The sequence below is a fragment of the Botrytis porri genome, assembly GCF_014898465.1.
Source record: "Botrytis porri strain MUCL 3234 chromosome Unknown BPOR_013, whole genome shotgun sequence".
In the NCBI taxonomy this organism is placed as follows: domain Eukaryota; kingdom Fungi; phylum Ascomycota; class Leotiomycetes; order Helotiales; family Sclerotiniaceae; genus Botrytis; species Botrytis porri.
The window spans coordinates 1,186,082-1,289,453 of record NW_024066087.1 but is presented as its reverse complement, the minus strand read 5'-3'; the positions used below and the strand labels follow the sequence as shown (position 1 = coordinate 1,289,453).

At 42.4% G+C, this 103,372-nt stretch overlaps 30 protein-coding genes across 30 annotated transcripts; 14 read left to right on the top strand and 16 right to left on the bottom strand.

The window, feature by feature from the left end:
- Positions 1-1,153: 1,153 nt before the first annotated feature.
- Positions 1,154-6,185, top strand: EAF01_009290 (uncharacterized protein; the record flags this gene model as incomplete). Its single annotated transcript, XM_038917546.1, has 4 exons — positions 1,154-1,414; positions 1,508-1,904; positions 1,953-2,235; positions 2,291-6,185. 4 exons carry the CDS (start codon positions 1,154-1,156, stop codon positions 6,183-6,185), a joined length of 4,836 nt encoding a protein of 1,611 aa, XP_038767151.1.
- Positions 6,186-16,697: 10,512 nt separating this feature from the next.
- On the top strand, positions 16,698-18,282 carry EAF01_009289 (uncharacterized protein; the record flags this gene model as incomplete). Its single annotated transcript, XM_038917545.1, has 4 exons — positions 16,698-16,709; positions 17,005-17,566; positions 17,624-18,110; positions 18,240-18,282. The coding sequence occupies 4 exons, from the start codon at positions 16,698-16,700 to the stop codon at positions 18,280-18,282; spliced, it is 1,104 nt and encodes a 367-aa protein (XP_038767150.1).
- Positions 18,283-23,537: 5,255 nt separating this feature from the next.
- Positions 23,538-24,786, top strand: EAF01_009288 (uncharacterized protein; the record flags this gene model as incomplete). Its single annotated transcript, XM_038917544.1, has 4 exons — positions 23,538-23,836; positions 23,895-24,040; positions 24,107-24,150; positions 24,226-24,786. 4 exons carry the CDS (start codon positions 23,538-23,540, stop codon positions 24,784-24,786), a joined length of 1,050 nt encoding a protein of 349 aa, XP_038767149.1.
- Positions 24,787-26,070: 1,284 nt separating this feature from the next.
- On the bottom strand, positions 26,071-26,786 carry EAF01_009287 (uncharacterized protein; the record flags this gene model as incomplete). The annotated part of the gene is made up of 2 exons (XM_038917543.1): positions 26,071-26,297; positions 26,366-26,786. 2 exons carry the CDS (start codon positions 26,784-26,786, stop codon positions 26,071-26,073), a joined length of 648 nt encoding a protein of 215 aa, XP_038767148.1.
- Positions 26,787-28,171: 1,385 nt separating this feature from the next.
- On the bottom strand, positions 28,172-28,747 carry EAF01_009286 (uncharacterized protein; the record flags this gene model as incomplete). Its single annotated transcript, XM_038917542.1, has 3 exons — positions 28,172-28,354; positions 28,430-28,492; positions 28,745-28,747. The coding sequence occupies 3 exons, from the start codon at positions 28,745-28,747 to the stop codon at positions 28,172-28,174; spliced, it is 249 nt and encodes an 82-aa protein (XP_038767147.1).
- Positions 28,748-29,152: 405 nt separating this feature from the next.
- On the top strand, positions 29,153-29,926 carry EAF01_009285 (uncharacterized protein; the record flags this gene model as incomplete). The annotated part of the gene is made up of 1 exon (XM_038917541.1): positions 29,153-29,926. One exon carries the CDS (start codon positions 29,153-29,155, stop codon positions 29,924-29,926), a length of 774 nt encoding a protein of 257 aa, XP_038767146.1.
- Positions 29,927-30,940: 1,014 nt separating this feature from the next.
- On the bottom strand, positions 30,941-31,342 carry EAF01_009284 (uncharacterized protein; the record flags this gene model as incomplete). Its single annotated transcript, XM_038917540.1, has 1 exon — positions 30,941-31,342. The coding sequence occupies one exon, from the start codon at positions 31,340-31,342 to the stop codon at positions 30,941-30,943; it is 402 nt and encodes a 133-aa protein (XP_038767145.1).
- An 8,077-nt stretch (positions 31,343-39,419) lies between these two features.
- Positions 39,420-42,032, bottom strand: EAF01_009283 (uncharacterized protein; the record flags this gene model as incomplete). The annotated part of the gene is made up of 1 exon (XM_038917539.1): positions 39,420-42,032. The coding sequence occupies one exon, from the start codon at positions 42,030-42,032 to the stop codon at positions 39,420-39,422; it is 2,613 nt and encodes an 870-aa protein (XP_038767144.1).
- A 4,376-nt stretch (positions 42,033-46,408) lies between these two features.
- On the bottom strand, positions 46,409-46,614 carry EAF01_009282 (uncharacterized protein; the record flags this gene model as incomplete). Its single annotated transcript, XM_038917538.1, is given in 2 exon segments — positions 46,409-46,591; positions 46,609-46,614. 2 exon segments carry the CDS (start codon positions 46,612-46,614, stop codon positions 46,409-46,411), a joined length of 189 nt encoding a protein of 62 aa, XP_038767143.1.
- Positions 46,615-47,055: 441 nt separating this feature from the next.
- EAF01_009281 (uncharacterized protein) lies at positions 47,056-49,719 on the top strand (the record flags this gene model as incomplete). Its single annotated transcript, XM_038917537.1, has 3 exons — positions 47,056-47,532; positions 47,583-48,543; positions 48,614-49,719. The coding sequence occupies 3 exons, from the start codon at positions 47,056-47,058 to the stop codon at positions 49,717-49,719; spliced, it is 2,544 nt and encodes an 847-aa protein (XP_038767142.1).
- Positions 49,720-51,040: 1,321 nt separating this feature from the next.
- On the bottom strand, positions 51,041-52,566 carry EAF01_009280 (uncharacterized protein; the record flags this gene model as incomplete). The annotated part of the gene is made up of 8 exons (XM_038917536.1): positions 51,041-51,543; positions 51,591-51,738; positions 51,799-51,859; positions 51,910-51,964; positions 52,025-52,056; positions 52,104-52,138; positions 52,370-52,447; positions 52,528-52,566. The coding sequence occupies 8 exons, from the start codon at positions 52,564-52,566 to the stop codon at positions 51,041-51,043; spliced, it is 951 nt and encodes a 316-aa protein (XP_038767141.1).
- A 322-nt stretch (positions 52,567-52,888) lies between these two features.
- On the top strand, positions 52,889-54,261 carry EAF01_009279 (uncharacterized protein; the record flags this gene model as incomplete). Its single annotated transcript, XM_038917535.1, has 2 exons — positions 52,889-53,001; positions 53,343-54,261. 2 exons carry the CDS (start codon positions 52,889-52,891, stop codon positions 54,259-54,261), a joined length of 1,032 nt encoding a protein of 343 aa, XP_038767140.1.
- An 820-nt stretch (positions 54,262-55,081) lies between these two features.
- On the bottom strand, positions 55,082-60,439 carry EAF01_009278 (uncharacterized protein). Its single transcript, XM_038917534.1, is given in 4 exon segments — positions 55,082-59,729; positions 59,744-60,079; positions 60,111-60,241; positions 60,327-60,439. 4 exon segments carry the CDS (start codon positions 60,403-60,405, stop codon positions 55,416-55,418), a joined length of 4,860 nt encoding a protein of 1,619 aa, XP_038767139.1. The 5' UTR covers positions 60,406-60,439; the 3' UTR covers positions 55,082-55,415.
- Positions 60,440-63,255: 2,816 nt separating this feature from the next.
- On the top strand, positions 63,256-65,837 carry EAF01_009277 (uncharacterized protein; the record flags this gene model as incomplete). The annotated part of the gene is made up of 3 exons (XM_038917533.1): positions 63,256-63,386; positions 63,449-63,640; positions 63,695-65,837. 3 exons carry the CDS (start codon positions 63,256-63,258, stop codon positions 65,835-65,837), a joined length of 2,466 nt encoding a protein of 821 aa, XP_038767138.1.
- A 605-nt stretch (positions 65,838-66,442) lies between these two features.
- EAF01_009276 (uncharacterized protein) lies at positions 66,443-66,916 on the bottom strand (the record flags this gene model as incomplete). Its single annotated transcript, XM_038917532.1, has 1 exon — positions 66,443-66,916. The coding sequence occupies one exon, from the start codon at positions 66,914-66,916 to the stop codon at positions 66,443-66,445; it is 474 nt and encodes a 157-aa protein (XP_038767137.1).
- A 786-nt stretch (positions 66,917-67,702) lies between these two features.
- EAF01_009275 (uncharacterized protein) lies at positions 67,703-68,302 on the bottom strand (the record flags this gene model as incomplete). Its single annotated transcript, XM_038917531.1, has 1 exon — positions 67,703-68,302. The coding sequence occupies one exon, from the start codon at positions 68,300-68,302 to the stop codon at positions 67,703-67,705; it is 600 nt and encodes a 199-aa protein (XP_038767136.1).
- A 4,813-nt stretch (positions 68,303-73,115) lies between these two features.
- On the bottom strand, positions 73,116-73,712 carry EAF01_009274 (uncharacterized protein; the record flags this gene model as incomplete). Its single annotated transcript, XM_038917530.1, has 1 exon — positions 73,116-73,712. The coding sequence occupies one exon, from the start codon at positions 73,710-73,712 to the stop codon at positions 73,116-73,118; it is 597 nt and encodes a 198-aa protein (XP_038767135.1).
- A 1,441-nt stretch (positions 73,713-75,153) lies between these two features.
- On the bottom strand, positions 75,154-76,115 carry EAF01_009273 (uncharacterized protein; the record flags this gene model as incomplete). The annotated part of the gene is made up of 3 exons (XM_038917529.1): positions 75,154-75,620; positions 75,690-75,765; positions 75,855-76,115. 3 exons carry the CDS (start codon positions 76,113-76,115, stop codon positions 75,154-75,156), a joined length of 804 nt encoding a protein of 267 aa, XP_038767134.1.
- A 1,378-nt stretch (positions 76,116-77,493) lies between these two features.
- Positions 77,494-78,741, top strand: EAF01_009272 (uncharacterized protein; the record flags this gene model as incomplete). Its single annotated transcript, XM_038917528.1, has 2 exons — positions 77,494-77,573; positions 77,733-78,741. The coding sequence occupies 2 exons, from the start codon at positions 77,494-77,496 to the stop codon at positions 78,739-78,741; spliced, it is 1,089 nt and encodes a 362-aa protein (XP_038767133.1).
- A 527-nt stretch (positions 78,742-79,268) lies between these two features.
- EAF01_009271 (uncharacterized protein) lies at positions 79,269-79,832 on the top strand (the record flags this gene model as incomplete). The annotated part of the gene is made up of 1 exon (XM_038917527.1): positions 79,269-79,832. The coding sequence occupies one exon, from the start codon at positions 79,269-79,271 to the stop codon at positions 79,830-79,832; it is 564 nt and encodes a 187-aa protein (XP_038767132.1).
- A 509-nt stretch (positions 79,833-80,341) lies between these two features.
- Positions 80,342-82,156, top strand: EAF01_009270 (uncharacterized protein; the record flags this gene model as incomplete). The annotated part of the gene is made up of 1 exon (XM_038917526.1): positions 80,342-82,156. One exon carries the CDS (start codon positions 80,342-80,344, stop codon positions 82,154-82,156), a length of 1,815 nt encoding a protein of 604 aa, XP_038767131.1.
- Positions 82,157-83,380: 1,224 nt separating this feature from the next.
- On the bottom strand, positions 83,381-85,203 carry EAF01_009269 (uncharacterized protein). The gene is made up of 4 exons (XM_038917525.1): positions 84,988-85,203; positions 84,649-84,743; positions 83,727-84,593; positions 83,381-83,632 (listed from the first exon to the last, which is right to left on the bottom strand). The coding sequence occupies exons 3-4, from the start codon at positions 84,588-84,590 to the stop codon at positions 83,585-83,587; spliced, it is 912 nt and encodes a 303-aa protein (XP_038767130.1). The 5' UTR covers positions 84,591-84,593; positions 84,649-84,743; positions 84,988-85,203; the 3' UTR covers positions 83,381-83,584.
- Positions 85,204-86,168: 965 nt separating this feature from the next.
- Positions 86,169-87,432, top strand: EAF01_009268 (uncharacterized protein). The gene is made up of 2 exons (XM_038917524.1): positions 86,169-86,984; positions 87,042-87,432. The coding sequence occupies exons 1-2, from the start codon at positions 86,612-86,614 to the stop codon at positions 87,365-87,367; spliced, it is 699 nt and encodes a 232-aa protein (XP_038767129.1). The 5' UTR covers positions 86,169-86,611; the 3' UTR covers positions 87,368-87,432.
- Positions 87,433-88,848: 1,416 nt separating this feature from the next.
- Positions 88,849-91,231, top strand: EAF01_009267 (uncharacterized protein; the record flags this gene model as incomplete). Its single annotated transcript, XM_038917523.1, has 6 exons — positions 88,849-89,072; positions 89,127-89,982; positions 90,037-90,298; positions 90,372-90,799; positions 90,852-91,072; positions 91,159-91,231. The coding sequence occupies 6 exons, from the start codon at positions 88,849-88,851 to the stop codon at positions 91,229-91,231; spliced, it is 2,064 nt and encodes a 687-aa protein (XP_038767128.1).
- Positions 91,232-91,713: 482 nt separating this feature from the next.
- EAF01_009266 (uncharacterized protein) lies at positions 91,714-92,310 on the bottom strand (the record flags this gene model as incomplete). Its single annotated transcript, XM_038917522.1, has 1 exon — positions 91,714-92,310. The coding sequence occupies one exon, from the start codon at positions 92,308-92,310 to the stop codon at positions 91,714-91,716; it is 597 nt and encodes a 198-aa protein (XP_038767127.1).
- A 24-nt stretch (positions 92,311-92,334) lies between these two features.
- EAF01_009265 (uncharacterized protein) lies at positions 92,335-93,528 on the bottom strand (the record flags this gene model as incomplete). The annotated part of the gene is made up of 1 exon (XM_038917521.1): positions 92,335-93,528. The coding sequence occupies one exon, from the start codon at positions 93,526-93,528 to the stop codon at positions 92,335-92,337; it is 1,194 nt and encodes a 397-aa protein (XP_038767126.1).
- Positions 93,529-93,554: 26 nt separating this feature from the next.
- EAF01_009264 (uncharacterized protein) lies at positions 93,555-94,019 on the bottom strand (the record flags this gene model as incomplete). The annotated part of the gene is made up of 1 exon (XM_038917520.1): positions 93,555-94,019. The coding sequence occupies one exon, from the start codon at positions 94,017-94,019 to the stop codon at positions 93,555-93,557; it is 465 nt and encodes a 154-aa protein (XP_038767125.1).
- Positions 94,020-94,746: 727 nt separating this feature from the next.
- Positions 94,747-96,167, bottom strand: EAF01_009263 (uncharacterized protein; the record flags this gene model as incomplete). Its single annotated transcript, XM_038917519.1, has 2 exons — positions 94,747-94,968; positions 95,049-96,167. The coding sequence occupies 2 exons, from the start codon at positions 96,165-96,167 to the stop codon at positions 94,747-94,749; spliced, it is 1,341 nt and encodes a 446-aa protein (XP_038767124.1).
- Positions 96,168-96,784: 617 nt separating this feature from the next.
- Positions 96,785-99,515, top strand: EAF01_009262 (uncharacterized protein; the record flags this gene model as incomplete). The annotated part of the gene is made up of 5 exons (XM_038917518.1): positions 96,785-97,572; positions 97,682-97,818; positions 97,863-98,024; positions 98,082-98,612; positions 98,674-99,515. Exons 1-5 carry the CDS (start codon positions 97,436-97,438, stop codon positions 99,513-99,515), a joined length of 1,809 nt encoding a protein of 602 aa, XP_038767123.1. The 5' UTR covers positions 96,785-97,435.
- Positions 99,516-101,223: 1,708 nt separating this feature from the next.
- Positions 101,224-102,400, top strand: EAF01_009261 (uncharacterized protein; the record flags this gene model as incomplete). The annotated part of the gene is made up of 6 exons (XM_038917517.1): positions 101,224-101,232; positions 101,350-101,399; positions 101,500-101,651; positions 101,716-101,872; positions 101,926-102,016; positions 102,077-102,400. 6 exons carry the CDS (start codon positions 101,224-101,226, stop codon positions 102,398-102,400), a joined length of 783 nt encoding a protein of 260 aa, XP_038767122.1.
- Positions 102,401-103,372: the final 972 nt, after the last annotated feature.

Genomic DNA, 103,372 nt, shown 5'->3' with positions numbered 1-103,372 from the left:
ATAAGACAAGCCAAATTGATAGTTCTCTAGGGAAGGGGGAAAAGAGTAATGTCAAGGTTAATCTCCACGTTAACCGTTTCCCCCTTTCGCATCTCTCTGACCATAATAGCTAGGTAGGTGCTGGGTAGACTCATAATCATAATAATACACTTTCTTCCACGTCAATATTAAGCCTTTTATTTGCACAGCATCCATTTGACGAATGTATTCATTGTCAGGGTATTGTCAGGATTGGATCTCAACCCCTGGTCTATCTCATTCCGAAATTGTGGTTCTTTGGTACCTGAAAGATAAAACAAGGCGTATTACGATGCTGGACCATATACGGAGGGAGTAGGCCACTAGTGACAAGGTAGCAATATTTTAGACTTTAGAGTTGATACTCTGAGGTAGCTGGTTCTAAGCACTGTACTTCTTCACATACCCACACACCCAACTGGCACATAATCCAGGTACTTCTGTAGATACGAACAAGAGACTCAACTCAACTCACTATCACTCACTCACTCACTCACCCACTCACCCACTCACTCACCCACTCACTCACCCACTCCCAATTGACCCTCCCTCAAAAGAGTTTGTCTTGGAATAGAGAAACTATCACATCACATCCTGTCCCATCTTGTCCCATCTCATCTCATCTCATCCCATTCCATTCCATGCCATCATCAATCTCCCCATCTCCCCCATTCTGATCATCACCAAGATACTTTAATAATATTCGGAGCTTTTTACCATCTTTTCTTTTTCTTCCCCAATAATACCGTTTTTTGCGCTTCGAATCATCCAATATCTTATTCGACTGTTTACGATCCATATTCATATTCATATTCATATTCATATTCATATTCACATTGTTTACTTGATAGAAGCTTTGAATAAAATCCCATAATATAAAAATAACCACCAACCCTTCTTAATAAATCCCAGCCATTTCTAAACAGCAAGAACCCTGGACATTGGCTCAGACTTAATCCCTTTTCCTGAGACTTTCCAAACCAAGTTTAATAATAATCTCGAATTTCTCAAACATAAACAACAATCGTTTCCATTGTATTAAACGAATTCGCTATCTCGTCGAAAAGAAATCATTTATCCACTTGCGCTGCCGGCATTGGGAAAGAAGTGAAAGTGGTTGGCCTCGAATGGCACGATGGCATTCCTCTTCAAGAGTAAAAAGCATGCAGATAAGGCTCAAGCCTTGAGAGATGGCGGAAATGGGGCTCCTGGTTCACAATCATCCCTCCAAAGCGAGAAAGGTCGTATGCCGCAACAAGCTGAGAGGACGACGACCCCTTCGAGTAGTGTCAATAATTCCATTACGTCGCTGCAAGGAGGAAATCCAGCGACGCCAAGTCCAGAACAATTAAACGGACGACGAGGACCAAACCCAGAGCAAGCGCAGGATCTCGCGGTAAGTGATGGGCAATCTTTTTCTGAATTCCGCAGATCGCAATTACTATGCTGAGATGGGATCCAAATACTGATTGATGATGTCTACATATAGCTGCGAAACGGCGCGCCGCCGCCGCCAACACAGTCAATGAATTCAAATCCTAATTCCTCATTATACCCATGGTCGCAGCGAAGAATAACATACACAACTAATCATCCTCCTCCCTTTCCTCGATATGGCGCCGCTGTCAATTCCATGGCCTCGAAAGAGGGTGAGATATATCTCATGGGAGGTCTCATCAATAGCTCAACAGTAAAGGGTGATTTGTGGATGGTAGAAGCGGGTGCCAATATGGCATGCTACCCATTGGGCACTACTTCTGAAGGTCCAGGACCAAGAGTCGGCCATGCGAGTTTACTGGTGGGAAATGCCTTTATTGTCTATGGAGGAGATACCAAGATGGAGGATTCTGATGTTCTAGATGAAACTTTATACCTCTTGAATACTTGTAAGTCGGCCCGGCGACATATAGGAAAACATGCTAAAGAATTTTTAGCCACAAGACAATGGTCAAGAGCTGTCCCAGCAGGACCGAGACCGGCCGGCAGATATGGGCACTCACTGAACATTTTGGGCTCAAAAATCTATGTCTTTGGTGGTCAAGTCGAGGGATATTTTATGAATGATCTGGTTGCATTTGATTTGAATCAACTGCAAATTCCGACAAATAGATGGGAAATGCTTATAAAGAATAGTGATGAAGGTGGACCTCCTGTCGGACAGATACCCCCAGCCAGGACAAATCATTCTGTGGTCACTTTTAATGAGAAGCTTTTTCTGTAAGTTTATATCAACGAAACAGTTGATAGCCCGAACGACGACTAATTCTTTTAGATTTGGAGGAACAAATGGCTTTCAATGGTTTAATGATGTTTGGTGCTACGATCCGATCACTAATGCATGGACTCAACTGGATTGTATTGGGTATATTCCAGCTCCTCGAGAGGGCCATGCCGCTGCAATCGTGGACGATGTAATGTATATTTTCGGTGGTCGAACTGAAGAAGGTGCAGATTTAGGCGATTTGGCAGCATTCAGAATCTCATCCAGGCGTTGGTATACCTTTCAGAACATGGGTCCGTCACCTTCCCCACGTTCTGGACACAGTATGACGGCGTATGGCAAACAAATTATTGTTCTTGCTGGGGAACCAAGCACGGCAGCTCGTGAAGCTCAAGATCTTGCAACCGTTTACGTTCTCGACACAAGCAAAATTCGATATCCCAATGATCAGCAATCATCCCAACAGTCTCAACAAGGTGCTGGTAATGAGCGTGTGCCTGGGGGTAGACGTCCCAGTGCAGGTGAGAAGAGTGGGTTGGGTCCGCGAAACATGGGCTCTAGGGAAAATTCCGCATTACCAGAGCCGAAGAAAGGCAACGGCCCACCCAGAGAGGGCGCCAATAGCCGAAATGGTGGACAACCAAATGTGAACGGTAACGATTCCAACGGCATCGCTCCTGGTTCAGCTCAACCCCAGGGCCCACAACCTGGTTCGAAACTACCTAGGGCATCATTGGGACAGCCTGGTCCACCACCACAACAGCAAGTACCGAATCCTCGAGGTCCTAATGCTGGTTCTAACGGTAGAGGCCCCAGAGGTCCCCAGGGTCCACAAGGTCCACAAGGCTCACAGGGCTCACAAGGCTCACAAGGCTCACAGGGCTTACAGGGCTCACAAGGTCCACAAGGTCCTCAGAATGCTCCGAGTCCTCCAGGGCAAGGGAGACCCAACAATCAATTTGGCCCTGCTATCGATATCTCTATGCGAAACCCCAAACTGGAGAATATTCCTCTGGTTCAACGAGCCCTCTCGCCTGCACAGGAAGAAAGTCCCCTGGCTCGAGAGAGTCCAATCACCAATGGTCCGCGTCCTCCACTTCAAAACGTTTCACAGCAAGAACATCAAACATCACATAACCAAATTCCTCCTCAGATGCAAGCTGGAGTTCCACCTCAATCACAACCCCAACAAATTGCCAAATCCATAGCAAGGCAAGATTCCGACGCCCGGCAACCTCAGCAGACGCCAAAGTCAATAAGCAGGCAAGATTCTAACTCTCAGCAACCGAGTGGCACGAACTCGAGAGCCTCGTCGAAACAAAGCCAGCCCCGTGGTCAAAGTTCAGTGGATAGCAATACAGATGTTTCTTTGAGAGATGCTATGAGTCGTCAAGTGTCGCCTCCCCCGCCTACAAGACAACCAAGTAATCCTCTTAGTCGAAGGACTTCGGCCAGAGGTTCTCAAACTGTGACGTTGCTAAAGGAGTTAGATGCTGCCAGAAACAGAAATGCCTGGTATGCTTCTGAGCTTGAACTTGCACGGAAAGCCGGATATACACCCAACCCTTCGACGAGTCCTATGTTAGATCAGAAAGCAGCAGAATCTTTCGATGACGATGATAAACCACTCATTGAAGCACTTTTGGCAATGAAAGCAGAGCTGGCCAATGTCCAGGGTTCAATTGACAAGCAAGCAGTCCTTGCAGCAAAACAAATCGCTGAGGTTGAAAAGCAAAGAGATGCAGCTATTAATGAAGCGGTATACCATAAAGCGAAACTTGCAGCTCACGCTGGAAGTCAAAGTAGCACGCCACAGCCCGACAGCGAAAATAGAGACATCGAAGCCATGACAAATGATCGATCTTCGGATATCAGCAGGAAACTAGCTGCCGCTCTAGCATCGCAACGAGATCTCAAGAACAAGGTGGATAGCCTTACCGCTGAGCTCGAAGCTGAAAAACGTGGAAGACAGCTCGCCGAGGATACTGCCAACATCACACAATCACGAATGGCCGAATTACAAACATACAAACAACAGAATTCTTCCGAGGTTGAACTGCTCAAAGCAGAGTTGCACGAATTAGAAGTTGCAGCCAGGGAAGAGGCGATTGTTTGCCAAGAAGCTGTCGCAGCCGCACAACTTATTCAAGCTGAAAAGGATGAATTAGAAGCACGACACAAAGAAATATTGGTCACTGCGCAGGATCACAGCGAGACATTCGAGTCGCTCCGGGAAGCCATAACGTCGTCCGCCGATATGAAGAACCTACTGGAACGAAAACTCGACGAGGAACGTGCTTTACGCGAATCTGTCGAAGAAAAACTCTCGGCGCTTAGAGCTGAGCACGAAAATCGTACTTCTGAGCTAGAGTCCGTTACCCGACGTCTGAGAGATGCCGAAGAAATTGCTGAACAACATGCAATTGAGGCTCGAACTCACAAAGAAGCAGTACTGTCTGGCCTCGACAAGATCTCGAGTACTAGAGATTTTGCGCCAAAGGATTCCGCCAGAGATGACCGCGCTTCAGCCCTTGAGGCACAAGTTCAAGCTTCTAATGCCTTGGTTCGCAAATATCAAGCTGCAGCGAATACTGCTTCAGACAAGCTTCGAAGTGCCGAGGAACGCATTGCCGGGCTGGAGGCTTATCAAGAGCAGGCAAGTCGGGAAGGCATGTCCATTCGAAAGCAGCTTCAAGCGTATATGCGTGAAGCACAATCACTCCAAGCTGCTAACTCTGATATGAAACATCAACTTGCTAACCAACAGTTGGAGACGAATGCAGTCAACGTACAGCACAACACTTTGAAGGATATTCTTGGTGAGCGTGGCATCAGTCCTGTTGGTGCATCAAGAACTCGAGGATTGTCTAGTCCTCAATCGGGCTCTAATACACCAGATATGGCGCGTCTTCGTGAACTTGAACAACAACTCGCAGCTAGCATGCATTCACACCAAGAGACTAAGGAAGCCTTTGAGAACCGAGAGCAAGAAGCCGAGAGTGCTTATCGCGAGAAGTTGAGTCAGCTAGAGAATGACTATCAATCCGCCGTCCACTACGTAAAAGGCACTGAAAAAATGCTCAAACGAATGAAGGACGAACTGTCCAGATACAAGCAAGATAATACACGATTGAAGGAACAGCTCACGGCTGCTGAGGAAAGATCTACCTCAACAAAATCGCCTACGAACTGGGAAAGTGAACGTGCCGGCTTGGTTGGTCAAATCGAGACACTTCAGTCAGAGATTAATACATCGACTGTGCAAATGGAGAAGCAATTGACGGATGTTCGAAAGGAATTACAAGACACTCAAACTAGTAACTCTGAACTGAAGCAGAAGTATGAAGCCTTGGAAAAGCAATTGGCTTCTAGCAGTGAGCAAGCACGTCATGAACTTGACCAATTGCAAGAAGAAAATGCTCAGTTAGAAAAGCGTGCTCAAGATGCTGAGGAAAAGGTTTCATTGCTACTTGATCAAGTTGAATCATCAGTTGATAATTACCGTCGTCAATCACGTAATCTCGATAATATGGTCGGGGCAACGGCTCCTTCTACAAACCAACGAAACTCTATTGGTCACGAATCGGTATCTGAATCATCGATGTATGGTGGTGCGAATGACAACCGCAATAGCATGGCTTTAGATAGTCTTGCCTCGGAATTAGAAACGCTACGAACGCAATGGGAAACCACAAACAAGAACTATAGACTTAGTGGTTTTGGTGATTTCGAGGAACGACCTACTACCAGCAAATCCGACGCCGACAATGCTCCTCAATTAAGTGGTAGTCTCGCAGATTGGAGGAAACGATTAGATGTCGAAGAGCAAGAAGCTAAATCAAGAAAAGAAAGCTTGACCGGTTCGGAAAGAATTATGAGTCCTACTGGCGGTAGAAAGGATTCAAATGCTGGCGCATCAACTTCGAATCAAGTCAACGTACTTTGATTTGGTAGCAATAACATTGGGGATTGGGATTTCGGATAAAGATATTTGTTTAATTGTTTTAGATTGATTGCTTCCTTACATTGGGGAAGGGATTTTGAGCTGGGTATCGAATTGTATACATACATGGACAGAATTCGGGATGGCCACCACATTTTAATGAATTTATGAGGATAGGGAATAAGATAAAGATACCGAATGGAGAGGAAGATATTAAAGCAAATTGTGTGTTCTGGTGGCCCGGCTACCTTCTTTCTTCGTTCTTCTTTATTACTGTTTATTTGGCAATTTATACACTGTTGCTTCTTGCATATAATTCATTTGCTTGCTTGGCGGGGTTGTTTTGATGGACATGGAGGAAGCTTGAGAGGAAAATATCACATTTGCATTGCTTTCTGACTTTTTTATGTGTTTTGTAGCTTTTCTTCGTCTTCTGCTTCTTCTCTCTTTAATGGCGTTGTGGTGCATTGTCTCACGAGTCAAATCCTTTATCATATGATGGGACTTTGTTGGATTGCACATGGCATTGCACTGCATGATTCCTCTAAGCGAGTTGGTAGAATCCTTGAGATCTCGTCGGAGGAGATCTGATGGGTAATGGGAATGTTGTGTGGGGTGGTCATGCATTTGGTTGAGGATAGGGAGATGAGAGATACATTTTCTTTGAGAAAACGGGCTTCTTTGGGATTGAGTTGGTTGGTGTGGTTAATATGGGGGAGTGTGGTAGGAGTAGTTTATGGACAGTACTAGTAATTTTATTACTAAATTCATATTACTACTGCTGGTTGTTGTTATTAAGGAGATTGTTTCTTTTTTTAATTGTTTGTGAACTTGGGATTGGGAATCGGGATCGAATTGAATTGATTGAATTGCACTGGAATTGAAAGGTAGGTAGAAATGATGATGAGGATAATGTACTATAACATTTTGTTTTCGAGGTGGGAGAGTTTTGAGGGAGTGTGCGGGCGGATTAGAGGGGGGAGAGGGGTGGATAATGAGATGTGATGGGGGGTGATAGGGAGGGGGAGGGAGTGGAGATAGGGGATGCAGAAAGGAGATTTTTAGCGAGAATGGAAGAATTGATGAGGATTTTTTACTTGTGTGCACTGTGTTTATCTTTACTTTGAGACTTTGGGATTGTGAGTCTGTGATACTATGTTTGTTTATTTTTTGGTGATGATGTATATATAGTGTTTGAGGTGTAGTGTGCAGTGTGGAGTGATAACTCATTTTCTATCAGAGTTGAAATTGAAGTCTAGAGAAAAAATTTCTTGCCTGGATTGAAAGATGAAAGTCTTGTGATTTTTTGAGTGGGTGTGTGGATGGGTCTGTATCTGCGTACATGGGAAAGAAGAGAAAAAATAATGAAATAATAAAACGATCAAACAATGAAAAGATGTATATATTTATTTATAACTTACTTGCATTTGTATTTCGTGATATTACTAAATAGGGTAAGATAAATGTATATTTATATCTATTTGGCTATTTGATTATTTCTTTATTTCCTTATTTCTTCATGTTCATCTAATTCTTTATAGTATACCCTACCTATTAAGAACCAAGTACCAGGTACCCCCACCCCCCCCCCTTCCTCTTCTTCTCTCCTGTCTCCTGATCTTAATCTAGATCTCGAAACTCGGCTTTAATTTAATCTAATCTCATTTGATATTATTTCCCCGCTCGGCGAGATGGATTTTAAATGCGGATGACGAATGAGGCGTTGAATGGTGATGCATCGGAACTGGAAGGAGAGAGAGATCAAGCTAGGATTTGGGTGGTTCGGTGGCGGAGAGATTTTGTGGAAGGGGGGTGAGATGTGTATGTGTGTATGTGTGGTGTTTGGTGTGTGATTTGAGGAAGAGAAGTATGTATGTACGCCGTAGGGTGGAGGATGGATGATGAAGATAGATTCTGGAGGTCGGGTTTAACCGATATTCCTACATCTTACACAACCCTATATCTTGCACATCTTTATTTCTTTTCAAAATGATATATTAAATTCAATTAATAATTGATTAATCATTATATTTTATTAAAACTTTTTATTAAGATACAATTATATTATTTTTATTCAAAACAATGATTGAAATATGTCATGGTATACACGTGATCGCGTTTGATCAGGCTATTGCAATACTAAGCTCCGAGCCAATCATATATATAGCTTTGTAGTATACTTTCTTTAATTTTATAGCTTTTAATTTTAAGATTGATCTTTAAATGTTTATTAGATTTGTTATATTATTAAAAACTCTTTCAAATAAGAAATGAAATAATATTAGTATATACTTATAAATAAAGCTCTTATATATATTTCATTTACTTCTATCTAAATATATTACTTTTATTCTCTTATTTGTATACAGATCTTTTTAATATTATTCAAAAATGTTATCTTTTTTCTTACCCTGAATTTCTTAGTTATAAATTATAATTCAATAAACCTTATAATTATAGAACTTTATAATAAAATGATTTATTAATAAAATAAAATCTTGTTTTTATATTTTTTAATTCTTAAGTATAACATGTTTTATTAGTGAGTAGGTTATATCAATGAATGAGTCATTTTTACCTCAATTTATTTATTCAAAATCATATTATTCAATAATAACAAAATCAATTGATTAAAACTATAAAGATTTTAATAATTTAGAATCTATTATATCATTTTAACAAGTTCTTATATTATATTCAGTCTTTTCACACTTACTATAATATCAACTAGAAGATGCTTCCTCATTAGAATTCCTTTCTTTTTAATATTCGTTATATTGAATCTGAATATTAACCTTTTATTGAAATAATATATTAAAAGCCTCTTATTTAATAAATACTTTCCCTTAATGTAATTAAGTTTTTTTTATATATTGATATTTATTTAATATTTTATTTGCTATTTGAAGTGTATGAATCTTTATATTTAAAAGTATATTTTTATAAATTAATCTTTTTATATCTTTAATTAGAATTAGTATAGTTTTAAATATAAATATAAAGAAACTTGATTGATAATAAGTTATTTGAGATTTAATTAATATTGATTAAGAAAGAGTTTCAATTGGGTTATAAGGAGTTTGAGAGATTTATTAATTTAAATTGAAAAAGGGAAGGGTAAATATACGAATTCGAATATCTAATTTCGAAAGTATAGTTTCAGGATTAAATAGGATTAAATCTATTTTTTGAAATCTTAATTTTATATTCTAAAAAATGATTGATTCTTTATATATAATTTTAAAAGCTATAAAGAATTCAACCTTCGAAATATAATTAATATATGCCTTAATAAATCCATTAATTTGACTATCATATAAACGTTTTAGATTACTAAAACAACTTACATTAAGTAATTAAATTAAATAACTTGAATATAATAGTAAATATAAATATATAATATTATTCTCTTTATAATATATTTGAAAAGCTATTGATTTATAGTTTTTATATTTATTTAATATTAATATTTAATATTTACTCTTTCTTTAATTCTTAATATACTTATTAAAGTATTTCAATTATTCTAAATCTATCTTATTATTTATTCATTTATTAAATATAGATTTAATAATTTATTCTATAGGAAGATTTGTTTTAATATATTAATTAGAGAGATAAACTTGTTTTTGAATTATTAGAAATAGGGAAATAGTTTTTATCCTTTTTATTTCTATATATTATTATTATAGTCTATTCTTGATTATTTAATTATACTATTTTGCTTCTATTATTTCATTTAGTATTAATTATTATTATTATATATATAATCCCTATTATAAAATCTATTTCATTGAAATTATAAAAATCTTTATTTAAAATATTATATTTCATTTATATATTTATAATTAATTAAAATTATTCTTTAAAAAGTTTAAAATCCTTATAAAAAGTTCTTCAAAAGTTATAAATATAATTAAAATATGTTTTTATTTTAATTTAATACTTTACAAATTAATATACTTAAAGTTTCTTAATACATTTCATATCTTTCAATTCAAAAATATAATTTATTATATCTTTTACATTCTTAAATTTAAATAAAAACCCTTTTAAATTCATATCAATTATATATTCAGAAATAATATTCTCTTTTAATTTTAAAAGATTATAAAATTTAGATTAATATTTGAAACAAAAGGTAAAACCTTTGATTTTATATTATAATATTATATTCAGAATATTATATATCTTTATAGCTTTTAAATACTTATTTTTTTATCTTTCTAAATAGTTTTAATAGTAAAAAGTATATAAGCTTTTTAATTATTCAAATTTATTATAAATTATTAATAAAATATATATTGAAAAAGAAAAGTATAAATTAAAGTAAAAGTAATCCATTCACTAATATAACCCACTTACTAATAAACTACATTATTCAAAAACTTTTATATATATATAAAACTATCGAAACACATAATCAATAATATAACATTACATATCATACTTTACTCCATATATATACTTCGTGTATAAATGAGAATAATATACATATATAGATATAACAATTTCCTTTTTATATAAAGAAGTGTTACGATGAATCAAGTAACAGACTGTAGAATCACCAACTTATAGGCTATAATGATATTATAGGCCTTAGTGATTCAACTATAGTATACCAGGGGACACTAAGCACCTAAGAACGCCTTAGGCATGTATATAGTATTAGTTATAGAATACACTAAATTATAGGACATGGTTCCTAGGACAGTAGGGTCCTAGGAAGAATAAGCAATACAGGGTACAGTAAGCAAGAAAGGTTTTGTTAGGATTAATAAGCTTCCAAGGGATTAGCCCTAAGATAGGAAATAAGATAGGACGACAAGACTTATGGGATTAATATTATGTAATGGACTGTCCCATTAGTCCCACCAATTATTATCAATGGGATCAGTGGGATCCCATTACTCCCATTATTCTCAGTGAGTAGGATTGGTGGGACAATAGAGTGTAAAGGTTTATATAAGGAAAGGGTTTTTTTATATGTAGAGCTTTGTGCTTAAGAATAATTATTAGTTTCATTATTATAGTTATGAGAATTGTAATTAGTTATAACTTTATTGAATTCCTACTTGAAGTCTAGTTTAAACTATTTCGAGAGATCTCTAGACACTTTCACATGATCCTAGAGGCAGCTCCCGTAACAAGAAGATAGATAGAAATAAACAACCCTTTTATCTATACATATTATATATACACACCTTACCAAGTCTGCTCAACAAAAACTCTCTTATAAGATTATTAAATACTAAAAGATTTAGATTATTATAGAAATCTTGAAGAAATCTTTTCTATTAATTCATTTAATATAATTACTTTATATAAAATATACTTATAAAAACCCTACATTTTCTATTTTATTGTAATAATCCTTTTCTTTTTATTCAATTTCTTTTGAAATATTATAAAAGCTATAGTTAGTTATAATGTTGTATTCCTTTTAAAGAGTTATCTTTTCTTTCTAGTTTATCGAGTTCTTTAAAAAGTTGTCCTGTTATAATCTTTAATCTATTACTTATAAGCCTTATATTCATCTTCTTTTAATGTATATTAATAATATATAATTTATTCTTAATATTTATTATCTCCTATTTCCTTCTATTTTGCTGGACTATTTTATTAATATAGGATATATTATATTAGAGCATATATCTTTCTATTTCTATTCCTATTCCTATTTCTGTCGGTATCGTTGATTTATAAATGAGGGGTTGGAGTTAAGTCTTACTTGGTCTTGATCGGTCTTGGCTTGGTATTCGTTGTGATTGTCTCGAGGTGGTGTGGTGAGCTTGTGAGCTCAGTGAGGTTGATAGAGATAGAGTTAGGGATGGGAGGTGGGAGGGGGTGATTGATAAGGAGAGGAGGTAGATAGATAGGTAGATAGGTAGAAGAAGTGATGGATAAGGAGTTCTTGGCTTGGTAGATGAAGGGGTAGAATAGTTATTGATGAGGTGCTTTGATTGATTGATTGATTGATAGAAAGGCGTGGGTATATGGTATATATATTATATGTATGTATGATATCATACGCACATTGTATATCGTATGTATGTATATATATACATACACACTCAAAAAACATTCAACAAACCATTCCTCGAGTATAAATAAGGCAATCAATCCATTCAACCTATCCATCCAGCCTTCCTCACTACTACCTCTACCTCCTATCAATATCAGCCTACCTCAGCCTACCTCAGCCCATCATATCATACTATACCCACCAGACCCTACCAGCCCATTTCCAAACCGAGAAATTGATCTTCGGATACGATCTCTCCATATGTATGCAGTATAGCGCATACATATAAATATAGACACAATAACCATTTATCTTCAGTGATAAGGGTAATCTGTGAGGCGAAAGAGTAGATAGGTGAGTGGTAGAAGGCCTTCTATAACCCATCCCATCCAAACCACAAAATCAGAAAATCAATCACATAGACCGAAGGAAGGAATGAGAGAAAGGAGGCTGAGTAGAGGTATTTTCTTGATATTTCTCAGTGTATGGATTTGAAATGATAGAAATGTATTTAGATGAGTTACTAGGTACTCTGTAGAGAATATAAAATATACTAGGAAGTGTATTTAGATACCTAGAGAATATAAAATAATACTCAGTAGGTAGTAGTTAAAGATATATAACATTAGAAAAGATTCTGTGTATGATTGATATAAATATCTGTATTTCCATTTATTGATTTGTGTAGAGTATCTTTCTGTATTCATGTAGAGGAGTAGGTAGGTTATCTAGATGTAAGATTATATTCTTGGATTGAGATATCTCATATGATATCTAATAGAATCAGTCTTATATCTAGGTACCCAGACAACCAGACAATCATTAAACCACTTCAAGACTCCAATATCTCCCGCCCTCATTTTCTGCCCATGAGGCATTTATTTTTATTTTTTTCCAATTGATTGATGCGGATTGCGTGGTTCATAATAATCAGATGTTTTATTACGAGTATTTTACTCAAGTTAGATACCTAGTATTCCTGTAATCACTTTTACGATCTTACCTAGTAATTCCATGATGTATTACAAAGACAAGGTAGGTAGATATCTCTTGCCCCTCTTTTGGGCATTCCTTTGAATCGATCGGTTGGTTGGGCTTTGGTGGAGGTTTATGGGATGGAATGGGGTGAGGAGGTAAGGTGAGAGATTTGTGGAGGAGAGAAGTTGGGGATACCTGGAATAGAGTAATATCAAGGTCTGCTTGTTAGTTTTGGGGTGTGGCTGTTGTTGTTGTTATGTTGTTGATTGCGATTGATATCACGGCGGGGCGGAGGAGGAGGGTACTCCTGGGTAGATTGATAGATAGATGGTAGTGTGTACTCCGTATGTATAATTCGACGATGATGTGAATGATGATGATGATGATATGAATAATAAGAGAGGTAAACAGGGTAATTACTGAGATTAATCATCAGAGTGCTGGTGTACAATAATACAAACCCAAGTAAACAAATATACCACCCACAAGTACAAAGTACCACCTCCAAGTACCGAGCCGAGTCCTCAGGCAATGTACAATAAGCTATCAATCCATCAAAGATTTGCAGAGTAATGGTATTCATGGCATCTACCTAGCACTTGCGATAATATGGTAGATAGATATGGTAGATAACCTCGATAACCGAGGTACTTTGTTGATCTGTGTGCGAGTCTGAGTTTGAGTCTGAGTCTGGGTCTGGGTGAGGCTCCGTTCGTGGGGAGGGGAAATCTTGGAGGAGAAGATCGATGGTGATTATGATGACACGGACTGTACTGGATTAGATTGGATTGCACTGAACTGGATGATTTAACCTTGTTGTGCTATGGTGTATGGAGTTTGTATGTACCGGTCGTGGGAAATGAATGGGAATGGGAATATGATGTTAAAGTACATGAATGTATAAGTGGTGGGTGGGAATGTAGACAGTTATGTGTTTATTGCTTTGATATTTTGATACTTTTGGAAAAGTTGTATGCAGCTAGCTACCTAGGTAGGTAGGTTGGTAGGTAGATAGCTTGTTTGACTTTGAACTTGGATCTTGGATTTCTGGGTTGAGTTTGATCTCTAGATTGAGTTTGATCTTGGAGTTTGAAGCGCGAGGTTTGTTCGCTTGATAAGCTTGGTGAAGAAAGGAATAAGCTTACTTAGTTTCTTTCTATTTTCTATTCCTTTTACTGAGTACTGAAAGCATACTTCGTATATTGTAGGTCGTTACTTGTATTAATAATATATGTAAGATTACAACCTATCGTAGAGCGAAGCGAAAAGGCCTCCACGGCAGTGGCCCAGCGGAGCGTCATTGATCTAGATCTGGATGTTTTTTTGATGTTGATATATTTCACATAGTTACAGTATTTATTATAACTATCCAGAGTATTTATACTCATATACTCATATACTCATAATACTCATATACTCCATTACATACATTCCTTGTCCCCTTCCCATTTGACCCTTTTTTCATCATCAATCCAATAACCCCGTCCAATCCCATCCTCACAGTTTCACCTCACACTCCATCACCAAGCCATTCAATTGCGTTGTCGTTGCATTGAAATTGACACTGCAAAACTCCAGCGTTGTTCCATTTCTGATACTTGTGTGGACTACCTCCCTCATCCCGAAAAGATCTTTCAACCTATCAGCGGCAAATGTCAAGGATGTTCTCGATGCTCCAAATACCGGTCACGGATCTTTTCTGAAAGAGGTTATGTGGAATATACCTTGGACCCGAAAATGTCTTGGAGCTAAACTATTTATGGTATCATGTGATGCGGCTTTTTTGGGAGTGGAGGAGGTGAGGTAGAGGGGAGGTTGAGGTTGAGGAGGGTGAGGGTGAGGGTGAGGGTGAGAGGGATTATGTAAGGTGGTTTGGGATGGGTATAGTGGGTTTGGGTTTGGATGATAAGTAGATTGGTGGGAGATTGGTGGGAGATAGGTAGGAGATAGGTAGGAGGCAGGTAGGAGGCAGGTAGGAGGCAGGTAGGAGGCAGGTAGGAAGGCAAGCAGGAAAGCAGGTAACAAGGTAAGGAGGAAAGCAAGCAAGAACGCACAGCAGGAAATCAAGAAATCAAGAACCCAAAACCCCAAACCCAAACCCAAAACCCCCAAACACAACAAAGTAAGAAAAGGGCAAGTTTTCCTCATCCCAAAAATGCCTCTTTCTCCTCTTTCCCTTCCCCTCTTTTTTATTACCCTAGGAGCCTAAAATAAGTAATCTCAGACCTACGTAGTACGTACATCGTACACCAGTACTGCCCAGCGGAAAGGCACAATAAAAGTAATAGTTACTATAATTAAATCATTTTAAAGCGTACCTACGATATGATGATGCTTATAGATGACAGAGAACAAGCGAATGGAATCATCAACTCACTCATAAATCAAAGAAATGAGAGAAATTTTCATTCCCTTTGGTAGTTATTATTATATTCTCTTTGATAATATTATGATTTACCTATAGACATATACAATAACATCAATCGATACTCTCTCTGTATATATCTTCATATTAATAAGATAATGATGAATACGGTCGGGACCTTAACTCCATCTTATTAATTGATAAAGGCATTATTATTATTCACTTACTACCCAATCCATTCATATCATACGCCCTTCCGAGCCACCCAAACAAGGCCACGAATTATCACTTCGTAGTTCGTACCTAGCTCCTCGTACCTATGCTGCTTTTATTTCTATTCTACTATTACAGTCAGCAAACTTAAAACATCAAGACCCTTTCACCTTTTTTTTAATAAAAAACCTTTCATCACCGCCATCACCTCTACTACCTCTACTACCTCTACTTCCACTACTACCGCTACTACCACTAACAACTTCAAAACCCACTCAACTCCCTTCCTCCCTCCCTCCATTCTCCATCTTTCATCCTTTCGACTAGATTGGATCACAAGAATCAATTTCCAGGTATGTACACTTATTTCCTCATCTCCCCTTGGTACCGTACACATTGATTATTGGAATATCATTTCATAATCAAATCTCTGGATTCACTCGGAGGGGATCATTCGATAATTCTTTCAATTTCCAATCCGCCCTGTTTCGTGTTCTACCGACGCACTCTACTGTACTCGCGTTAGCCGCTTATTTTCCTTCTTTCCTTCCAATTTATTGTACCTACTTCATCTTTCCCACATACGGTCCTCCTACACACCGCTTCCCCTTCTTCCTCAACTACAAAAACACACACACACACTCACTCACTTACTCACACTCACACACATACAACTCAACCCCACAACTAATCTGACACGACTGCTCTCTAGTGTCGATTCTTCCAAATCCTTCCTCGACTCTTTCAACCTTACCTTCCTCCCTTCCTCCCTTCCTCCCTCCCTCCCTCCCTCCCTCCTCCACCTTCTTCGAATCCATTAAAAGTCGACGGATCCTCCTCATCAATTATCCATCAACCTTTTTCGATAAAATACATCCTCTTCGACTCTGGTATCGGATTTTCCGATACACTGAGTCCATAGTTCAACTTCAAGATGACTACTATGGTGGGTGCTAAGAAAACATCCCCTCTGGTTTATACTCCCATTTTCCAGCCCTTCATATTCACATTCTTGTCTTTTTCTTCTTGTTCTTCTTCTTCTTCTTCTCCTCCTTCAAATTCAAACGCTGCGGCTGGAAATTGAAGATGGAGCATGATTTTAATCCCTCACTTGGAGATGGAAATATCACAGCCTTGTCTCAGTGTAGCACATGCTCTCAACCCTTTCATCACTCCCATGAATGCCATTACTCATCTCTTGATCATTACACAATGCTAACCTCTCCTCTCTCTCTCTCTAGGATCTTCGAGTGGGTAATAAATACCGCATTGGTCGCAAGATCGGTAGTGGTTCCTTTGGTGACATTTACCTTGGTACCAACATCATCTCGGGTGAAGAGATTGCTATCAAGCTTGAATCTGTCAAAGCTAAGCATCCTCAACTCGAATATGAGGCTCGTGTCTACAAGTCCCTCGCCGGTGGTGTCGGTATTCCTTTCGTTCGCTGGTTCGGTACCGAATGTGATTACAATGCTATGGTTCTTGACCTTCTCGGTCCCAGTTTGGAGGATCTCTTCAACTTCTGCAACCGCAAGTTCTCCTTGAAGACCGTTCTCCTTCTCGCCGATCAACTCATCTCCCGTATCGAATACATTCACGCCAAATCCTTCATCCATCGTGATATCAAGCCTGACAACTTCCTCATGGGTATTGGTAAGCGTGGTAACCAAGTCAATGTCATTGATTTCGGTTTGGCCAAGAAGTACAGAGACCCAAAGACTCACTTCCACATCCCATACCGTGAGAACAAGAACTTGACTGGTACTGCTCGTTACGCCTCCATCAACACTCATCTTGGTGTCGGTATGTACCCCACCTTTTCCACCCCACTCTGCTCGCAATGCTAATCATTTCCTCTAGAGCAATCCCGTCGTGATGACATGGAATCCTTAGGATATGTCATGCTCTACTTCTGTCGTGGTTCCCTTCCATGGCAAGGGCTCAAGGCTGCTACCAAGAAGCAGAAGTATGATCGTATCATGGAGAAGAAGATGACTACTCCTACCGAAGTCCTTTGCCGTGGATTCCCCAATGAGTTTGCCATCTACCTTAACTACACTCGTTCCCTCCGATTCGACGATAAGCCAGATTACTCTTACCTCCGAAAGATCTTCCGTGATCTCTTCGTTCGTGAAGGTTTCCAATATGACTATGTCTTCGACTGGACGGTCTACAAGTACCAGAAGAACGCTCAGCAGCAACAAATCAAACCGCAAGATGGTGATAAGACGCCAGCTGAGGGTCAAACCAGTGCTCAAGCAACTGCTGGAAACACGGCGGGTAGACAACGCAAGACTGTCACTCCAATTCAGCAACAAGGACAAGCTCCAGAAGGCACCGGTCACTAGTAAGTTTACCCACACTCTACTTGTCTCTTGCATCGAACTTTTTTGTTCTTCGCGTTTGGCTTCAATAGCGCTGGCCGCGAAGAGGACATTACGCTAATAGACGGCTGACGCTTTAGTTATTAAAATAGCCTACGCTCTGCCGGTCCACCTCCACCAGGCAATGGTCTTTGAAATCCTGGAATGAATCGTCTCTCGTAGACCTTTTTTCGATACTCGACATTCGGCTACGGGAGACTGGATCAGTCCCACCCAATCAATATCGTTGACCATACAAGACTTGTTTATTGACACATTCTTGAAATTGGCTCGATTTCCACTCCAACAAATATCTCTTTTATGGACCGCTTTCTTTTTTTTTTCTTTGATGGATCGATTACTGGCTTTCCTAATGGCTCGAGCACTTTGGTTTTCATCATGACATATGACTTCTATTTGATTGTTCCTTTGGGAATGATCATTTGATGAGCAGCGTCATTAGAACTCCAAAATAATCGAACGGCACGTCGATGGCATAATTTCCCTTTTTTCGAAGTCTCACGACAAGATCAAATCATCAGATTCAACACTTCGAAATACATCTTTTGTCATCTATCAAATCCGTCATGATCCCCAAAACAAGCGAGTACAAGGCACATCAAGTCAAACATGCAACTCTTCAATTTATTGCTTTGTATTGGCAAGCCCACTGTTTTCCTGAGATATTTTGTTGCGATGGATTTTATTATTTTCTCTTCTTCATCGTTGCTTTTCATTGAATGATATTCGGACTATTGTGTGGTAGAGGGGACGATGTGGTAATGAGGGGTGATTGGCACTCAAAGTATCAATCTGGAGGGATGTTGCATTTCTTTGACAACTTAACTTCGGGACCAATTTTGCAACCATCGAGATGAAATACTTGTTTGAAGATCACGGGGTGACCACACATGGTATGGGAATAGCAGCTTCTGGGGAGGTCTCTTTATTTGTTGATTGACGTTTCATCTTACAAAACTTAGTTGTGTTTCATGATGAATGGATGGGGTAGCTGATGTTCAGAGCAAGACAAGGAGAAGTGGACTGACATGAAGTTCAGAGATTGTTTAAAGCTCGCATACAAAGTTGCTGGTCGAAGATTATCAAAGTGCCTATACATACACGCGCCTATACGTTGTGGAGGAACCGAACCTTGGTTGGGTACTTTTCACACTTTGATAGATACGTATCTTGCTATAGGTTATTAGAATAGTTGAATGAAACATGAAACCAACTAAATACAAGTCTACAGTCTACAGAGTGTATTGATATGTGATCATGACATGGTTGATCTCGGGTGTGAGATAAGGTTTTAGTTAAGGTTTTATGTGTGAGAGTATGATGTCAGGGAGTGATGTTCTAGTTAGCGGCTTGAATTTGAGTTTGGTGCCAAGATGTGTAGTGTATAGGTAGGTAGGTAGGTACATGCGTCGATCCATCAATCTTGGAGCAACTTTCGAATTGAGAGATGTGGATATACATATTATCTAGGAAGCATGGTTGGATGAGGAGGGAGGGGAGAAAGAGGGAGAGGGAGATGGGCAGATAAGTAGGTAGGTAGGTAGGTAGGTAGATATACTTATTGGTCTTGATACTCTTTGAGTGGTTAGGTGGTTAGGTGGGTAGGTGAGTAGAAGGAGGGAGGGAGGTCAGTGGATATATGTGTGTATTTCTTTTTGGATAGATGAGTTTTTCTCTTTTGTCTTTATCTTTTTTTTTGGGAGGTGGGGGGTTTGAGATTGGAGACTGGGATTGGAGTGTGAGGAGTTTCGAATCTAAATAACATTGGATTGTTCGTGTGTGGTGCAGGGTATAGATGTGCTTGGGATGTATATTGTGTGAGGAGTCTACACTCCAGATACCACTGATTTACTATAAAATAGTGCGTTGCTGTGCTTGGTGTATATGTGTATGGGTGAGATGATGAGATGAGATGGGTTTGGAAAGTCGATACATGTTTTTCATAGTTGTTAGATTATTTATTTCGAATAATAATTTGCTTTTGCGAAAGTTGGGATATGATCTAGGTTGATTTGATATTGGAATAGAGACAGAGTTGACGAGATGATATGGGAGGAGAGAAGTATGGAATATTGAACGGTGTTAGATCCTGTCCTGTATTATTGGAAGATATCTAATCTCTGTTATGAGACATCATCATGGGTGATGGCATATATACTCTCCAGGGATCAAAAATAGCAATACATAAATAGACGTGAAAGATTATTCTTCTGGCGAAGGAAAGAATGAGCTATACACTGAGAGAGATGAGAGGGCGGGGGAGGTAGCACCCTACCTAGCTTTGCAAACAATCTACGAAACGAAGAGAAGAGAAGAGAAGATCCTCGTCTGAAAGTTGTAGTATCGTATCTTATCCCAATCATATTTCTATACTAACGTGTTTTCCTCTTGGATTCTCGTTCTGATCTGGATAAGAGATTTACGAGCATCTTTTTATAGCCAATCATCGCTCGCAACGAAATGGATGATGAGAGAATTGTGTTCTTCTGTCTTAATCGAGGATGTGGTAGATGTGCAAGAGATCTAGGGGGTTTGATGCATCTCGTCGTTTCTCTATAGACAGGCTTATATAATAGTGTGAAAAAAAAAGTGATAGATTTTACACGCTTGAGAAGTATTCCAAGGAAACTTTATTCAAGTCACGATCCAAGATACGAAATACATTATAAGGTTATATATTATAATCTCGAGGTCAGATATAAGTATTAGCACCATATTCTTCGTCGAGCTCGAACGACCCGTGGGGATTGGGGAAGCTTGAGGAAGTCTCGATTGATGTCTGAGTTTATGATGTGTGAGATGTGAGATGTGAGATATAGATTCGTCTTTTGTTGTTGTGCGTCAAATTCGGATTTGATACTAAGCTGCGTTCTACAGAGGATGATCAGTTTGTAGTGATGTGCTAGGTTGGAATTCAAACACGCTTGAGATTTCTCTTATAGTTTTAGAGATAACATCTCGAAGCTGTGCAGAAGAATAGCATCGTTGAGGAAGGGTTTGAGAAGTCATTCTTTTCGATCTCGGTAGGGTATGGAAGTAGTATATTTCCGCATGGAAGATTCATGCACGTAGTTGTACTGAAAGAGCTTCCATGGGCGTGCGTCTTTTTCTCTCATGGCTGTTAGATTTGAACCAATTTTCGCTTCGATCATACAGCTGTTTATAATACTTTCATATATATCGATTTACCAAAAGCGGAATCAAGTATATTAATATTGTTCCTTGAAAATCAAACGAACTAATGGTATTATCTTGACAAGAGGAAATCACTTGCGTTTCCTACTTCCACACAAGTCTCTCAATCAAATTTGCGGCGTCAAGAGCTGCCAGGATAAGAACTATCGTATCTGATTTCCCTTGAGGCCGATTGAAGACTAATCCGGCGGACCGTGGAGGTTAGTTTAGAAAGTACCATTTGTAAGATGTTCGACTTTTTGCTTATGGGTGCTGTAGAAGGCAGACATCAAGTCGCAAAAAGCAGGCAAATCAGCAATGATATCGTCATCAGATGTAACTCAAGAGTATGATATATACTCGTAGATAAGTTACTTTGTTGCTCGAATGAACTGTGATTCTGTAGGTTTCTGGGATGTCAGAAGAAGTCAGTATGTTAGGGAAAAGACTTTGAAGCATTTTTCGGCATTCAAAAGATAGAGATGAAGTTTGCTATCTCTTGGACAATATATATATTTTTTTCGTACATTATTGCCATGTTGCCTGAGAATGCTCTTTCCGAGGAAAAATTCTGGGGTTTGAGAGAAGAGTTATTTCTGAGATTTCCCACTTTCGGACTCACAAATAATGATGTGTGTTATATCAATTGAGGCATGCCCAAGACATTGAAACTAGACATTAAGCTGTGTAGATTCATCAGAGAAATATACATGTTATACAAGTGGTTAACATGTCTTTTTATTTACAAGTCTTCCTCGGCGTCCATGCCCGTCCAATTCTCGGAAGTAGATGGAAATTTCTAATTGAATGGCTAAGCAGATGTCTTTTGAGAACTCACACGCAAACTGGGCCTTTGTATCTCTCCAAAAACATCTTAGATGGGTATCGTACAGCTTGGATATTGGGAGACATCAACGCAAGATGATATGGCACGTAGTTGAGTGTATAATCTGTGACCAGTATCAAGTGGTACCCTATGATTCGAGCCCGTTCTGGATATATCTCCTCAGCCACGGAAAGATCTTCTCGCCAAAGTAAAGTTTGTCATTTCTCTGTGGCTTGAATTCTTCCCGAGTTAGATCATCAACTTTCAGTACAAACGGTCACTGTCGACTGATCGAAGCTTTTACTTATTTTTGCACCTACCTCGCCAGCCGTGATAATTCGTCTCGTCCCAGCTTAAAGTATCGTCTTTCCCGTCCAGGCAGAATGCTATATTGTCGCCCGTTCGAGATATTAGATTTGGATCACTTCAGATTTTTGATACAGGAATTTACAATTACATAGTTACGTGTGAGATGACGTTGATACTCAAAGTCAAATGCTGAATAATCAATATCCAGCAAATTATTCGAGATTGGTGTACCATCTCTGCAGACTCCAAGCCCAAATCTTCCCTGGCGAATCCCGAAAAGAGCGCGGGAGATACTCTCTCCATGAATAAGTGCTCGGTCTAATTACATTGCATACGCGAGGATGGTGCAATCATCTCAGTTCGAGTCATCTGCTTGATTTGTCTTGATTCGAATGCATCACATTAATAGAATAGGACCGTAGACGAAGAGTACATCTGCGGTTGAGACGCCTGCGTTTCACGTTGCACCACAATGCCTCCCCGCACCCGGCATATGCGCAGCTCAACGTATTATCACGTGAACTACATCACGGGGAGTGCAGCTTCACCAGACCTTGAGAAACCCTATTTTTCAGTTCCAACGTAGCTTTAATTGGTCATTTATCGATCCTTACATCATGCAGTCTGTCAAAGTTTAAATCAAATTGCACAATTAATCTTTTCGGGCCATCTTCCCCATATCCACGAACCGAGTAATGGTATTTAGAATTCAACATCAATTACCGACACGTGTCACAAATGATCGAGATGACAGCCCATAGGTTTCCCCTAATCCAGAAAGTATAATCGGTGAGTCAAAACGGCATCGCTGCTCCATGTACATGGCGTAATTTCTCATGCGTCTAGCCGTCTTGGCAGCATTAATAAGGATGCGTTATACCCCTTTTAGCCCGTTTGTCGTACTTTTTGACATTAGATACTGGGGATTGTTGTTTTCCTGCAGATGAAGGAAAACGACTGAGAACACGGGTTCGATAAGTCAAAGCTCTAGTGTTTGTTTTTATTCACTCGTGCTATCCTTTCATCTAATGCCGCGAGAGAAGAGACTGTTTCTCGGGTCACGAACAATTTCTATCTCGATATGATCATTGACTATCTACCTCTGTTGCAAACCTTACTTCCAGCAAACACAAGTGCTGTCTTGAATAGCGGAATGAAACGAATGAACTCAAACGGTAATTCGAGAGAAGCGAAGCGTGGAAGAAAGTGCACAAGAAAAGAACAGCTGCAGAGGCACTTGAAGTTCGGCGAGGGGCCAAGAAATTTCAAGAAGAGGATGAAGAGAAGGCCTGCAGTAGTTCATAGCAATTTGAGGATCGTTACCCTTTGGAATGGTGTGACAGAAGAGGCCATAGAATCTCGTCCAGGTATAGGTCAAACGTACGCAAGGCTCTATGGTCTCACATGAGAAAAAAAGCTGATGATGTTGTACTCGCAGACTCGATGGAAAGGCGGAAGAAAAGGGGAAAGCCATTGCACGAGTCGAGGTAAAAGATGTTTCAGACCCGCCCAGCAAAGATCCGGAACCTCCTCATATGTCCAATGAACATCCTTGGGAATGCGTCGAAGTTGTCATGGATAATGGTATGTAGCTCATCCCTCTGCTCTCATCTCACCACGGAAACTCGCACACTAAAAACTAGCTCGCAGACTCAGAAGCGCCTCCTCCAATCTCCATGTCTGAAGAATTAAATGTAAGAAAAAGGATCCTGACTGAGACGATAAAGCTAGAAGAATGCGATGTCGAAAAAATAACAATGTTCCACCAGCTATTGTGCAATGCTTATAACGATGTCATCAGTTATACCAATTGCCTTTGGAAATGCCTCGAAGGGCAATCGGACACACTTAATTGGATTGAGATATGTTGGGAAGACCTCGTCTCAACCAAAGATCTTTTTGAAGACGTCGATAAAAATCCAAAGACTCTACTTTCGCCGCTGGTAATCATGAGGAGATTTCACCAATCTTTTATAAACCTTGGAGATATCTGGGAAGCGATATTAGACCAGAATCGGGGGAATCTAGAGATTCCATTGCAAAGGGTCATGGAGATGAGCAAGGTCCAATCTATCATGAAGTTAGCTGAGCCTCAATGTGATAATAGTGATTTCGATATATTTGGTTGCCGTTATCCTGACGGGAAGCTCCAACCGGCGGCGAATCTGCCAACTAAAACTCGTCATACAATCGAGAGGATTCAAATATTTGAGGCAGAACCGCTAGATGAGAAGAGCAGGATGATGGAAGAACGTGCATGTATGTGGATCAAGGAGCTTACGGGATGCCCGTGTGGGACGTGGTGTGCAGGACCTTCACGAAGTGCATGATTGGAAAACGACGGAACAGTGTGCGTGAAGAATTTGGTATGAGATTATGGCTGGAGGAGACGGGCCTCCATTATAAATGATACCCCCGATAATACATTGTATATGACCGGCTTCTCATCACTACGTGACCCACACCTTTGCATCTTCGATTCGTACCTCTTGAATCACTTCGTCAGAAAACTATTGCGCGATAGAAATCTCATCAATGATAAGATTGACGTCATGGTACTGTACGCCGACCTGAAGTGGCTCCAATTTATTGCTCTGCATGTTTCTGAACTCCTCGCCAGTTTCATAATCTCAAGTGGCAGAAGACAAAACCAAAACTCATCAATACACCGAGTTCGCTTGCTCTTCAAAACCGCTAAGTGGTTGGGAACACGAGAGCAAAAGAGCAAAAACATAGACAAATGAATTCTTTTTCTGGAGCAAAACTCCCCAGACCCGAAGTTCTGATCTACGCCTAATTGCTGCACCCGAAGATGCCGACTGTATTCTGAGGCCGCTGCCACGGGAGTGGAAGGACGCAGATGCACCTTTTGGAACCACCACACCAAGGAAATCGCCAGGCTTTCTGTTGCCATTGTTTATAGGTCTATAATGTGAGTTACTAAGAGATGAAGGGTCGCTGTTAGGGAATGATTATCCCCCAGGTTATTTGCGGTAACAGCAACACCTGCTTAGAGTATCTATTGACACTGGAGATATGCAGTCATTGGGGGTCCGAAACTATGACTTTACCTGATATTGTTTAACAGTGGTGCTTCATTTTGATAAATAGAGTGAGAAGACTTTTGATGTGGAAAATAGCTCTAGCTTTTGCAAGGCTTCGGAAGATATCAAGCGGAGTTTTGTTTTGCAGAACCAAGCGCTAACTACTCCCTCAGCTCAACTCCCTGGTTTGAGACATAACCCATGCTAGCTCGCTATATGAGAACCACTATTAGTATATTTCTCCCAAACTACGGCAGTTTTACGAGAAGTGGTCGAATTCACTTCTCTGGACAGTGTTGTCTTGATATCAAAACTCGCCGTCAAGATAAATGCAATGAGCATGGCGAGACACTGACCTGCCTCATGTTGGCTTGTAATGCTGATAACTACCTCCGAACAGACACAAACGCACATAGCAAAAATTCACCTAGGACCTTTTGTATAGAACAAACTGCAAGAGAAAGCAGAAAGCAGAAAACAACATTTCATTGTGATGTGAAGTAAAGGCACAAATAAACAGAAATCTTGTATCAGCATCTGCATCTGCAAGCGCACAGTAACAACTATACACTAGTTCATCTCCATTTCTTCATCATCGTTTCCTGCCAAGTCTGCGCCGCTATTTCCTCCATTCAAAGTGGATGTATGTCCCCCAGCACACAAACACATTTTTTCCATCTCAGCAGAGAGTTGCGATTCGTCACCAGCTATTTTTGAATTTTGACAGCGCTCACAATTCGACCGAGTTCTCCTTGATACAGGTTCGAATTCCACCATTACGACTATCCTCTTCTTTACTGGAACATAAAAACTATCAGTAATTACACATAACAACATTTTCAGGAAGATCAACAATAGTACGCACATGGAGGAAGAGAAACTGAAGCCCTCCACTCGGCACTCTTGATCTGTTCTGCAGAGAGATGTGCAAAGTGTTTATTCATTGTTGAATTTGGAAAGAGACGAGCAGTCTTGAACAGATACTCGGCGGCTGCGATGATACTCTTCTTTTTCATTCGGTGCAGCTGCAATGAAACCTCTGGTTTGCTAATCAACTGTTCGAAAAATTCCCGCCTTCTTTCGACAAATTTCTTTTTAGTGCCGTGAAAAGACATTCTTGTTGCCTTCGACGCTTGCGCAAAGCCTTCTCTAAATGCCAGGAATACCGCGAGACGTTCTAGGTGGATACGAGGGTCATTGTGTAAGATGGGAAGCTGAGATTGGATACCATCGTCCATGGCAGTGTCGGTCGGAGTAGGATCATGAGATTCAGTAATTTCTGTCATGATTTTTGCGATGAACAGACTGAGATCTAGAGAGGGCGTTGAGGATAAATAAAATAAAGAATGGCAAGAAGCCGCACCGAAATAAGATCCTTTAACCAAGCTTTGACCCCATCGATGCAGTGAATACCTATCAATGGTACATATCACAAGTTCACTGGATCGAAAGCTTTATAGATATTCACTCAAGGGAGGGAGGGACATGAGGGCAAAATCTTAGAAAATTGGCAATGCGTAGTGTTGATCCGCCAAACTGCGTCGTTTTGCCTGGCCTATCGATAGCGGAATAGGAAATGAAATCTGGAATGATTCGTCGAGGGTCTTTGAGCGAAGATATACTTTCCACGCTAGTTTATTACACTTATTACTCAACCATAATTGCCTTAGTTTAGAAGAGAACAACCGAATCAAAGTTGCAGGAGTATAGTAGAATTGATTTGAGCTTCTGTTTTTCGTCCAGGGAAAGATAGGCCAAGCCGAGAAAATCAGCATCGATTAGATGACTTCACTATATCGTCAACTTGGCGGGAAGAGATGAAATTTATATAGCAATTTCGACGAGGTAGAGAATCCTTCTCGAAAGTCACAAGTAGCGACATGCTGAAATATGTGTATTGTCCTTGAATATGTTCAAAGTCCAGTGTTCAAACAAGCCTTTTTGCGGAAGCATCGATGTCGCTTCCCTTAATGTTAGCTTGAAGTAAACGTGATAATCAGGAGTGAGATGCCTTTCCAGTTTGCATAGGGTCGTTGAAACTATCCCGTGTTTAAGAGTTCACAATCTGAATATATCACTTCAACACATGTAAAGCAAAAGAATCCGGAAAATGGTCAGGCAAGTCAGAAAAAGGGTTATCTGGACAGACGCGCTTGCGAACTATTTATAACCACAAAGTCAATGGGTAGTCATACACTATTCACGGAATGGGCATTGAAAAGGGAATGTGGAATCATCGTTGATTGGTATAGCACAAGCTCCATGTCCATTGAGAATATGTCGAGGCCCTCAAGAGACAATCCAAGTTCTCGCAACCCCAGGTCGTTCTATCATCGTGAATATTCGAAGAATCGTCATTTCCTGCCGTTCATATCCACCAATGGAGGTATTTAGGTTCGCGATCAATCATATCACAAACGACTCGTACACACGAAAATAAATCAAATTTTATGAGGGAATCGTTTTTGATTTGATGCAAGATATCCGGATTTTCCCAAACGCCCCTCTGCTGCTTGTTGCATCGATCTTTCGCAAGGAATTTTGGGTGAGGTCCATCTTCTATCCATCAAGCTGCGTATCGAAAACTAGAACCATGTCTAAACCCTCATGTAGCCATTGCCATTAACCGAACAGACGAAGCCAAAAGAAAAGTAGCAAGAATATATCTGATCTACTTTCTTCTGAATGAGCAGCCCTCAGTCAAACGAGCCTTACCACCTGTTGGTTGGCAGAGGACGGTTGAACATCCAGCGCAGATGACAACGGTTTGGGCGTGGCTGAAGACGGTGGTGATGGTGAAGCATCCTGGGCACTTAACATCCATGAAGAAGGATCTTGGGGCTGGGACAAGTTGCTAGAGTGGCAAAAAATATTAGTTTCTGCCAATTTGGTACCGAGTCGAAATTTGGTGAGCGGTGTTGTCGCATACCTTGAGCTTGTGCTTGCGTGCCTCAGCAGCTGGGGATGGGTTGAGGAGATCGATTGCGAGAACCTAGGTGGCAAACTCTGATTAGCCATTGACCTCATCAAATATCAACCATCAAATTCCATCATCAATGCATCCATTCCGGCAATTCGATCCAACCCAAAAGCGAACAAATAATATTTTCCAATCCCTTTCAAGCTTTTTCTCCTCCTCGTGATTGTCGTGTGAATGTCGTGTGCCATTGTACAATTCCACCTCATGTCTTCAAACCATACTCGATGCGTTGATGTGGGGATAATTGATTGAGTGATTCCTTACCATCTTGACGTTTTTTGATCGAAATTATTATTCGGATATTGGACTGACGGGTCTTTGTCGAAGTCTCGAGTTTTTTGGACGTAGAGGGCGAAGGTCAGTCTATTGTCGATGGGTCGAACTGGTAAGTATCAAGAGCGGAGAAAATTGAACCAATTCTAAAAACCCTAGAGTGTGCCAGATTTTTAACCGAGATAGATCACGTGAAAGCGACATTCGACCCGTAAAAATAGCTCGTGCTTTTAAGTGGATCGGCTTTTGGGTCATCTTTGCTCCGACTACCCCTCCAATTGCTCAGAGCTAGGCCAGGCTGCAGATTGTGGATTCCACATACAATTGTCTTAGAGCAAATTCAGGTCAAGTATCATAATAATACAACAATTCCTCAAATTAGCCTCAACCTTTACAATCATGGCAGCTCCTATGGATCAGAGAGTCAATGTTCCCATAGATGACCCAAATGCAGATACAGAATGGAATGATATTTTACGAGCCAAGGGTATCATTCCCGAGAAACCTCCTTCCCCCACGCCCCTTATCGAAGAGGCTATTCTCGAGGGACGTCGTCTTGCGCATGAAAACCGACTTGAAGGAAAGGACCTCGACGAACTAGATGCTCTCGAAGATGAAGAAGATGATGCTTTCCTCGAACAATATAAAAAACAACGAATGGCAGAATTATCGTCTATATCGAAGAAAGCCAAACACGGCGCAGTATACCCTTTATCGAAGCCTGATTATCAGAGAGAGGTTACAGATGCAAGTCAAGACTCGCCAGTATTGGTCAATCTCACGAGTGGGTTGGGAACAAATGTGGAAAGTAGGGTCCTGACTGAGTTGTGGAGGAGAGCAGCTGTTGAGTTTGGGGAGGTAAAGTTCTGCGAGATGAGGGGTGATATGGCTATTGAAGGTTATCCCGACAGAAATTGCCCTACAATACTGGTGTACAACAAAGGAGATATTTTGAAACAAGTGGTCACATTAATGACCATGGGAGGTGTGCGAGTAGGAATGGCGGATATTGATAAGCTGTTGATTGAAATTGGAGCTATCAAGGATAATGACATGAGAGTTACGAAGCGGAGACGTGATGCAGAGGATGAAGAAGAAGAGCGTCAAGAGAAGGGTGGTATTCGAGGATCGAAACTGCCCAATGTTGAGAGTGATGATGACGAAGACTGGTAAAAGGAGATCTGGGATCGCATTGCATAGCATTTGGAGTTTTGGTGCAAATAGGAAGACAAAAGATCAGATCTTGTCCTTATTTACCGCAATTCACACGCGAATCCTTGTTTAAGGGTCCACAAATATGGTGGGCTAATTCTCCGAGTGCAGTAACATGTCTTTTTAATTGTCTAATTACTTCAGAGGGTGATTCTCCAAGTTAGGAATCATCGCATGCGTTGTGTTTCAGTGTTGAATATACTCGCAAGCTCGTCCAGTGCTGTTCTTCCAAGCTCCTTTTCAAGCACACCGGTCAATAACCAGCAACGAGGTTCGCATCTATACACGAATATGCTTTCTCGAATAGGTCAAAGTTCTTCACAGGCAATTGAAAGCTCGCCATCTCTCTTCGAACGGTTTCTGGGTCCCATATCCTCGATCTAGGAAGTATGCTTGAGAATTCGCAGATATATTGTCTCAAAGCCCGATGGAAGTCCCCTCAAAATACTTCCAGTAGGGGACCTGCAGTGGGCAAGTATTTTTAGGGACATGTCGGATTGAAAAGACAGCTAATTGGAGGTGAAATCTTCCAATCATTACTCAGTCTTCGCACTCTCAAAACTATGCTCTTAAATATCTCTTCTCTGGTTTTCAATTTTACTCACCCATTCTCCAGAGCTCTGGAGTAGACACTTCCGCAATGGCTTTCCTGTCTTACCCTCAGTATGTGCTCTGGTATGACATTCCCATCCTCGATAGTAGGTTGACTGATAATCGAGGTGTTTCTCACATGATCAATGCTCGGTCATGTTGGAGGCATGTTTCTGTCAGCGAATGATTTCCAGGAATTATCGAGTCGAGGATGTCTGGATTCGTCACATGCTGCTCCAATTTCCCTAAACCCAATTTCTCAGCCTACATAGGTAGTTACTTTTCTTTGCTTCAAAATAGCATCATCCCATTCCTCCGGAAACACTCCTCGAAATGATCCATCAAGCTGCTTCAACCACCGATACTCTACACCTTTATAGAGCTTTATTCCACCATGCTGATACCCAAACTCATTCTTCGAAACCGGCGTAATCCTCGCCGAATCAAAGGTTCGAATAACATTGAATGACTGATATTTGGTTCCAAGATTTTCGTTTTCAATTCCAACACATCCATTTTCGACTCGTGCAATGGCACTTTCGGGATTACAGTCTTGCGAAGAATAAAAGCAACCACTATATTATCGTCCGATGTCCCAGTATTCATGACGAATGCCGAACTGGCTATTTTGGAGAAGCGTGCCTGAAATCCTCGACTTGTTGATCCGCTCCATGAGCGCTGAGTTTCTTTACTGGCGCATCTGGACTCGTCATTAAACTGTATCCAATAAGCGGAGGTGGATGCAATGAGAGAAAGTAATATGGAAATATGAATTTGATACAACATGTTGGTTAACCTTACCAACCATAAAGAACAACGAAAGTATGAAAAACAACATATGGTTCTCCGTTCGGGTCTCTATTATGAAGAACGAACCTGCTTTAATAAGCTGTACTGCGCCATGCCAAGGTCAGCAAATGGGTGAGGTTTGTATTCAGCACTATTTCTCTCTTATGCGCGCGTGATTAATCTTCGTTATCACCTATATATTGAATGAGTAACGTGAAATCACGTTTCTGAAATACCGTGGGAGACACAACATAAGTCTGGCGTCAGCACCCCTTCCACTTGAAGAGATGGTACATTGTGAAAAAGTCATCAATTGCATAAGTGGTTTGATGATACGTTTCGCGGAACATGAAGTTCTTGAAGAAAATGAGATTTGAGAGTGGAGATGGCTGCAAGTTGGGGCTTGGCGCATGGCATCAAGGATGAAGCACTCCCGGTGAGCCATGTTTCAGAACATGTTACCCAACCATCTCATCAATTATTCTTCCCAAGAAAAGATAACTGGGTCTTTGAGTTAATAGCATGAGGGGTGGATACTCGATAACAAAGTCCACAGCCGACCTATAAACGATTCGTAGTCGGCAAAGTCGAAACCTCCTTTCTTTTCGCCAATCTTTTCTTTAATGGCTTCCACGCACCATAGTAGACTGAAACAGAGCCAAGCACAAGTACCAATAATGCCAGCACGACTATAATAAATCCTTTCATCTTGCTGTTGTTATGTTAGTATTAGATTGGATTGTGACTTTTGTTCAAGGGAGGGCATACTTGGACTTCATAACGCGATGCTAGATTGTTGGTATCGAGTATGCTTTAAATTACTTGAAGTGATTACAGAGGTAGATATTGTTGATGGGATTGGTTCGAGAAAGGTCTTAACGTCGTAATGAGCAGAGAGACTTGAGAAGACTTGTGGCGAACAATGTCTAGATGCCTTGATTCTGAACTCTGGCAACCGTGGAATCCGAGGTCTGCCATGGTGAGCTAGAAGAATAATGAGGAATTGTATGTTGATCTTCGAGCTCAATAATGTCGTTTAGATTGCCAGGAAAGCCGATGAGTATCGGTGAACACTGAAAGTTCTATGTGTGATTGATATGTGGTGTTTATGTAAAGTCCAGATTAGATCTTTAAGGCAACTTTAAGGAAGCTGGAGTCAAGTCTTGTTAATTTTCTGATGACTTCTTGTTGAGTCAAAGAATGTCTTTATTGGGAACAATTTCAGTCAAACTTGTGACTCGAGACTCAGCAGTATCGCTCAATTTCATTCACTCAAATTCAAACAAGATGGACAGCGACATGACAATTTGACAGTTCCGTTCGATATTTTGATCCTCGCTCATATGTATCTTGCAAAAGACCTGTTGTAGCACGAACAAATGCACAATAATTTCGTCTTGATAAGTTCAACGCTCTTGATATGCAGAAGTGCTCTTCAACTGCAGATAATTACACCCTTCTAGCTCTGGTACAAGAGTACAAAAGCGTAGTGATTACCAACTGCATCCATTCCACTCTCAATAATCTCTCTCAGAATACAAAACCACCCTGGTTTTTGTAATTGGCGATGACTAGCTCCAATGGAACAAGTGATTTGTGCTCAACAACGTCTAGCTTTACTGTTCTGTTACACTACGAAAGTCAGAAACAGAAAAGACATCCAGCTCTCTCAACATTCATCCCTCCCTCTCCCCACATTTTCATCTCCAACGCTCCAATCCTTCCTCCGCCCCCCAGTAGCACCAGCCCCTAAACCTTCCAATCATCAAAAACCCTACGAAGCAAAAGAAGGCGATGTATACACAATCCCCGGAACTTGCTCTCGAGCTCTCCGCACTTCTTCACCCTCTCGCTTCTTCTTAATCTGTCTCCAAACCCCAAACGCGCCGATACATAGGCCGATGACTGCAAGAGATGATAGAGCAACAATGGACACTGTACTCAAAGGCATTGTTGACTTATCGGTGATGTGATGGTTTGCTGGTTTGGAGGTTAGAAGAGTTATGAGGTTGAGAATATGTGATGGGTGCGATGGAGAGGGGGTGGTATACTTAGGATGTGATGTGTAATGTATGATTCTAGGGCAAGAGATAGAGATAGATGTGATTATGCTGTGAATTGAAGTTTGGATGTTTGGGAATGAATGGGAGGACGAATATCGTGGGTGCAGTGAAATGATGCGTAGTGACGTAAGACTTATGAAGATGAAGTTCTACGAGGGGTTTTTTTTGGAAGGTATCAGTCCTAGAGGCGGATTTAAAATTCGAATAATGATTAGATCTAATGTGATCACTGTTTGTCCTTGTAATATTTCAACAGAGGACATCACCTTAAGAAATCCAGTTACCATACATAGTAAACATATCCAATACTCTGAGTCTTATCCTGACCCGAATTCGAGTCAGTCATAGAAACTAATCTGAATGTAATACCATCCCAAGTAGTCACTCCAGTCACTTCGTCCACTTAACAGCAATCGGGAATCACACAGATTTTCAGTCCTTTGTATTCGAGACTCGAGTAGCAAGAGTTACATATCCATCTCCAAAACATAAACGTCAACGCATGCAAGTAGTCAAAATTTAACCACTCGCTAAAATCCTTCCTGTCCTTTCTATACTATCAACCCAAACCCCAAAGATATCAAGACAATGCCAACCCTCCTTTCGATCTATTGCTTCACTCATACCCTTTCATCCAGTGACTTCCTTCTCCCCCTTATCTAACACTACACCTAAGAAAACAACCCTACACCACCCCATCATCCATCCACAAGACTCAATAAAACCATCCCACTCCACCTCAAATCCCTATCAAAATCATGATGATCCCGCAGCCGCAAGCTTCTTCTTCCCAACTCAAGAAAACCATCCCACTCCACCTCAAATCCCTATCAAAATCATGATGATCCCGCAGCCGCAAGCTTCTTCTTCCCATGACTATGATACCAGATAGCCCCAATGACAACGACCAGTACCAATGCCGCTGATGCAATACCAACCATTATGTAATTCATTTTCGATATTGTGCTATCGTGCAGGTTAGATGTATTCGCAGTAGTCTGTGTGCAAGGGGGATGTATACCTGGAGTACGTTTGTGATGCGATGATTTTAATCCGAGATCAAGTCTGTAAGCGACGCGATATATGGGTGATTAGTGTGCTAGTGTGTTGTAATTGAGATCTTCTCACCTTGAAAGGCGAAGGGGTCAAGTGGTGGATATGGAGGTTTCTTAGTTGCAAGTAAAGGAGCAAAGGTACTAGTAACTTTAGATCTCGATCAAGAAATATGATTTGAGTTTTCAAGGATAATTATAGCTAAGATCTTTCCAGTTTTATTTCGAGGATGCTGTCAAGCTCCATAAACTATATACTGTTCGAATTCCTAGGCACTAGTCCTCTGACTCGAAGTGACTCGAGCGAGAATGTGATCAGTCATACAAATGACTATTGAATCGCCATATCTGAGTATCTGACCAGTCACCTCATTCGCTTCATTCACTTCATACACCGGGGCGTACGATGGAAAGATTCCTTCAGAGCTTATAGATGTGAGGTTGAGCTTGGGGATGTAGATATCAGAGAACTATCTCTTCTGATCTCTCCGAACCTCTGCCCTCAGAAGTTTCTCAAGATTATTTGATCATACCCCAATAGTAACAAAATGGTCTCATCCAGAAGGGATGGAATACACATCATTCTTTTCGACATGTAACACCCTTCTACAAAAACCTCAACACTGTGAATATCTCGCAGGCTCAAAACCCTGGATTCATAACTGAATCTCTTCGCATTCAACCCCGCTACTTCGAATTCCATTCGAGAAACATCACCACCAAAACCATCTAAGTCTAAGTCTCAATCCAACCTTTGACTTCAACCACTTGCCAAAACAAGCGACCTCCATACCCACGATATCCCCGTCTCCATTTTTTTTAAAAAAAACAAATCCCATACCCCATTGAATCCCTCTCCCTCTCCCTCTCCTCATTCATTTCTTCGAATCATACCTACTCCACAAAATAACAACCGCCCACCCAACAATCGACACTGCACAAACTGCAATGCCAATTATTGGTCCTACGCCCATTATCGATATATTGCTATCTATCTTGAGGTTAGAAGGGGTTTGAAATCGGAAATTCGAATTCTGAGAGATACGGGATGCGAGGTGAGGGGTGTGATGGATGATTTTCCTGATGTGTGATGGGGTTGTGTGATTAAGGTTGTGAGGTGAGATTGAAGATCAAGTAATAATATCCCCTCATAGGCTGTGAGTACCAAGTAAAACCCCGAATGCGTAATGCAAATTTCCAGAGTCTGGATTCTAAATAGATAGGTCGACGAAGAACAGGGAGGAGTAAGTACTTCCCGCTAACTGCAGGAATTTTCGTAATTGTGATTCCGTGCTGTGAATTAAAGATACTGAAACGGTGTCTTTTCAACCGACAGAGGGAAAGGATTCGTACAACGTGCGAAAGTCAGTTGTTGAATAAATCTGCGATGAGCTTTTGAGAATGTTAATGGTATCTATAAATGCATGGTGGATGTAGAGGCACTCACCCTTTAAGAGGGTGATTTGTTTGCGTAATGACTACTCACTACCCACTCCTCTGACTCCCCTTTGACTCCAAACGCCCAGTACAGCGAATGACACACACATTCATGGCTTCCCCTTCTCTGACTTCAAAAGTCAGTATAACAAATGATATACTCACGACTCTCGCTACCCTTCCGGAAATCATCACTGTCCCCAATATCACGCAACACAACACAACACCATGCCACCCCAACACCTCCTTCCCACAGCACCTTCTCCTCCTCCCTCTAAACTCTTCCTTTCACTCCTCTTCCTTTTACTCCTCTTCCTTTTGCTTCTCCTCCCCACAACTCCACACCCGAAAAAAGCCTCCCACCGTCTCATCCTGCGTTGTCATATCATATCAACTCACTTTACCTCGTCTCATCCCATCCCATCTCATGCTATCCTATCCAAATCCTCCCCAAACACAAAACAAAAAACTCATCTCCCCATAAACATACATACCATCAATACAAACCCAACAAACTCTTTTTCGCAAGCAAGGATATTTATATACTCTCGCTATTTGTAGCAGCAAAAATGATATTCACAATGAGAAACAGAAACAGAAACAGAAGATTCTGAAAAAGCGGGGGGAAAGAAACAGAAGATGTGAAAAAGAAAGAGAGGAACTATTCCTTCATTCCTTCCTCGCATGCATGTATATATACATACCTACCCATACAAAAAAAGAGCCAAGACTAACTGAAGCCCTGATATCTCGATCTACATCGCAAGTATAATCATAATCATGCTTATAATCACAAGATCTATCATGCTCCAAACCCCCGCTAGTAAAAATGCAACCAGGTAAACTAATACCCATGGGGTCAAGAAAGATATAAATTATCTCTTCATTATCATTCCTCACTATATATAGATGAGCATATAAGCCCATGGAATACCCTATCTCACTCTCGAAATTCACGAACCCCCGACCCTTCAATAGTATGTATATACAAAGAAACTTTGTAGCTTTCCAACCTTTCTTGTTCCTCTCTCTCTTCCTCTCTTAGCTTCGTGTAGTGTAGTAGTGTATGCATGCTGTAACATCCATCTCATCCATCTCATCCATCTCATCCATCTCATCCATCTCATCCATCTCATCTCAAGTCTTCTCCTCTCATCTCTTCCCCCCTCATCCACCCAAAAATCAAATATAACCAAAATCTCAACCAATATAACCAAAATCCCAAACGCCATGCTAATATGAGTAAACAAACTTCAATTGCTGTACCCATCCGAAATACTCATCCATTTTCGTAGTTTCTGGTGTATGTTATGTATGTATATGAGATATGAGCGAGGTAGCGCTTGATAGAATCCATGATCAATGTAATGCTGATGCGTGCTAAATCGATTGCAAACTCGTTGTTTCGTGGAATATATCTCGCATCGGGAGGTGTTGGAGGAACCCCATAAACCGCCCATCACCAAGTACGCGCATTCAATCTCGCGCACCAATTCCCACTCCCCAACCATCCCCCCCCCTCCCCCATCTCCCCCTACCACTCTACTCCAACCCCCCCTCAAACCTCTCCTCCGCACACCACCATCCCACCAGCGCTCTCGCTCCAACCACATCCCCCATCCCCCTCAACTTCGCAATATCCACATTCAACGGACTCGTCTCATCGCCTCCCCCCGCGACCAACGCCGCAATCGATTCCAGCGCACCCACCACCCCCAGTACCGGTGTCCATTTCTCGCCAAGTACATCCAAACAAATTTCTCCCGTCTCCCATTTCACATTCGGATGACAGATTTTGGTTACGAATCTGATGATGGGAGCGCCGATGGGATAGTTAGTGGGGAGAGCGATGGAGAGGAGCCAGCGGCCGCCGAGGTAGCCAAGGGAAGGAGGAGAGGAAGATGGACATTGGAGGATGGCGGAGAGGGAGAGGATGGAGGAGGGAGAGGGGGCGAGAGAGACGATGCCGGTTTGGGTGGGGGAGGGAGGGGAGCTGTTGTAGGAGGAGAGTTCGGTGAGGATTCGTTTGGTGGGTGAGCGTGACATGGTTGTGAGTGGATGTGAGGATATGATATGATATGATACGATGTGATTTGTGAGATTCGAAGCTCGAATAGCGATTAAATCTCGAAATCGGCGGAGCAAACACGAGGAAGAAATCCGATAACAGAACCTCAAACAGCAAGATAGACGCACGCACGGCCTTGGGAAGTTTATCCAAGAACTTTTCTAAAATCGTAATAAAATCGTAATGATAATCACAGTATCGATATCATCGGAGGTTCGAAGATGCTATGCTATCTTTACCAGCCACTCGAGGAAGCTTAACCTTGAAAGCAAGCAAACAAGCACGTCGTTTTTTTAGTTGCCGAGGTCGAGAATAAAGAGGCTCGTGCACAAGGCAATAAATGAAAGGCTGGCTCGGCTGGATACTAATAAACTATCTCGAGACTATCTCCCCCTTTTCTTTTAGCTTGCGAATAATAAATTTGAAAAGTGCATGTTCATTCGAAACTAAAAAGAGGTAGGAGTCGAAAGAATTAAGTCATTCTAGAGCTTCGTTAAAGGAATGGGAAAAAAGAAAAAAATGATGCTCTTGTTGACATGTATATCATCAAAGAGTTACACATGGACATACCATCATCAATAATCATAATTATCCCCTACAAAATCATGTCACAACAAACACACACACATATCAAGTTCTTGTATTGCATAAAAGAATTTATATTTCTAATTTCAGTATATTCATTATGTTAGTCGCATCAACCATACTTAAGTATGAGTGCTCTCGCAGTCTACTGGCTACAGACATGCCACCCTTCTTCAATCCCATCATTCCAATCCCTCTCATGAAGATGAAAATGAGGAATATATTTCCTATCAGAGATAGATGTTTACGCCCCACACCAGCAGATATAACCACTCCTTCCTTTGAAATTCCTATTTGTAAGATTTCATGATCGAAATGAAATGTGATCTTCCTCCCCGCACACCCGGGAAATAGAAGTCATTGAAGCAAAATCCAAAGCAAACACTAAATCATCTTCATGCTACCCCATACACCCCAGCTTTATCATTAAAATAAGAGAACGTTTCGAAACTAGCCGCCCACACAACTTGTCCTAAATGCAAGAGTCTTTCCAAATCCTGGAAAGAAATTTAGATGCATATGTAGTAGTGTAAAGTTGTTCTTCTGTACCGCGCCTGTTCAAATCTGAAGAACGCCGAATTCTCGCTCAAAAGTGCAAAGTGCTCTGCCAAGGTATAAACCAATGAAGCTCGAAAAAAGTAGGATACCAATCAAAGGTCGATTGATCCTTGAATGCGAAAAAAATGCACATTATGCCCGTCCATGTTCAATCATGTGAATATCAATTAGAACAGGTTGTCGTTCCAGTCATGGGTACCGAGTTCGTGTCATAAGGTTGAATTCGATACTACCGCGCAAGGTGTAGGATTGTGTGGAAGTGAAATTCTGAGTGATGGACAAAAAATTATATGGTACAGCACAAGCAGCAATCATGGCGATTCTTTTGTCTCCTTGGACTTCCAGAATTGGATCATGCGACTGATCCGCTTGCTCTTGCTTGCTTTATCTTTTCTCTCCAATTCGGGATTGCCAGGAGCACGAGATTCAATGGATAATTTGCTTCTCTCTCCATGGGAACTACTGATCAATCGTTGCAAGCTGGCCATGCTAGAGCGTTTGCGGGTCGGACCGCTAGCAGAAGAGACAGAAACCGAACGTTGGCCATCGCGAAATACGTAACCTGGATTCGCGCCACTCTCCCTTGTCATTGTAGAATTGCTACTCGTTAGCGATGGAACATCATCGACAGACATTCTCAATTCTGGTCCAGGTTCACCGAGTAGCAAGGATTGGAAAGCATTTTCATCAGCAATTGATGATGGAGCCGTGGATATGCGTTGTGTGTCATATGAAAATGGTGACCTGGGGGATGGAAACGAGGAGTGAGTGGTCGAGTGGGGACTGTTTGGTGTAAGATATGCAGGCTGTAGCGAAAAGGGATTGATCTCAACAGGTGCTAGATCTTTGACAGGTCGAGGTCGAAAAGGTGGAGTCGCTGTAGATTCCGAGGATCGCGCACCTGAATCGGGTCTGGGAGGAATAGAGTCGTCTACAATTTCGATTGGGCTGACAAATTCTTCTTCCATGATTGGTTCATCCCTCAAAGAGATATTGGAGTGGCCAGATTTGAGGCTCGCACTGGTGTCCTTGTTTTCACCTTGACTGAATGCACTGTCCTTTTGGTTTACCCTTGGTGTTTCATCCAGAGACCAATCCATGTTCTTATCGCTATTGGATGCTTCAGCGTCAACGACCTTAATGTCGATGCCCAGAGCATTTTGATCTTCATCCTCGGATCTGGCTAAGGAATCTTTATCTGAAGAAGCTTTTGTATCCTCCCATTCATCATCTTCCTCGTCTTCTTCAAATACATCAGCCATGGTGGAGCTGCTACCGAGACGATGTATGCCGAATCTATTTTCAAACGGAACCATTTCGGGAGCACTTTCAGCTCGTCGATGATAATGCATACCCGGTCCGATAAATCCGCCCATGCCTGCTGCACTATGCATTCGTCTCTTGGATGTTGTCTTTTGTGACGATTCCCACTCAGCTCCATAAGAGGAAGGGGTGTTAAATGGACCAAGAGCGGCATCCAGATCAATAATAGGACTCATGGCATCGTCATCAGATGGATAAGTCTGTCTTGGTTTCCATGATGCATAGTCTTGTTGCCCAGGAGCGGGGGATTCTTCAGCATGAACAGGTAATGGCTGAATCTCAACTGCTGCAGAATCACTCATTGCCGTATAAGGACGCAAAGGAGGTGTCGCAGAACGGCGGCCTCCCTTTTTCTTCTGACCACGACTGCGAGATTTCCTCGATAATATCGATCCTGCCCACGACTTGACTTTCTTTTGTTTCTTGCCGGATTTTCTTGAAATCGAAGACCTACGTGAGCTTGAGGGTTCGATGGCTGGCATGTAGTAAATATCATGATGGTCAAATCTGGGACTTGCTGGCGAGCACACTGGCGCAATGGGTTCCGGTCTATCCATGGACGTCGAGCTAACAGGACGTGATCGGCTTGGCGAAGAGTTACCAGATACTGGCTCGTGTCCGAAGAATGTCCACTTCTTCCTGGGGCTTGGAGGGGCAACAATCTGGATGTCATCAAGTAAAGGCATGGATCCACGTCGTCTTGAAGATGGGCAAGGCTCTGTCGATTGAGTTGTGTCCTTGATTGGGTCCAAGATGGCGTTGGCAGTTCTGGGTCGTGAATCTGCTCCTCGAATATTGGGCGATGGTAAGGCGAGAAGGTCCTTATTCGGAGGAGTGATATTAGCTGGTGGAGTAACAGTTCCTCCAGACACAACTGAGCTTAGGGAATTCGATACTGAGTGAGATGGTCGCATTGTGACTGTGCTAGATGTGTCACTAGACACCACGCTCACGGGTCGAGGAATGAATTCCACATTGTCTGAGAAACCGACACGAGTACGATTGAAGGGTTTGATAGGAGAGGCTTCCTCATTGCTGGTAGATTTAGCGAGATCAGTTACACCTTGTTGACTCTCATGACCAGATGGAGAATTTGGGGCGGATCCTCCTCGTGGAATTGACGGTGTGTTTGGAGCAGTAGGGTTCAGAATCATTTTGATGTCGTGTGCGGATACGGCAGCGGAACGTCTATGTGCATGTCCACGTCTTCCTGGATTAGGTGGTGGTAGAGCATTCTCCCCTTGGGTTGGACTTGTGCTCATCAATCCCGCATTTGAGCCTACCTTGCCATCTCCACCTATGAATTCACTCGTACCTCTGCGATGTCCAGCCGCTCTAGGGGAGTTTGATAGATCAAAATTGGCGAAACATGGAGAGATTGGTGGAGAGAGTGTAGGGCTCGAGGGCGATGGTGTTGTCGTCGTCGAAGGATTGAAGGAGAAACTTGGTAATGTGGTAGGTATAGACATTGGCCGCCGACCTGAGGTTCTTGGGAATGTTGCGGAAATGGATGATGGAGAAGCTCGTGCGGGGAAGACGAAGGTAGGCAGCTGTGAAGGGCTGCTAACCTCACTTTGTGTAGTTGTTGATATGGTAGCCATGTTGCCTAAGATCGGATCGATAACCAACAACCGAACACACCCTTAGAAGAATACCATATGATTAGAGTGAAAAGTAAAATGTCGTCGAAGAAGAAACCGCTCGCAGTTCCAAAAAATATAAGTTGAGATGTACGGGATTCGAGATTCGAAAGGAAGAATTATTCGATTCAAATCGTTTAAATGGGAACACGAGCGACACAACGAGAACGATCCAATCTGCGACCATCAATTAGCATATCCTCCCTTCGACCCATTGAAGTAAATGTGAGAAGATGTAATAGAAAGTTATTAATCGCAATAGTAGATGGATGATTTATCTGCTAAGAAATTCTCGACATACATTCGGCAGCCAAGATGAGGAGACTGGAGATATTGGGACAAAGTGAATCTTGAAAATCGACAAATGGATGAATAAGTGATTTCGTGAATTCGCAAATGAGAAAGGAGTGATAAAATGTAAGTTAGTATTAAAGGAATGGACGGTAGAGATCAGAAGCAAAGCCCTTTTGATATGGACATGCGACTGAATCTACTACCAAAAGAAAGAAGGGTTTATTTTGAGAGAAGAGGGTGGTGGGTTGTTGACGAAGAGAGAGAGGGAGAGAGAGAGAGAGAGAGAGTTGTGTCCAAAAAGGTCGAAGGACTAATAAATTGACTTTCTACAAAAGGACGGAGAGGTGGTATGTGAGTTCTGAGATTCGTCCCAAAGCTGGCGTTGCTAGTGAGAAAGGACGCTAGAGCTTAGAGTGTTGGAAAAGTGGACCCGAGAAATTAGGAAGAAGTTGGAGGTTTTATTAAATGTTGGTATAAAAGAGATTATGAGAGGGAGAGAAAAGTAATAAAATATGTATAAAATTACTTATGTATTTGCATGGAAGAAATACAAAGATAATATAGATTGATATCCAGTGGAGAGAGGGAGAGGGAAATGAGAGAGAGAGAGAGAGAGAGAAAGAAGTACTAGGTCCCTCCAGCTAGGTAAGGTACTAGGGAGGAGGTACTAGGTAGATAAACTCTACAGAAGCAAGAAAAAAAGAGAGAGAGAGAGAGAGGTAAGCAATCTTATTAATTTGGGGAATTGAATATCATTAATCGTCTGTTTTATTCTATACCTATTGCTTACCTAGGTACAGGACCGTACAATACTGTAAAATTCATTCATTTCATTCATTTCGTTATTCATTATCCAATAACTTATATAATATCCTTCTTCTTATGATATCAATATGTAATAAAATATCTCAATACCTCGGAAGGTATAACAACATCTCCCAGAGAGCCAGCCCTCTTCTACATCCTCATTTCCCTTCCAAGATTTCTTATTTCATCATTTTCATCACTTTCATCACGATCCTGTCTATCGGTCTATCGGTCTATCGGTCGAGAATATATATTCACTTCCTTGGTAACCACCCTCAAGAATACACTACTCGACCGTACCACCCGATCTAGGTCGCAATTGAAGTCCAGTCTATTCAGAATTCAGATAGATCGGAAAAACAAGCGGAGAGAACGTGGATCGCTCCCGCCCGCTTTGCCCAGGAACCATTTTATAGATTCGTATCTCGAATCGAGGACACATACAAGTGTGCCATACCCTACCTACGTACAATACGTATACGACGCACAATGGATGCGGTACACAGCAACAACCAGTAGTAACCTTTTTCCAGACGCAGTGAGAGGCTTTCATCGGAAGTATATCTGAGACTTCGTTGCCCTGCTGTCCCTGTTGTCCTGGAGAAATCATGACTCCAAAGTCCTTTCTTTTTGAACTTCCTCATTATGGGTTACATGTTGTACAGTGAGCACTCTATCTTGTACTCGTTTACACAGCTAACCAGAACCATTATGGATGAAATTGTCAGTACATTGATGAGTGTGCTAGGTAACATCGAAATCAGATTCCATATGGCAACGACTGCTGTCTGCAAGAATATTCCCAATTTTATGAGTGATGAAAGGGAGATTGTGCAAGAAGATACCTACCTACTTAGGTAGTACTCTCTGTGTGGTATTAATGTTCACAGTACATTTCATAATCTACTAGGTATGTATTGAACAAAGCTTCCAGTCAAAGTCATGTGCAAGTATCTAGACCAGTAGCGAAGGGAACTCGTTGTTGGCGGATGGATGGATTTCGATTGATTGAATGTAACTTTATTAGTTATTACTCCGTCACCGTAATCATAGCAGCTGAGCATCAAGATTTCATCTGATGAATGGAACTCCCAAAGAGATAAGATGAAGATGTGCCTACGAAGTACTTTCTTTTGCGGGGTGGTTGGACTTGGAATTTGGAAAAAAGTGCTCAGATGTCCTTCCAATGAGCCGTGGGTAGAGTTAGCGAAGCTTCAGAATGATAAAAATAGACTAATCCTAGTAAATGTTCCTGGTCGTTCCTGATATCTAGGTAGTTCCTGGGTAAACACGAGCACTGGATATCTTTTGTATAAAACTTAATCATTGTACCCTGGGTATTATGGAGAGAAGCAGGCACGCTCGGTATGGTCACCCTTACTAAAAATTCTGAATATTCGACTCTTCTTTCCCAGTATCATCTTATTCATATCGTAATACCAGTAAACCTCCGACGTGATATTATTATTATCAAATCTTAAGGACTTTGATACAATACATGCCAGGTATGATGACGCCGATTTTGCTACAGTTTTGTGTTTGGGTATTTGACGTTTCTACAACTTACCCAGGACCTGGGACCTAGGTAATGGGTATGTATGTATGTATGTACATGATCGATCGAGTGGTTGCAATTCCTACCTCTGTTACCTTCAACGCCCTCAAGTAAAGTGTTCCCAAAAACGTATCACTGCAAGTCCACTTACAGTAAGTAGTATTCAATTCCAATTCTGTCTCTCCTACCCTCTCCAGCTTCTCTACCTTTTCCCGGGGTGACCGAGGATGGCGCAGCCAACAATATCAACACATAGCTTAGACTGCTTTGGAGGGAAGGTTTCCTTACTTGCAATGTGCAGATATCGCTCTGTGCTGAAGACAGGAATAATTCTATGCAGTTGCTTGAAAAAGATGGATGCGTAAGATGTGCGCAAGATATGCATTCTCAATGTGCATAAGAGTCCTTCTCGCTCGGCTATCATTGGATTGAATTTGAACTTCCTCCCGGTTGTTCTGCTTATCTTTGGACTACTGCAGTATTGTGAAAAGTGGACATCCACTTACGATGTAGATATCTTCTGCACAGTTGTCTCATTATCACTCGTGAGTCTTGTGCAAGAAAAGAAGGAATCGGATAACTCGAACGCTTTAGACATTTTGATTCACATTAGCACTCGCATCCAGTCTAGCATCTTCAATTAGTTCTTCGTACGCAGTATCTCGATTCACCCATTGTTTCTATCACTTACCTACCTAGGTACTCCAAGTCTCACCCACGCCATCTTACTCATTATTCTGATTGACCATCATTTGACAAATTGACAGTCCCGAGTCATTTGATTAAAAAGCTAATATGCCGTACAAACTATCTACCTGGATCCAGTGACTTTACCCGAATTCTGTGCACTAATAAGAGTTTTAGCTTTTAAGGGTCTTTCAAGGAACTCAATCCCATTTGAAATTCGGACCTGCAAAAATCTTTTCGCTAACGAGTGTATGAAGTCTTGAGGATGGACAGGCTTAATCCTTCAGCCGCGTAAGGCGAAGGAACACATCAGATATTGTATGGAGGAGACAAGCATGGATTCCCAAGTTTTCCAATCAATGTCATATTAATTGTTCCTTTTGGTAGTTTTTGAATGAGACAAATGACACCCATTCTCGCATCTCTCACCATTTTGCATTCGAATATCTCCTCTTCCTCAAACCAACCTTAATTCACGATAATCTCCAGCTCGTCAAGGACCTGCGTATTACTCTATACTTAATTTACCTAACCAAACAAAAGCACACACTATAGAGATCGTTGGATCTCGGCTATTGATATGATTTGATTGTTTATTCCTGACCGTCGGTTCACTCTGCCGTGTCCTCCCTAACTACGAACTAGATACCCTTCCGTCTTTTTAACCCCTCTCTCCTCAATCTTGGTAAAGGATAGTCACCAATTCATCCCACCTGTTTGTACTCATTTAGGAAATCGAGGAGGGATTCAAATTTGATTATTGCTGTACCAACAGCCAATTTTGAGGTACCGACCAGTTATCATCAATCATTGATCACCATCCTTCTCACCCCCTACCCGAACTACCCTACCATTTCTCCATCTCTTGTTCGCCATGCATGCATCAATCTGGAATCGGAATTAGTGTAGCCTTTTTGCACCTCCATCTCACAGACTATCCTCGTTGTGGTCAAGTGCGTTTTAGATCCCCCAGCAAAAATCGACCATCAGATCTCTAATTGGTCACCCTTGATTCTTGCGGTCGAGCCTCCTTCTGCGTCGTTTCTTGAACAGCTGCACAAGCTGCAGTATGAACAGCCTCTTTTGAAGCCATGCTTACGCCATCGACTGGATTAGAGAGAGCGGTCTGAACGAAAATCTGGAGGAATCCAAGCAAGCAGGTAACCGAACCGTTGCTCTGTTTGGGTTAATTACGACCATTTTGCTTTTGATGATATCAGTCATCTGTAAATGAAGAAGTGCAAGGATAAATCAAAGTTACCTCATCTACATAAAAAAAAAAGTTTATTCAGTATAATGAGATATTTCGCCGATGTTCAAATCAGCAAAGGACTATCATGAAGATCCAATTTCGGTTCAACAAATCACGTCTCTTGGTCTTGGAATCACAATAAGCAAATATAAAACCGAGGTGAGGTTATTGAATAAGATAGTAACAGAAACATGTTGATTTGAAAACCACGATCGATTGAGGTGCAGTTCATTGCACCCTAATGTTTTACTTGACGCCCTAAATCTAGATCGTCGTGGATATTAATGATCACGTGAAATCAATGACTAAGCATGATTCGATGATTTGCGCTTTCTTGTATTCGTTTGCCCGATCAGCAGAAAACAGAGAAACTCCATGACTCTCCCGACATGGGATATCAGATGCTCAATCTCTCGTGTCGACGAGTAATGATCTCGAGTAAAGTTATTCACAATGTGGGTCGTTGCCCACGCCGACAAGGAATTGCCAAGCGCGCATTCTCTCTCACTGCCAAAGTTGGCGACGTCATGAAAGAAGACAACGAAAGTGGATTCAAAATATCTCGAGTTGGATCAACTCGACAGACACTCGTAAGGTCTATATTTGCATCCGCCACATATTATCCCTCTGTCTCTGGAGAGACGGTTCTTGGGGACCTGGTTGATGATGTTAAATCGGACCTCCAAAAGAGCTCAGAGAAGGCGCCCCTCACAGGTGGGGGGCGAACTCGTATGAGACAAATCCGTAATAAGAGAGCCAAAGATGATAGCTCTAGTTCAATCACCCCTAATATGGTTCTCGACCGAAAACCTTCTTCGCTGAGCCCTCGCCAATTCAGCATCATCTCTCCGGATCCCAAGCGCACTGTAAGCTACATTGGTACTCTTATAATGCCACCATCACTCATATCATATAGACTAAAGAACAAGTTCTTCAACTCATCTCTAATCGTGCGCGCATGACCAAAGCTCGATATCTTGCGGACCCCTCTCTTAATCCACCCGAGGAAGCGGTCGTTATCCTAGTAACCCCAGCGTTTGCGAATTGGCTTGAAGATGAGAATTTTATCAAACAGGTCTTGGAATGTTTTACATATCATCACGTGGATGGTAAGCCGAATTACGTTGTTGTCGTTGGTGCTGTAGTTGATGGCCTTGTACCTTCACCTGATGATATCCCCATAGCGGAGCGTGCTGGTCCGCTTGAGGGATTCTCCTTCTTGCATGGTCTACGGAGTCGAGTGTTGAGGCCTGATAATGTGTGGAACCCCGAATCATTCAAGGATAATGCAAAAAATCCTGACAAATTATCACATCTCATAATTTCTGGGAACAAATTGCAAAAGCCGTGGGAGTTGGCATTGAGTACTACAATAAGTCTACCTTTGGCAAATACTTTGTTTGTGAACGGCAAGCATTCAACTCTCGAAATAGCTAAATGGACTCGAAGAAATGAGGGTGAATATAAATGCATACAAAGAGAGCAAAAACAATATCAGCATATCAAAGCTTTTCATTATGAAAATACCATGATTCCACCAATATTTGTACCAGCAGTTCCTCTAACTCTGCCTCGACCCATTGCAAATGGGTTAGGCAATATTGTTCGACAACTTTCTTTTGGATCAGGGGATACAGATAACAGACCGGCTTCATCTGAATTAGAAACCCAAGTTACAAGGTTCATGGAATATAGTAATTTGCACACCAACATTGGAGTGTGGGCGTTGATATACCGAAAGGAACTTCTGGACCCCAATCTCAAGGCTTCAACGCTTGAATCGGCAGAAGATCTCGAGTCAACTTGGAGCAATGATGATAAAAATCTAAGATTTGTTGGTACACAAATAGCTCTTGGGGCCATTCTTTGTCGCGTTGGTGAGTAATTTGCATTGATTTCATCCATCATATTTTTCATCTGAAGCTGCAGCTGACCAAATATATTCAGTGAGCGGTGGTGGTGGTTGGGGCGCTAAACAAGGCCTCTTATCCTTGGATCCTCAAATGACATACGAAGATATCGTTTCAGCATCCTTTGAATATACTGATCAATCAATGGAGAAAGCACAAGATTCTACGCTAGGTAATCTCGCTCGACGAGGTGATCACATACAGTTCTTTACCATCAATCCCTCCAAGTTGAAGGAACCCGGAACTCCAATGGATATTCCAGAATCGAATGAAACCACTGACGCGAATTCCATCGTCGACGACAAGGTAGCAAGAAAAAGACTTCTTACACAAGAACCAGAAAAGACCGAATTAAATCTCCGCGATGCCACAGACCTGAGTTGGTCTAGCAGAACTACATTTGGAGTAGTTCCTAGCACAATCGACGAAATACCCAGCTATGATATTCACGACTCCTCGACTTCCAACGAGACGCTACCTTTTCTAAGCTTCCACAAAGGCGAATTTGGCGCAGTATCCGAGTCAGGAATCTACCTCCATTCATCTCACCAAAAACGAATCAATGCAAAATCACACGAACTCATCAATACGAAAATCGATATGCCGTATTCATACATCTACCGTGATCAACCAGGCACGTCACCCAAGCAGACTGAAGAATACAAAATGAGAATGAATTCTCTCCTTGGAAGATTTAGCTCTGATGCCAAAAACAGCGAATCGTTATTTGAAATGACATCAAGATTTATCGTTACGACGGGCCGCGTTCCAACAAGGGAAGAACAAAATGAACTCCTAGAAAAATGTAATATCAATCCGAGAATCGTAGCGGCGAAGAAGAAAGGAGGAGTTACTTATGCGCGTATGCTTGTTTGGGAGGCGGAAAAGGAAATGAAAAATATGATTTCGCAAGCTAGACTCCTATCGAGGGAAACTGGTATGCATGAAGCTTTTGAGAAGATTTTTCCGGAAGTGGAGGAACGCAATGTGATTAGGAAGAAGAGGGTTGGGCATACTAGGTGGCCGAAGTTTGTGGGGGAGAAGGAAAGGAGAGAGGTTGAGGTGAGGAAGGTTAAAGTTTTTCCTACGGAGAAGAAGTTTAGATTTTCGTACGGGGAGGAGAGTGGGGGATCGAAGGTCTAAGGGGTGGTGAGAGTATTTCGGACCGCATGCGGCGAACTTACTACTTGCAAGTAAGACCAAGAACCTCGGGGATGCGAGTGCGAGAAGGGGGGGTTGTCGATAAGTCGAGGAAGCTAGAAAGGTTATATAAGGATATACTTGGTCTTTGAGGCTACGTACCGTGTATCATACACAACAAATGTACAAATGTATAGTTAGACACACGAAAATCAAAACTCAAATCCTGTACAACAAAATACAATGCAATATTATCCAATCCAAACTGTAACATATATATACAACATCTCCACGAAGCTCCAAAGAAATACTTGTCACTTAAAGTCAAACTACATCTCAACGCGAAAAAGTTTCGAAATTCAAATCAGGAAAGCGTTTCAATGTGAGTGTCGATTGTGATATGTAATCTTATATAACAACGGCTTTCGATATACGTTAGACCTTTTATTCTCAGACTTTATTCTCTATTCTCTATTCTCATCCTCAGTCTTTGTTCTCCATTTACTGCTCCATTTACTTCTTCTTAAATTCATACCTATACCTACACCTACACCTACACCAATACCTATACACATCATATACCCCCTCACCCCCCAACTCCCCATACCATCTCCTATCAAATCAAGCATGGGATCCCGAAAGAAACAAAATCCACACACACCTCCTAGCATCCATTCGTCATACTCGAAACTACTCGAAACGTCAATTATCAATAGGCGAGTCCACGATGTGAGGATGCAGCGAAAAAGGTCAGTAGGATCCTACAGCTTGTATTCGAGGAATGGGCTTCTACCGCAATACAATGGAAGTGAATGAGGGGCATGCCTAGGTAGGTACCTAGTTACGGATGTTTGGGTAGAGTGACTTAGTAAGCATCTAGTGAATTTTATGACTATGATGTGGTATGGAGATATATCCGATAGGTGAATTGGAGAGATACCCGATGAGTGAATCGTAAATGGGAAGAATACCTGGGTACTAGGTGCCTAGATAGGCAAAGACGATCTGAGTATTGTAGGTATGAGTATGAGAGTACTCTTCTCAATAAGGAGGCGAATACTCTAAACGAAGATGGAAATTCGTAGGACTGCCGAGAATACTTGGGAAAAGCAATGACTAATCGAGAACCCATTTTCACGTAATTTAAAGGTGCGAAGAAAACAAGGAATATATATATCCGACCACGTGTAGTACTAAATATGTATGCGCTGATTGCTTTCATTCTATAAAGAAATTCAAATATACTTGCTGAACTATCTATTCCATGAGCAATTTACAGCTGGGATTGAATTCCCTCCTGCTCTTGTATTACACAACATAAAACCTACTCAACCATTTCAATATCATCTCCAGTTTGATTATGCTCTGGAGCGGCAACCGAAGCTTCATTTGAAGTGTCATTGACATTCTCTTCCTGTTTGGATCCATTTCCAAAGTAGTCGTCCATCTCGGCGTCGAGTTCTTCTTGTGTTTTCTTTGGTCTGCTCTCTCTTGCAGGTCTTTCTCCTCCACGACCGGCATTGCGATCTCCTCTTTCTCTCCTCGCACCCGGTCTGCGACCATCTCTTCCTCGGCGTGGTAAAGGACTGCGCGAACGTCTCCTTCTGTCTGGTCGGTCTCCTCGGTCGCCCGGAACATATCGATCAACATTCTCAGGTGGTGGCTTACTGACATCAGAATGCCTGATTGGAGGAGATAAAGAACGAGAACGAGGTAGAGTCATGCGATCGGCTAGGGAACGACCTGATCTCGATGGTTCGTATTGATTTCTACCTCCACGGCCTCTGGATGGACCGTCCGGAACGGACCTCAAACGAATTGGTTGACCTAAAAAGTGTTAAAATGGTTACATTTAACACGAACATAGCTTTTACCATTGGCATTTGCTCCATCAAATTCCTCAATGGCTCTCTGAGCATCTCTTGGGTCCTCATAAGTTACATGAGCGACTCCATTCGAACGCCCGGCTCGGTCGTAATCGAGCTTCAAGAATGAAACACGACCAATGCGTTCGAAAAGACCCTAACAAAATTCTTAGCAACAAAAACCTTTCTAATTCTTCTCATATTTCATATTTCATACCTCCAATTCTTCTTCCGTCAAATCGTAGTGCACATTCTCGACCCTAACCTTTCCACTGTTTCTATTCCGAGTTAGCATGCAACGCTGACCTAAAAAGAGTTTATTGCATACACTGGTCTGTCTTCTTCGTAGTTGCGTCTTTCCGGGCGATTCGAAGAACGGGCGTCTGAGATATTTGTGAGCTAGATGGTCGAGAAAGAACAGGAAGTACGGAAGTGATGCGTACTTCGATCATCGTATTTGTCATGAACCCATTCGCTAACAATGTTAATTGACTCTCAATCCGAGGGGAGTTTAAGACTTACGAGTCTATGTTTCTAGAATCATCTCCTTGATATGGCTGCCAAAGGAGAGGAGGCGTGGGTTAGCTATATATTCTATTTACGTACTATCATGAACCGTCGAGGCGTCATGCACTGATTGAAGCAGCGATGCGATCTGAGAACATTCGGGGAGGAATTAAGTATCTGATGATTGAGGAGGTGTATGCACCTAGAGCGGCGAAATGTTAACGAAGGACTCGGGACTCGAGACTCGAGGATTATCGAAGAGTCCGAGAAGAGACTCTTACCTTTCTTACACCGTCACGAGGATGGTCATTGCGATTGTTTCTGCGGCCTTGTCGACCTCGATTTCCACCATTTCTCTGCTGCTTGACGATATCAGTACTATGTCGTGTTGCAAGGCTGAGACAACATGTTCGAGGCGTCGAGTTTTGACAGGGCTTACCTGACGATCACCACTAATTTCATCAAGGCTTTGATCCATTGTCAAGATATGGGGACAAATATGAACTGGAAAAGGGCGATTTCTTTGATATATTGGCTTGTTTGAGGTAAATAACTCTCATGTACAATGTACAATACACTCAAGGATCCTTCAATACGTCAACTTTTGTGAGTCGCGACGAGGACTCGACTAGTGGTCTGTGCACATGGATCAGGTGATTAATTCACATGCATTGCATTGCAGTACTGCAACTAAGCGATGTTCTTTCCTTCTCCGAAATCGCAGACTTGCACTTCATACAATCTAGATGACAGACTTTCACAGATTCAGTCCCTCTTCTTCTTGACTCGAGCCTTTTAAAATGTCACCACTTGCTACTGTCGGTATTATCTCCATTGGAGAAATGGGTATGGGTGTTGCAAAGTTGCTCATTGCCCATAATTATCGAGTTGTGACGAATATTGAGGGTCGAAGGTTGGTTGTGTTGTTTTCTATGACTCGTGTTATCCAGGGACCTTTTAAAGGAGTTGGAGTACCCTAGGGAATCTCATCACTAAACTGGCTCTGATTTCGAGAGAATAGACCGATTCAGCTTGAGATGTGAACATCTGAAGTACATTCAACTATTATGCTTGGCATGGATTTGGGGGGAGATTCATGACGAATGGGTCATTGTATCCTCCGTTTCAAAAGTAGTGAGATGAGGAGCCGATGTACCTCCTCAAACATCAAAGTTGATGATTGCATATATAAACTCAAGAAAATCTTCATCGCTTTATCGTAATTATACATTGAACTCACCTTGTTTCAACCAGCCAAGATACCCATGAACGCGCTCAAAGATCCAAAATCGAACTTCTTCCTACAGATACATCCCTAATTTCACAGTCGGACTACATTCTCTCGATAGTTCCACCTCGTGATGCACTATCACTGGCAACTCGGATCACTACCGCCTTCAACTCACTCTCTCCACCAAAATCCTCCCCTCTCTATTATCTCGACCTAAACGCCATAGCTCCTGCTACTGCTCGCTCAGTCGCTTCTCACGTTAATACCACATCGCCATCCATCAAATTCATCGACGGCGGAATCATTGGCGGTGCGCCTAAACTTAAAAATGATACCACTACTCCTAGTACCACGGCATCTGTTGATCCAAACCTAGAACATGCTTGGAGCCGTCCTTCAATTCCCATCTCCGGACCTCATGAACTTTCCAAAGCGCCTGTATCCGGTGCACATTTAGCAGATCTCTTGAATACCAATTACCTAGGCGAAGAAATCGGTAAGGCATCAGGTCTTAAATGTTGTTTCGCCAGTACGACGAAAGGATTCACAGCCCTATGTATTCAAGCATTCACATCGGCTCAAAGATTGGGCGTCTTGGGAGAATTGGAGAAAGAGATGAGCGAAAGAGTACCTGGATTATGGAGATCGGTAAATGGGGGAATCACAGGTATGCCACCAAAAGCCTATAGATGGGTAAGAGAAATGGAGGAAATCGGAATATGCCACGGGGAAACAGGATTCTCGGGCGGAGAATCCACCGACGGGAAAGGTGAGGATGGAAAAGGTGTCTTTGGAGAGATTGCCGACGTTTACCGAACTGTCGCGGATGAAACCGTCCTTGGAGAGGAAAAGACCGAAAAGAGAAAAAGAGGAAAGACGGTAGAAGATGTGGCTCAATGTATGACTGAGGGGTTAGCAACTAAGAGAGCAAAGAAGGAATAGATTAATTTACTCCTACTACAAACTTTGTTTTCCCTCGACTTGGATTCGGTTTCATCTCGTCTCATCCCGTGGATTCTATTTGCAGTAAGATTTAGAGTGCGAAGGAACAAACGACATAGAATAGTGGAAGGGATTACAATCCTTTGTGAAAATCCATCGATACAACGTTAGATAATTTACTTAGGGGTATTTTATCAATCATTCATCCGAGATAATACATTATTTAGTTAGTCAGGAACAAAATGACTGTTAAAGCAAATATACATTGATGATGGACGATGTATGTAAAAGTTCCAAGCATCGTACTATTGATGATAATAATTCGCTATCGGGTTCGTAAATTTCGCAAGAGTTAATAATATACATACTTCTCATCAACATCCTCCCTTCTCGGCAATGTCCTTGTCTTAGGGAAGGGTGGGAAAGTGGGCAATGGAATATCGAGTTTCGCGTCGGGGTATCAGGGCATAGAATTATGTACTTGTTTTTCATACTGTCTTGTATCTGTTTACTATGTAGGTCGGTATGTAACAGCGAATTTATTACTCTTTGCTGATTTGGGTAGAGTCGTATGTGTAATTTTACAGATATGTGTTTTGATGGTTATGGTGATTGTGATTATGATTGTGATGATGAGTAGGAGGATCACCGAATAAGAGAATGAGGATTGTGAAGATTGTGTAGAATGTGTACAATTTGTATAACTTTGAATATATGAATAATGAATGTCGTATCATTATATCGTATATAATATAGTTATATACTCCTCCATTCATTACACTACTCTTCTATCCACAATATCCCCCCCTACAATCCAATCCACTCACCCCCAATCCCTCATTTCCAGTGAAAAACAAATACCGATCGTAGATATAAAGATTTTGGATACCTAGGTATATAATAGTGGTAATAATAATACATAAAACAAGAGAACAAAAGAAGGTAAAGAAAAGAAAAGAAAAGCCACACACATCCTCCAAACTATCCGAAACTTTTCGCTCGCTAGTATGATCCCATTATCCTGTTTTATAGCTACAAACCCTCCTCTCTAATATAGAAATACACCTCTTCTCCATTCCCCATTCCCCAAACCTCCAACCGTCATAAACTAAAACATCTCAAAAAACCACCCGCCTCTCCCCTTTAAAACCCCCTCAAATCAACAACCCCAAAAGTACAAAAGAAACCTGTAAATACAATAATCCCCATCCACCAAGCCCCATCCTTACACCCGCACTCTTTTTCTTCGCCGACTCTGTTGCACCTCCAGCACCTACAGTCATCGTCCCTACAACTACAATCCCCGTTCCTCCCGCCGCCAAACTTAATATATCTCCACCCTCCGTCACTGTTCCTCCAGCCGTGAGCGTTTGTCCCCCAATAACCAAACTGTTCAATGGAACTACGCTTTGCAAACTAGCAGTACTTGTTACAAACCCACTGTTTGCATTAACCACCACCGCATTTCCAGTCGGTGATAAAGAAACCGTAGATCCATCAACTGTAATAACGGAACCTGGTTTCAATGTTTGACTACCTATCACAACTTCAGAGGCGGAATTTTTAGTAAAGGTCGAAGATCCAATCACAACAACGTTGGAAGGGAGAGAGGTGGTACTACTAGGAGGAAGAGTAATAATAGTACTTCCTTGCGTAATCGCACCTCCGGGAGTCAAAGTGGCGCTTCCGATGACGAAACCGGATTTGGTGAAATCGGCTGTTACACTAGATGTTCCGACAACAACGACACCAGGGAGGGCTTCGGTGGTGGTTGATAAAACGGCCTTGGCACCATTGGATGGAGATGGAGCTGGTGTGGGCGTAGTACTTGTGGTTACGCCATTGATGATGATTGCAGAGCCGGATGGAGCAATGGAGATACGCTCGCCGCTTACAGTAGCTTCGGAACCGGGTTTAATAGTTTGTGAACCAACTACGAAGTTGGAGCTTCCTTGACTGAGAGTTAGGGAATTAAACACAACGGGAGCGATGGTGGTTTGGCCTGGTGAAGGCTTAATGGTTGTGGGAGTTATAGTCGGGCTGGATATCGCAGTGTTTACATCGGGATTGGTCTTTACGCCGGTGGGTGATGATTGAATGCTGGAAATTATAGAAGCGGTGGCGGATGCTAAGGGTAATTTTTCTGTGCCGCCCGTTTGGATGCCAGGATTACTAGCTACGGGTTGGGTACCGATTATATCACTCGTTCCAGTGGTTGGGAGAGCTGTACTTTTGTCACTCGGTAGTCCAACTGGAATTCCAATAGCAGGAGTAGTAGTTCCAGTAGATAAAGGTGGAGATGCAAGACTTCCAGTTGCGGTGTTAGTTAGATTGCTTGTTGGAGCTGTGTCTGCTGGCTTTGTTCCAGGAACAGAAACAGGGTTTGTAGATACAGGAGGAATTGCAGTCGATCCAGGAACTGTAGTTACTAGTGGTGATGTGTTTGTAGTATTATCAGTTGGCTTGGTTCCAGATACAGATACAGGATTCGTTGTTACCGGTGGTGATACATTACTTGTTGTCCCTGGTAGCGATACATTACTCGTTGTTCCAGCTGGATTAGATACAGGCGGTGATGCAATTGATGGAGAAACTGTTGGTCCTATTGATGCCACATCGGTCGCAGTATCAGTCGGTTTTGTTCCGGGTAAAGATACGGTATTTGAAGTTGCTTGTGGATTTGAGATCGCCTTAGCAGTTTCAGTCTGAGCTTTAGTAGTTGACAATGTTGCTGGGGCAGTATTTGAAGTTTCTCCTCCGCCATTACTAGTGTTTAAAGTCACAGGACTAATCGTAGGTGAAACAGGTGATTTGGGTGACTTTGTAGTTATTGGACTTGAAGTAGCTACATCAGGTGACTTGGTATTTCCTGTATTAGTAGCAGGAGCGTCAGGTGGTTTCGTTGTAGCTGGTACAACCGGTGTGCCACTTGCTAAGGCCAACGTAGGAGTGTCGGGCAATTTAGTGGTTGCTGGATTAGAAGTAGGAGCATCAGGTGATTTGCTCTTAGCTGGGTTAGAAGTAGTAGGAATTGCAATGGATCCAGGAACTGTAGATCCTAATGGCTGGGTATTAGTTGTAGTATCAGCCGGCTTACTCCCTGGGGCAGATACAGGATTTATTGGATTACTGGTGGCAGGAAACGATGGAGACGTATCCGGAGACTTGCTAATTGGGTTGGTTGTTTGCACACTGGTTTGAGAAACTAATGTAGGCGCATCTGGCGATTCGCTGACTATACTAGAAGTGATATGATTGAAGGTAGCTGGATTGGAAGTGGCAGAATGACTATCAGACGTCTTACTAGTAGTTTCGGCCACTTTTGAAGTAGCAGAAACACTCGTCGAGACGATAATACTAGTAGGTGAAACAGAACCTGGTGTCTTCGAAGTGGAAAAGAATGAATCAAGGGTGATAGTATGTGGGCATACTGGTAAGACTTGACCGACAACCGAGAAGGTTGCCGTACAACCTGAGATAACGCTCGTATTCATTTCAGTTGATGATGGTTTAGAGAAAAAAGTTTGAGTGGGAGCGGTTTTCGTGCTTGATTCCCCTTGTGTTGATGCAGATGTCTTTGAAGAGAGTGACTTTGATGATTCTGATTTCGTACTTTGACTCGAAGTCTGAACTTTAGTTGTAGATAATGTAGTAGTTTCTGTTACTTCTTTTGCCGTCTCTGTCTTAGAAATAATCTCTGAAGTTGAAAGCTTTATTGTATGAGAAGTCGTCGATTGCTTATCAGATAACGATTTGAAAGACGTGGGAGACAAATTTGAAGTCTTGGGCTTTTCACTAGCAGTAGAACTTTCACCCGTAGTCTTACTGAGTATTGAAGAGGATGTATGAGAAGCCCCTTCGATTTTTGTAGTCTCGGTCTTTTCTGATCGATTGGAGGAGGCAGTGCTAATTGAATGGATTTCCGAGGTCTTAATCGATGTAGACACTCCCTCTACTGAACTGCTATGCTTTGGAGTTTCACTGACTGATGATTTGGCACTTGTTGTAGCAGTTTCAGGTACTCGTGCAGAGGTGCTTATTTTTTCAGTGTTGCTTGCAAGCTTTGTACTTTGAGAAGTTGTTTTCGGTTTGCCTGTAGTAGGAGTTTCTACAATTTTACTCGTGACCTTTATTTCCGGTGCACTACTTTGTCCTTGTACACCCGAGCTATGGGATGTAGTATCTGATTGCTTGATTACAGAAGAAGCTTGTACTTGCACACTCGAGCTATGAGATGTAGTCTGTGGCTGTCTAATCACAGATGAAGAGGGTGATTGTACACTCGAGCTGTGGAATGTGGTAGCGTTGGGAATTGGGCTGTGAGTACTCGACTGCTTTCCCGAAGATGACTCTTGAGTAGTCTGAGTTTGAGTAGTCTGAATTTGAGTCTGTGACGATTCTAGAGTTGGTTGGGCTCCAGTAGTAGAAGAACTGGATTTTGATTCTAGAGTCGATTGACTTTGTGTTTGAGTCGGTACCCCAGACGCTTTCGAGGTTGAGAGGCCTAGAACCGAAGAAGCCGATGAAGAGGATTTGCTTGTTTCTGATTTGCTTTCTTGTGTTGTTTGAGTAGAAGAAGCCTTTGAAGTTGTTGAAGTTGAAAAAAGCGATGAATTTGCCGAGAGGGGTAGACTTGATTCCGATCTGCTCTCATGTGTTGTTTGAATAGACGATCCAGCTGTTTTGGAAGCCAAGACTGCAGTCGTAGATACTTGCGCAGAAGATGCTAAACTGGATTCCGATTTGACTTCGCGTGTTGTTTGAATAGAAGAAGACCTAGGTGTCTTGGATGTCAAGATGATTGACGATACTTTGGAAGGCTCCGATCCAATCTCCGATTTCGACTCACGTGTCGATTGAACAGGAGTCTCAGATGCTCTTGAAAGAGAGCTAGATGTAGAAGTTATTGAAGATTGGGTCAAGCTAGCTTCAGATTTGGATTCATGTGTTAACTGATGAGAAGATTCGAATGTTTTTGACGTCAATGTCCTTGATGATCCACTTGCAGATACCAAATTAGCATCAGAGCTAGATTTTAAATTTATAGCAGTAGAAGCTGGAACAGTTGGCTGGGAGACTATTGTTCCAGAAGAAGATATCGAGAACACAGTCGTAGATGAAGCAGAATTGGAAGCCCTGGATGCGATAGACTCGCTCTTGATGGCAGAAATAAGACTTGACGATAAAGAATCAGTAGACTTGGATGCACTAGAGACAAATGAAGGCTCAGACTTTGATATATCAGTATGCGCTGATGAGGCAGATGAGCTGATAGTTTTTGAAGATTCAAGGAGTTTTGTTGAGTCAGCTGACGTTAATGTCAGTGTGAAAGCTTGCGTTGTTGTCGTGCCACCAGACAAAGTCGTCGAAGAAAGTGGTTTCGAAGATAACCCGGATGTCTTTGATAATGAAGATTCATCAAGTACACTTGAATGCGAAGCAGTGGCTACAGAAGAGACACTTGAGAGCTGGGTTGGATTACTAAGTGCTTTGATGTCACTAAACTTATTGGCTCAGTTGACTCTGAGGTGGTAGTACTAGAAGCGATAGCAGTACTTAAAACTTTATCGGAAGCTTCAACGGAAGTTTTCGAAGACTGGAGTGATAAGGAGGCTGAGTGAGAACTGGTAGGACTCGACTTAAGATCTGTGTTGAAGGCGGTAGTGTGTACCGATTCTTTCAATATGGATGACTCGGCCGGAATTGTAGCGGTAGCCTTTTGAAAAGTAGATGCTTCAACCACAGCTTTATCAGTATATGGAAGTGGTGTGGGGTGTATGAACGATAGTGACAGTGGTAGGACAAGCTTCTCTTGCAGCTATCAAGGGCTGGCCACTTGTTGAAGTGACTGTTGCCGTACAAGAGACAGACAATGTGCTAGAGGAAATGAGTGTGGTGGTCGGAGTCCCTTTTGATAATATGGTAGAAGAAGTTGTATGCGACGATGAGGTTTCATTAGTATACCTTCGAACTACATCATCTAGGAGGAAAGAATATATCAGCAGATGTAACACTTAACGCCACAAGATGAAGCAATCCCACAAGTCAATATTGACTAATCTTACCTTGGTCTAGTTTAGAAGAAGCGGTTACTGGATCTAGAAGAGACAGGGTGCCTAGGAGAAGAACTGGCAAAACTTTCATGGTGAAAACGGGACAATACGCCGGGCATCAACCCATTGATAAAGTCTTATGAGAATATAGAATTAAAAGAGACAAACGACGAGAGAAGGAGAAAAGGAACAGAATTGTAAGAGGAGGAGGTTCCTATATTCTTCTTGAAAGAAATGAAACCCTGGGGCTGAGTACCTAGGTAGGATATTTCTCACCCACGAGCCTGCATCACGAAACAATCTCATGATGAAATTTGGATTTCAAATATGTTAAACAGTTGGGTTTGTAGGTTAAGTCACTTGGTAGTTGAGAGAGTAACAAGTCAAATTCCCATCCCAAAAATTACAAGGGGGTCTTTCCCTTTCGCGATGGAATGGAAGGCTGATCAACGAGATCTTCATCAAATTATTTGCTGATGCAAGAGTCGATGCTGTGCCTGACACTAATGAACTTGCATCGTAAATAGAGTGACTTGCTCCATTCGCAACTTAAATCCATCGTAAGCAGCATGCATGGGCCAAATATAGAGCCTCCATTATACGAAAACAAATGAGTGGAAGGAGCGGTAGGTAGAAGGATCAAGAAAGATCAAGGAAGGTCACGAAAGCGGCTGTGCCAGTTTGTGATGGGATGAATAAGACTCGGTTGAAATAAAATACAGTAATCTTAGTGGACACTTCACAGGTTCAATATAAAAAATGTGGCCCCCCTGCAGAAAAAGGTACACTGCGTAAGGGAAAACAACGAAGCACCCGAGGCACCTACATATAACGATAGAAACCGCTTTCGACCAACCTGGAGTATTCGTTAGGTGTGGGTGCACTGTGAGAGCGAGAGTGAGTGTGGGTGTGAGTATGGGTGCGATGCAGTATGTTGGCTGCGCATTCTTCTCTCTTTCTCTCTCGCTCTCCTTTTCAGGATATTTTTGGAGGCGGAGATATTCTGAAGTAACATCGGTCCACACTACCAGAAACCTTGAAGTAAGACGGATTTTCTAGAGATCTAGTAGATACACTTAAATGGGTACCCTCGTGCGATAATGCAATTTATTAGATTAGCAGTACGCTGAGAGGATCAGTAAAAGTAAGGCTTAGGTGGCAAATCTGGGAAAGTATAACAAACCCACATTTCCAGAAGTCTAAACATTGCTGGAAGTGACGTGAGGAAGGTTCTTTTTTTCCAGCACGATATCTGCTGTACTGGTGTACCTCCTCGTATCACAATGCCCAAACATATGTGAGAAAACTGGGAATCGCCCGATGTCACAAAAAAAGATGGTTTGTAGGGCCAAAATTCAAGTACGGCTGCCCGTATCGTGCGTGTATGGACGAGTAGTCGCCAGGAGACTCGAATAAACTGGAGAATGGCCGTTTTGGGGGCTCTTTACTATGGTGATGATGGTGGTGGGTAGTCAGTCTCGAGGTAGTCTCGTAATGAAGTGTGCTGCCGCTTGTGATTAGTAATCTACTCAATCTACCCGAGCCTTCTCCTTCTACTTATCATTTCTTGAGATTTCGGAACACAATATGAACACCTTAATGATATATGCATATATATCATTCTAGAGCTCTCGTTACTATCTATTCTAATATCGTAACATCCCCAACCATGGTCACTAAGATACAAGTCAAGTATTATAAGAGACAAATCGACCGGCTTTCACCGCGTTTCCGAATCCGACAACTCCTTTCCATTTCAAAGTAACAATCCACATGTTAACAAACCATTCCATCTCTTTAAATCTCAATTACCACCCACAAAAGAAAACTAACCGTCTGACATTCTCACTCATCATCATCCCTATTCCACGTTTTCGTAAGGATTCAACCTCGATTAATCCGATCCTTGGAAAACAGGGGGCCTTGGTTTTATGTGGAAATCAAATGACACGAAGATATCGTTACATCGTCGCGGATTTGAAGAATCAGCCCCTTGGTTTCTTTTCACAAAAAAGAAGCGGAAGATCAGGGTGGGATATACTACTTTGAATTGCAGTACAGTATCGCTTGATTTTGCAATTGAAAACTTGGGAGCTTCATTGAGGATTTTGAATCCAGATTTAATGGATCAATGATCATTTAACTTGGTGGCCGTGTTTTGAAAGAGAGCCTCAGTTTACCCCAGGTTTACGTTTCAAATGCTCAATTGGGATCATTTTGCTACAACTCTCGGGATACAATATAGGGACCTCAGAAGTACCTTCAAGCTCCCTTGTCAAAGCTACACAGAGCTACACAAAAGCTTCATAGAGATATTACGAGTGCGGTACCTTTTGTTTTCGTCATCCGTCTACCAAGCGAGGATAGATTTCGGCCCCAACGTTATACAGACTGTTCGACCTATTGTCTTATGAATCTCCCGCTTCTACAAAATGGTGATTGAAGATTGGTTATAGTCATATACCACATATAGTCCATGACAAAGCCAAAAATGAATCCTTCTCATGAATTATGCTAATTATCCAATCTCGCCCCTCTCACACATAGTAGCACCATTCTAAGCTCTAGGCAAATTTGATAGAAGCTGTTTCTCCCCCTCCTATCCATCCGCAGATCCTGGCAGTTGAAATTATCTGACACACGATATGGTAGTATGGTAGTATCGTATAGGTGATCGGTACGCACAGCACGTTTTTTGAATCCTCCAAGTTCTCGACCTTTCCTACGTACACTACTTTTCTTTTACACTTTCCCGTCCTGATGCAGATCTTGTCGGAAATTTGTGTTCAAGTTACACCTCGTTCGTGCCGTCTAAACCTGTTTTCGTCTTTTCTCTTTTCTCTTTTCTGTTTTTCCTTACCAGCTATTGTATCATAGCCAGCATGTTCTGTCTTTTCAACAATTATTGATCTTATGAAACTCTCCTTAATGATCTTTTCCAATGCCGATGTCTTCAAGGAGGTATCTGGTCTTCGTCCTATTGCCCATTCTCGGCCTTTTTGACCAGACGTTGGCTTCAGAAACTTCATCAATCCCTGTTCCACCTCTCACCGTCCTTCCAAGCGGTAATTGGTAAGTTGTCGTCGATCTTCAAGCTTCTATCTAAGCACGTCACTTGTTAACAATTTCATTAGGAACGGTATTGACGGGAATTGGTCAAGCTTCTGGCTTACAGTGGGAACACCTCCTCAACCTATATTGGTCTTCATATCAACAGCAAGTAATCAGCCTTGGGTCGTATCACCAGATGGCTGTACTCCATCAGACCCAGGAACATGTTATAGCTCGAGAGGCTTGAATTTTAACTCAAATTCATCTACTACATGGTACGTGGATTTAACAAGATACATTCTATAATCATGGCATTAACAAGAGTTTAGGGTACCAAACACCATCAACCCCGGAGGTGAATTCGCTTTGGAAGTTGAGTCCAGTCTAGGCCTTACTGGCAATGGAGACTATGGCAACGATACCATCTTGTTAGGGTCCCCGGGTAGTGGATCTCCCTCCCTAAGCTCACAAGTGCTCGCAACAATCGCCACTCATGACTTTTGGCTGGGTCTTTTTGGTCTTAATCCGGCACCTACAAATTTCTCGAGCAAAACTGAACCTGTCCCAAGTTATATGTCCAATCTCAAATCTCAGGGCCATATCCCATCATTATCATATGGCTACACTGCTGGTGCTTATTATCGTAATGGTGGGGGAGCCAATGGTGGAGGAGTCTTAGGCAATCTTACTTTAGGTGGTTACGAAGAATCTCTCTTCGTACCAAATAACCTTACTGTCGATTTTTCCACTTCTGGCGATGACTTAACGATTGACGTCAATGCAATCACGATTAAATCACCGGGTGGGACATCTCAAGTTGTATCATCGCCATCATCCTCTTTTCTAGCTTTTATTGATTCATCGGTCCCATACCTATACCTACCAACAAGTATATGCCAAAAGTTCGAAGAAGCTATTGGTATCACCTACGATACAGAATCAGAACTTTATTTACTGACTGATGCCCAACACACTACACTTGTTAACAGAAATGCCTCTGTTGTATTTACTCTCACAAATTCGACGTCCAAAGCCATGGTAAACATCACACTCCCATACGCTGCTTTTGATTGGTGGGCCGAATATCCTCTTGTAAAAAACAGTACTCGTTATTTCCCCCTCAAAAGAGCAGCCGATAATTCTCAGATCACACTTGGACGAGCATTTCTCCAAGAAGCATACCTGATTGCCGACTACGAACGTTCTCAGTTCTCCATTCATCAACGCAATTGGACCACATTCTATCCCACCTCAAATCCAACTACAATCTTTCCTCTTAATAATCCCGCACCATTACCTTCCTCTTCAAAATCAAAGATTTCGACTCCTGTCATAGCAGGCATTGTACTCGCAATTCTTGCTTCAATAGCTTTAACCTTGTGTCTAACAATTTTCATTCTTCGTCGCGCACATCGACGCAAACAAGCTCCTGGACGGTCAAACACGGTTTCCACCTTCGCATCAACATCTCGAAGTCTCTCGAAAAAAGAATCCTTTCGATCCGCTCCTTCTTCTCCTTTACCTTTACCCTTTATCTCTAGCAGAGACAAAGCGGACAAAAAATCCAAACATGTCTCCAATGCGCCTTCAGAGCTAAGTTTCTTCGACAAGGGCACTAATTCTGTTCTTCTAACACCATCCAATCGCTCATTGATTTCTCTGAACATTGGTAAAGCCATCGGAAGCCCCAATCTCACACTTAATCCTCAATATAAAAACTCCGGTGTCTCTATCTCCCGTAATCCCAGCCATAATAATGCGGCAGATGCTATCCTCAACAAAAACCTCAATTTGGTTCCCACCGAACCTAAACCTGCATTTCATCTCGCAAGTCTTTCTACACGTCGTAAAGAGCGCAAGAAGAAGAGAAAAGAAAAAGCTCAAGAGATATATGAATTGAGTGGTGGTAGCGATGGTTTATGCTGGGCTGAAATGGATGAGATGGATGAAGAACTAGAGGAAATGGATAGCCGTGCAAGTAGTCCTGCCTTGAGCGCACTCAGTTTTGCAAGCGATGCCGCTCTCATTACATCTCACTCCGAAAAACCAAAGCCATGGATGGTCAACGATCGTGAAATCCGCGGGAGTGGAAGTATCATGAATATGGGCATGAATAGAGACAGTGACATGGAACGCATGAACCGAATGGACCAAGAAGCAGAAGCATATCGGGAACGAAGCGGTGGTCAGAGTCATCCCGGGACGGGAAATGGTACTGTGACGACGAATAATAGTCCTGGGAGGGAATCAAACTTCACGAATACGACGATGGGGATGGATACTCCGACAGATGGGGTTGGAACGGGTGGTACGTGGGAGTTTGAAAAGTATTTGGATTCGAGTAAACTGCCTTGGGTGCAGAGAGGAAGCGGTTTGGGCGTGGTGATCGAACCTCCTTCGCCGGTGGCGCAACCCGTTGCGGCGATACCGGCATTGAGAGAGGGAGCTCAGGCGCCGGGTAAGAAAGTGTAAATTGTGAGGGATTCGATGAGGAGTGCGGGACAGAAGAGGGAAAGTGAGAAGGGTGTTATTTGGGGAAGATTCTAGCATCATCTTCCTCATCGACTTGTTTGATCTCCGTGTTTATGTTAGTCTATCGTAACGTCACACATCTTGTTAGTTAGTATTCGGGAAGAAAAGATAAAAAGAAAGAAAAGTCAGGATAGGTATGGATTACGAATGGGAGGGATTTTATATGTTCATGCATTAGCGTATCGTTGTCATTATCATTTTCATTCTACAGGGAATATGGGAATTAGGGTTATAAACAGGATAAGGGATTAGGAAAGGGATTTGGAAGATAGTTTCATGATTTGATACCTGGATTTGAAAAAGAAAAGATATGGAAGGGAGGGGGGTTTTATTACTTTCTTATGGATATATTATTTAGCAATTGGAAGATATCATTTGGGTGACATTCAATAGACTTTTCGTGCCAGATAAAATGCCACCTTATTGTCTAAATAGCTTTGTTACCTTTTCCAGCAATGTCATTCATGTATCGAGTCATCGATAATTCCATCATTTCCCTGAATTTTTTCCCCATAATTCTCTTAAGTACACACTCGAATTCCACATCACAATCCATCAATACGTATCTCCTTACCATATCTCAAGCCCCCACCCCAAACCCAACCCTCATACCTCCCCCTTCCAGTATACGGCGGTGACGCCCCCAGTATCTCCACCTCTCCATCCACCACATCTATTTCATCTCTCCTATTCCTCGCACTACTACCATTTATTCTCTCTCCTCCCCGAACATCCCCATCCCCTCTCTCAACTCCCCCAACCTCACAATGCCCTCTCCCTCTCTCTCCTCTCGTAAACGGCAAAATACCTCTCCATCCTTTTTCCCGCCTTCCGATCCCGCCTCTTTGAAGAGAAATCCTGGTAGTGTTGTCTAGTTCATGGAGTTCTGGGGTTTGAGGGGATGGTTGTGTTTGTGTTTGTGTTTCGATGTAGATTTGGTATTTGCAGATGAGGAGGAGGAGGAGGAGGAGGAGGATGGAGAGCAGGACGTAGCCGGTTATTGGGATGATGGGGTTCATGGGGTGGATGGGGAGGGTATGGAGCGGGGAGTTTGTTGGTGGTAGAGAGAAGTTGGGGTACTGGATGCTGAGTGAGAGTGTGTTATGACGAAGTGAAAGTGAGACTGCAGATGCAGTGATTATGGGAATCCGGGAGGGAAAAAAATCCGATATTTCTGATACAGACTTGCTGGCACAATATTAGTTTTCGATTACGAGGATGTGAAGACTTTGTTCTTGGTAGTCTGGTTTGAAAGGGGAAGAGAAGTGGTATGAAAGAATTGAGATAGAGGAGACCTTGTTAGAATTGGAAGGACTTTAAAAGATGAGATACTGTTTCACTTATTCGAAGTCTTCTGCGGACTTGGAAATCCAAAAAGATATACTGTGTATCATATGACTCTAGCAAATAAATACATGTGAGTGGTGTGACTCGATGATTGCTACAGTTATGGATTATGATTCACATCGAAAATAATACTCATGAATGAATCATCAAAATCAAGCAATCATCACTTGCACGGATTTAGAAGTTTTGAATGAGAACGAATGCAGAATCTTCGTTGTCGAATATCTTACTATCAAAGCTATGCTCCTATACAATCAAATCCCATGAGGCTCCAAATTCTTTTTCTCCCGCGAAAGTTTCTCCTTCCTATTCGTTTCCATCCCGAAAATCAACGAAGCATATGTCAAGGTCGTCCAGCGAGACCTATGATGCCTGTCAAACTATCCTATTCCGAAACCCAGCTCAGAAAATCCATATATTGGTCACAGCCATTGAGAAACTCGAGCCTGAGGAAAGATTTAACTATATGGAGGAGGAGGAGAAGGAAAGACCGTAGCTTGTGAATTTCTCTCTCTAGAGCGACCTCCGATTTCAGCGCATGGAGAAGGAAATACCGGGGTTGAATTAGACGGAGTGTATTTCATTGTTGTCACAGGATTACTGTGAAGTGCGAACTCTCTTTCGTCGTTCTTAGTGTCGATAAAAACGGACGGAGCCAAACTAGATAATGGAGATTCTTTTGTAGCAACATTTGTTTGTGGAGTGTTTGTTGTAGGCAGCTGATATTTTGTCGAATTTTTGCGGTTGCCAAAAATTCTGCACCAGATTCTCAAAATCCAGCGCTTGATTGCGCGATAGAAATTTTCCAAAGAAACAGCAATAGCATCTGAGACGAGCATCATACCCACAGCTGCTATGAAAAGAGGAAACACAACGATAGCCGTAATTGCCCAGAAGACCCAACCCACAATAAAACCCACGGCAAGCGGCGACAAACCTACTACCAACAAGAAATCGTTGAAAATACAACGGACTAGCTTATTCTGGGGCTGGCGATCAATGGGGTCGAAATAAACAAGCGTTTCCATCCATACATCGAGAACATTATAAGACTGCATATCTGTTGATTCGTAGAGTGTGATTGCAATGGTAGGAAGAGCTTTACAGGCTTGCTTTGAGCGTTTCAGATCTCAATTTGCTTTCGGGAGTTATGATTTAAGTATAATGATTTTGGTGAGGGTGTAGATACTTGCAACTCATTACGTTCTCAGAATGCAACTGGAATCTCGAAGGTGGAGAGATTGTACTAGGAGAAAGCATCCCAGTATGACACTTGTACTTGTGTAGCCTAATGTCGTCTATTCACTCGAACAGTCAGTGGAATCGTATGATATGGGCCATTCATTAGCGAAGAGCCAAAAACATCTTATTTCCTGACCTCCCATGAAACAATCCCCTTTTCCATAGTCCTAACTCTAAGCCCTTCCCCGTTCCCATAAAGTTACATCAAGATTCTGCCAAATGAACGTTCGGCGGTACCTTGATCATGGCAAATTGCTCTAGTCGGCGTGCTCTAGCTTGCGCTTTCTCTTCTCTACTAATCTGAGCCTCTAATTTCCTCTTCTTGAGACACCCGTATCCACAGCAGACGAAGATTAATATGAATACTAACACCGCTCCTGCTACGCAGAAAACAAGACCGTAAATGGAGCTGTTGCTATGATTTAGATATGTGATGGATGTTGCGCTGTCCATATCCAATATATACTTAAGATGAGGTTACTTAAGTGCGAACAATATTTCTTGGGATCGCGACGACTTTGAAGAATAAGAAGGTATAATTGCAAGTTTAGAAGTAAAAGTTTTTGAAGACAACATGAACGGATATACAAAGATAAGTGTTTTCTGTACATTTATATGGACACATAAAAATCGGGTAAGAATTAGGAGGTTGGGAAGGCGAAAAGGGGCAGGCAGGAATGTGAAGTACGCCTCCCAAATTTGGGATGTGTAGGATGTTCACAAGAAACTTGACTTCTTAAGAATCTTCGGAGATCTTGGAGAGATGCAGAATCATCTGGATACGAAAATATGTAAAGTGATTAGATTATGAGAAACTAAGATGGGGTTATGAGATGCGACTTTTTGTCAAGTCCTTCACCACCACATTCTTCGACTACAGAAATGCATTCCAACGCAATAGAACGAGATAAAGATCCCACACAGAAAAATCTTTCGTCATCGAAGTGTGTACTCTGTAAGTCGACTTTCTGAAACCTACCGAGACTACTCTGTACATGCGATCCGCAGAGTTTGGCGCACAACATTCCGGCAGATGAGGCCTAATGGATTGTTTTAATCTTCGTCTGACATTTGACTGATCCAGAGAAAATTGCAGAATGGAACGGTTTTCGGACCGCCACGACTCATACCCATGATTATTTTCGAATGATTCACAGCTGTTACTATGCATACTGGAACTAAAACAATACGAGGCAACTTACTTCCATTTTCGTAGTTTGTGGATACCGAAAACCGAATGAGATAACAGTTTCTTGAATGGGGTGAGTTTGACGGGACATGAATGAAACGCAAAATGAAGTTTGAGAGAACCTGATCTTTGATGTCCTTTATTCAAGCGCAATTTTTGTTAATTCCTTCCTGCTGCCTTTCTACTGTATCATAACGACGTGAAGCCATAAAGGGAAAGGTAGTCTCTGACACGTACTACAAGAAGCCAACGCAGTGGACCGTCGATTAAGAAGCACCAAGGTATTTCTTGCCCGGGAATATTTGAGATAGACGCGAGGGATCAATTCCATGGTTAAGAACCACCATCACCACCATCGGGGCTGTACTTACCGTCGCCACCGCCATACCTGCTACCGCTATTCCTTTTCATACAACAGCAGATGAGGAAAGACAATAGAACAAAAGTCCACCTCTGACTGCTAGTCCAATAAGAAGATTCTTCTCCATTTCGTATTTAGGTTGAATTACTGATTTTAACATAGTATTTAGATTTGGTTGTGTATTTGGTTGCGAGCTTAATATGAGTCTGTAATATTCAGTGACTTGCCATGAGATATTCGTGAAAGGAGTTCGTGATGGTAAGCATGTATCGGATTTCGATGAATCGAGGAGGTAGACTGGTGCCCTGAGGATGTGAAGACGTAAGAACATGGTATATCATCTATCGTCAAAAAGATATCCATCATGCAGTAGTATCATAAAATGCTGAAGTCTTGAATTGCGAGATTCGTAATGCGGGTCGAGTGATGGAGTGTGAGCGTGGGGACATTGATGACCCTTAGGAACTCTAGAATCCCCATGAAAAAAGGTAGCTTCTCGTAAACGAGAATGGAAAAACAAAAGGACTCTTATTTCGATTTCACTATGATATGGTATTACATCACAATGTTTGTTGTCCTCCATTTTCCATATGTCTTTTTTGATATTGGTTTGGACGAGGACCTATCTGAATTCAACCTCACAGGCTATAAATCACGTTTCATAGATTCAAAGGGACACTCCAAAGCATATGGAATCTTGTTTGCCAATAATGTCGATAATTAAAGCGAAGAATCAATCGATGCATGAAATCCTTGAATTCCTAAATATCTGAGCATCTACCAAACACAAGAAGTCCTCTCAAAATCCCCATTTGGCTTTCCCAAAAGCATATCTTGATGCTCAACCACCGTTTTCTAAACATCACGCAAACAATACAAAAGGAACACGATCTCCACAAATCCAAACACCCAACTTCAATATTCTGTTCTTCATCGAAGATATCATAGCCAAACACATCGCCAATCTGATCCTCGTATCAAACCCCAACAAGCAAAACCGCCTCCAACACTAAGAGCTATGAATTTAAGACATTCTTGCTCTTCGAATAGAGCCAAAGTCTACGGTACAACCCAGCCCGACGCGGTTTACCACGGTAATTATTTCTCCAGCTCCGATCATCATCGCGTCTCCGGCATGCTTGGCAGCAAGACTGAATTCTGCATGCTGTCAGTCTGACTTGGTATAGATTAATGGCGTTGAATTTCGCATTTGGGCACGTTCGGGTTGGTTCTTGGGGAGGGGGGGGTGGTATCTGACTTGGATTTTGAGGAGCTCATGTGAGGGAGTGGTGGGTTTTTGGTAAATGACTGCTGTTCGTGAAACTTTGACTTAAACTTTTGATGTAACTACTGTGAAGCGAAATCTAGCGAAGAGTGCAAAATCTGTCAAGGCAGGAGTGTGAGGTGGGGATATTGTGAAGGCGGCGAAACTTCAAAATCGAATTATGTGAGAGTACCAAGCTAAGTGAACTGAATGTTGAGATGTATATTGGTTAAGCAGTATCGTATGGAAGAATGCCGGACTTTGAATCCTGAGAGTCGCAGTTTTGAAAGTTGTTGAAGGAAGTATTGGTGTATTTTGAAGCCCTCAGAGGGTCTGAAAGTATCAATAGCCTTCAAGAAACGAGTGGCTCCTAATTCTTCGACTAGAATTCGGCTACGAAGAACTGCCTTCAAATGACTCCTAAAAGTGACTAATACCACTCTTACATATGACTCGAGCGAGCTCTAAACATCCGAATCACTCCAACTCTTTGGCGACAAGAATCTTTCTTGCTCTCTTCTTGTCTCTGTAAGTCTCAATATTATATATCATGAGTATCATGGCGATACCTCCAATGAATATAACGCCTACTACTAGCACGAGTTCAAACGAAAGAGAGAAGTTTCCAGGTATCTCTTCGACGTTGTGAGTGGATTTGTGGAATTGGATAATTTTTTGGAGAGCGATATGGTGCGGGATTGTGAGCTGGAGTTGTAGCGTGATGATGAGTAGTCAAGATCTAGTGAGCTGAAGTGCTGAGGGGATGACTATCTAAAAATGTTTTCAAATGATAAGGTGGTTAAAGGCGGAGAATGTGGGAATGCGAGGACGCGAGGACGCGAAGATGAAAAGTTTGAGGTTTAGTGATACGAGTGTTATGAGTTCAAGTGAACAGATCGAAAGACAAGAAAATCAACAAGTAGTATGTGATAGCTTCTTAACGAAGAAGTTAGAGTCTGACTTTGAGAAGTAAGTTGTGGTGTTGAGAACGTATGAAATCCTATAGTATTGAAAATTTAATAGATTGAGAACTCGAGGGGTACATCAACAATTAGTCTACCCTAAAATAAGAATGTTGACTCCTGATAAATTGGGTAGATGAGAATGGCTTGTATCATTCATTCCATGATTCATGGAAAAACTTCGATTGCGAGTTACTGCTTTCAAGATATCGTAGTAGAGGAGTGTAAAGTGTTGTACTGTGGGCAGATTTTAGGAAAATGTTCAGATTTGTAATGGAGAGTGAAAGCACATGGTTTCAAACGCTACTAAGAGGCCTAATTGATCTTCTAGAGTTTAATTCGGTATATAAAGGAGAGGGCAGCTGATGAATCAAAGTATGAATATCAGTAAAGTAGCTAACTTCACGATTTAAAAATATTGATTCCTATTCAGCACAACTAAATTCGCATCTCCCCTCCAAGTACCGATTCCACCTCTCCTCTCTTGAAAATACATTCAAAGAACCCCGCACTCCAATCACCCCAGCAAGAAGACTAGATGTAATTGCACAAGAATCACTATGATGATAGTAGTCATAAAAAATTCAATTTGGGAAAGATGTAATGAAGGTTGCAATGAAAGTTGCAACACTTGATAGAAAATAGCAATGCAAATATATCTAATTCCGACGAGCTATGAAATCCCTCTGAACCATCACCCCTACTCTAGGCACCGTCCAGATTCACATATCTACATATTTCCCAAGAAGTCCATCACTGATTTTCACACAAGCTTCTGCCACCCTGGTGCGACCGAAAAAACTTTGATTCCTATCCCTCCCAGCTCCTAATTCCAGCTGCGTACTTCATAACCTCAACCTCGAAACTTACGAAGATGGCTGTGTCTACCACCAGCAGTGGCCAAAGGCTGCGAACTCGTTGGAGCTGTGGAAATCATGCTAACTTCGGTAATTGGATTTGATGACGTAGGAATGGAGTCTTGAAACCCTGCTGCGGCTAACAAAGTACTCAAGGGCTCCACTGCGAAGGATGAGTAGATATCGATAGACGAAGTACTACTAGTAATAGAGATCGAGGACGGTTGTGCACTGGCTGATGTAGCTGAAGTAGTAGGAATGGTGACAATTTGACTGCCTGTATCATCAAGTTCTGCTTCTGGGGTAAAGAAACGATGCTTGTTTCGATGTTGAGACGACGTGCTGTGATGGGTATGAGATGGGTGAACTCGGGGGGATTCCCTTTTCTCAAGAACAGCATACATATTAGTCAAAGCGCCTGTAGGGAGACTCCTAGCATAAATATTGTTTGGATTCATGCCCGCTATTTCACGCTTTCCGGAATGTGGATCTTCGTCATGGGGCTTGCGCAAAAGGATGAAGGCAGCGATACCTCCTCCACAGGCAATCAAAAATGCAAGAAATATTAGACCTTGCTTAGTGTTGTGATGCATCTCTAAAGATTTTGCAGCAGAAATACGATGGTTTTATTTGCTTCCTACTTCAGAGCTGCTTGATATCTGTCTTGGAGCGCGAGTGTGTGCTATGGGTGTTCGCCTTGGATACCGAGTATGTGTTGAATGCGTTCGCTTCGTTTGTCGAGTATGTGCGGAACGTGAACGCCCTGGTGACTGAGTATGTATTGAATGTGAAACTTTCGGTTGTCGAATGTGTGCTGGTCGAGGACGTCTTGGAAGTTGCCCCAATTCTAAAAGATTCAAAATAGATTTGTTCTTGGTCGAGGTTGGCGGAAAGAAAAGTAAAGAAGGATCGCGGCTACTAATATAAAGCATGCGCCTGTGATTGCATATACATTTGCTTTACTGAATTCCATAATTTATGACTGTTTTTGTTTTTAGAGCAGCGAATGATCTTGTAATCAAGTGAATTTCTGGAAAGAGAAATGACTGTGGTCCTATTACGTGGAGCTTAGAAGTGTGAGTGGACAGGCTCAGATTATTCGGAAAAGGGATTGAGAAAAACATGAAGTACGGTCCCTAGTCATTCATTACTGTTCTGTGTCGCAATCTGATATTTCTCGAAATGAAAAGGGCGACCAGTTGAAGCAGATGTGCTCAATTTTCATACGGCATCAGAGGCTAGTATAATGGTATACGTGCTATGTGTTGAAATAACTCATGAATCATCGCACCTGTGTTATTCAGTAATATGTGTAAGGTTCAATGGAAATCCAACCAAGCTGATGGTAGCAAGATTCACAAATAGGAGGTATCGACATGCCTGATAGGTATCATTGACCGCCAGCCATGAACAAGGTACTTTCCTTGTCACAGCCTATGATTATATCGACAGACAGTTTTTTTTTACTTCTTTGTAACCACCATCCTTCATAGTAGGCGGAAGACGACTTCAAGCTTCCTCTTCAGCCCACATGAAGGGGACAAGTCTTGGGGTAAAAACATCTCAAAGTCAAGCAGTCTTAACGAAAGGAATCGAAAGGAGGAGAGAGGCGTATGAATATTACCGAAGTGAGTAGAACAACTACAAGAAATTTGAAAGTATTCTGAACTTTTGCGAATACCTCGGAACTGGATTAAATTAAAGGAAACTTCCAGTACCACAATACGGAGCGTTTTCGGGAGTAGCACAGCTATAAACTAGAACTTTGCTTTGTTACTTTTCCTCCAGAAGATAATAGCGATGAGAAAGATTCGGAGAAAAACCACTAGCCAGCTAACTTCTTCGTACCCTTTTCTATTTTCTCGATTATCCGCTATGCCAAATTTTGCACCGCTTTTCATTTTTATATCTGTTTGTATTGTCATGTTTCAAACTGTGATACTTATAGTCAATTCTAAGAAATTGAACACAAATGAAGCAGCGCTAATATTCATAATCATCATAAAGCGTCGTGTGCCAACCCCGTCAGCATCACTACCATGGTAGTTGCAGAGGTGTAGGTAGATCCGTCCCGATTGTTACATCCGCGGTACCAATATCTCTAGGACCTCTTGGTGCCCAGTATTGACCAGACTTACTGATGTCTAGCTTCTCTGTCCATTCAACTAAGCTTTTTGCAGCTTCATCAGGTGTTACTGCTCCTCCGTCATCCCAATATTTATCAAATCCCACCCCTTTTGTCATCTCTGTTCGCATGAATCCAGGATGTAGAATCGATACAATTATTCCATGCTCCTTCAAATCTAGCGAAAGGAGCTTTCCAACCATGTTGAGGGCGGACTTTGAGGCATGATGTCCATAATTACCGCCACCTTCTTTCTCGTGTCGCAAAGTGATTGAGCCTGATTCGGAGGAGATGAGAAGGATTTTGGAACCTTTGGTGATGTTTTTGGCGCGGAACAAAGATTGGAATATGAAGGGAGGAGAGATGGCTGATGTGGCTAGCGGATACAACGTCAGTATACACGGACGCGAGACCTGGCACGATGAGGATGCTGCAAAGTCCTTACTGTACATCTTCACTTGTTCATCCCATTTTGGACCATTGACAAAGTCTTCTGTGGCAAAATATCCAGCAGTGATAATCTGAGATTTAGTCAGTCACATTTAGGTGCTGTGCAACGCCCTCAACCTATTCTCCTTCTAATGAAATCGAGTTTACTGAGCGGACATACAACGATATCAAATGTAACTCGTCCACCCTCAACCATTCCACCGCCGCCTCCGAGCATACCCAGCTGGTTCACCAATTTTCTGCCTACTCCTTCTTCTGCGACATCGATATTGGGAATCCATACAATCTTTTCACTCAGATTGGATGGGCCAGTGGCAGCGCGAGTGGTTCCATAAACGGTTGTTGATTGCTGCGAAGCGTAATTGTTCGCAAGTGATGCACCTAAACCACGAGTGGCACCTACAATTAAGATGTTGGTCATGTTGAAAGATTGATGATTATTGGGATATGAAAGGAGATTTTCGTTGAGTATCACTGAACATCTGAAGCTGGCGAGGTAACTAATTGTATGTGAGCATTGCACTCTAGGCTGTCGACGTAGCCATGACGTCTTTTTAGCGTTAGATGATAACAACATTAGCGTCTGCAACCCCACCTCAACCCATTCAGGGTCTCAATCCAGGATGAGAGCGTGCTAAGTTACAGCGATTCACCACCCAAAACACTTACCAAATGGCTGGAGAGCGATACAAGCCTTTCTTCATTCGGATCGAAAGCAGATTCCATGTGGAGTGTCCTATTGTATGTCAATCCTTCTACTCGTAGGACCTTTGCCTAGGCACAAGATTGACGTGGAGAAAAAGATAAGTAACCAGTAGGTGATCTCATCATTCATGATATAAGAACTGGTATAAGCTTTGGTTGATCAATGGTTCCAATGCTGCTAGATGGTGCCATTAACCAGAACTGACAGATTTCTGCTACTACTGGTCTCGCATGAATACTAGGTAGCTATCCAAACAGGCAAGAGTGGGTGATGGTAGTTTATGTCGAAGAGAATCTCACAACGCAGCCCAGAAGCCCCCCGCAGGTTTGCAAGGGGTTTGGATCTACTATTCCTAGATTTCGTCCCAACACCACAGACTAAAATAAGAAGATTGGCAAGTCAAAGATTAGAGCACCAGAGACAGACGATGGATCTGGAGATTGCAACCGTCAAATTCTCGATATTTTACCAGCCAGTTTCGAGAATTAGCATAGTTAGTGGTTTCGAAGATCAAGGACCCATAACATACCTCCTATCAATGCCTTCCTGACTTTTAATATCACATGAACTCCCTATAAGAGTATGTACTCGGTAAGCTGAATACGAGTCTGGGTACCAAATCAGCGTACTCGTTTGATGTAATTACATCGATATGGGATGAAACAAGGATGGATAATCGTTAAGAAGATCAATCGTAATTTCAAAAATATACAGACTAGGTGGTTTGTCCACAAAATCCTGAATCTTTTAACCTATCATTTAGTGCCAAGCTACGGAAGAATCACATAAATATCCCCCCTCGAATTCAAAGTTGCCCCCCAAGCGTATTTCACATGGCGCATAATACCAGCATTATCATCACATCAGATTGGCGTACTATACAAAAGATTATCACATCCACACAATACTGCGCAGCCCAGATACGAACTTCCCCTTTACTAACGCACTCTTTTTTTCCCATAATGTTTATTTTGTATATCACGTAACGTCCCCTTCATCGTCTACGACTTCCGAGTTCATGTGTATAAAATATACTTCTCGATACATATCGCTTCTGTGAGGGCTCGCAAACACTCTCGTTAATACTTCCACCATGGCGCCGTCACACGAATCGGGGTCCTGTCTGTGGAATAGAAGGATGCACAGGAGTTTCATTTTCGCGATTGGTATTTTGTATGTTCATCGTTTCTTGCACTGGAGGGGATTGCGCGCTCAGCGATAAGATCTAATCTTGTCTGAAGATTTTGATCCATTATTTGATCCCCAGGAATCTGGGAATCTTCTCTTTATATTCAACGTACCACGCTAGACATTAATTCTAACTATTCGCAGAAGTTTGCTCATGTTAGTTGTTTACTATCAATACGACTTGTCATCAATATCGAAATTCCACCTAGACACACTAGCACCAGGAGGGTTGGGCGTGGTGGGCGATTCTACAGCGACAGGATCAAATCCTTCAACCGGTGTAGCTTCGACAGGCTCAAAAGCAGATTCGACTAAGACGAAAGTTGAATTGGACCAGACGCGGGTTGCTCTGCTTCTCGAAACTCGGCCCTTACCTCATTTGCCCGCTCTTCTCGCACATTTTATATCTGTGTTACCCGCACCGTGGGTTTTCCGCTTCGTTGGAACCTCTGAAGCTAATGCATTGATCTCCTCTTCCTCATCTCTTTCCGGCCATGTCAAGACCGGAAAACTAGTCATTACCGAGCTCCCCGAGAAATATGCCATCAAAGACCAAGAGACTATAAGCATGACTCTTACAGATTTGACCTTCTACAGGGACTTTCTCGCTCCTGCAGAGTGGCTTCTGATGTTTCAAAGCGACTCAATGATATGCGCAGCCTCTGAGTATGACATAGAAGACTGGATTTCCAAAGATTATTCCTGGGTAGGTGCCCCATGGAATATGGCCGTAAAAGGTGGAAATGGAGGATTGAGTCTCAGGCATATCCCTCCCATCCTTAAAATCCTCGAAAATGAAGTTCGTGAGCCCGGTACTCCGTGGGAAGATCGTTGGATATGCGATCGCCTCATAGCATCAAATGCTGCCAAAATGCCTGGACCAGATGTAGAAGCCAAATTCAGCGTGGAAAGCCAGTGGTATGAGAAGCCCTTTGGTTATCATCTTATAGGAAGTGGTAAATTCTTGATTCCAGCCGTCTGGGATAATAAAGAGCGCAGAAAGCATATTCTGGAATATTGCCCGGAAGTCAAAATTGTCCTGGATATGGATTTGAGCAGAGAGAAAGAGAAATTGGCCAAGGAACTCGAAGAACTGAAATCTCCAAAGGCTGCCACGGAAAAGGAGAAAGAGAAGGTAGATGGACCCAAGTAAATCAACATAGGAGGCAAAGAATTTAAACTTGTAGAACACCCAGCAAATATATATAATACCCACGAATAATGATGTTGAAATTGATACACAAATCAAAGATACAATTACAATTACAATTACGGATCATTCTATTGGCATGAAAATGGAAAGATCATCATGACAGTACTAGCTAGCTGACGAAGGGACTCTCACGCCATCCAGTATAGATCTTCGCAGGCAACACAACTCACATATGGAAGCTTCCTGGATTGAATATTTATATAGGGATTTTGACACAAATATATCGCCCGGCCAGGTCAATCGGAGAAACTCTAATAATTTAGGTCACAGCACTACAACTAACGCCTGTAGAACGACGCTAAACCTTATTCGCGTAAGCATAATTTTTCAGAACATGAAAAGCTTCCTAAATCCTATAAACGCTCTTGCTGCAGCGTTCGAATTTTAACATCCGCTCAGACTTTCGATCCGTAAGGAAAGCGCCCGTTCCTAATCCATTAATGGCATTCGTACAAGATCCCTCAACCATGGCCGAATCTCAACCCACATCCTCCTCCACAACTCCCCCACCAGAATCTCCCACCGCGGTAATAGATTCTTCACTTTTCTCACAACGATCACGGCGTCAATTTGGTCTATTCATGGGTGGTGCAGCATTCGTTGGTCTTTCGGCTTTTGTCACTCGCAGAGCACTCGTACGAAAATATAAGATGATGCTGCCAAAATTCTACACACCTAGTAATCGGGTTCATGAAGTGGATGGATCCATGGAGGCATTGGAAGCATTGAGTGTAGCGACTATCAATGTGGCCAGTATCAGCGTAATGCTCAGCGGAGGACTACTATGGGCTTTCGATATCTCGACGGTCGGTGACCTAAGACAAAGATACCGGGCAAAGATGGGATTGCTCGCTCAAGAAACAAACCCAGAGGATGAGAAACAAATGGAGGAGTGGGTAAACGCAATGATGGTTAAATTAAATATTGATCCCAAGGAGTATTCTGCTGAGAAGGAAGAGAAGGGGGAGAACGCTCTCGGCAAAACCGGGGAGCAGCTGGGTGATGGTACGGAACAGTCCAAGAAATCATAGAGTCGGAACGGGTTCGGCGGCTACAATACAATAGAGATTGGTGGATGTTGAAATGACGGCAAGGACAACCTTCACAATCAAGACAGCCAGTAAAGCACCAGAGACAAAAATACCCTGGCTTAAACCAAAACACATGCGGGGCTGAAACACATTTGCGGTAATTGGCGCGAATACATAAGAAACAACTTGCTTTTTCAATGCTTGTTTTGTAAGCGTTCCTTCAATATTTCTTTTGCCATCGCGTTTTGCGGTGTAGAAGCTCTTCAGCCGAAATGGTTCTCATTGGGTCATTAAGAAAGATGCGTGCGAGCATCTCAGCCACATGCAAGGGCACACCCGTAATATGGGTACCTATGTGAAGGTTACCTTTTAGCACACGGTATTGAAATATGACAAGTAAATCAATACTGAATGATTCGCAAAATTTCGTCAAGAGGTCGCTTCAATGTTTACCACATACTCCACTTTAAAAAGCTTAAGCTTCAGCATTTCGAATAGTAGCAGTCTTTATGGATTGCAAAGTTCTAGGACGTCGGTATGTTCTTGTAGCGCGGCCCTCAAAATGGGCTCAGCTAGGTCATCGAGTCGTCGTTCAGTCTCCGGTGCTGAAGATTGCAAACGAGTCACACATACCTGTGAGACGATTCAAAGGCGAAGATGAAAATTCGGTTTGTTTCATGCCCGTACAAGATATCGAAAAGGATGGGAGTATTGCCTACAAAAATGCAGGGATCGCTACGGAGGCCACGCAGATGGATGCTCATGGCATGGCATTGATTGAAAGCGACTCTGAATTCGAATACCAACCTGGTGACCGATTTTGGCTGCTCATTACTGCCAAGGGAGATGGCTACGAAAATGACGTTCCTGTCATTAACCTACGAACTATGAAAGCAGGATCAGTACCGAGTTCTCACGTGTGTTGGTTTCCAAAAATGCGCGGACCCGAAAATGAAGTTTGGACATTTGGGGGCAATATCAGAAAGCTCAAACTCCATGGCAGGAATAATTTTACTCTATGGATTTGGGGCATACGTCAATATTTGGATGGAAAGCACGCAACGACTAAATATATTCAAATACCTGAAAGAAATGTCAACACTGATGAACAACAGTGGTTGAAATCCTCCAGCGCTCGATCCCTATTTTCTCACATCTATAAGAGCATGATAAAAGATTGTCAACAGATAATTTCCCCAACGTTGTCTCTACTTCGAGCAACGAATTGCAGTATTTTACCAAGAAGCTTACACACACCACACATTTCGCCATGTATGAACGACCCCCGGCTATTGAATGAAAATGAAAGTTTTACACCGAGGCTGGTATCTAGGGATTTGGTTGCTGTCTGGAAAAATATCACGAATCTCGCGTCGAAAGGAACACCGAGGCCGATCCAGAGTAGTCTCATACACCCACAGAGAATCCTATCCTCACCCGATCGTAGGAAATTTCGTCGAACGGAACTTGATGATACTCGGAGTGATTTGGGTCATTTCGAAAGCACTGCTAGATCATCCACCGGGTCTCCTTCCTTGGCCATGGAGAGTAGCAAATTTCGTGTTCCCAGCGATGATATCATGGAGTTATTAGCGGATCGGGATGGAGGAGGCATACGTTGCGCTTTACGCCTCCTTGATTGGACACGAAAGCAGGTCGAAGAGAGTCGGGCGAAAGACGCAGAACATTCTAGACTTTCGGTCGCACATCCACTTCTTAGGAGAAACCCTACAATACTGTCGGAGAGATACCAGAAGAAGAGAAAGCTGTCAGCTATTACAGAATTGTGCGATAGTGGAGAGGACGAATGCGAGTGGTCACTCCGTTTTACTTCGAAGCATTATCATCCCGACAACAGGAAATGCATCCTAACGAAAAATATTCGGGAGCACGAGCATTGTGTCTCGTCATTACGGCCACTTCCCAGCAGTGCAGGTCCCTGTCTTCTTACTGCAGGCGCACAGGAGCATCAATGTTGTATCTGGGAAGATGAAGACACGAAAAACTTGCCCGTTATCATGAAAGAATTTGATGATGTGAAGATTGTGGAAGCTGCAAATAACTGCATGCTTAGTCATGAAAGGGGCATTGAAATCCCAAATCAATTCAGGGATGAGAGCAAGAAGATCAAGGAGGAGAAATGGGCTCCACCATATATATATGAAGAATTGTATGGCGGGGAAGGAAAATGGTTAAGGGATGAGCTTGCTAAAGGAAATTATCGTGACGAAGTTCTTGGATTAAGGAAGATGCACGATGTTAATCAGAATCCTGATCAAAACCAGGAGGAGCACAGGCCTGAGGATTGTGTTGGCTACGTGTGATGGCTACTAAATTCTAAACAAATATTAGCTAGCAAATTTAAACGATATTGATACCCTATCATACGGACTCATCGTCATCTACCAGCACAGGCGCTGGTATATTTTTCAGATGTTGAAAGTTTGAAATAGCCCACCATACGATAGTCAAATTTAAGTTATTATAGTTCCGCATTTCCTATTTCCATATTCTCAGTCGTGATTTTCGAAGTTCCCACCAATGTCAGCTGCCAATTATGACTAAAGTCCAGAAGCCCGGAAATGAATAACACAACACCTCAGAAACCCCTGCAAAATTCTTCGCATTTCCCACTTACCGCGCCTACCTACCGGTATCTACGTATTTACTTGCAGAAGCCCATGCAGCATCCTGTGTAAGAGGCGTTCACGCCACTTGCACACGCTTCTTAAAAATTCTGCACTGTGTGACCCTGATTCCCAAGCGGACTGGGAAATCCTGACAGCAATCATACGATCAGCATGTGGAAATTTTTCGCCATGCGTGCCATTGTGTGGCGAAACAGGAAAATTCAGCCGCAGAGCTTGCGGATGGATGCGGTGGGATGCACTGGGTTATGTATCATGCAGCGGCTTCTGAAAGGGTGGCCGGTGTGGTGTTATGGCTTGATGGAGTGGTGATTGAGACTTGGAATTCGGATAGGGATGGATAGGGAGGGAGATGCAGATGCAGATGCAGATGCAGGGGATTGAACGTGCTTTGGAAGGGAAGGATCTTTTCGTTGAATGTAAAACTTGGTTCTAGTTCAGCTTCTGGTCTAGGGGAGAATAATTAGGGGTATAGTGGGGTAGGAAAGACAGACTAAGTGAGGGGTTGGAAAGTTGAAACTGGAGTTCTGGAATATTTGACGGGTTAGCCGCTCTAAATTCGTAATTTATTTTCCTAGGTTGTGGACTATGCTTTTAGGGTCTAGTATGGTCTAGTTTGGTCTTCACCGATTAGGTCTGGGAAAGGGTTTTTTTGGGGAGGGAAGGGGTCTTGGCCGGGGAATGGGAATGTCACTTTTTGGGCTTGGTGGAAATTACGGAGTTGATGGGGCGGATAGATGGTATTTATAGAAATTGTGATGTATACGTCCGGAGCTTTGTTTAACTTGGGGTTTGGAATCTTGTACTTTTGAGCAGCAGAAATGGTTGAACATTTTGATGTATCATGCACGGATTGACAGTCATTGTGCGTGTAGAGGTGTAAGTAGAGAAAGAGATATTCATGATTCATTGTCTTGTACAAGTAAAAGATCTCAGCGATTCATTCCACTATCCCATCAAGCCTAATATTCTATTTCATCATGCTACAGTTCGTCGTATATTGTTCGTCGTGTATCTGTTCCTCGTAATTCTGTTCATCATATATCTCCATTATCATTATCATAAAGTATATCTCATCACTTAACGCCCAAATCTGGCTTTTCCTTATGATGCTCTGTGTGTTGACCCAGATTGCGCCTCCAGATGGCGCGTCTATTGATCTGATATTAGCCATGAACGTAGACTGTACAACATGATTACGATAATTCTGGTAGATTGAGACGGGAAAGGGAATCTTCGCACATACCTGCCGCTTCCGTCGACGCATTACCTGTACTTTCGATTCTTTGACCACTTTTCCTCCATGGTTGTAGCTTATATCATTATTCGTCGCCGCCTTCTTGTGACACACCCCTCGCTCCCTATCTTCCTTCATCCTGAAATATTCTCTATTCGATTCATGATTCTGATTCCGAAGGTTTCTTGGCCCATAGAAATTGGGATTCCGATAAAACTGGGGGCACACCGGCTTGTCGGGCTGTGCTGTCAAATGACAGTATACAGGTATTTGATCTGCAGGAGGTATACATGCGCTGAGCGTTTTCTCAAATCCGTTTCTCAGAAATGAGCCTGGCGAAGAGTAATCCTGATCGGTATCTATCTTGAAACAGAATTGGAAATCATGCCTGAGAGCTTGGTCGTAGATTTCGAGGTGATCGCATTCGTCTTCGGGATAGAGGAGTTTCTGAAATAGAATGGAGTAGTTGTAGCAACCTCCCAGGTAGCCGAAGCAACGGTCTTTTTCTGGCTGGGGAAGCGTTTTGACTTTGCCGGCCAACCTCTGAAACGCACCGAATGCCAGATGAAGAATTTTGAGGGCCTCGTATACATGGAATGATTTAACCCTAGAATCGATAGAAGCCAGCTCCATGACCTCCTTGGTAATGTCTGTGACCATTATGATAGAAGCTGCTACAAAGTCATACATTTCCTTCAACTCGTGGTTTGTGACCTCTTTCATTCTTCGATAATGCGAGAGGTAAACCTCCTCCCGGGACTTCAACTCTCTAAGTAATGTGATGACTTCGGAGCTAGAACGTGGAAGATGTTCTGGGTATTCACCAGTGATGACATTGTTTAAGAGACGCATGACGTTGGTTATTGAGGACATTGTCTAGACTTCCGATTAGCTTTCTGTCCTTCATGGTGTATAGGAGCTTTTAGCTTACCTCTCGGTGCGTCAGCCGAATTGTAGATTAGGGCAGTATATTAGGTTCTGAGTTCAACGTAGTTGATGATTGTATGTAGGCGTTGATTGTTCAAACTGGCCAACCTTGATCAGAATATGGCACAATTAATTATATATCGGTGGTGGATAGCACATAGAGAGTACATAGATGATTCCCTGCATTTGCTTCACTGAAAGCGGGGTGAAGAGGAATGTCTGATCTGGGTGCCTTGTAGGCCAATCAATCCTATCGCGTCATGGATGACCATGTCTCGAATGGAAATTCCTTTCAATGACCAAGGAGTAGGCTGGAACATGGCAGTGAAGTATCGTTCTGTACCTCTACTTCGACGCCGGAATTGTACCCAAATGTCGTTATTTCTGGATGCCAGCAGTCTTCTCGGATGTTCAATCGGTCTATAATTGGCTGAAATTGTGTGACAACTTTCCCCCAGCAACAAAAGCCACTGGGGCAAGGGCTGGAACTTTCTCAACCTCTACGACTCGCTCAAAATTACCAGATTAGGAGATATTCGACTTCAACCAATCTGACATTGAATGTTTGTTTTGTCTGTAAGATATTTGCGAATGTCGCGGTTACAAATAACAACTCAAGGGATCTCGATGACTTTCCTATTGGGGCTTGAAATTACAGCCACTCAGTGTAACAGTACCACTGCACGTAGATATTTCGAGTTGAAAATGGCGGTGATCGGACACATTGAATTTGATGTATCAAATAATGCCGATTAGCAAGGGGTAATTAGGCTCACTTTAAAGATATCGTCCATATCAGTATCGAACATTCCAATACTTGTGACAAGATAGAATTCATATTACAGAATTACAGATCTCCAAGGAATTGGACAAATCTCGGGACAAAGGAGAGACAAGGCGATGGAGGGACCGGTCAGCTCCCGGTGAATCTAAGCGATATCTCGGCGAGGTTACCAGGTCCTCGTGAACCACAAATAAAAGGAGATAAAAAGAAGCATAAAAACCAACATTAGCAGGGCAATCGAACTCCACTAATGTCCGTGCGGAGGGATTTAAGTCCAAATTTACCCCACTATGTCGCATGTTGCTTCTCAGCCAAATTAGACAACGATGTTAAAAAATCGGCAACGCTCCCCCTCCCTTATTTTAAGAAGGGGCAAAAGTTATTTCTTGCAACGGATTCAAACCGATGATACTCAGGGTAACTCCCTACACAGGGCTCGAACCTGTAGCTTCAAGATTTCGTCATGTAGGATAGAGTCCTCTATAGAAGTCTTGCGCGCTACCATTGCGCCAGCAGGGAAATCAGATGATTTTTGGATGGTGGCGGCGCCTAAATTTGGAATATGTATATATAAAAAAAGTTGTTTTTCAGAGCTATTATACACCATGATTGGCTGGTTCGGTCTGTAATCCAACCAATTAGTTCCACAATATCCGAGGTACACTCCGAATTTCATCCGATACTCTCTCGGATCAGAAGCACAACTTTGAAGGAATGACAACTTGTCTACAACTTGCCGATTACCAAGAAGACTCGATCGAGACTTGTCTACTCTGTAGAAAATAGTTTCAAAGGCTCCGCTGGTCCTTTGATGCTAATCCTATTGAGGCTAGAAAGCTACGAGACAGAGCATTACATGCATTTGTTCAAAAACAATGACATTGCATTTGGAATCGTGAATACAGGGTTTCAGAAGGGCGTGATTGACAAGAAGGCTTGCTTGACACCTTTCAACGACACAGGTAGGAGTAAGATGATGCATTTGGAATCACAATACAAGGTTTGTGCTAAGGGCAGTAGCTCTTGCGAACATGGTCATTATTAACTGCTGGGTTGAGCTACAAAATATCTCCATATTCCTGTTTGGATATTTAAATCCTACTACCCCGCGATATATACCATTGCCGAAGCCGTCCCCTACCTCGAATATTCAAGACTATTTACATACCTAGGTACGTACGAAATGCCTCAAACATCTACACACGGCACAGAGAGTGCAGCAAACAAAGCTATCGGCGGCATTCCTACTATCCATTATTTCGATTTCCAATCTCGAGGTCGAGGTCAGGTAGTTCGATTGTTGCTCATCGATGCAGGAGCTGCATTCAAAGATATTCGGTACACATTCGAAGAATGGCCAGAACATAAGAAAAATGGGAAAATTGCGGAGATAAATCCTACGGGAAATATACCAGTGGTCGAGATGCCGGACGGAAAAATCTTGACACAGAGTTATGCTATCCTGAGGCATTGGTCAAGATTGCTAGGCGCATATGACGGGAAGAATGAAGATGAGAAATATTGGGCCGATGCAATCTGCGATATTGTTGTTGATTGTAAGCGAACCCCCTTATCCAAATGCCTTTCCAAAAATACTCACAAACAATTTACAGGGCGAACTCTGTTCATTTCGGCTTTCTTCTCTGACAACCAAAAAGAGGATTATCCGAAACATCAACAAGGCGATCAGAAGAAATACCTAAATGCAATCGAAACACATCTGAAGGGCTCGGAGCTTTCGAAAAAGGGTCCTTTCATAATTGGCGATGAAATCACATATGCAGATATGGCTTTATATCAATTACTCCATGATGAGAGTCTTACTCAAGATGGACGAAAGGGACTGAAAGAGTATCCGAGATTAGTACAATTAGTAGATGCTCTGGAGGACAGACCAAACGTCAAGAAGTTCTTGAATAGTGATGCTTACCTGGGCTAGGCATTGAGTATATATTGTCAGATATGCTTTCTAGTATCATCAATCAAACATAACTTTTATCTCGATTTTTGTTCTTCCAGAGAACATTCATATGGTATTTACTACAAGGTAAAACTGATGGTCCAGAACCTTTTCAATCCATGTCATATCTTCACTGAACATAGATGATGCACTCTTAAGTATTTTGAACTTATTGAAAATGAATTTGAATAGTCAACGTTGATTCAATTAGGTACTGAAGATTGGTGTATTACCTTAGTTGTACAGAAAATGATGTGGACACGGGAAGGTTTTGAAGCGGACAGTAGGCACTTGCAAATTCCTGACATGTAAGTAAATCTTTTAATTTCCGGCCGAGTTAGCACCAGTTAATCTTGGAATACATGACATGGCAAGAGAAATCATCGATGTTTGAGTTGTGATGAGAGATCGAGTCTTGAAGAGAATCCGACGTGGGGCGAGAACGAATTGGGAAAGTGTAATTCATCGGAATGGGACGGAAATTGCTACAACTCTATTTGTTGAAAATTGATGAATGGGAGCACTGAAACCAACTTGAAGATCATAATGATGAAGGGGCTCTCTGCTCCTCGATTTGCGGTGAATATATATGATGGATGGAAATGTCTTTGCATCATAGAGCTACATAGCTAGTTGTGACTCTAGCTGGTAACACCATCCCATGGATATTGTCTGACACAATCATAGATGTCTGTAGTTGTTGAGAACTTAAGAAATGATCGTTATGCCACCCATTGAGATGACTATTTCTATGTCGTCCTATCCTACACACGACCAAGATTTTAACAAGATTCTTTTGTTGTTATAAGCGGCTTCCTGACCGCCTGTTGCGTGTTACCGGCATCATCGGCATCGATGACCTTGAGGAGAGCTCTCTGGCTCTTTGCGGTACGTCTTACAAGGTCGTTACAACATAAATTGCTCTCGTATCGAGGTATTATAATAATAATAAGGTTCACTTATCAAGGAGTGGGGCAAATCGTCAGTGCCCTGTTCAAGCTCTGGTCACAACATAACATTGTTGTACGAACAACGGAAGGATTACTAAAAATGATCTGCCACGATATGTCAAAATACATATCTCAAGCACGTCGTTTGCTTGAGAGCCCCGCTCCAGCTCGACCAGCTCATAGCTCTTACGAGATTGATGGTCAAGATATAGCTTCATCCATAAAGCTCTATCCTATGTAGGAGGTATCAATCCATTCTACGTCAGCTTACATCTTCAACCAACAACGTCCTTGCTTATCAAGGGGTAACTCGGATGCTATCATGCATCCTGTCGTGGGTGGTATTCCGACCTGCCTCATTCAGTATGGCATCAAGGTCAAGGAACTAGGGTCTGCAGATCTCGGAAGGGGTAGATGCAGCAGTCCCTGCCAAGGTATAAATCATGGAGAAAGCTCTTCAGCCTTTTGAATTGAACCCGTTCATCATCTCAATTGATCTCATTCATTAGAATGGTGAGAACGAACATCTCCGGCCTTGTTGCCCTCGTGGTGGCTCTCACACCTGTAGTGAGTGCAATTGTTGTACCACGCCATTTGGAGGTCCACGAAAAAAGGGAAAGTTTACACCCGAGGTGGTCGAAAAAAGATCGTGTAGAGTCACACAAGCTTTTGCCTATGCGCATTGGCCTGACGCAAAACAATCTCGATAAAGGACATGACCATTTAGTGAAGATGTGAGTAACATCAATCGAGACAGGAGAAGCTCGGAATTAACCAGCGCTTTATAGATCCGACCCTGCATCTCCACATTTCGGACAACACTGGACTGCTGAAGAAGTCATTGAGGCTTTCCGTCCCACTCAGCAAACAGAAGACGAAGTTCGAAAATGGTTGATTGACTCTGGTATCCCAGCCGGACGTATCACTCATTCGGATAACAAAGGATGGTTTGCATTCTATGCGACTGCTGAAGAAGCAGAAAATCTGCTGTATACCGAGTACCATGAGTATGAAGATTCGGTCACTGGTGGTGTTATGCCCTCATGCGAGACATATCACGTTCCCAAGGATATCAGAAAGCACATTGATTACATCAGTCCCGGTATCAAACTTCTTGCACCGATTGGACACCCAAAGAACAAGCTGAAGCGAAATGCTGAGATGTTGGAGCATGAAATCTCCAAAAGGAATACACATGGGCTACTAAGAAATGCTAAGCACAGCTACAATGGCACCAATGCCACGGGTTTGAGCACTTGTGATATTGCTATCACTCCTGCTTGTGTTGCTGCACTTTACCAAATACCACCTGCGACCTTGTCTCATCCAAACAATTCCATGGGTATCTTTGAGTCCGAGCTCCAATTTTACACTCAAAATGACCTTGATTTGTTTTTCACAAACTTCACAAAGCACATTCCAAATGGCACACATCCAATCCCAGCAAACATCGATGGTGGAATGCAATCAACAACTGATCCTTATTACGCTGGTTTGGAAGCGAACCTCGATATTCAACTTGCTTACCCGATTATTTACCCACAGCAAATCACCCTCTATGAAGTTGACGATTATATCGTACAAGCGAATCAGAATGATACTTACACTTTTGGATTCAACACTTTCTTAGATGCACTAGATGGAGTAAGTTTAACATTACGATCAAAATTCAGTAACCAATAAGCTCACACCTTCTAGTCATACTGCAACTACACTGCCTACAATGAGACTGGTAACGATCCATACTTAGACCAGGCCTACCCAGATCCTCTTACTGGAGGATGGGCAGGATCACTCATGTGCGGTACCTTCACACCCACCAATGTGATTTCACTATCATACGGCGGACAAGAATCCGATCTCCCAATCTCATATCAAAAAAGACAATGTCTCGAGTATATGAAACTGGGTCTCCAAGGAGTATCATTCCTTTTCGCCTCAGGCGATTCCGGTGTCTCAAGTAAGTCTAAAACATCGGCTGATTCGGGCCCAACTTTCTTTTCCTCGTAAAAGAAACTAACATGTTGATTTAGACTATCCGGACAATATTGACGGCCCAACCGGCTGTCTCGGCCCTGATCTCAATATTTTCAACCCGACTTGGCCCGGTACATGTCCATACGTAACAGCCGTCGGCGCCACAAAAGTTTATCCCGGAAATTCCGTCTATGACCCCGAATCCGCCGTCAACGATCCTGCCGGCGATCCATACTATAACAATTATTCTTCCGGAGGAGGGTTTAGTAATATCTATCCGATCCCTGATTACCAAGCTAGTTTTGTAGCAAAGTTTTTCAAGGACTATAATCCACCCTATCCTTCTTATAGCGCCTTGAGCAATGACACTGAGGACATTCAGACATTACCTGATATCGGTGCTTTGGCAGGGTCCACCGGAGGTATCTACAACAGAATCGGAAGGGGTATTCCTGATGTCGCGGCTAATGGGGATAACATTGCTGTGCGTCTATCCTATCTTATCCTGAAATCGTGATCTAGCTAACGAGCAATAGATGTACAATGGAAACGAATTTGAACTCAGCGGCGGTACATCAGCCAGTGCACCAATTTTCTCCGCTGTCATCAATCGAATTAACGAAGAGAGAATCAATATCGGAAAGGGACCAATTGGTTTCTTGAACCCGTCATTATATGCTAATCCAAGCATGTTGAATGATATTGTTAATGGAACAAATCCGGGTTGTGACACAGTGGGATTTTCGGCGGTGCCTGGGTAAGTCCTCTGTTTTTACTTTCTTTTCTATGTGTCTAGTGTGAAAAGAGGTTCGAAAGATAAAGTGCTAACCTAATGATTGATAGATGGGATCCAGTCACAGGCCTTGGAACACCTAATTACCCAAAGATGTTGGAGTATTATTTGAGTTTGCCATAGTGTGGTTTAAAAAATCTGGGACTTTGAGATGATAGAATCATATGTTATGAGATAATCAAAACGGTAGAATTATATCAAGAATAAATTGAATATCTATATGAACAATGTCATTATCCCAATGAATGAACAATGAGAACAAGGGCTATTCTTAATCAACATGTACAAAACACAAGTCGTTGTATCACTATTTCTTTTGACAAATTGTTGTATTCGCAGCACATATTTGAGATCTTTCAGCTAACATGCCAGAATTGTCAGCATATATAACTGCACAATAACTTCAAGGCGAACCATCAACTGGCTCTGAATTTATGATCATCAAAGGAAAGAAATGTACGGGAACTCTATTTTCTCCTTGCTCAACAAAGAGCGTTCCTTGCTTCAAAATGGATCAAGCATGTCCATTTCTAAATCGTTTAATGGCTACATTATCCAAAAAATCAAGGGGATATACAAACCACAAACCACAAACCGCATACCCATCAAAGGGGTTCCCACCCCCACTCCCCAAACATCAAACCATTCGGATAATCCACCAACACCGCCACCCCATCCCCCAAAGTCCTTCTCCTCTCCCAATCCGCCAATTCTCGCTGTGCTCCCCCATCGTCTACTCTAATTCTTATATTCATCCTCTCGATACCTAATCCCTCTGCCACCAACATATCCTTGATCTCATAAAATGACATGCCAGGGTGTAAACCACGTAGATATATGTTACCGACTTGTCTCTGGAAGAGATCGTTTTCTATTACGTGGCAGATGAGGATAGAGGGGAGGTATTCGGGTGGTATAACGGCCATGAGTACAGGATTATCAGGACCAAGTTGGAGACCTCTGGGGAGATTGAGAGGAGGGAGTATATTTTGACGTGGATATGGAGGTGGCCGTGGGGGTGCAGGAGCACGAGGGACTGCGGCGGGGAGTCTCGGTGGGAAGTAATTTATCGGCTGTGGAATATCAGGGTCGGGCTGAGGTTGCGGCTCGACGGGAGGCTGAATGTACTCTTCGTATGCGGGAGGCTCGGGGTAGTTGGGTGCGGGACGCTCGAGGCCTTCGCCCCATTCGGGCTGCGGCATGACTTCGCCTTCGGGGGCTTCGAGCTAGTAGGCTGGAAGATGCTCGTCCGCCTCGGCGTGTGCTACTGCTCGGGGATCAGGAATTTCGGCTCGATTTACGTTGCGGCGGTCGGGTTGTACTTGTTGTGGAGGTGCTGGTGCTGGTTCTGCTGCTTGTTGATTGGGGGCTGGAGGATGATGAAGTTGCTGTAGAGGTGCTGGTGGAGGTACTAGACGGGGTTCTGGTGGTCCGGCGTCAAGGTCCAATTCTGGATTTGCGAAAACGGGAGCCCTTTGAGGAGCGGCTCGAGGACGTATTTCCTCGAGAGGAGCTGCTGGAAGAGGTGCTTGCCGGGGAGCAAGAGGAGCGGGTGCTGCTGCTGCTGGCTCTGGTGCCGGTTGAGCGGCTGGCTGAGCGGCCGCCGGATCTGGTGGAGGAAAGCCAGCTTCAATGTTAGCCTGAGAAAGGCCAGCTCTTGTGATTTCAAACAACGTTGCAACATCTGGTCTGTTCGAGGGCTCAATCAAGAGACATTCGTAGATAGCATATAGCAAGCTTCGACTGTATGGAAGTCCCAGATCCCTGTTCATCCTCTCCCATCCATGGGTTTTACTCATTATAGTAGGCCCTCCATTAACTAGTCTAGGTGTACCATGACTTCTTTTTGCTTCAAGATCGTTCCAATTCACCGATGTCTTACAGTGAATTATACAGAACATTATCAGACCAACTTGCCAGACATTCGTTTTCGATGTATAGACGACCGATTGAAGTGTATTATCTTTTCCAGCCTTGTGATGAGTGAACCGACTTTGCAACCATGGTCTTGTGTCCCTCGTATCGCGCGCGCGTAATTGTTCTGGGGCACGTGAATTGACATTTCCTAAATTACAATGTTTTCGATGGTATCCTTCATTCTGAGGAATCTTAATTTTAGCCGCTCGTCGAAAAGAACCAGGCACGTAGCCTCTATCTCTTGAATTTGTTGGATGCGGGAACTTCTTGATGTAAATATTTTGTGGATTGAGATCAAAATGGACAATGTTGAGATCGTTCTCCCTAGGGTCATATTGTCGACGGTAATCAGCCGGATTTTCGGTACCGTGTTTCATGATAAGTAGACTCCGAGCAAGGCAGTGAAAGATCTCCCACGATCTTCTTTCAGAGACCTTTGTATGTTGCCTAATGTTCCAATTTATGAAATCATCGAGGTTACCATCACAATATTCCAATATCATTTTTTCCACTTGCCCTACGTCCTGGCTCAAATAGTTTTCCCTTCATCTACCCAGGCTCGCTTGAAGAGCTTCACAATGTGATGGTTATGACCAGGTGGAAGTAGCGCTTGTAAATTCTCATAATGTTTGGACTCGTCTGACAACTTTTGTCCCCTCGGGTCTTCCAAATTATGATCCGAGCAAGGACGTTGCTTCACAACTATATTCTTTTGCCCAAATTGCGTTTCCGCTCTCCAAAGGCCTACTAAAGAATCACCCTGACTTGAGAGAATTCTTACACCTTCATATATCGGATTCAATGGTTCATTCCACGTCCAGGCCTTGTCAAGCCATCGTCTCCGACGACGCCGCAACCCAATGTCACGAAGTGCAAGGGGGTTTCGGGGCGCTTTTATATCCGGTGGCATCCCAATATGCTCGGCAGGATCTGGCCCTTCGTAGAATTCGAGGTCCTGGTCAAGGTCGGGATCGTAGACATTCTCTTCTGCCATGATATGTCATGGACATTCGATATGCCACGTGAAATAACATAAGTTGTTTCAATTGAAGTGCAGAAAAGAAAGAGATGAATTGTCATCTGTAGTGTTCGAGGCAGGGTTCATAAATTGTTGAACAAAGCTTTCTTTGTGAAAGGAGACAAAAGAATGTGACAAGGCTCTTTTTTTTCTTCAGCAGCCGCTCTAAATGAACGGTTCTATTTCCGGCGGCTTTGATCTCTTCTAATTAATTAGTCGGACTTGGAACGGAATAAGAGACGGAAAGGCTACGCAACTTCTGCAAAATATGTTTATGATGCAAAATTCGATTGTGCATTTATTCCCACGCCCAACTTTATGTTTAGCAAGTTCTGATGTATGGAAAGGAGCCCTATGAATAGATCAAACATTTTAAGGTTATCATCAACACACATACCAAGGGAAACTAAAGTTAGTTGATTTGAGAGCATATGAGAATGGGACCCGAGTGGATTTCACAATCCTCAATTTGACATGAAAGCTTAATTCATTTAGATGGCTTTTACTGACAGTAATTCCCTTGCTCCATTTCTAAATATGTACTAAATGCCTGCCTCAGAGCCAGCTCTGTAAACGACATCTTACGGGGATGTACCGTTTTAAATAGTGAAGTGAGGAGATGAAGTTTGGTGTTCAGATCACATCACAGAATCACTGTCATTCTCCTAACCTTAGTCTTGAATGGCGGGTTTGGTGGCTGTGGTCAAGGACCCTTGGTAGTATTGGAAGAGTTTGGCATATTTTGGGGCATAGTGACGTCGAGTACAACACTTGAGTCTTCAACGCACTCATCAGTGGTGGGCTTTATATCCACGCGCGTGGGTTCAGTTGCGGTGTCCTTCTCATCTATGATTGGAGTGGATCGAACAACAGTCGTGACTTCCTTCAGTGGTATTCCATCCGTAATATCTTTCAGAGGCGAACCCTATATTTAGTTAGTACTGCTGGTTGAAAACTCACCTATGTCAAACAGTTGAACTATGGCACAAGACAGGGAGTTCTTACCTTATCAGGAGCAAAATCTGTAGGTGGTCGCGACGGCATATCTTCAGGGGCTAAAGCGGGGGATGCCAACTTTAAAGCCGAGTTTTTCTGGAGATCGGCTTTTACTCTATGTGTATGGTTATTCGAAAACTTTAGTGCTTCATCAATTTCACCTGTTAGCTCTTTGATATCTGCTTCAAAGAGTTCATCTTTTGACATATTGAGCCTGGCTCCCTCAGCCTTTTCGGCCTCTTTTTGTTTTGTATTCCCTCCAACCGAAATCCACAATTCTTCTAATTCGTCTCTCCATCCCAAGGCATCTGCTAGTTTCCTGACGCCACTATCGCAATCACCAAGAACAGCTACGTCATCCAACCTACTGCCAAAATCTCCCACGGAGATCATGTTAAACAGTAGTCTTGGAACCGTCTCGGGGGCAAGGGTTGGCAATGTTGCAAATGGCTGAACACTCAAGCTAGTACCCATCACAATGACCAGATCAGCAGTAGCGGGGATCATTTTGTGAGTGTGAAAGGCTTCCGGTAGTTGTTCGCCAAAGAACACAATATCTGGTTTAACTAAGCCACCACATTGTGGGACCAAACAAGTCGCTGGGTCTGCATCTTCTATAGCTTTCTTCATCAAATCGTCGGGGTATTCAGTCTTACAATCAATGCACCTCTGCGTAGCGAAACTTCCATGTGCTTCGATGACCTTTTCCGAGGAGACTCCGGCTCGACGTTCCAAACAATCAATGTTTTGTGTGAAAAGCATTCTGAGTAATCCTTTCTTTTCGATCAACGCAACGAAAGCATGTGATACTGTAGGGTAGAATTTGCCGGGATAGAGTTCTTTTGCCAGAACATAGAAAGGAGCTGGATTTTCGCGGAAGAAGTCGATATCGAAAACGGCTTCTGCATAAGGAAGATTTAATTCGGCAAGATTGGCGTATATACCGGTCTCTGGTGAACGGAAATCTGGTATGCCCGCACTAGTGGATATGCCAGCTCCTGTCAAGACAACGATGTTCTTTGCTTTGCCACTCTTGATGAATTCCGCAATTCCTTCGATTGAGCGGGCTGAGAGCGTATGAGGAGGATCATTTGGATTGATTTGAGGTTGAGACGCTTCTTGACCCATGTTCGCAACACTTTTGGTGTGAATATCACGCTTTGGCTTGGTTGAATGGGCGAGGCTGATCACGCCTATTGTGGATCTGTGAATATTTTCTTATGACTTTGTAAAAGTGTACTTGGGCAAGTAGAGACCGCAGGAAGAAACTGAATGGTGTTTTGAAAAGCGACCCTAGATGTTTTTGGAGATTCACAGGTGTAGATATACTGGTAGACAATTGTACTGACAATGAGGGCAAAGATCAAAACATCAAATTGCACCAGAGACAAAGTGCAATAATAAGCCTGGGTAATTCTCGTGCTGACTACATGACTATACATCCAATGAAACAATCACAAAAAGAAAGCACCAAAAACCCCGATAAGCGATAAGAACTGTCACGTGCCTACTCGCACTCCATGAGTGAGAAGAAAGAAAAAGAAAGAATTCATCCACGGATTTATTATTATTAAAGAGGGAGTATTATTTAGGGCTTCTCGTGTCAAGTTATATGATGCCATAAACTCGACGCTTTTTATGATTTATTTGTATTGGAATTCTATTTCTATAATCCACCTCACAATCCTGTATTCCATCGCATCTTAATATCGGTGGGTTTATGTAATAATTTATAATTTCTTTGATGTTTTGATGTACGTACCCCTCTGCTATCACCCTCACCCTCGCATTTGAACCAATCAAGTCACAGGATTTTCTACCACCTTCATAAGCCATTTCCTGTTTCTACCCTTTCTCTCCCCCATCACTCCAAACAAACTTTCCGATACTTAGGCAGCCGAATTCCTTGACATTTTCGACCATCAACCACCAACCATCCATCCATCATCTTTGCATCTACTCGTATGTACGTACGTACATACATTGTTTACCCCGGTAGATATGGAAACTTCAGCTCTACCGTTCTTTACACTTTGTACCCCTTGATCTGCTTGATTACGAATTACCTCCAAGGGATACCAAGCCCTCAGCCACACCAGCCCTACTTTTGAGAACGATGAGGCTACAGAGCTGCCACCAGTCAATCTTACCTAGGTACCTCTGACAGTGGATGACGGATGACGCCGTAAATACAATTGCCTCCAAGACATTCATTGCTTTCTTGGCCGGTAAGCTTATTTAGCCTTAAGAACGTCCAACGCTTCTCTTCTTCTCATATTCCATACAAGAGAGGAGAGATTTCGATGCATGTTCAATTGCCCTAAGGATATCTAGTACTATCGTTGACTTGCTTGCAAGCCGATGAATTCATCTCGTTCGAAAGGAGACACAAGGTCATGCCGGCGATCCCTTTGACCTCATTGAATACTACAATAGCCAATAATAACACCGTCACAAATGCTACAAGTGATGCATTGCAAGTCGTATGCGCATGGCCTGTATCTGGTCAGTATGGGCCAGGTTCCCGGGTTCTGTAAGCTTCTCCAACTCACTACCAGTCTCCCCAGAAAATCCACTCCACTCTATGAAAAATACTGCAAAAAAGCGCCAGGCTCCTAACTTCTAAATTCTTCCTTCTACAGATACTATGTTCTCGTAGCAGCATGTGTTTTTCTTCGAAAACAACAATGGCTGAAAGAAGCTTGTTTGGCAGCTGCATTGCTTTTCCCCGCCGTTGCTGCACTTCATGGAATAGTCCTTGCAGCTGTCCATGTGGATGGTGAGTACCTTCTTGAAAGAAAAACAGTCCCGTTTGTTTGACAGATCATGATTTAGGTGCGGTTGATATGGACATATACGGAGCTTTCCAACTATGCTCCATAGGTGTTCTAGCTGCACCGATAACTGTAAAGCTATCACGAACATACTTTTTTGAAACACCTGGCCGAAATACCATCTTTTTATGGACTGGATTGATATTCGCTGGTAAGTATCAATCTTCAAGTTTCATGAGTATCTGCTAATATCCAATCTCCTTACAAGGTCTGTTGAGTTTAACTGTGGAATTCATTAGGATAAACACAAGTCCTTGCTTGACCGATGGTGACGGACATCCAGCCTACTTCACTCTAGGAAATTTTACCTATGACTCGACATGTGGTCTTACGTGTGATGTCATCTCTGGTCCTTTCTCCCCGATGCGTGGCGGCTCAGCGAATAATATCTACGTCATTCCCGCACCAAACAAGCTCACCTTCGACACTGTTACTCTTCTCTCGGCCGCATGCTGCATTCCTGCTATACTCTCACTTGTGTCTATGTGGAATAAAATCCGTGAGACAAACTGGAACAATCGTTTCGGTCACAAAGAAGAACCGATTGATGCGCCGATTGAGGGCACCAACAATGCAACTGTTGGAAAAATGAAAGAGGTCAATAGCTTGATTAGATTCTTCCTAAGTGCTATAGAGGTTCCCGTATTCGTAGGAGCGGTGCTGGCTATTCTCATTCTTGGGGAGAGAAACTTTTTCAGCCAACAAGTCGCATATCAAACTGAGCCTATAGCAACTATCGGTACGTACCTACCTTCATATGGACATGATACATTGCTGACTCTAGTTGCCCTTGTTTATAGGTCAATGGGCACCCATTGTCGGCACTGGCCTAGCAGTTTTTGGGTCCTTATACCGTCTCTTAGCAGCAAATATAGAAGCAGACGAAGAGGAAGTATATCACAATGCTTCAAAGCATCTCGAGCTACAAAAGCAGGGAATTGGTCTCGGCATTGCCCCAGAGCCAGAGCCATCTCCAGGTGCCAATGAAATAATGCGTCAAAGCCTTTCGAATAGCAGTGGAAGAACTTCTCACGAGATAGAGCATCACGAGATAGCGCAAACTTCAAGTAACCGGCCTTCACTTGGCCTGACCAAGTCGCCATCAGACGTGGGAAACAGACGGAAAGTAGCCAATGTTTTAACTGCGATCGGTAACTATGTCGGTACTGCGGCGGAATTCCGTCTAGACGACTCCGAATTCAAACATGGAAAGGCTGTTGACTTTCCAGAAATCCCTGGAGAAGATCAGCGAAATCCAAAGCTTCCACATATAAGGGAAGCGTACAATCAAACCCGCGATGCCGATGGAAATATCACTCCCATTCTGCGTCCTTCTCGAGCACCGAGCATAAATGGTAGTATTATCTCGGGGCTTGACATTGAGTGTGGCGCAGGGACTGTCGAACCCTCGTCACCTCAGTCGCTAACGTCCCAATTCTCTCCTTCGCCAGCAAACGGTGATAAGACAAGGGCACGCCGAGATACCCTTGAAGTTCCCTCGCAGGTTCATCATAATCTTACACGATATGATACCTCTAGATCTGAGAGTCAGACCTCGCCCCTCATTGTAGTCTCGTCCGAAACAACAATTATACCTTCTCTAATACATCCACCTCCTCCAAAGCCTCCCACACCACCTTGACCCCTAAGCGAACCGAGGAAATACACAAATGAATATCTCGGACGCCTTCCAGAACAAGCTTTTTCTTGCCGTTCATGAATCCAAATAATCTAGACTCAGTGACTCTAGAATAAGTTTTGTTTTCATATGTTACAGCGATCCACAGAATCCGGGTTATATGGCATGTACGAAAGTAGTCCCACTTTTTGATGCTTACTATGTTGGATTTTATGAATGGGATTGTTCATAAAGTGAGATCATATCACCTAGCTACTATCAACAAATCAGAGGGCTAAAAATGGAACTGCCATCATGCGCCCGAAAGTTCCAACAACCATGACAAACCGTTGCAACTTGATGGACTCGGGTAATAGACAGCAAGCATATTTTTTGAGGAGAAGCTTAGGGTGGAGGTTGTCCGGAGGAAATATTCCACTCCAAGGTAGTCTCAAAATTTAATAAATTTGGGACGGGAACTCGGCCACTTTTAGCCAAGACTTGGATGCTTTTATCGCAAATTCAATCTTGGTCGGCAGTCATTTCCACCTAGAACGTTACAATCTAAATGAAGAATAAAGTTCAAACAGCCGGAGAGTCTTGTTTGCTACTCCCATGGGCCCGTCTCCCGAGCGTTGAAAGCCTCGGTATATGCTCCGCAAGCCTACGGCACGCCTCTCCCCCAATTCATTAGCCGCGAAGACTTATCAACCGCTTCCAAATCCGTGTCAGCCTAAGGAACCAAAGTCGCAGGATAATCAAACAATCGTACGTAGTAGGCGTGCGTCATTTCGACGACCATACCCTTCACCGGGGGTATGATGCATGCCAATTTGGTGTCGTTCGTTTTGGATCTCTACGCAAGTTGTCTCAATGACGGACATCTGCAACTCATTTGGTGCCTTTTCGCTTCAACTGTGGGGAGCACTACTAGAGTACACAGTCCATAAGAGTGCGTGGAGTTGGTAGTTCGATCGTCAAGTCAATCTTAAAGCCAATTTTGCGCGAACCGCACCCCCACATTTCTTCTGTGCATTCAAATCTTCTCTTGCTCCTCAATAAATTCAAGTCCAATGGGCCTCTCGTATTCACTACTATAGCTCTGTGGCGTTAATAGACTTCCCGATTACAAAATGTATGTCCATCTTTCCGTCTCGCTTGGTACCTTAGCTTCCTACCGGCATTAGCTCGTGTACTAAAGTCAAACCAAACTTTTTTCATCGAATCACAAACGTCATTCACGCGTACCTGAAGATCTTACCTTTATTAAGTGTGATGGTAGTTATATATCCACTTGCGAAGAGTCTTTAGCAAAATACCATACTGGATAGCAATGACCGAATGCACGAAGTTGCATGCATATGTATAGATATGGAGAAAACTTCTAGTACATTCATCCCGTTTTTTAGGTGGGATTTCTCGATATGAATACATGTAAATGTCATTAAGTTCCATGAACAATATGGTCTGTTGCGGAGAATTGATGTCTTCAAACATAATCGATTGTGATATCTGGGCTCGTCGTTCACTGTTATATATTGGCGGAAGATCGAGGTCCTGAAATCGGTGACTTTACATCACGGCGCGATGAATGATTTTCATCAAGGCTAAATGTTGTTCAGCTGTGATTCTTTGTGTCTTTGTGGGACTTTCGTGGCTGTTCGTTTCCCTTAGAGTCATCGTCCGTTTATTTATAACGAAATCTTGGAGTTTTGATGATTATTTGCTTACGATGTCACACGTAAGTTCTTCCTTCAAAATTCTTTCACTTGACTAAGATAATCATTTTCTATACACTCTCTATGGCGCAGCAGTATTGCAATCTGTAAGATTTAGGGGTGGACAACACACCGATCAGAGTTCACGTGAAGATCTCCCCAGAGCTCTTCAGGCATGGTGGTTTGATGAGTAAGTTGACCAGATTTCTTGTCGAGGAAACTTGCCATTTTGCATTGTTACATTCTGACTTAGAGGCCGACTCCTGAACCATCGTTAACTCATTGCTCAGAAGCCTTTATGCCCTCACAACTCTTTTGGTTCGCCTTTCCATCTCTGTATTCCTTCTCAGATTGTCTACTCGCTCACTACATGAGAGCATCATCTACGCGACCCAAGCTCCTGTCATTACTTTTACCATAATTTTCATTGTTCTCGTTGTTTGTGAATGCACCCCATTTGACTATTTCCTGGAAGCAATATGAGAGTGCAACAGGATTCTGCATAGATAGTAGTATAGTTCCAGCAGCCAGCGTAGGACATTCCGTCGTAGGATTTACTGTGGACTGGACACTTGATCTCTTGCCTATCTGGATTATGTGGGATTCGAAGATGAGTGTGAAGGCCAAACTCTCTATTTCCGGCGTTCTTTCTCTTGGTTTACTGTAAGTCGTTGTCAAAAATATAAATCATGAAAAGATTCTGATATACAAATTAGAGCCGGAATCGCAACGATAATACGCATACCTTTTATCAAAGGCCTGCCGATCACGGATGATTTTCTATACGCAACCACAGATATAGCTATCGTACGTGCATCTGCGATATTTCAACCATGTTTTAATGTCTTCATACTAATTCTTATTTAGTGGTCCACCATCGAGCCCGGTCTCCAAATAATTGCATTCAGTGGCGCGACTCCCCGCCTTGTTCTCCGTCTCTTCTTTCCCCAAGCCTTCTCTTCACTTTATCCCATTGAACCTCGGGGTCAAATCCAACCATATAGAACTACTTATACCGAAAGACCAGATTATATATATATAATATCAATCTCATGGCCAATAAACAAGCTTCAACATATCGAAATTCAAATTCTACATATACGGCTTTTGATGAAGATTCGAGGGTTTCGAGTTTTACGTCGTTCACTTGCAGTACTTTGTTTGATAGTGCTAGAAGCTCTAGAAGTATAATTGGCATGGGGAAAGGGAGAATGGGGAGCGTGGTCGTGCTGGGGGGTTTGAGGATGTCGGGTTTTGGGATAAGAGAATCAGAGAGATGGAAGAGGAGTTCTGTTGTGAGGGATAACGGAGTGATAAGAGAGAGAAGAAAGTGGGGGTACATGTTGCGGTTGAAGAGTGTTACGGTTGAAGAGCCTCCGGATGAGAGTATACAGGGTATGCAGTTTGAGATGAGAAGCAAGACAAAGTCGATAACGGAAACAGAGGAGATGCAGTGACCTCTTGGGAGTGGGAGTGGGAGTGGGAGTATGAGTATGAGGACTTTAACAAACGATGTCTTTGAGAATAGGGAGTGGCCGTTGAGGCCCAGGTGTGATAATGTAAGGACTTTGGTAAACTCTAGATATTCTTCTATGGGTATGGGGCCCGCTGGGAATGTAAGAGATATGGTTTAGCTATTGAATACTTGGGAAAATGAGACAGGTTTTTGATCTGGTGTTTTGAGAGGGGTTAGATGAATTTAAACTCGAGCCGTGTTAGTAGACACCGGTTGAAGTTTTGTCGTGTATAGAAATATAGACACAAGAGAGGGAAACATTAGATTTCAATAGAATAATAAGAGATGACTTGAAAGAAATTTCTTGTCTGGATTTTTATCGGGACTTTCTCATTCGATATTTGAAATAAATCTATTGTGAAGGCCAGAAGAAAGTAGAGGGCTCGCAGAGTTACCTCTCACTTAAACAGAAACTATTCACCAGATTCTCCCCTTCATTTTACACCCTCCCCTCTCCCCTCTCCACCACACCCTCACCCCTCCACCCCCTTCATCCCCTATCTACACCTCGTCCCTATCTACCCCTCCTCTCCCTCTCTCTCAAATCCTTGAATTGTTCCACACCTACTTCAGGATCTCAAATCCAAAACCATCTAAGATCGTATATGCCAACCTCCCGATTCTCTAGAGGGAGAAGTGAGTGGATG

What these genes read in the sequence shown, in the direction of transcription:
- EAF01_009268 (XM_038917524.1), top strand. Translation starts at nt 86,612, where the DNA reads ATGCCTCAAACATCTACACACGGCACAGAGAGTGCAGCAAACAAAGCT. An exon ending in CTGCGATATTGTTGTTGATT is followed by an intron (nt 86,985 to 87,041) that starts GTAAGCGAACCC and finishes AACAATTTACAG; the next exon opens with GGCGAACTCTGTTCATTTCG.
- EAF01_009269 (XM_038917525.1), bottom strand. Translation starts at nt 84,590, where the DNA reads ATGTCCTCAATAACCAACGTCATGCGTCTCTTAAACAATGTCATCACT. An exon ending in TGCGTCGACGGAAGCGGCAG is followed by an intron (nt 83,633 to 83,726) that starts GTATGTGCGAAG and finishes TCAGATCAATAG; the next exon opens with ACGCGCCATCTGGAGGCGCA.
- EAF01_009278 (XM_038917534.1), bottom strand. Translation starts at nt 60,405, where the DNA reads ATGAAAGTTTTGCCAGTTCTTCTCCTAGGCACCCTGTCTCTTCTAGAT. An exon ending in TTCTTCTAAACTAGACCAAG is followed by an intron (nt 60,242 to 60,326) that starts GTAAGATTAGTC and finishes CTTTCCTCCTAG; the next exon opens with ATGATGTAGTTCGAAGGTAT. An exon ending in CTGTCTCTTGTACGGCAACA is followed by an intron (nt 60,080 to 60,110) that starts GTCACTTCAACA and finishes AGCCCTTGATAG; the next exon opens with CTGCAAGAGAAGCTTGTCCT.